This window comes from Gasterosteus aculeatus, chromosome 16, assembly GCF_964276395.1.
Source record: "Gasterosteus aculeatus chromosome 16, fGasAcu3.hap1.1, whole genome shotgun sequence".
NCBI lineage: Eukaryota > Metazoa > Chordata > Actinopteri > Perciformes > Gasterosteidae > Gasterosteus > Gasterosteus aculeatus.
Window position 1 is genome coordinate 851,440 of NC_135704.1, and position 141,202 is coordinate 992,641.

Sequence of the window (141,202 nt, forward strand, 5' to 3'; positions counted from 1 at the left end):
ATCAGACAATCACAGGGGCTGACAGGACAAGGCAGGAAGTGAAGTTACCCAGGGAGACAAGTGGCATAAAACTACAAAATAAGACAGGAAATAAAACCACACCGTGACAGTACTCCCCCCTCAAGGGCCGAATTCCAGACGGCCCCAGACTGGCAGAGGGCGGACAAGGGGCAGGAGGGAGGGAAACCAGAGACGTTGGTCAGACCGCCCGGGAAACTCTGGCGGGCGGCCAGACGGCCGGGGAGCTTCCGGGGGTTGACTTGGCGGACGCTCAGTTGGCCGGGAGGGCTCCGGGGGTCGGCCTGGCGGGGACTGGAGGCGTCGGAGTCATGAGTCTCGGGGCCGGTACTGGCGGGGTCGGGGCCTGGCGTCGAGCTGTTGACCTGTTAACCTGTTGTGTTAAGCGTAATTCAGGGTGGACATTTCTTGTCTGTGAAGAGGTCAGACAATTTAATTATTTACCAGTCTCCTCATTTAACCTAGATTAAATTTGAATATTTCCCTATCTGTATATTCTGCACTGTCTCTAATGGATTGTAATATTTAGTCAATAGGGATTGGTCAGTGAGGGATTTCAGATTCAGCCATCAGATGGAGAGAGAGTGCCCTGCTATCATCATTATTATTATTATTTTTTAATATTAATCGTATTACTGTTACTGTGATCATAAACCAACATTACCCTGTCCTAAAGTATTGTGCTCTCCCTCCCCACAGGCTTCTGTGGATGGTGGTTCTATCTGATGGTGGTTCTATGTGATGGTGGTTCTATCTGATGGTGGTTGCCCCTGCAGTGGTCTTGCCGTGCGTCTGACTTACTACTCACAATTACTTGAATCATTTCTATGATAGGAATTGAATGTATTGTACATCTTTTACATTGTTTATTCTGTAGACATAACATCCATTGTAGTTTGTCCATCCCGGGAGAGGGATCCCTCCTCTGACGTTCTCCCTAAGGTTTCTTCCCTTTTCTTTCCCCATGGAGGGGTTTTTCATTTTTGGGGGAGGTTTTCCTGTGCCGATCGGAGGGTTTCGGGACAGAGGATGTCGCATGTCTACAGACTGTAAAGCCCTCTGAGGCAAATTTGTAATTTGTGATTTTGGGAAAAAAGAAAATATATTTTTTCAAAGCAAGAAGGAGGAGCTGGGTTTGAATTTGCACCCAATCGCATACGACAGCAGCACAAGGGACACCCTCGCAAGATTGGAAAAGCTGAGAGGCAGAGAAAAGCCTAATGTGAACCAATATTGATGGTTATCTGAGACTGGACGATATTGCATTTTGTAATTGTATTGCTTCTGTTAGTTATTCAATTTTTTTTTTCTCATTTTTAATCTTTAAACTGTTCAATATTCTTGGGTTCTTGTCCCCTGGCGGGCCGGGAGAGAGACGTTCCTTTTTCAAAGAGGTTCAAACCCCACAGACACAGCATAAAAAAATCAGGTACACGGCAGAAATGAAGGAAAAAAAACATGAAGTGAAAAGAAGTGAAGTCAACCCAGGGACACGAGAAGCAGGAAAATACAAAACAAGACACGAAATAAACCCAAACTTTGACACATTTAGTGATGAACAATATATGTTTTGCAAGGCTTTCTTGCACTTTGACATTGAGTAACTTCCTCATTTTATTTGACTGTGTGCTGCTGAATTTTTGCCACCTCAGCTGCAAATAAGTTATCGTTCCGTCTTCTACTTCAATCTATGTGAGTCCGTTTGTGTTGCAATCTCGGCAGAACTGTTTTTACGACATCATGTACTTTGTGTTATATGAGTTGTTGAAGCAGGAAGTGAAGTTTATTCTTGATTATAGAGAGCATGGAATCATCAGTGGATCAGACAGGGGATGGAGTCCCATACACCAGGAGTAACCCTCTGTTTGGCATGTCACTCAGCACCACTGATCTCTTCAGCTTCCAGTCTGACGGTGAGTCATTTAAAACCAATAGATTGATTATAGCTATTACCACCCGTGAGGGAAACCATGGTAACGAGATTCATAGAATTGTATTTCAAAGAACACGGAATGAACAGACTAACTACATGGGCAACTCATTTTGCTGCAGCCCTGAGTGTAGTTAGTACCTGATAGATAACGGATCGTTGGTAACCGGAGGTTGTAACTTCCATCCATGTTATGGCAACTTATCTGAGTGAAAAAGTAAAGCACACGGTCTTTGTCACGGGACAAACTGTTTTGGTATAAACAAGTCACACTGAACAGTTTTATGGATACTTTACTGGCAAAGTAAGACAAGGTTTCCAAATGTTTTTAACATAAAAAAATGTCGTCTCAATCTATACAGAGAAAGTAATGACTGACACCAAGTGCGTTTAAATTCCGATTCCACCTTCTTAGCTTTCTTAACTCATACTGCAGTGCAGTGCAGCACTCAGCAAGCTTCTCTTTGTCACAGCAGATATTTTTATTAGTCCAACACTGTTTTAGTTCCACTAGCGGCTTAAAACCCACATATTTAGCATGGCATAGGGTGCTTGACAAATAGTGTCCAGGGGCTTTATTAGAGCCAAACAAATGGAACAGGTCAATAGTTTTATGTCATTAGTCAGGTTTTGATATTTCAACATGAATGCTACATAGGTCTGTTCAGATCTTTCCGTGAAGTGAAACTGTGTAACATTTAGGATCAATTGGCATGAATAGAATATTAATTTCATAGCAATGTTTTGATGTAGAATTAACTGAATCTAAGAATTGTTGCTTTTTGTTTGCTTTGAAAGAGTTTTATATGCTCACAGGGAGCGGATTCTCTTTCAGAGTCACTCATGTTTCTACAGAACAAAGAATATTTTGGTGTACGCCACTCCTCCGCTCTCTTCACTGGCTACTAGTGGCTGCCTGCATCCACTTTAAAACATTGGTACTCACGTACCGTGCTGTGAATGGATCTGGACCAGTCTACATCCAGGACCCATCCCATTGTGGTGTGTTAAATACAGTTTCATGTATGTGTTTCAGATGTGAAGCCGGCAAAGCCCACAAGACGCTGGTGTTTTAATGTGATTGTTGTTGTCATCATCTTGCAGTCGGCCCTTATTGCCTTTCTCATGTATAAAGGTATGACCACTTACAGATAGTGTTATTTGTAATCTTATTTTTATATTTTAATGTGATATGCTGAAGTGGACCAAGATTATTTCAATGACATTTTGTATTATGGATTTGAATGAAACATGCTGGTTGACTTTTTCCTTTCTGTGCCAGTTATCACGATGCAGACTTCATTGTCTAATCCCAAATTCAATAAGCTGATATCCAACCCCCTCCCTCTGGGTGATGACCACATTCAAACTCTCGTCTTCAACAACAGTCAAGAAACCAAGACGCTGAAGGGCCATCTGCAGGCCCTGAAGAGCCAGGTCCTCCTGATGTTTATATGTAACATTTTACTGAACTTTTTACTTTTTTATGTACCTTGAGTTCAGTTATGTTAAAGTCACTTCAACATCTCTCTTCTGCAAGTTAGATATGAAGAACCATATCAGTCTCATGTGTGTGTTAACAACAGTTGTGTTAACAAGAGTTGGACAGTTTGGTTAGCTTAGCATATAGACTGGAATAAGGGAACAAAACGGCAAGCCCAGCTAGTACAGAGAATCCCAGGCTGTTATATTTTGCAAGTGGCAAAGAACGCATCCCAACAGAAACAGCTTTTACAGAGCGATGTCGATTCGTCATCAGGACTGCCTATGGCCCAATTGGTGGACGGGAACGCCCTTTAATGATCTATTTTCAGACAACCTGCCCTCTAATATCTTTTCTGCTCAATTTGGCCATCAGTATTTTAAACACTGTTTTGAATAGCATGCGTTTTATGCTGTTGACCACATGAACAATAATTGCGAGCTGGTTATCAGCTAGCAAACAGTCCATGCATTAAATTGTAAGAAGGTAAGAATTTCTGTAACCAATGCAAGGCATAACATTTGTTTCTGTTCCTGTGTTGTTTGCTGCAACAATAGGTCAATAGTCTGTTTGGAGACGTAGGTCTGTTGGGCAGGCTGCAGGCTGACATACACATTCTTAATACCAGCACACACAAACTGGAAGGCCAACTGACGAACATCAGTCTCGTATCAGGTAGGACATACACCTGTGTTTCTATGTGTGTGTGTGTATACTTAAAGTCACACGTAAGGAAAATTTGCATTCATCACAAAAAGCATTCACTGGTTGTTAGCATATCGAGGGTGGGTTTTAGGTTTAAGACAAACTGTTGAGGTTAAACCTGCAAAGGGCAAAGTTAATCCATCCTAGCCATTATTTTGTGTATCTTCAGGACCTCCTGGTATTCCTGGTACAGATGGGCAAACAGGCACACCAGGACAGAGGGGGTTTAAAGGTGAGTCAAGAAGAGGGCAGTTCATTTGAGCTCAAGTTGAAGTTAATGTACTAACATGTGTCGCAAAATTTAGCGCCCAACAATTTTCTTATGCTCTAATAACTGGAACTACGGAAGAAAGAACATGATTTAGTCTAAAAAAATAAATGTATAAAGAAATAAATAGGTCAATGTTTAAGTAAATGTATACATGTATAGACAAATAAAATGCTGAATAACTGTTGAAATAAATAAAAGATTAAATACATAAAATGCTTATATAAATAACTTAATAAAACAAATACACATCATATATTTATTTCTACATGTCTGTTCACCTACATTCATTCATTCATTTATGTGTCTTCATGCTAATGAGGTGGGAGGTCCTAACATCTGTCTAAAGCTGGATTTGTCACAGGAGGTTGATCGCTCCTGGCCGACTACTTCTGCCTTGCACATGTCGTTGGCTCAGCTAACCGTTAGCACTCATTTTAACATGGCATTGTTTTTACAAACCATTTCAAATGGTTTTAGAGAAGCGCTTAAAAAGGCTGGATAAAGTGACAGATGACTCGGCTCAGCCCATAATAACCAAACAGTGTTTGAGAGTCTTCAAGAAGCCGCCCGCCAACTTTTCCTCCTCTCGGAACCAGAGGAGCCTCAATAATGTGACAAAGTCCAGCCTCCCGGATCTTATTGCTTAATTATTGCACAACTATATGTGTACTTCTTTCAACCACACTTATCAATTCAATATTAAGCCCGAAATGTCTTACTCTTGACTCTTAGCTTATTTGTTAAGTCAAAACTATATTCATCCCCAAAATACTTTTTGTACACTTCTTTTTATTTTGAATGCATTGTTGTATTTTTAAATTTTTTAACCAAAACTTTCAGGTTCAGGTTCTTTTGTTTTTCAAATGAACAAAACTTATGACCTGGATTTGACTCCATAGAGACTATTTGTCACTGTTTGTTTGCATTATGCAGCACGCTTCAGTGGTCCTTCCACACATATCGTACACATATCTGTATTCTTCCTTCTAGGTGACACTGGTGTTGCTGGCCCTCAAGGATTGAAGGGTGAAATGGGTCTCAAAGGAGAACCTGGGGAACGAGGAGTTGCAGGTGAAGTTGGTCGGTTTTATTATGATTATCTGCAGAATATTGCACTGGTCGTTATTATTAAGAAGAAACTTAAGTCCCAAAGCGGCCTTCAGTACAAGGTTTCCCATTCAAAGTATAGAGAGAGACAATATATAGTACCAAGTTCACAAATAAAAATGAGCATATCATGTAGACCAAGCTGGACTCAAGATGTGACAAAACCTTTAAAATATTTGTCCAATTCAGGCCAAGCAAGTCACGTGGACCCTGGTGTCATTTTGGTTCACTACCGCATACTTGCAAAACTAATGAGATTCTTATCACCTCAGCTGTGCTTTGTGTTTTGTGCAAATTAACAAATGATTAAATATACATTTTATATACATCCTCATGTTAACAGTCACATTTATTGCCTATATTGGAATTATTTTGTTCTTATTGTCATCATCAGCAAATTTCTTTGGTAAAAGCCGAACCAGTGAATAAAGATAGCGATGCGAGAGAAAGATTGGTGTGTGAGATGCTGCATGGCAGTCTATATGTTTACCGAGAGGTTCTTCAAACAGAAATGTAACATTTTGACTTGCAAACAACAAGCAGGCAGAGTTGAAGGAAAAAATGACATTACAGTGGCTCAGTTCCTCAATAAAAAAGAAAAAACGTATGAGCAGATTGCAGCTATGAAATTCAGTTTCTCTTCCTCCTTAAAGTTATGGGTATAATTTGTTAATGGTTGTCAAAAAAAGGGTAGTTGATAATTCGGTGTGTTTCTGTGTGCAGGACCAAAGGGTTCGCCTGGGCCCCCAGGGCCCCCTGGGAATCAAGGACCCGCTGCAAAAGGAGAGAAGGGAGAACCCGGGGGTCAAGGTAAGAGTCTGGATAGTGGTTAAAGAGTTCATAGGACCACGTTTCATTCTACATGGTCCAACAACTGTTGATCTCCATGTGGAACAAGGGAAGAAAATGCAATAATAATTGACATTCTCAACGGATGGATGAATCAGGTTTTGACATTGCGTAATTAGATATTTACTCTTAAAAATTTTTAGTGGTACTAATTTGTAAAGTTTGTCTTTTTGAAAAGGAATTGTAAGTCTGGGTGCTTTAGAGCGAAACTGTGTCTATGGATATTTTTGCTTCAAAGCTGCAGTGATTTAATTAAAGTGCACACACTGAGTATCATGTGTTGTTAATCTATGGTTGTTGTTGTTTTTAATAGAGGGTCAGTTGGCACTGACTTAACTGCTGCAACACACACATTACGTCCATTGATTCAAAAGAAAATTGTGGATTCATTCTACTTATTTGTATTTGTACTGTATTTATCAGCGATATTATTTTGTGGTCTTCAGGTTTAGCTGGACCGCCTGGAACTGAAGGTGAGTGAGTACTAAAGTAACATAAAGCAATGATGGGCACAACATACAGTAGACTTCAGACCAGGCATACAACGTTTTAGAAGAATTAGGAAGAGATTAAATAAAAAGTAAGGGATGTAACTTTATAATTTTTATGATTACATTTGAAAAGGAAGTCCGGATTAGAAAAATAATGGATAACTATATATTTTTCCTTTATTTTGAAAATCATTAACTTTAACAACTTTAATGAAGTCACTCATTTGCTCCTCCAAGAATTGTCAGCTTGGCGTGGCGGCCCAGTGACTCTGTGAGCTATGTTGTCCAGGGCATCAGCCGGTATGGTAGCGTTTCCCAAGCAAAGAGGTCTATGGGGAGATTCCAGACTGAGAGCAGGCTACCCCTAGCGTTTAGCAACCTCACCCGGACCAGGGAAACTGCGGCAGCTTCCTGGAGCCAGACCCAGGAGAGAATCTCGCTAGCAAGTGTCTGGTGGCCGAGCCTCCACCCCAAAGAAAATAGATAGAGCAGCCCCCTGTAGACCGTTGGGGTTAAGCATCGGGGTTGGGTGCTGTGCTCACCGGGCGGAGGGCCCTTGAGGAGGACGAGCTCTTGAGACATGGAATGTCACCTCACATTATGCATACATTAGTCTTGCGTAAACAGCTGTAATGGTGAATCTTTACAAAAATGTAAGCATCTGGTCCAAGGTCAGTATTTCACTCTGTGGTTTTCATATTAGTTCACACATGCACCTAAAGCAGTGGTCTGGCTGCATGTCCCACCACCACAACTAAATGACAAGCTGCGACCCAAATCATCCAAGGGGGGTGGATGAGGGGGACGCGGACGGTCCGGCCGATGGTTGGGGGGGACAATGAGCCTTCCCGTTACCTACTGCACTAAATAACGTAACAGTCCAGTTTGTTTGGTTGCCAGTTCAATACTGTTGTTCAATACTGGATGCATTAAATGTGTACCAGTTCAAGTAAACCATCAGATTGGTTGGAAGATTAATTTGAAAATGTTTTCTTCACAGGTAGTCTCGGACCACAAGGTCCAAAAGGAGACAAGGGGGACCAAGGAAGTTCACCAGAGGGTAATTTCACACGTGACTGGCCTGAGAGCAATGTTGAAAACAAGATATATCTTGATGCTTGAAGCTACTGCCAATAAAAAAAAACTTTAAACAGCTTTTTATCCCCACAGTGACAGTGCGTCTTGTGCCGGGGAGAGCCCAAGGACGAGTAGAGGTGAAGCACAATGGCGTCTGGGGCACCGTGTGTGATGACAGCTTTGATACTCTGGATGGAAAAGTGATCTGTAAGATGCTGGGCTTCCAAAGGGCCCTTTCGACCTTCACTGCCAGCCCGGGTAAGAAATCCGCTGCCAACCGCACATCATGTCAAATGAACAGAGAAGAGCGGATGCAGTTGTAATGCAGTTGTAGTAATAGTAGCAGATGTAGAAATAGTAAAATGCTACTAATAATAATAACACTGCATGAAATAAAAAAGTAAACGTTTCAATAGTGGTAGTTATACAATTGTAACTGATGATAATATTAATACTAAAAATATTAAATACTGTAAACAATAACCTACACTTAATCATGTTTAAACAGCTGAACTTTACAGCTGAAATCTTTTTCCAAACGTTATTTATTGAGAACGATAATAGACCCCTTTACTGCCAGCGTTGTCATAAAAATGCATGCATTTTGGAAATAAAAGCAGCATTTTCCCCAGTCATCCTGAGAAGTAAGGAAGTAGTGTATGAAGTAGAAGGAAAGGAACACCTGACTCAAGTTCTGCATAATTGCCGCAGGAGTGTTTTAGAGCGTCCGGTGTGTGACTTTCAGTTTGTCGTAGTAGCAGTCACTGGTTGGTGTAGATAATAAACACAGATACTCATCTGTGTTTATTCAGTCCCTCAGTCCTTTTATTTATTTTAAAATGACTGAGGGCTTTTACAAGGACAGCAGCATGTTCATTTTCTTCACTGCAAGCAAGCAGTGACTAGTTTACAAGGTCACTCATTAAACCAAAACACTGGCTGCGTATGCAAGCTATTAAAAGTGTTCTGCACTGGTTAAAAATGCTTGTATTTGTTTCACCCAGATCAATAAACTCATGTATGTCATGGTGTTTGACATTCAATAAACTATATGGAACTAAATGGATGCAGACCAAGTTTAACATTAATAAATATAAATACATATCTTTTATTTATATATATAAATAAAATATATGTACAATTTTACTTTTAACAGTAAATATTTAATTTAATAATATTACAATTATTCTTTTTTTACAAAGTATCAAAGTACTTCCCCCACCTAGCACCACAGTCAAATGTAACCTTTGTTATTGCCCTTAAATATAAAAAAGCACTGGCTGACCGTATGCTTTGTTCTTACGGCTCTCCTTTTAGGGTCTGGGAGGATCTGGCTGGATGACCTGAAATGTTTAGGAACAGAGTCTGACATCTTTAGCTGCGCGCATGGAGGGGTTGGGGTAAACAACTGCCATCACAATGAGGATGCTGGAGTGTACTGTGTCTAGACTGACACACACAAGACCAACAAGAAAATGTGTTTCAACTGTTGTACTGGCGGAGATAAGAAACACACATACACACATAAATCAATATATATATATATACATGCACACGTCATACATTAACACTGCTCACCGACAATATAAGTAGACAACAGTGCCTCTACTAATTGATTTTTACAGCTTGATACAGCTTACATATTCATAAAACATAGCAAAAATGTGCATTCTGTTCTAAGTTAAAGCCATTAGACTAAATGACAGTCTTTTGTATTCACAAAAGTATACTAATACAATTTTACATGAAATTCCTCCACTAATATTTCTCAAATGAGGCTGCGTTGCGACTTTGTCAGAGTGTGTTTTTTAATCCACATCCTCCTCATTAGACCTTCGTGTTCCATCACTTTTCATTCATCATGCAACAACACACATGCTTTTTTAAAGATTAAACCATTTTTTGTAACGATTATAAAATACTTTTGTAATCTGCTGTTTTGTGGAATAGCTGATAGATGGGAACCAGAGCAAAGGGAACTTACTGGTGTACTGCCTTGTTTGCTGCAAGGCAATGAAAGTCCTCATGAACATAAGAAGAATGGTTTTTAAAATGGTGGTTGCAATTAGGTAAACGGCATCTATAGCTGCTTTCCGTAAGCCACTCGGCAGGAGAAGATCCTGTTCCTAACTCGCTAACACAGAGATTCCACGTCTTTCGTCTCTTTGGGTGAAGTTCCCGTTCATTCGTTTTTCACACTTTATAAAACACAACTGTATACGCTTTGCTTCCTGATTCACAGCGTCTGGACTAGCTCACCCATGCATCATTACCTGTGTCAATTGCACTTGTGCTCCCATATGTAGACTCCCTGTCACACTAATACACACCGCTACCCGTGACCAACCTGAGATTGGCTCCCAATACCATGTTGTACACAAACATCACAAACGGCTCCTCACTTATGTCGCTGTTTTTAGCATCAAACAGATGAGAACCTGCAAACTTGAAATCCTTTGATATAGCATGTTGTGCATCTGGTAGGAGCATTTGGGGTTATTAGCAGGAATAAAAACTGTTTATTGGCGGACCACGTGTTGCGTAACATTCACTTTATTCAGCCATAGAACTCTGCAATGCCTACAGCGCATGCGCTACAGTAACAACAGAGAGACAGTGTTCACTGAGGTCCAAAAAGCATTTGTATTGCTACAACAATATAACTAAATGTAGTCGATATACAACATTATCCTTCTTTTAACGGAGAACACACCTCTAACATTCTTGAGTTTATTAGCCAGTTAACCAAACATATCTTGTAAAATTCCTTTAGGTCAAGGTGTGTGCGTGTTTTCAGGTTGTCTGTCCGAGTTCTTGACAAACGCAACTTGTTCAAACTCCGTCCATTTTTAAATCACTCGTCCTCGGACAGCCCTCACTGTTGCTGTCACGTGTTGCCCACTTATTTAAAAAACAATTATATTTAGGATTAATTATTACAGAGACCACCATTACATTTTTCGTCTTGCGCGGCCGCACCACACTTTGGAATCCCTGGTCTAGAGAACAAGAAGGGGCAGAGTTATCCACGCTATATGTCAGCGGCCGAGGTTTGTGTCGCCAACAAGGTAAGTACTAAGAGCCCTAGGAACTCGAAATAAATAATTAAAAACAAGATTTGCATGTTTAGGGGAGAGCAGTGGAACAAAGACCCAAGAGGAGACAGGGGCGAAAATACTAATAAAACATTATTTATTTTAATAGAATGATTAAAATATATATAGGAAAAGCTAAAATAGTCCATCCAAATTTACACCGCAGCCGAGCGAAGTCCTGCACGTAATTATAAATTGGTTCCGACGTCTCTGTCTATGTCTCTGACTGCCAGCTGCCCTCTGCTTCTGCTGCTGCGTCTGCTTCTTCTTCTGCTGCTGCTGCAGTAGAAGAAGAAGCAGCCGACACAGCAGCGTGTCTTCTTCTTCTTCTTCCATTGGCCATATGCCACTAATTGGTAGCTTGTCACTGGGGACGATTGTTAATTGATGGAGGATACAACGCAAAGCAAAGCACACAATACGTACCCTAACCCCACAAATATGCAATCAATAAAACATGCAATCATAAATCAATAAATCATGCAATTGTCCCCAATCGTCCACCCCGTGACATATAAACCTCTTATTAGGGGCAGGAGATGCAAACAGAATGCGAGCAAGCTTTTACTTTGAGCTTTACTCTGAAGAATATTAGAATAATGATGAACAAAGAATGATGATGAACCATTTGAGTATATCTGTGCAGAGCTACCAAAGGTCCCGGAAGATGTAAAGATTAGCTGAACTGGCCTCCCTTCTGTGCTCTGATTACAAAATCCTGCACTGGCCAACCGGATGAGAGAGGTGATGGGCCAGGTCATCCACAAAGACCAGACCTCCTGCGTGCCTTATAGAAGCGTACTGGACAATGTGTCCTTAATTTGGGATATTTTGGATTTCTCTGGTTCTCGGTGAACCAAGATACCGTGGGGCGGCACAGTGGAGTGGTGGTTAGCACTCACAGCTTAAAGGTCTTGGGTTCGACTCAGTGGCCTTTCTGTGTGGAGTCTGCATGTTCTCCCCGTGTCTGCGCGGGTTCTCTCCGGGTTCTCCAGCTTCCTCCCACAGTCCAAAGACATGTACTGGGGATTAGGTTGATTGGGGACTCTAAATTACGTGTAGGTGTGTGAATGTGAGTGTGAATGGTTGTTAGTCTCTCTTAGCCCTGCGATTGGCTGGCGACTAGTCCAAGGTGTACCCCATCTCTCGCCTGAAGTTGGCTGGGATAGACTCTGTGTGTAGGATACGTGGTTTGAAGATGGATGGATGGATGGTTCTTTTTGCATCAGAACTGGTCTCATTTCATTAGACGAGGAAAGGGCTTTTGAGCAGGTTGAGCACCTTTACCTCCACCTGACCGAGCACAAGGATTCTGAGCAGATGGGCGGGGAGGTGCTGCAGCAGTACGTCACACAAATCTTGTGTGACACAATTAAGAGAATTGTTTCACCTCATGTTACATTAACATGCTGTTCTGTAGATGATTGTAACATGTTCCTTACGTATTTTATTGAAAAGCTCTTAGAGTCTGAAAGCATGTTCAAAATTGGAAGCCCGGTTGGGGATATCTGACAGTAATAAAGTATCAGCGCTGCATTTGTAGAGGCAGTGAGCAGTTCTGTCGGCCCGTCCAGCCGGAAAACAACTAACATTCAGGGAAAACATTAGGTTTCGTACTTGTTGTTAGATATAAAAGAAAAGATCAGCCCTGAACTAGAACACTAGATCCAATCACATACAATGTGTGGTCTCCTGACGTTAAAAGAAAAATAATGAGCACGAGCGTGAGTGTTGTATAGTGCGTGATGTGTCTCTAACTCTCATCCTTATCAAAACTGTGTCTGCCCGGTTGGCACTTTCTGCTTTTCTTTCTGACCTTGCATTCCATAAACAGGATAAGACAATGACTCCCTAAATGAGCAGTAAGAAAAACGTTTTGATTATCAAGCCAGTTTTCAGCTAGGGAGGGGTTAATCTATGGTTAGCTCTTCTCAATCTCCCACTGTTCTGGACTCTTTCCACCCTATAATCAGCTTTCAAGACCTGACGGTTTTAACTATTAAAACAAAGCCATCATCTTGCCCCTTGGATATTATACCATCCTCTTTTTTGTAAAGTTCTGCCAATTACAGTAACATCAGTTGTCAACTCCTCATTTTCTACAGGAATTGTCGAGGCTTACCTTAAGCATGCCACTATCCACTCTGGATGGAAGAAACCCAATTTAGATCCAACTTTGCATATAAACTAAAGGCCCACATCAAAACTGTCTTTTGTCCAAAATCTTTAAAAAAGTGGCGGCAAACCAACTCACTGCTGCACTATATGACAAATTTCAGTGTGGCTTCTGTAAAAAAAGACAACTGAAACTCATCTCAGTCTTCAGATGCAGATGACCGGTCTTCATTAGTACTTCTGGACCTCAGTTCCACTGTAGACCATAATATCTTGGTTAGGAGAATACGGCATTGGGTGAGCATTTCTGGAATAGCATTAGACTGGCTTACCTCTTGCCTTGCTGACAGAAGCTTCATTGTGTCTGAGGGTGAGTCTGATATCGCTCCATTGTTTTGTGGTGCACCACAGGGCTCGGTCCTGGGGCCTTTATTATTTTTTCTTAATTTGTTACAATTAGGAGCAATTGTAAAACGCTATAATGTTGCGTATCATTTTTATGCAGATGATATACAACTCCATGGTTCATTTAAACCCAGGGAGGTTTTCACAGTAACTAGGTTCTTGGTTTGTGGACTGGACAGTAGAAAACTGCTCACAAGTGAACAACAGCAGGACAGAAGTTCAAGTCATGGCACTTGATGAGTTTGTCCCCATGATTAAGCAGAGTATTGGTCCACTCTCCTCTGCTGCCCACTGCAACTTGCGTAACCTTAGGATGTCTTTGATCAATCCATGTCATTTGACCCTATATTAAGCAGCTGTCATATTTTTTTCATATCAGAAAAATCAGTAAACTTAGATCTGTGGTCTCAACTTTTGAATAAGATTATTATACATCCATTCATTTAGTCACGCTTGTGCTATTGTAATTCACTTTTCTCATCACAAAACACTGCAGCCCGTTTATTCACGACAAATCAACGGTCTCCCATCACCCATTGGAATGCAGTATCAGCATTCTGTCAATTAATCCCGCAGGATAACAGATGGTGTGCTGTGCATAAGGCTTTACAGTCTTGTTGTTCCACTGCAACACTGAATAATACACAGTATATGTGAAAGTGGTACATTAATAAAATCAGAAACCAACAACATCCACACTAAAGAGTAGAACAATTTTATATTGAAAATGACAGGATTCTGTGCCGATACACATGGTTGAAATCATTGATTAAAACGATGGTAATGGTGGCCAGTTCATGATCATACATCATTGGTTATGCAGGCGTATGTAATCTTAACTAGACCATTAGCAAGCCACCAGACACACAAGTGCTGTCTAAGGATACACTTGTTGGATTTGAAGGCGTTTTACAGTATGAGGACTACCAATGTTCTCCATTCATCAGGCAGTTGATCCAGTGAGGTTAAACTCCATACGTCTCCTTCAACTGCTTCACCAGGTTGATGTAGTCATTCATGGCATCATCTTTGCTCTTACCTGATGGTGAATCAAAATACATTTTAGAAAAACATGGATAAATGAACAAAGCAATTGGGACTATTGCAACTTTTAACAAAGGCTTAATTCTTGTTGCATGCAGTTAGTAGTCGTGAGGACCCTGCTGGTCTGTCTCACATGAAGCCTACTTATTGGCTTTGATAGTAAAATAACACCTGTTTCCCAACTTAATCCGCTCGTCCGTAACCTGGTTACAATGGACTGCAAATACTCGGTTTGGTGAGAGCAAACAATTGAAAGGATTAATGTGCATAGAGAATATTATTATTAAATAAGACTTCTGGTTTCTCAAAACTTGTATTTTATTGCATAGATTTAGTAGTTGTTTCTATGGCTGATAACAACTTTACCAATGAAATACTAAACGTTGGACAAAAGGAATTGCAGAGATCTGGATACTATATCTCAAGATATAAACGCATACAGGACGTGTGACAACTGGTGGATTATGGAGTCATGGGGGTAACATAACAAAGAAAATAAACTACGGATCAAGAAAAGCAATTTGGAAAATAGACACCCAACGATACAAAAGTTGTTTGGGTTAGGGTTAGCTAATAACTGTTTACCATGTTTCCCCTCGGTAAGAGCCAGAAGTGTATCCATTAGTTCATTGGAATTTGGGGAATATTAATCACTTCAACTTAGATGTATGTGGCCATTAAGGCAGAACTGCCGTGAGCAGCGGAAAAACTTCCAGACTGTACTAATAGGAGGGGGAACAGAATTAAATAAATCTAATCTCTAGCTAGCTACTGTAGCTACACAAACAGAAGGCTATCGTTAGCTGCTGCCAGGACATAGTCGTGTAAATAAAGTAGTAATATAATATAGTAAAGTAAAGATACTTTGGATTTCTCACAAGGAAATCCACTAAATTCCACCACAGATAAAAAATAAATAAACTAAGAGTTACAAATGTATTACTTGCATATGCAATACAAATGCATATCAAAACCAAAAAGTAAATAAGACCAAATGCATACATACATCAATACAAATGGGGAGTTATTTATCTCTATACATTCCACATTTATTTGTTCCTCTTAATATTTCCCATTTAAAATATTGATTTGATTATTCTTGTATTTATTTGTTCTCATATTCAAAAACATTAAACTGATGAGACAACGTCTGCAAGAAGGCACCAGACATCTACATTAACAAAGCTTTAGCTCGGTCTGATCAACCGTCCTGAAATCTTTTCCTTAAGCTTTGAATCTGAAAATGAATGCAGTGCAATTGAGAAGAGGCAAAATCCTGCAAGTACAATAAACTCATTTGATATTCCAAATGAGTGAAGATTTTTCAGATAGTTTGACTACGTTGAGACAGAATACAAATTGTTCAGAGCATCACCAATTACAAAACGGATTTTTTACCTTTCTGTTTCTCCCAGGCATCCCATTTAGCTTTACCAGTGAAGTCAAACATCCCTGGGCGTCCTTCAAAGACAAGACACACAAAGAAAGTGAGGAGGGGCGCTGAAATGCTGTGTTACTTTTACACCAGAAGTAACTGTAAATTACAACGTACACTAAACTGCTAACAGAAATAATATATTTTCAAAAGCTTTTCATCATTCAACAAAGATCGTAAGATTCCAGCTATTACTGTGAATGGGCAGTAAATTATGTTCAGTTAGTTCACCACGGTTTCCTGCCCTAAAAGGCTTACAACCTGATATCATTTGTCATGTGTGAGGCTCCAATGAATAAATAATGGTACCAAAACATTCTCTGAGATCAACCGCACACAACCAACCCAAAGTGGTTTGGGGACAATCAAAACCTTTTCCACCATGACGGATCCTTGCCATAAAGGAGGAAAAAGGGTTACCAAGTGGCTCGGGGAACAAAACATCAACATTTTTGGTCGGCGGATAGGAAAGCTCCCATTGTAAAGATCGCATGTGTCTGCCTCTGTAAAACGGCACCAGTAAGGGAGAAACTTTTTCTTTTACACTTTAAGTGCTGTATGGGCAACATTTGGGCCTAAACAAGGAGACGGGGAATTGGGATCGTTATTATTAGTATTATTATTTACTGTGTGGCCTGTATATATAAAGTGACGCAAGAGTGTTTTTGTTTTGGATCGTGACATCTGACTTAATTACCATTGACAGTCAATCCGCCCTTTCCCTTTTTAGCGTTGTACATTTTTAACCGGAGGGGGAATTGTTACACCATATCAGTCTTCTTTCTTTTTTCTGAACAGGTACCAACACGAACAGTCTACCTTTCAATAATCAACGTTCCGTATAACATGTCCCTTTAAGAGGGAGGTGATCGGGCACTAAGGCAGGGGTGGGCAAACCCTTTGACTCGCGGGCCGCAATGAGTTTGACAGAGGGGCCTCCAATGAGTTTATTACTTTAGATGCGTTTTGAGAAGACTATTGTAACGGACGATCTGACAGGCAGCGACGTCTCACCCGTATTGACGTCACCCACAGTGGCCTGCTTGAACAGGGAGTAGACCTGAAGCATCTCTTCATCCGTCGGCTTCGCCTTCAGCTGCTTCACCTCAGCTGCTGCTTCATCAAACTTCGCCTACAGAGGAGAGAACAAAGATACCACCATGAGCTGTTGATGGTGACGCTGACAGAAGGTCACAGGTTGCGAATGTAGCAGTACAACTACTGTGCAATAACTAGGGCACATTAACGCAGTGCTTGCTGTGTCCTGTCTGGCACTTGATGAAAAAAAAGAAAGAATTCCGTTGGATTGAAAGAACGAACATATGAAAGTAGCAGTGAATTATCTGCATTGAGATACAGAAGGTAGAGTTCCAGTAGTAAGTATTGATGTTGAAGCTAATGCATGCAGATATATTCAGTGTGACTAAACATCTAAAGTGAAACTGGACACACACACACACACACACACACACACACACACACACACACGCTGGGATGTGAAGAAACGTAACGTTGGTTAATCTTTTATAGAAACGGTGAAGTGGAGCAAAGGGCGGCTGGCTGGAACCCCGCTGACGGGCATTTCCTTGTTTGTGGAGGCCTCCAACGTCTGAATACCTTTCCAGCAAAACGCTTCTACTGGTTCTACTGGTCAGATGACAAACACACTGCACGCAGGACTCGGAGGCGTCAGGACTTTAGAAGTTACATCGCAATCCCCCAACATGTTTTATTTTAAGGGTCCAATCTTACTAATCAATGCATGTTACAAGTTGTCTTCTAAAAGCTGTTAGCAACACTCGGCAGAGACAGCGAAGATGTCCACGCGGAGACAATTCCCGTTCTAACGGTGAGTTTCAGGTCCATTTATCCATTTAACGATCGCTACTGGAGAGAACAGGAGCGAAGCGCGATGGCAGCTGCCATGCTGCATATTTAGCATCGGCTCGCGACAAGGCAACACGCTCGTGCGCGCACTGCTATTCTAGTTAGTTAACGTTAACTAATATCGCTCATTTTACCTGAAAACATAGCTGCTAAATGCCGAAATGGTGCACAGTTGTTGCACACATACCTGGAGATCTGCCATTTTTAGTAGAGGGCGAGATGACTGTGAGAGCAAAGTCCACCGGACGCCGAGCTGCACGCGAGCGTCTTCTTCTGCTCGGAGTTCTGTGGGAACGTCTCCCCCTAGTGAACGGGGGGGGCATGACTTGTTATAAATAATAAACTATATATTCATTATTTATTACAATTCATTCTTAATTCAGCTGGGCGGGTTTGTGTTATGGAAGTAGACCCTATTAGAATTTGTAACTTGAAATGTACGCAGAGACAGTGGAGCTATAATAAATTTGATCAGCAGTAAGTGTACAGTATTACATCTTAAATATCAATGCCGTTGGACCAGTTTGACCAGTCTTCATCAGAATCGCCCAGTCGGTGCAAAGCTAGAGGCCACCTACAAATCAGGCTACAAGCTAATTGGCTACACTTCGGATCCGCAGAGCTGAAAAGTTACCACCGGGACACGTTCCTCGTACGCAGTTTAAGTCAAATGTCCCGTTAGGAACTTTAAACTCACTCGATGATTAGGGGATCTTGGATCTTGGAGCAGGAATTAATCACAAATGCATATAAGGAGTTAAAGACCATCATTTTTGTATTTGAATCATTTCTGTCATATGAATTGAACGTATTGTACATTTTGAACATATTTGACATCCATTGCAGATGCTGGGAGAGGGATCCCTCCGCTGCTCTTCTCTTTAGAGGTTTCTCAGTTCTTGGGGAGTTTATGGCAATGGAAAGGTTTCAGGAATGGGGATGTTGCCTGTGTACAGAATGTAAAGCCCTCGGAGGCAAGTTTGCGATTTTAGGCTATACTAAATAAAATGAATTAAATAATCATGTCAAAATCCAACACCATCACCGCTGAGCGGTGACAAAAAGCACAGCAAAATATCGCAGACAAGTTAAATGCGTAAGTATTGGGAAAATGTATTGGCTCATTTTAAGTGCCTCATCACCCCAAGTAATCAGATTCTATTTCTTTAAATATACTTCATGGAATCTATCATCCAATGAGATCTTGCTACCAAAAATTAAATAATTCAATTCTTTGAGAAACAGTTGATAAAAACAAGGTGAAAGAGCAGGCAGGTGCACAGACATTTTGGGGGGGCAGGTAATCAAACCAAAACAAAAGGGCATCCGTCGCCAAAATTATTCAGGAAATTAAAAATATGAATAAATATTTATTTATATATGTGTTTGTGATGAGTACATGATGTTCCTGGCTGAAGTTGGTTCTGGCTCAGTTCTCTACTAGTTTTGTACAATATAATGGTCAAAGAAAACATTAAAAACAGCACGGCGTGCCGTGTCTTTTCGGTGCGTTCTCCGCATCGCCGACGCTGGACACAAAGGAACCACTTTCAACTTTCAGCATGAGGCTATGCATGCAAGCCTTCAGTACGTCAATGCTCGGCTGCGCTGTTGACTGTATACGGCTCAAGAATGCCTTCTTGTAACTAAATAATTCCTTGTCTGCAGCATCGTTAACGCCCGTACAGGAAGTCATTGTGATGTGATAATGGATCTTGGCAACCTCAAAGAACTCTCTCCCTATGAAATAATCTAATATTGTTCCTTAATCAATGGTATCTCCGGGGAGGGAGCTGCCATTTCTTTCCAGGGGAGTGGTAAGCTTAGTGGAAGTTTCAATTTTTTGGGCGCTCCTGTAGTTAGTCAGTACTTGCAGGCCTCCACTCTGACAAGGCATCTTTCAGCTTCTCCATGTAGCTCTTCCTATCTACCTGACTCTCCCTCGTCAATGTGTTTCGGGCCTGGTTGTGCAACCGAGAGTCAATTGTCAGTCAAGCATCTGTCGGGCGACACAACAGCAACAAGCAGCTAAAAAGCAGAGTTGGTGGATCCACTTTTTTAGAGAACGGCTGTTTTTATGAGGTGTTTAAGCAGAAGAGCATGCTTACAGGTAGGAATTATAATATGTGTGGTGTTAGAAATATAGTTTGTTATTGGATATTATATTACGTTATATCAAGTGTGTTTAATTCATATTGCAGGCATGAAATCTAAGTCATTTTATTGACTGTACTCATGACACGTTAAGCCTCGGGGGCAGGATGTTTAAACCTTCCATGATGGATTTCTTCCATATTTTTACCCAATAAAGATTTTTTTTAAATGTTTTTTCTCCCATTTCTTTTTTATGGCACTGATTACGGCCAGCCTGCTTTTACATTTGAAATTCATTTTTACTTTTATCATGTTCCATTTGTAACAAAATTATATTCTGTTGATTATAAGCAACGGTTAAAAAGTAACATCCAAAAAACTGTTAAATAACTTTATTATGTTGGTTTTTTTTATACTGAAAATGACTGTCCATTTTCACAACAGCCAGAAAGAATAGAAAGTAGTTGCAATTGAAATGCATACCAGTGTGGTGGACAATATACTGTTCCTTTGGTTTTGAAAAACAACCCCACATATAAAAACCGTGACGTTAACATGAAGTTTGCCTATTGTTTCTGGTATGCTTAATCTTTAACACCTGTAGTAAACAAAAGGAAAAGCAAGTAAAATCCTGTGATCACCAAGCAGTTCTGGGATTTGCTTTGTAGAGACTGTAGTCTTCTTTCCTGAAGAAGGCCACTTCTGTTTCATTTGCTGAAAAAAATAAAACACAAATGTTAATTAAAGCTGCGAGCAGCGTTGGACGGGTCATCGATACTCTGCATGTCGGGGCACCGGCCGGACGGCTAAGAACGCAGCAAAGAACTTGTGCGGGCATCGGACAAAGCGTCCAAGAGTCAATCCGTTAACCATAAGGAGCGACACCAGAAATGCCGCTTTGTAAACTTCATCTTTAACATGATTAAAAGGTCATAGGTCTTTCCTGACAACAATTGAGAGATTTCAGATTAATTTCTGAGGAGCAGGGTGTAAAATAAAAAACATGTTGCCACTAGGCGGCCCTATGACTAGAAAAATCTAAATGGCCTACCTCCGGTACGGTTTACTTGTGTTACATATTCCTACCAAGTTTCAAAGTTTGTAGGTCAAACGTTGGGGCGTCTTAAATTAATATTTGTAAAGGGCGCTATTGAGCCGAATTACCATTTTGAATCATTAAAATGATATCAGACAACTACATCTTTGACTCTAAATGTGTGTGCCACGTTTACTTACAAGTTGAGCATCAAAAGCACCTTTGTTGTTTACTGGATACTAGAAAATGTAACTTCCTGTTACCAGTAGGTGGCGCTATGACTTTGATTCCATTTTACATCTCTTGAGGCCCCGAGTCCCATCAAACATGTGAAAAATTGGAAAGGATCCAAACATGTAGAGTAGAGTCATGGTGAAGCCCCCGCTCCGTACAACGGGAGATCGGGCTTTCTGCTCAGCTGCTCCCGGTCTGTGGAATCCTCTCCCTGATCATCTGAGGACACCACACTGTGGATGCTTTTAAACGTGGCCTAAAAACCCACCTTTTTAGGAGAGCTTTGAGTGAACTCGTGCCCTTTTTCTTTTTTTTTCAAAATCTCCATGTGTTTTTATTGTTAGCACTTACCCGCTTTATCATGTAGCACTTTGGGATTTGCTTAAATATAAAGTGCATTACAAATTGCTGTGCAATATGTTCGTATGATATTAGCTTGAATGTCGAAGTGAGTTTTAGTTTGACACCAGCTCATTAGAGGAGGTGTGATGACGGGGAACGAAGGTGTATGAAGATGGTTTGGAGAGAGTGATGTTCATAAGTGGAATAAACCAATCAGTGATAATTTGTGGTCTTGTGTATTTCCTGGAGGGAATGATAAGCTTGAATGACAAAGTTAAATATTTGATGAATACATTCGTAAATAGACTGATTTAGTGTATTATGTTTAATCTTTTTGAATACATTTTATTATTATAATCTTGAACACACATGTGCCGTCCTCTTTGTTTACCTTTTCTTACATTTTTAACGTCCCAATGACTTGTGGGTAATTCCCTTGAGAATAGTCAGCATCCAATGCTGACTGCCGCAAAGAGTTCATAAAGGGCTCTAAATGTCTGCCAGAGAGCCCTCCAACACTGAGCCGCGTTAACAAAAACCTACCGTTACGGTTATAGACCGTTTATTACATTGTCAATGGAAAATCTTACTAAATTGTTTTGGGTTCAAGTAATTATTTCCTTGACTGTTTATACATGACATAATAATATGCATATATGAAAATTCAATTTAGGATCAGGTGTTCCCTGAAGAAAGTGCTCAAAAAAAATGAACAAAGTCAAACTCTTACCAACGCCAGCAGCTCTAAGGGTTTGGTTGTCTTGCAGAATGAGATTTTCATCATCATCCAAACTCATCACCAACTCGTTAGTCTGCCAAGAAAAAGGTTTATACTTGAATGATAACATAGGTTTTCAAAAGACAGTAGAATTACTGTAACATACCTATATTTTTCAGCCCCACCAAATATGAAATAGTAGTGTTTGTAGAGTAGAGTTTGATTAACATTCCCATTGGTCAATGGGGTTTACTCACTAATTTGTGCTTTTGTTGTAAGCACCATCATTACATACATTGCAGCCACAGTATTGAGTGTCCATGAGATAAACGCTTGTGGCTGGTGGTTTGACACTTATTTCAGTATGCAGAATCAACAATCAAATGGCATTTACAAAAGGTATGTCAGGTGTGTTCGACAGACAGATACACTTTCTTGAGAGATACCTTTGCTCCATGTGCTTGGTGGATAATCTTCATTGTATCTAAAAAGTACAGAACCAGAGAATCAGATGAAGAGCATGTATCTGACATGTAATGTATCTGAACACCCAATCACCAACATCTCAGATGTTGAGTTTCATTCCTAATTACCTCACACAGCACACGTTCTCCAATGTAGCCTTTGGGTGACTAATCTCAGTGAGCATCAGGCGGGATAATCACACTGATTTCTAGTTGACAATTTGTGCTATTTGATCTGATCCTTTTTTGCATGACTTTCAACCAGCTTACTTGTTACAAGAACAGCTTTATCCCTGCGGCTGTCACTCTATTGAACTCTGCCCCCCCTGAACTCTGAACTCTGCCCCCGACCCCCACACGTACACATCTCCCTCAGTGACTGTACTCCCCCCTCCACCCTGGCTTGACTGCCACACACCCTCCTCCAGCCACTGAACATTTGCACTGTTATTGTATATCCATTTCTTACTGCTCATATTGCACAACTATTTCTTACTGTACATATCTATTTACTCACTTATTACACTTTACATATGCACATACTCTGCGCTTTTTGCTATTTTGCACTTCTGGTTGGATGTTAAACTGCATTTCGTTGTCTCAGTACTTGTACCCTGTGCAATGACAATAAAGTTGAATCTAATCTAATCTAAAAAAAAAAAGATTATCTTCATGACCGTGGATTTGCCGTAAATGTTTCTAACTTCATTGTGAATCTGGCACAACGCAGCAACTTGCAAGTAGCGCAGCGTCTAAAATAAAGTGATGTGCTTAATGTGAGGGATTCTGTATTTGTTCATAAAGTCTGAACGTCTGAATCATTTGGCCAATGTTTTGATAACCAACCACCAGTTCAGGGTTTCCCATCATTATAACACCTGGGGAAACACTGCACTGTCTACCTAATCCATACTTCTCAAACTTATTTGAAGGGGACCCAATGCTGTTTACATGCACGTACGGGGACTATTTTTCTCTAGACTACTGAAATGCGATAAACAACGTTTGGTGGCCAATACTATTTTGTGCTGAAAGGCAGCTATTTACGTACTATTTATTTTTGCCGGTAGATGTATTATAAAAGCAATAAGGTACTTATTGCCCAACTGAGATCGGTCTGTGCCGTTCTGAAAACCGAATGTGCCCCTGCGAAAAAGAAAAAAAACATGCCTTTGTGAAAAGGGCATTTTGAAGTAATATGTTTGTGAATGTGTGACGAATCAGGTGACAGGGGCAGACAACATCTGATGCTGTTAGAAGAACAAAAACATGCACACGCAGGAAAACCAGTTGGGACAAAACCATAGACATATATAAAGTGTAAAACGTTCCTCTTTGATTCTGCCTATAGTTAGGGCTGGCTCAGGTTAGTCCGGACCAGCCCTTAGTTAAGCTGCTATAGGCTTAGACTGCTGGGGGAATTCTTAGGACACACCGAGCTCCTCTCTCACGCTCTCGTTCTACCATAATTCACGTTTTATTAATGCACATGACTAATTCAGCTTCTTTCCGGGAGTTTTTTTTGTGCTTTCTCCCCTATCAGGTCTCCGTAGATCGTGGTTCCTTCGGGATCCTGGTCCTGACACCTACCTTGGTCATGCTGACACCTGCTGCTGCCATCATCATCATCATTATTTTTGATATTAATCATATTACTGTAGTCATAAACCGACATTACCCTCTCCTTAAGTCTCTGTGCTCTCTCTCCCACAGGCTCCTGTGGATGGTGGTTCTATCTGATGGTGGTTCTATCTGATGGTGGTTGCCTCTGCAGTGGTCCTGCTGTGCGCCTGGCTTACTACTCACAATTACTTGAATCATTTCTGTCATAGGAATTGCATGTATTATACATTGTTCATTCTGTACACATGGCATCCATTGTAGTCTGTCCATCCCGGGAGTGGGATCCCTCCTCTGACGTTCTCCCTAAGGTTTCTTCCCTTTTTTTCCCTCTTGGAAGGGTTTTTTCATTTGGGGAGTTTTTCCTGTGCCGATGGAGGGTTTCGGGACAGAGGATGTTGTATGTGTACAGACTGTAAAGCCCTCTGAGGCAAATTTGTAATTTGCGATTATGGGCTATACAAAATAAAATGAATTGAATTGAATAAAGGCTAGATGCCTCGTCCGCCTTGCCGGCCAACGGAGTCTAACGTCGGCACATGGCGGCCATCTTGGTACGGGCAGCTCGCTCACCCATAAAGTTGTGTGTGATACATGTACTTTTTAAATAACCATAACCTGCTCAATTTTCAACCGATTTTTAAACGGTTTGGTTTGTTATAAACGTCAGAGATGTAGTTATGACACTGCATACATGCTATGAAAAAATATGTTACGTTCTAAAAAAACTGAATAATCTAAAATAGGTACACTACACGTACCACAAACATGGGTGAGCGAGCTGCCCGCCCCAAGATGGCCGCCATGTGCGGACCGTCTATCCTCCGCCGTAACACATTCATCCTTTATACATGTCTATGGACGTAACACCGGCCACTTTTCGCTCTTGGCGCAACTAATAAAACCAATCAAATAAATGGGAGTAAAAACAATTCAGAAGAGATTATTATAAATGACAAAAACACCAATACAAATGTCCGGCATACGTACCATACGCGAACGTCTTGAATGGCGGAGGAAGTCCTGGTCTCGTTGCAATATCTGAAAGGGTTTACCATGACGTCATAATACCGTGCGATACATCATGACAGGATGTGGTCTGTCGTTCTGTTCACTTACCGTCCCTGACAAGTTGAACGAAGTCCTGCACCGTTCCGTCCAAACTGACTCCGTGAAATACGAGCGGTCTAAAGTTCCTGTGCTCGAAGGACCGGACCAGACGAACCGTGAGCACCGCTTGAGCCCGCTGCTCCGCGCCCCGCTGCTCCGCGCCCCGCTGCTCCATGCCCCGCTGCTCCATGCCCCCCGTCCCTACTCTAACCCTAACCTCAAATTACTGTAGCGAGGTTTCTGCCTGTGCGGGCATGTTGCTTCGTCAAATAATTGCATTGAGGATCTTCTTCTTCTTCTTCTTCTTCTTCTTCTTGTTTTTAGGTTACTAGAGGAGTACAAACGGACGTTTATGTTCATGCCGCCATCTACTGTACCGGAGTGTGTACAATCAAGAAGATATTTTAAAAAAAACAATATTGAATAATAAAATGACGAGAGAACTAAATCTAATACCTCATAAATAAGTGGTATTTTGTATATTAACGCCATTCCATTAAATCATTTGAATAAAGCACTTATAAACTGAACTTCGATGCCCTCTGTGTCTACCACCATGCAGTCCTTCTCACTCCATCAACACAGAGTCACCAGTCTTTTTATAGTTGCATGACTCACATTTCTCCACTACTGTCTTTTTCATGGAGCATAACATGTCATTGAGTCCGTTTTGTTTTAGCCATACATACATACATACAAAAACTATCACCTTCTTTCCTTCATTTGCATCCATCCCTTCCCACTCCAACTTATGTTTGAATTAGTTTATACCCACTACCCCTTTTGTCAAAACGTCCTGCCAAGGTATTATTATTATGTGCTGTGTTAGTGATTTTGCAAATGATCCTGCAAAACAAATTGTTTTTAAAATGTCTAAAATAGCAATTTTGTTTGATGCATGAGCATGATGGGAGATTAGGGATATTGGTCTGTAGTTTTTCTATCTTCTACTTTTCATGTATGGTTCTTTGCCATATATCATTCAACAGTTTCAGTCCTATCGCTAGAGCTCTCTCTAATTTTCTGAACATGACATAATACAACGGATCTTGGTCTGGAGCAAAATATTTGCTGCCCTAGGTTGGCCTTCTCATTTCCATGAAGGTGAGTGGATATACACCCTTTACCCTTTTAATTACTTTTAGGACTTCTTCTATCTTCTGTTCATGTATGCCAGTTGTGTGATGTAGACTTTGGACTAGGCTATGTTGTGACAACTTGTCAACATATTGGCTAGCCATATGACTGAAATGCATGGGTAAGTGTATCTTCAATAAGTTGTAGAATTTTAAACCATTTCAGACTGAAAGAGTTAAGAAGGAATGCAATTCATTTTCAAAATGCATGGCAGGGAATTAGCAAAGGTGGGGCCCTATATTCATTAGGGGGATTTTAATTTCATGTTGTTGTTTTTATTGTCTTTGCTCTAAAGCAGAATTCCTTCCCGTAACCAGAAGGAGAAGTTTTCCTTGCATCATTACACTTTTTCCTCGGCTGAAGGATCCCTTCCCTTCAGTTTTTAAAATGTATGGCTTCTCTGCTGCTGCTTCTCCATCGCTTGCCACCCACAGCTGGACAAGGATCATAATAAGTCCAAGTGATGCAGTGGGCGAAATGTTGTATTTTCACAAGGAATGTAAGTCTCATCTCTTTAAATCCCACAAGCCAGTTTTTCAGTCATATTAACTCAAATAAAAATATTTATTTTACTTCAATTAAAAAGATTGATGTTGGCAAAAGAGGACTAATCTGAACGTCTCAATGTTTTTACAACTTTACAACAATTCCTCAACAGTGAGGACTTTTTAGACATAGAGGAACAAGACGTATTTTGTCTAACAGACCACATTGCAGTGAGCAGTTGAACTTTTCCTTTTTCTTAACTGCTTTAAACTGATGATTTGGATTCTTTCACACACTTCCTTTTTTAAAAATGAAGGGGGACTTAATTTGGAGGAACACACTCCCAGTGAAGATCACATTTTTGCAAAACAGGAGCAGGAAACTGCTCAAACTGGAGGATCTATTAAACTAGTACCACTGCATGGCTAAGAACCTGAGCTAAGGGGGTCATGTTATGTTTTTCAGTCATGCTGCAGCATCGTTGAACACCTGCAGGGACGAGCGACTAAACAACCATCCATCCTTGCTGTGGGCCGAACCAAAACCAAAATTGATGCCTTCTACATCGTTGTAGAAGACTCCACACAGAAAGGCCGCTGGGCGGAGTCCAACCCAGGACCTTCTTGCTGTGAGGCGACAGTGCTACCATGCCACCCCTGATGTTTCTCATGATCGACAGAAACATCTGGAAACTGTAGATGTATATCAAATTTTATTGCCACACGTATTTTTAACAGCACAGCATGCAGTAAAATTCAAGCCGCCCGAGCATAGGCAGCAGGTCCTGGTGCCTTGATCAAGAGTACCATGGCAGAGCTCAGGAGGGAGACTGGTACCACTCTGCCAATTTAGCAAACTAAGTCCCTGTGGACTGCGCTACTGCCTTCAAATGATGGATCCAGTATATGTGTGTAATAGCTGACTCAGGGTGCCTTGTGGTTACCTGGATGCGGTACATCTCTGCAGTAGACGTGTACAAACCACTCTTAATATTCTCTGTCCTACTCTCCTACCATTTATATTATGAGCATTGCCGTTTTCCCCATGTAAATATAATAAGCAATAAGCATTTATTTAGAATAGTAAGTCAACAAAAGCAATGCAATTTCAATCAGTCAGAGTAAATGACAGCAGTTCAGCAATAATCCTCATTCTCCAGTGAAGGTTGGGTTCTCTATAGTGGTAGTGGCAGAATTGAACAGTGGGTTGTCAAGCTGGCAACACAAAAATCATATAGATTAGATTATTTCCAGTTTCATTTTGATATGGTCTTCGAATGAGATGTAACAAGAAAATCAAAAAATCCCATGATTATTTATGCCCAACATAATGTGTTAATCTCCCCAATGTAGAAGAACTTCTCCAATTGGGATCACAAATTGGCCTCAGAGCGCTACACACATCTTCACATGTTCTGCATTTGGTCTTGATTGCAGAAACTGCCGAACACCCCGTTATGCCTCTTAATATTTTGTTGCTTTTACCTTTTTTCGTGCTGCTGTTAACAGATGTAACAGACTTGCCGTCTGATCTGGGTCTTATAGGGCGCATTAGAAATACAGGTGGGGCCTTTTTGTTTGTTTGTTTGGGAACTGCCTTAAACTAACCTTTTTTTCCACTGTGAAGTCTGAAGAATTTTACGGTTAATGCCAGTTTATTCTAGGTTGATTTCATGTAAAACCTTCTGAAACAAGAAGGCGTTCCTGTTTAAATATGAACTTGCAATTTCTATGACTGCTGATTTCTCCTCTTTTTCATCTGTCATCAGTGTGTCTTAAAATTTTATCAATTGTGTCTCAGATTTGCCTGAAAAAGAAGTACTTGCAGGCCCTGTATCCTTTTAAAATTTTTTTTTCGATCAATGGGTCCACAATAGAGTTTGATACTTTTATAACTCGTGTAATGATTGTTGGAGTTGTGGTTAGAGCATGTTGAAACTGATCTGTTGGCTTTATAGCCCAGACTGTACGTTATTATATTTGTTCATGATGAGTGCCTCTATTCTGATTAAGTTTGAAACCGTGTACCCAAATTTGTGTCTTGTGTCTTGGATGCAAGAGACTTACCTTTGCCCACTTGGAATTCTTCTTTTCATTTTCAAATTTCTTGAACTCCTTCAGGTCCTTCATGTAGATAAGTAGCTTTATCAGCATTAGCAGAACGATGCCAATGAGAGCCACAGAAGCAATGGAGCCACCGATGATCGCTGCGATGCTTGGTGGTGCTGGACAGTCTGGAGGAAGACGAATTAAAACAGAAAGTTGTATTTCTTTCAAAATGCTTGGCTGTAAAAAAAAAATCAAAAGGATGAGGCGTGGTGCGGCTCTTGTCCCTAAATTTTGCAGAAATCAAAAGTTGCCTTGCAATTTGGTTTGAACATTTTGGTTTGATTCTCCAGCCTGACTCTAGCGCCATCATCAGGTCAACATTATTTTGTGACCTATACTTCTAAAACAGCCTAAGCTGTATTTTGTATTACTTGGTCATAGATTGAATGTAAAAAGTAGGGTTGAGAGGTTCAGACCATAAACTCAATCACAATGTTTACTGAAGTAATACATCAATAAAATAAAGTAGGTCCAATTTCTCTTTATTTTTTTTATATAAAACTTTTCCGCATAGACTTACTCCTCTGCAAATAACCAGTAAATGTTAGCATGCATGAGCATAATCAACGTCATAGCTGCTCAAATAGCTTAAAGCCCGAACGATTCTTAGTCCTGTTGATTTTTTCCAAATAGTAGAACCACAGAAAACTGCATTGAAAAAAATGGTTCATACAGTAAATGTAAGCATATGACAGCTTACCTCTCTGTTTCAGAATCTCAGCCTTGTAGTTATCCTCTCCGACCAACTGGTCCAGATTAAAATTGATCCAGCAGCCCTCTGAGTCTTTTTGATGGCACTTCTTGCTTTGTATGGTGGACTGATCCACCATAACATGATGAATGCTCACGCAAGCCTCACTGCAGTTTTTTTTAAAGGGACCTGATTCAAAGCCGAGGCATTCAATGCAGTTCCTGAGAACAAGGGTAATTGCAGTAGTTAAGACAGCTCAGTGGTGAAGTATCTTTGTTGGTGAACAAGTCATTTTTGTAATTGTGTGAGTAAAACCCAGTAAAGGTCACAGTAGGTAGAAGTTTGGATTCCTTACAGTTTGGTCTGGCAGGGGTCAGTGCAGCCGAGGCATGTCTGGCATCGGGGCTGCTGGTATCCTTCCTTACACTCACAGCGATTACACTTGCAGGTCCCTCTCCCGTAGCACACCGTGTTGTTGGGGGTACGACAGCCCTCCTCAGACACCCCACACTGACAGGCTGAGCCCTCGTGGCTTTTAAAGCATTCGCATTTGCCACATTTGCAATTACCATTCCCTACAAGTTGTGAGGAGCATAAAGGAGAGTAAGGGTGGTGTACTTGCTTTAAAGCATATATTTGTGTTCAAACATATCCTGCATTCCCTCTTAAGGGCGAATGGAAACAACCTCAGGAATTAATGACAAGAATCAAGAAAGTATGAAAAAACAGACAACAACGACCGGCAGTTCAATAGAGGGACTAGAAGGAACGAAGGAAACTGGGGAGTTTTTACAACCAGGTCCTGGAACGTTAGTGACAGAGAGATGCTCGTTAATAATTGTCATATAGAAAAGATCCTAACACAACCCACCGATTCCACAATAGTCCCAAAAATGGGTCTGTATGTTACGTGTTTTTGTATAAACATTGTGGCCCTGGAATGCCAAAACAAAGCCCATGAAAAACGCTCTCTCTCTTCCCTCATCTGCTGTCACTAACAATACTAATAATATAATAATAAAGAATAGCATTTTACAGCATTTCACCCATGTGTTAGGTCTTGAGAATACAGAATGTATTTGGTATCTGCACAAAGGAAAACGTTTTGTCTGCACTACTTTGAAATGTCGATAATTTCAAATTGACTTAAACTTTACCTCCACATAGTTTATTCTGGAACTTCTCGCAGTGTTCATCATCGCACTCGCAGAAGTCACCATAGTAACTGTTTCCACCCTCTGTGGTGTGACACTCGCACCTGCCACAGACACAGTCTCCTCTCCCCTCGCACTCAGTGCCATTGTGCCTCTGGCAGGACGCTCGCAGGGCAGGTTTGTCTTTGCCACCAACGTCGCACTCACAGAACTGACCGATGGAGCCGTCACGGCAGCTGCATAAGGACAAGTTAGAAAGGTTTATAAAAACCTAAAATTGGCATGGAAAATGTATATTGTAACAAAACATATGTTAAAGAGAGAATTTATTTCACCAGCAGTCCCTCGTATGTCATGTATTATATCCAAAAGGTTTCCATTCATTGCTTATATGAGCCAAACCCCTTTTTCTTATGCAAAACATTATATTTTTTGTATATTTTTTATCCTTTTGTAATTATTATTCTCTACACTCTTTTAACTCATAATAGGTTTGTAGGGTCCTGTGTTTATACTTCAGCTTCTAGACGCCACATTCACATAGGTGCCTATTGTTAGTTTCAGCCATTCTAAAATCTATTATTCATTTTATTATTAATTGTTTCTAATTTAAGGATTTTTTGAGTACAGGAAAACAAGTAAAAATATGTGATTTTATATATATTAATCAACTCAATAATTAATTCAAAAGTAGTGTATTGCTGACTTTTATTTATAGAATCCCTTCAAACTAATATGGTGCTTTCTAACAGCAGTATTCTATTTACGCCCAAGCAGTTAGCAGCATTTCTTATAAATCAAGATAAATATTAATTAAATCAAATTTAAAACCAAAGCCACTTCCAGGGTATTAAATTTTTATTTAGATTGAAAATAGAAAATAACAGAAAAATAGGCCACCCAAAAAATAGGTCAAAAAATAGGTGAAATTCTTTTGTTTTTTCTGTACAGGGACCATCATGAACATGTGTCTTTGACCAGGGAGCAGTAATTGTATCTATTAATAATCAATTTTTCGTGTCTGTTAGAGCCTGTTAGAGTGAAGTGTTGCAGGACAGAGCTGAGGACACAACCAGGATTTACTTACTTGTATATTTATCTTTCCAATAGTTCTAATTGCCAAATATTGAATTTCCCAAGAGGTCAGTGTCAATGGGTCCTTTTTAGAATTGTGCCGTAAACACATTAAAGTTAAATCACATTGAAGAGGGCGGTGGTGGATATGTTCTAAATTGACCCAATGTGCAATACAAATTGATGCAGAGCCCTTTGAAGGTGACCTACCAGTAGGGGAAAGGTGATGTAGTCTAGAGCACAGGTATTGCCCTACATGACCCAAAATAAGTTGGCCTCCATAGATGAGACAATGTACCCTCATAGAGAAAGATGGTATGGATATATATATACATATATGAGTAACCTATAACTCTGTCACAACTGGTCTGCACTTTAGCTTGTTAGGATTTCACTTACTGTTACTGTACTGTTAATTTATATTGCACACATTTCATTTCATTTAAGTTTTTCTTTTACAACCTGCTCAGTTTTGGACTTTTCCTCCTTACCTCATTTCTGCCTTATCCTTACCTCATTTTTATTTTTATTTCATGTACATTTATGTAAATATTGTATTTTTTATTTTTATTTTAATTTTAAAATTGGTCGGCTTTCCAGAAAAGGCAAGCACAAGAATTTCAATACACAGAGCGTGTGTAACTGACAATAAAAATCTTTGAATCTTGAATCTTTGAATCATTAATCACTTGCTTTGACATTTCCCTTATTCGTTAAAGCGCTAAGAAAACTGTCCTGTCTGTGTTATAACATATAAGTATATATATATAGTATAGTATAAAGTATATATATATAACATATAAGTTATAACATCTAGCTTTGCATATCAGAAAAACAAATGTGTATTTTAATATTTGAACAAAAACCTGAACTTCCAGAGCAATGAAAAAGAACATATAGCTTACCTGCATATACCACAGCTGACGTTTCCCTTGCCCCTGCAGTGTGTATGACCACTGGGTCCTGGGTCACTACATTGACACTCACAATTTGTAGATATGGTCACAGTCAATGTGTCTTTAATGCCCTGTGGTCGAATAGTAAAAGACTTGTCCTTCATGCATGAGTATGCTGTCACTGTGACATCAAAAGAAATCTGGAGAGGGAAGTAATTTGCAGAAATGCAATGCAGTTAGTGCAATACACTTTAATATACAAATTATTATAACCTCTATTTAGGAAATATTAAAAAAGACTTATATATAAGTCAAGAATGTGAATATATTCACAGTCTTGATCCCCTAGGGTACTCATCTTACTGCATTATACCTCTCCAATGCCCCATTTTTAAAATCTCCATTTTATCTTTCCATGTGAGAAAACAATGAATCTCATATCCTAAATGAGTATCAGGCACTTTCATTGAACATGCAACATTAAAGATGCTAATGTCAAATGATGGATCAACAGTGTCAGGAGATTTTTGAGTCTCAACCCTTGACACCTCTGAGCTTTGTTACATCATCAAAGATCCTCTACAAACTATAGAACACTAGATTTGGGAGAAGCAATATCTATTTTTTCCCCACTTTATATGCATGGGTAATGGGTGCCAGTACCATTACTGTTAATACATTTACAATGTATTGTAAGACATGGAAGTTGGAAAAGATCATTAGTTATGTACCCAAAGGAGGAAGACTGCATACAAAAAGATCAGAGGGACAGTAACATGTCAACAAAGACAACAATGAAGAAGAAACTGTGCTTTACCCCATAGCAGTTCGATATTAATGCCAAATGAACGAAATGACTAGAGCAGTGGGCACGTTCAAAGGTCTTGAAACAAGCTATGAAATTGATGAAGAACCATATGCACTTGATTTATGAACATCCCTTTGAGAAGTACACTGAAAAGTACAAAACGAACTGACCTCCTGTCCCACTTGTACATTTTCACAAACCCCTTCAGTCTCCCCTGATGGTCCTGGATGTTTGCACTTGGGTGTGTAGATAACTTGTACATTATCAGGCAGATTATCATGGGTCAGAGTCACTTTGGAGGACAACCTCTGTTATGGACGTGTTGTGAGAGACAAATATACAAAAAAAACACTTTTAAAAGAAAATTGATTTGTTACAATGGATAGTTGCACACACACAAAGGAAAAAGGATGAGTCGGTAGCAAAGAAACAACTTACATTGTAGGCACTCTCAATCAACTTAACCACATTTTTAGAATCCGTTGACAGAACTCCCACCTCGGATTTTGGGATCATTTGAGAAAGTTCCTGGGATGAAACACAAGGTCAAATGAGAAATTCAGTGGGGTAAAAATACAGTCTGTTGTTTTGAATAAACAAATCCATGCACATAAATAAAATATTGATTTACCTTGTACACATCTTCCACATTTTGGGTCACTGCAAATATTGGCTGAATATTGTTTTTCTCCAACTGCACGGCTAGTTGTCCAACAGATGGGTAGTCCTAAACACAACATCAGAGAAATCTGTGAAACGTTTATCACATAATGTCCTTGGAAACTTCTTATATGCTGACATTTCAATAAAGAAGTCCGTTTTTTTTTAAGAAAAATAATAATTTATGATGGATAGTTGAAATGTGACATCATGCTAGTGATTGAGAATCATCAACCAATAGCACAGGGGTGGGAAAACGTTTTGACTCGAGGGCCACGAACCGACCGGCCGACGGAACACAGAAGAGCAAGAAACAAGAAAGTGCAATTTAATCAAATAAGCCATTTTACAATTTGCTATAGATAAGAGTCATTATAAGTACAATTTACATGTTACAATTAGTTAGTCTTTCAGTCACCCATGCTTTACTCGCCATAGCCGAATTCTACCTGCATTTGGCGGGTGGTCGGGTGCTAATGTCAAGTTCTGGCTATAAGTAAGTTTCCATTTAAGTGCTACTACAATCTTTATTTTTATTTTTTTAAATATAACTTTGGCTGGCCGGATTAAAAAGCCCAACGGGCCGTATGCGGGTCATACTTTGCCTGTCTGCACTAGCAGGTGTGTGTGTGTGTGTGTGTGTGTTATTGCATACATGCATACATCTGTTGAACAACACCTGTGTGTTTGTCCACAACTAATCCTACATTTTGCTTCAGCAAACTGCTCAAAATTTCATGTGACCATTTTTGGCACGCTCAAGGACCTCTCATGATTGCGTTGAGTCACGCTTTCTAAAATCAACTTTTAAAGCCTATTTTAAACGGCTAAAACCACACTCACTACTCTCAGAAGGCCATGACTGACTCCCGCCGCTGATCTGAGCCCAAAGACACATTGAGGTTTAATAAATGTTCATTCAGTTGTCTGAATAAGAACACGTCTGATACTCTTCAGTCATGAATGGGGTTATGAAAGAGGAGGATCCCTCTGCCAGGATGGCCACCAGTGTAATATGTCATGTGTACAGAATCAACAGCGTAAAAAGTGTCAAATGTAAAAGAAATAGATTTGTCTTGATTCAATCGAATATTGAGTTGTCACTGCAGACACACCTGGCATGGATCTGTACCTTTCTAGTTGAAATTGTTATGACGGCCACAATGTTTTATTGCATACAGACCATCTCAGCGCTGTTGGTGTAGAGGTTGTTGTCCATGTGGCAGTGTTCATCATTAGGTTCCAGTATTCCAGCTAATTTCCCATCTCCAGCCATGTGGAATCCAGCATCAGTTGTCAGCACAATAAGCCGAGTGCTGCTGTTCCTCCAACCTATTTTGTCCTAAACAACAATATGTCTTTAGAACAACAACCTCACAAAATTCTACACATTTTGACTTGATTATGTTTTACGACATTTTAGTTTAATAGGGTTTTTATGTGTTTTGGTTCTTAGCTTTTAGTTCAATACATTTGTTATGGGTTCTGTGTTTATTGTAAAGCACTTGGTAACAATATTTTATTATTATTTTTTATTATTATCATAAGGCAATGCATGTAAATCAATATATAGGCGCAGACTGTACATTACATTTTCTATAATTATTGAATATTTGAATTGAATCAGTAGGATTCATGCAGGAATGAATAAAATAGTACTTTTCTTTGTTTACACATTTCTCTATCATATTATTATACTTTTCAAAATAAAAGTTCTTCACAGGAACTTGTTATGTTTAGGCAACAAAACCACCTGTTTGATGGACCCACACATCTTTCTTTTCACCCTGTGTGGACTTCAAAGCTCCTTGTTCCTGATAAGGTGGGTAAGGTAGGAAATTATATCTGTATACTTATGTTGTCGTCACGGGATAAACAAAATAAATAACTTCCCCAAATGAGATCTTCCTTTTCATTTGTTTAAACTGATTATGATTGAGGGCCTCACTACAGCCTATGGGTCCATTGTAAATTTGACCAAAAGAAAAATTTTCTTATGTCTGATCATAACATTTGCTGGCCCATTTATCTGTCATACAGAAGACAGTTGGAGTGGTGGCTCTATGGCCTTCAAGCTAAATCCTGTTGAAATACACAGTCTTTGTGATATTTATACAGGTGTTACTGTGCTAAAGTTGGCACAGAGGCAATGTTTGATTTGTTCTCTAACCATAAACAATACAGACAGGATTTGTTTGGTTCAGTACTCACCCCACATATGGCAGCCTGCATCATGGCATCTAGACTGCCTTCTGGAGGGTCCAAGTTCCCAGAAATGAACTGCTCTGTCACTTTGTTTTTGAAGTCATCTTCCTTCGGTGTCATACTGAGGACATGTCTGTAGCCAAAAGCAGCTTGGCACTGCTGGTCGTTCTCATCACACGGCTTCAGCAGTTTCTCCTTGTTGGTGTTGGTGTAAGGAAGGACGGTCTTATCAACAAAGGCACCAAACCCTGTTGTTATGGAAATGGATATTATTCTTCTTTAAAAGGTAGCACAGATTCCAGATCATTGAGAAACATTAAGAAATGAATAACTTAAATAAAATACAGTACATTGTAACATAAGCTGTCATTTTGTGTAAATAGTGTGTGAAAATGGGATTCCAACAAAACACAAACAGCTTGTTGTACGTTGAACATATAACACGCTATATTATAGGTATATTTATTTAATTTAATCCGGCGACACCTGTGACAGTTTGTGCTCGACTCATATTCCACAGAGCCCCGCCCCCAAGTGATAGTGATAATTTCACAAGCGAAATTAGTGCGCTGCACCTGCATCCACGCTAAGTCGCCTCCTTGCCCCCGTCTCTTTACCCCCCTAGACAAATTTCTCACCTGTGAGGTCCTCCCGGTAAATAGCTCCGCCCCCGACCTTTTACCTGGGTTCCCTCCCATCAATTTACCTACCGATGCTCTCTACACATCCAACGGAAAAAAAACCTTCTTTGACTTCATACTTCACACCCAAAAAGAAATGATTTATAATATTGTGGTTTTCCTTATTTTAACATATTTGGTTTAACACATTTTCTGTTTCTGACCCCTCTCACCACAGACAAAAACAGTTTGCACCCCTTCCATCTGGCAGGAGGCTGAGGTCCACACAAACCTCTCTCTGGCATCCCTTTCCACCGGTCACTCCCTTCACACTCCACATGCACATACACCTGTCACTTTCACATACACTCACAACACAGTTGTTAGTGGTTATCTGTTCATTGGTGTACTTTATTTTTGACTTTTTATTCTAAATCCCCCCCGAGCACATAGCCTTATATTTTATTTTATACCATAGATTCAAATTGTAAATTTTACTAACATGCCACTTTCTTGCACTATGGTGTCTTATCTGTCTTGTTGTCAATTGTCTTGCTGTCTGATGTTACGCACCAACCGTCAAGTCAAATTCCTGACATAAATGTTCCTGATTCCTGAGCTGTCAGCTGGACACGTGGTGTCCAAGTCAATAAAATATGTAGGATCACCTCCATTCAGTCAAGGCAAAGAACGGGAGCTAATCACACAACTTTTGATAAACAGAGATGAATTGACTTGTGAAGTGCACACCTTTGTGTGTCTCTGCATGTCAAAGACACCAGCATTTAACTTGGATAGCTTCCTGAAGAGAGCAGAGCTGTGGTCTGCAGATACCTCTACTTTTATCAAGTGGATCATTTCTCTCCACTATTTTAGAGGCTATTCTGCTGGTATGCAGGAGGAATCGGCACAGCTGGATCAAAGCTGTGGCCTCCAGGTGAGTGCACCTGTTTAGGGGGCGCTATCGAAACAAAATGACATTTGGAAGCATTGAAATCCAATGAAGTAACTACGTCTTTAACTTGTGCCAAGTTTAGTTAAGCATATTTTTCCCCCTCAAATGCAGCTCCATTTTGACCTTCAAGAACGGGTTGCCATGGCAACAGCGTAGCACGAAACAAAATGTTTTTTAAAACACATACACTGATATTTACACATCTGAACACACTAAAAAGTGTTCCCCTTATCATGACACCAAAGAAATTCCAGATGGACGTTGTAGTTGCATTTTCGGTATGTGCACGCAATCTTCAGAGCAGAGACCAAAAAACAGGCTGTGGGGTCAACTGGGTTAAGTTTTCAGAATTAGATTATAATCAAGTTACCTATTTGAGCATGTTCAGTGATTTTTTTCAGGGCTGCAAAAAGATCTTTTCCGAGTTCTTTGACATTTTCCAAGTCATCTTTCATGGAGTAAGACAGGTCCATCAGATAGTAGAGATCCACTGGATAACCTTCAACTCTTTTAAAAGATACCTTGAATGTGTTAGGAGAACCTGTAAAAACAGAGAAACAACATTTAAACCCAAACTACATCAATACCAATTTGTTTTAAACCTGGGTTTAAAACCGGTACAGTCGACGGGGTTGGACGACACTGCTTTGGACCCGTCAGGATGAACTCATGTCACTAACCAGATCGTAGTCTCAGACTAATCTTCTGTGGACTCAGCTGGATAGGCTCCTGGTTGTTGAATGACTCGGACAGAGACTCTCCCTTGTCAATTGTTTGGTCGTTCTGTGGGGAAATGATTTCTCCCTCGGTGCAGCCTCTCCCTGTCAGCTGAGCTTTGGTGTCACATCGTACTGCTTCCTGCTCGCCTGGTTTGGTGAAGTCCTGTACAAAGAGACAATAAAGACAAACATTATTATTTATAGTTGAATTATACTTCTACTAAACCCCCCCTCGGCTCCCCCTCGTCCACATCGCGCCTCCTAGTGAACCCATCTTTGGGTCTTGCTGATGCATCATAATAGGGCCTCTGCCTCCCTGAAGAGTGTGTGTGAGAGCTGACAGGCTTGTTCTGCTTTTGTTCTTTTTCATGTATTACAAGTGCACCCTATCAGCCCGTCCAGACTGAAAGCATTCATCTACCCGCATATACAAAATAATTTACCACTCAGGATATGAAAGTTAACCAGTAGTCAATGTACAAGCAGCCAGTTATGGAGAATGTCTGCTATTCTGTTGAATTAATATAGTTATGAATCTGAATTTGAAAGAGTGAGTTCCTCCCGAGCCACTCACCTCACCGCACGTTACTATATATTATATATAAAATAGAACATGTCAGGAATGTCCCTAACAGAAGAACGCGCCAGCTTGGGGAAAAACCAATGTTGTCCCAAGCCTAATTTTGGCCTCTGTTATATATATATATCTATTCATCTGTCAGCCCTGTGGTTGTTTTCAGTGGTCTTCTTGGGGATGGTCTGGTCAGAGGTGGGACGTTCGGTTGAACCAAGTGATTATAGGTGCAGTTTTGACTTAAACCTGGCATGTAGCAGTACACTGTCTAGCCAGCAAAAAGAATCTGAATAGAATAAAACATTGGTTTGATTTAAAGATAAGCTTTCATTTATGTGATGCCACCATGTGTTGTGATTGGTAGATCTACTTATAGTCTGTGAAACTGTCACACATTTGACCACATTGTAGTTTGTTTTCATGTCACCTGCATGTTTACTAACCCTCCCACATTATCAGCTTATTGCCCTAATTCAAACCAATTTTGTGGAACTGGAAAACCTGATCTATGTAATCTTATCCTGAAAATGATCCGAAAAAATCAGTTGGCCACGTCTACACTTTGTTCTTTATTAAACAAACTAAACAGCCTCCTGTTGACTTATTTACACGACTGCATGTTATTTCTGTCTCTACATGGTTGCGTGTTTATAATTCTCCACTGCTCTTTGTATCGCACACGGCATTCCACACACACACACACACACACACAAGGTGAGAGGTGGGTGTCCGTCAGCGCCTATAAACCTACAGGTTGAATACTGGGTTACACAGACGCTCGCTCTCACCAGCTGTTTGCACCACACACAGAAGGGTCCGGATTTGATGCAGTCGTCACATGAGTTAACCACAGACTTTGAGCAAACTTCCTCCTGTTGAGACGCTCCTGCAAAGAAAAACACAAACTCTATGTCCTTTGAGACACTGCACAAACTGTCTTATTTAGTTCGATCAATGGTGTTTCACCTTTACTATCATGTAAATACATTTTTGCTGAATACCCATGATGTTCCATTTAATCATAGACTGAAGTGAAAACTGTTAACAACTTCAAAATCATTCATTCTTAACTGTATATTATTTGTTTTGTTATTAATCAGAGATCTAATCTGACAGTTCCTTTTGAAATCATTTTGTTTACTGTCATTAGTTTCAATCCCTATTTCCAACCCTTTTTGTATCCTGTTAACATCAACATGAGGATTTTATCAAAATAAGTTGTATTGTAGAAAAACAATTATCTTTTATATCTGTTATTAAACAGACCTGCATCCATAATCAATATTCAGAGCACGAATACTAGTGAATCAGTAAAAATTCGCCATCACCACGTTGTTTCAGAATACTTACCTATTCTTCCCATTTGCAGGAGAAGAAAAAAGAGGAACCAATCCATTTCCTGATTACAAATCAAAACAAAATAAATGTAAACATGTTATCGGAGAGCAACATATAAGAGATCACAGTGAAAATATATTATTGAAATCAATTAAGGACACGTTGACATGGACTAGCAGAGCTGGGAATCCTCTGATTAATGGACAATCCTGCTTTCTACTTACAGTAGCCACAGTTTCCCCAAAGCAATGCCCATTATATAAGTGTGGCAAGATTAAACAAAATACAACTAAACAAACAATATGGACCTTCCTCTAGTCCAGTTTGCACTGGTTGCAGAAAAAACAATAACTGTCTTTTTCTTGTTTTTGATGTTAGATGTAGTCAAATAAACATACCCTAAACTTACATTCACTTACCATTTAAATTACAAACAACACAATTTAGGCGTAATAATCACAAGCTATTGCATTTGATTTATTATGTCTGTATACCCGGTAAGTGAAGTAGAGCAGTGTCAAGTTGACAAGAAAAGGCACTGTTTTGCCGGTAACCTTGGTTTTACTTTTCTCTTCACAATCGTTCCTATTTCTGACAAGTAATGACAGTGAACAGATCAGCCTAAGTGCTTGAACTGGAAACACCGATCTTAATGGAATGGTACTTCTACTTGTCATTTTTACACTAAAGGTCAATGGTTCATTGTTATTTTTATTTTATTCCCAACTACCTTGTACATGTGTTTTTAACAGCCTGATCTCCAAAACCTGTTTGTAAAAATGTGTACGAAAATCTTGAAGATACAAATTCGTAGTGATACATACGAAATAAATACGGACTGCAACTGATGCAACACCCTGTTCAAAGTGAACGGGGACCTGCACCCCGTAAACACACTTTGTGAAGTCTGACCATGTGAAATAAACGTGTTATAATTGCATTTTCAACGAGAAATCAATGTTACCTTGTAAGAATAGAATACAAACCCTAACCCCCTCAAAACATCCAACATGGCGGACAGACGTTCACTCAAGAATCCGACATGGTCCGCCATGTTGTTCACTCAGGGGGCGTGGTTAACCGCCGCCAGTTACTATGTATTGTTACCAATTTCTATGTTCAAGATTTTTGTACACATGTTTACGAAGAGGTTTTGGGGATTACGTTGGTTTTGAAATAGAAGCCAACACTGCACACAAGGTTTTATGTCGAATAATCTTGTAAGTAGACCTACTGATCGACGTAAAAAACAGTGGCCATGTGTACCTAAATTGAGAAATACTACACCTGCAGGAATAGAACATGGGAACTTTATGAATTGAAAGTGTGGATACTGTGTTATGTTCAGATGTTAAACAACCTGGGTGTCCACCCAGTGTTACAGATCAGTCCAACAACTCGTTTCCTGTAAGACAAAGGCTTGTGTTGCACCCTCGCTCAACACTGTCCATACCATTTAAGGTAAAAGGGAACCAAGTGTTTTTTTATCATTACATTTCCCTTTTGCGACACAAAAGAAGGCTTTATCCATGTATCTATATGTGTGGTAATTTTTATCTTTTGTGAAATCTATTTCTGCCTTCATTGGTTAAAATGACTAGTTAAAACACAAGCTCAAAGGACACATTTGTGTGACGTTACAAAACACGTATATAATAAATAAATATAAAAAAATAAATATGTAGTCCAATAGAACACAGCAAATCGACTTTTGGCTCACTAATAAGCACAGCTTCTCTGTGTCAAAGTTCCTTTACTTTGTTCAGTCATGAAATACAATATACACTCATACATTATACACTCATTACATACATGGAATAATTCAAGATTTACACACATGTCACGGAGACATGTCTTATTGGAAGTTTTTCAAAAACAAGCGTTCAAAAAAATTGTGCGTTTGTTGCAATTTATTTTTGTTTTTTAATTAAATATATGTCGGAGTAGTTGATTCACTTCACTTCCTCAAACGATGACGCTTGCTCTTCTTGTTTTACATTACATTACATTTTTATTTGCCTTTGTTTGAAGCATCTTACATATTTCTTATGATAAGAATATAAAAGAAAGAAATGAAAGCGGGGTTATATGGATAAAATAAGCATTGTTATAAATGCAAACTTACTATCGACAGGAAGCCGCGGGTGGTTGACAGTTGTGTTCAACTCTTCGGGGATGGAGCGACTGTGCACGACAGGAAGTATGAAGCAACCAAAAACGTCTTTCACCACCACGGGGAGGGGTGTCTCGGCAACGCGTCATGATGTATAAATAAATTGCACGTTAAAATGTCAGCCAGAACGACCTTATGCCTGACTGCCTGAAGGCTTAACTTTCTCATGACTCCTCTTAGCTTGAGACAAGGCCTGAGTTTTGGAAGTCAAAACATTGTGTATTGTGTATGTTGTGTATATAACTTGAATCCTGTGACACGGATCCCTCCTTGATAGTAAAGCTTTTGGGGGCTTGCAGGGGATTTGCAGGCTTGTTTGGGGGGTTTAGTGTTCCTGTTCTACACTGTAAACCCGGATTTTGTTTCTAATTAAACTTACGAGTGATCATTACTTATTCTTTTATGTTTAGTAAAAACCTGCTATCATTAATAAACAACATTAGTTGTTTGTACTAATTAGCTTAAAAATTCATTGCACTAATCATTTTTAGCACAGATAACTCGGCATGTTTACTTTTGGAAGAAAGGGGAGGGGCTAATTCAAAAAGCTGCCTGGTCACGTGACCAGACCAACGTTATCCAGCCTAGTTATCTTTGTGGGAATGTTTAATACCCAAAAGCTTGCAGATAATTTGACGCAGATTTTATTTCCGTCTAATGTTATTGTTTGAACCTGTGCATGGTGTTAATACATGCTTATTGCTAAAACTAGCTAGCTAGCTACTCAAAAAGTCTTAGCTGAACTTAAAGTTAACTTAGTGTTAACAGTCTGAGGACGGCTCGCATACCGTTAGTTTGTTCGACTGTATCACTTATTCAACCGTCATTTCACGCAATAGAAAAACGATTCAACCGCTGTCGGGGCAAATTACATCCGCTGTGGAGGTGTTTAGCTACACCCGAGCTACTTGCAGCCATTGATTCACTGGCCGCTCTCTTTTCCCCCCTCACTCTCTACACACTGGCTGCGTGGCGTGTCTGTTTACAGTCAAACGGTTGGAGCTTACACACGCCTGCTAGAAACAGGACCGACGGCTATTTCACGCCACACGCAAGCATTGGAAGCGTTTCCAGGCTAAATTTTATATGAAAAGATATATTAGTATATTTCATTTTGACATGAATACAAATTAATAAATGACATGTTGATGTTTGAAAGTCTCAAGTTTATGACATAAATGCAGATATACAAATGTAATTTAAAAAACAAAAAGATGATCGATTTTCAAATATTGCACCTGTACAGAATGCAATATACTGTAGTGTATTTACCGTCAATACTGCCGACGTTGTCTTTGCTGTAATCAAATCAGTATATATTGATGTGTAACATGAAGTATACTGCTTGAGTGCAGTAAATCAATGGGAAACATGCATGTGTCCAGACAAGGCTAGCAGCAGCAGCGCCGCGTCAGGCACGTTTCTGGTGTGAAAAGACAGAAAAATCCACGCAACTGACACGCAACAGAAATGCCACGCCGGCAGTGTGTAACCGGCCTCACACACGTTTGTTTTCATGCCGGTTTTCTCTGTAACACAGGTGTTGTTTCGGTTTCATTACCTTATTTTATTTAACAGTGACATTGTTTCTTAGTTTACAGATTCTTGTGGTGTGAGGATGCTGTGGAAATGTAAGTACTGTGAGTTTATCCGTGAGAAAAGGGGTTACCTTTTAAAACATTATCGGTTAAAACACGGAAACTATGGTAGAACTGTCCCATTTCCCTGCTTACACCAACAATGTGTGTGCATTTGATCAGGCAGCCCTGGAGGCCTGTAAAGACTTGGTTGATGAAATGCAGAAGAGAACAAATGGACCTCTTGTGAAACAGAAGATGGATCAGACGTTTGCTCTGAGAAGAAAAGAGGTAGTGGAGTCGGAACCTGCCATAAGCACGATGGTGAGACGCTGGCCTGCCCTTTTCACTGAAGATCAAGTGTGTTTAAGAAAGAGAACATGACAAATAATTATCTTTCTATTATATAATGTGTCTAGTTGTATATTTCTCTTGACCTCTTTAAAGGAAACATTGGTATTTTTAATTTGGGGCATGATGTTTTTAATTTAAACATCAACATTTCAAATCGTATAAAAAGGACATTCATGGATGTTTTTCAGGACAGCACTACTTCGCAGATGGCTTAGCTGCCTTGTATAGTTCAGTTGATCTAAATTCAGATTTTTATTGTTCTCTGTATTTTTCAGGTCTTCATGGAGTTCAGCAGGATTGTGGGCAAGAACCTCAAGACGGAATTCTATGAGAGCATCGACCGGCACAGTCCTCGTCTCCTCGAGTTATTTGGATCCAAGAGAGGGAATGTTGGACAGACCAATGTGTGTCAGAGTTCCCCCCTCCAGACCCAGGTAAAGTCTGGTTTAGTTCTCCCTCTGGTGGATCTGGGAGAGGTTGGCGTCGCACGCACCTGTCTCAGCTCTGCAATCACGCACCTGCACCGGAGCCACAATCACCAGGGTATAAGAGGGAGAGCCTGACAACCGGCCGACGTCGGATTGTTACTCACGTCACTGACACCTGTCTGGATTCCTGCACGTGGGAGGAGCACTGGGCACCGCGCACTGTCGAGGAGATCATCACCCGGGACCCCATCCTTCATCTGCACTCCTCACGCCCGCTCCTGCTGCACCTCCACAGTCGTGTCGATTAATAAACTGTTAAATTCACTCTCCTCCTGACGGCTGTGCCTGTCTGTGCTGCGTTTGGGTCCAGCCACGTCCCCTACCTGACAGAACGATCCGACCAACTATGGACCCAGCAAACTTCGACACGGTACGTCAGGCGATCTCGTCCCAAGGAGCCATGTTGGGACAGCACCAGTCCTCCCTGCAGGGAATAATGGCCAGCCTGGACTCCCTGTCGAACAGTATCGCCGCGATCCAGGCGCACCTCAGCGCACCACCCCAGCCTCCGGTTCCGAGCCCTTCTGAACCCGTTTCTGTGGTCATGTCCATGCCAGACCACGAGCCCCAGGTCCCCACGCCGGAGAGATATGACGGACACAGCGGCCGGTGCCGCTCGTTTCTGATACAGGTGGGACTGGTGTTCGAGCAACAGCCCCGCTCCTACCGGAGCGAGCGAGCCAAGATCTCCTACATTATTGGATTACTGCGCGGGGAGGCTTTGGAATGGGCATCTGCCGTTTGGGAGAAGCAGGGCGCAATCGCCCAATCATGTGAGTTATTCACCGCGGAGATGCGGAAGATTTTCGATCACCCCGTTCGGGGAAAGGACGCTTCAAAGCGATTGTTATCACTGCGGCAAGGGACACGCAGTGTCGCCGACTATAGCATAGAGTTCCGTATCCTAGCTGCGGAGAGTGGCTGGGATGAGGAGGCACTACAGGGGGTGTTCTACAACGGACTAAATGAGGGCGTTAAGGACAGTCTACTCTCCTACCCCGAGGTACAGGGACTGGAGGAGCTGATCTGTCTCACCACACGGATTAATAACCGTAATAGGGAGCGGAGGCGTGAGCAGGGGATCGCCGTGCTCCAGAGTCGACACTCCTGAGAGGGTTACAGACCCTGAACCCATGCAACTGGGCCGTACCCAAATTTCGGAGGCGGAGCTTCTGCGCAGACGCACAACTAACTGCTGTCTCTATTGTGGCATGTCGGGTCACTTTCGCTCTCGTTGCCCATTAAAGGGGGGAAACGGCCCCGCTCACTGGAAGTAAGGAGGATTCTAGCGAGCGAGCGTCTATGCCCCTCCCCACACATATCACGGACTCCGCTGACGATTTCAGTCAGCAACGGCACTGCAGCAATGGCAGTGGAGGGACTCATTGACTCCGGGGCCGATGACAATTTTATGGATCATAACCTTGTAGACCGATTAGGACTCCGTAGAGTTCCGTTAGAGGAAGTTATTGAGGCGAACTCCCTAGATGGCAGACTACTGGCCAGAATCACGGACAGAACGGAGCCGGTCCAGCTTCAAATATCAGGTAACCATTTTGAGCAGATCAGCTTTCTTGTTTTCAAGTCCCCTCTGGTACCGGTTGTGCTGGGCTACCCCTGGTTAGCAAAGCACAATCCTTCAGTTGACTGGTCCACCAGCTGTATTCTGGGTTGGAGTGATTTCTGTCTGGCTAATTGTTTACAGTCCGCCCGTCCCCAGGGTCCCCAGCAGGGGAGTTTGACGCCTGGCCCCGACCTCACTCTGGTACCGCCTGCTTATCACGACCTGGGCAAAGTATTTAGTAAAGAGCGGGCCCTATCTCTACCCCCTCATCGGCCTTACGATTGTCACATTGAACTGCTGCCCGGGGCCTCCCTACCCAAGGGTAGACTCTACAATATCTCCAGACCAGAGCGAGAGGCCATGGAGAATTACATCAGGGACTCACTGGCAGCTGGAATCATCCGCCCCTCTTCCTCTCCGCTGGGCGCAGGTTTTTTCTTTGTTAAGAAGAAGGACGGCACACTCAGGCCGTGCATTGACTATCGGGGGTTGAATAACGTGTCTGTCAAGAACAAATACCCGTTACCACTAATGAACACTGCTTTTGATTCATTACAGGGCGCTACTGTGTTCACCAAGCTCGACCTCCGCAACGCCTACCACCTGATCCGCATTCGAGAGGGGGATGAGTGGCTCACAGGGTTCAACACCCCCCTGGGCCACTTCGAATACATGGTTATGCCATTCGGTTTAACTAATGCCCCAGCCGTGTTCCAATGTCTAGTTAATGACGTCCTACGTGACATGCTGGGTCGCTTTGTTTTTGTCTACCTGGACGACATACTTGTGTTTTCACAGAATCTGGAGGAACACCAGAGACACGTCCGCCAGGTTCTTCAGCGGCTGCTGGAGAACAGACTCTTTGTGAAAGCGGAGAAGTGTGAATTTAACACCAGGTGCACAAGCTTTCTGGGTTATGTCATCGCCGAGGGAGAGGTAAGAATGGACTCCCAGAAGGTGCAGGCCGTCCTGGAGTGGCCCAGACCCAGCTCCCGTAAGGAGTTACAGAGGTTTCTGGGGTTCGCTAACTTTTATAGGCGGTTCATCCGCAACTACAGCCAGATTGCAGCCCCCCTAACTGACCTTACCTCCAATCTCAGAGCGTTTCGGTGGTCTCCTGGGGCAGAGTCCGCTTTCCAGGAGCTCAGGGAGCGTTTCACGTCGGCACCCATTCTCATCCAACCGGACCCGTCCCTACAGTTCGTAGTAGAGGTCGACGCATCGGAGGTCGGAGCTGGGGCGGTACTCTCCCAGAGAGCTAAGGAGGACAACAAGCTCCATCCCTGCGCGTTCCTCTCCCATCGGCTGTCACCGGCAGAGAGGAACTATGACATTGGCAATAGGGAGTTGCTTGCGGTGAAACTGGCCCTCGAGGAGTGGAGGCATTGGCTGGAGGGGGCGGACCAACCGTTTGTGGTGTGGACGGACCACAAAAACCTTGAATACATCCGGAGTGCCAAACGACTAAATTCCCGACAGGCTAGGTGGGCGCTATTCTTTGGACGCTTTGATTTTGTTCTGTCTTACAGACCCGGATCCCAGAATGGGAAGCCCGATGCCCTGTCCAGGGTCTTCTCAAAGGAGGAGGAGACGAGGAGGACGCCAGAGACCATCCTGCCATTGAGGCGGGTAGTGGGAGCCCTCCAATGGGGCATTGAAGGAGCGGTTCAGGCAGCCCTTAGGAAGGACCCAGGCCCGGGTAAGGGACCTCCGGGTAGGCTGTTTGTCCCCGAGGGAATGCGACCGGCGGTGTTGGAGTGGGGCCATGCCTCCAAGCTGACTTGTCACCCGGGTGTCGCACGTACCATGTCCTTTCTGCGGCGACGGTTCTGGTGGCCTGCTATGGGGGAGGACGTTCGGATGTATTTGGCGGCTTGTCCGGTGTGCGCACAAAACAAGGGCTCAAACCGGCCAAGCGTGGGGTTATTGAGGCCATTGCCCATCCCTCATCGTCCCTGGTCCCACCTAGCCATGGACTTTGTCACTGGACTTCCCCCGTCCGGGGGTAACACGGTGGTGTTAACAATCGTGGACAGGTTCAGTAAATTTGCTCATTTCCTACCCTTGCCTAAGCTCCCATCGGCCAAGGAAACAGCGGACATTATGGTGCGGGAGATATTCCGTATTCACGGCCTGCCTACCGACATTGTTTCGGACCGTGGCCCTCAGTTTGCATCAGCAGTGTGGAGGGCCTTTTGCACGGCAGTCGGAGCTACTGCCAGCCTCTCTTCCGGGCTCCATCCTCAGACTAACGGCCAGGCAGAGAGGGCCAACCAGAAGATGGAGTCGACCCTACGATGCCTGGCTTCCTCTGAACCCTCCACCTGGTCTGAGCAGATCCCATGGGCGGAGTACGCCCACAACACGCTTCCCACTACAGCGACAGGTATGTCCCCATTCCAGTGTGTTTACGGCTATCAACCTCCCTTGTTCCCGTCCCAGGAGAAGGAGCTGGCCGTACCGTCGATACAGCAGCAGTTTCGCCGATACCATCGGACCTGGCACCGCGCCCGGGCATCCTTGCTGAGAGCCTCTGAGCAGTACCAGCGACAGGCTAACCGCCGACGCACCCCGGCACCTTCATACTCAGTGGGAGACAGGGTTTGGCTGTCAACCAAGGACCTGCCCCTCCGCACGGACTCCAAGAAGCTATCGCAAAGGTTCATCGGCCCCTTCCCCATCGAACGCATCATCAACCCCACGGTGGTCCTTCTCAAGCTCCCTCGGTCCCTTCGTGTACACCCAGCGTTCCACGTATCGTGCATTAAACCGGCGTCTGTTTGTCACCTCCTTCCCCCCCCACCTCCTCTGCCGCCTCCCCGAATGATTGACGGGGCCCCAGCCTTTACTGTAAAGAGGGTTCTGAACTCCCGACGCAGAGGGAGGGGCTACCAGTTTTTGATAGACTGGGAGGGTTATGGGCCGGAGGAGAGGTGTTGGGTTTCCCGGCGCCTGATCCTGGACCCCAGCATGATCCGGGAGTTTTATCGGCGGAAGCCGGGGGCTCCAGGTGGACCGCCCGGTGGCGGTCGTGGGGGGAGGGGTACTGTCAGAGTTCCCCCCTCCAGACCCAGGTAAAGTCTGGTTTAGTTCTCCCTCTGGTGGATCTGGGAGAGGTTGGCGTCGCACGCACCTGTCTCAGCTCTGCAATCACGCACCTGCACCGGAGCCACAATCACCAGGGTATAAGAGGGAGAGCCTGACAACCGGCCGACGTCGGATCGTTACTCACGTCACTGACACCTGTCTGGATTCCTGCACGTGGGAGGAGCACTGGGCACCGCGCACTGTCGAGGAGATCATCACCCGGGACCCCATCCTTCATCTGCACTCCTCACGCCCGCTCCTGCTGCACCTCCACAGTCGTGTCGATTAATAAACTGTTAAATTCACTCTCCTCCTGACGGCTGTGTCTGTCTGTTCTGCGTTTGGGTCCAGCCACGTCCCCTACCTGACAATGTGAGTCCATACACATTATGTACTTGGCATTGTTTTTCTTAGGTTAGGTATAAACATCATATCACAATGCTCCTCTATTAGTTGCATAATTCTATCCAAACATTGCTCGGCCTGTTTAAGCTTTCTTAGAGATCATTATTTGTTTTTCTATTTAGCTATCTAACTTGTGGTACTGTGTTTAATTCCCAAAAGACTACAGAGCCAACTGAGTGTCAGAGGGCTTCCTATCATCCTGGGGACAACCCCACAGACGTCTTCAAAGCAGGCTTTGTGAGTAAGCTCTTGCTTTCTTATAATTTTTAATGAAAGTTTTTTTTCAAATGAGAAATATAATGTAATGAGTGGGCTCTTCTGTTTTTCTGTATTTAGGAATCTGACGATGAGGATTCTTTTTGTGACCCAGACATTGGGAGACTTATTATTGAGCGTGAAGGTGCTGTGCTCACATCCTCCCAGCATCTCAGTCCAGCCTCGTTGGAAATCATCATTGAGGGAGAAGTCGTGATGGACAACATTCAAGATCTGCCCAAAGCAATGTGCATTCTGTTTGGACTCATGTATGCACTCCATCTTAACTGCCCCAAGACTATGAAGCTCACATTTCAGTTCATCCAACAGGTATTGCTCTTGTTAGGCCACACTGACCTAAAGCCAAAGCTACAGACTTTGAAAAATCAGCGCGCAATGTAAAGAGATGTCAAGTCTACTTTAAGAAACTGTTGACTATTTTTGTTTTCTTACCTGTGGGGTAAACCTTTTTATTTTCTGTAAAACAGGTGGACAAAGAGACGCATAAAACGCAGACACACACACAGACACATACAACACCAACACACAAAACTGACACACCTATACACACTTATATTTTGTGGGAAGCGTGCTAAAGGATGTGACTTGTGTGACAATATAAACTGAGCGGAGTTGTAGCGGAAAGACATAGGACATTGTTATATTATATACATGTTTCAGTTCTTCATCAGTCTATGTAGATTAAATTAGATATTGTTCTGATATGATAGTCTGTTGCTTCATGCTCTGGCCTCCCTTCATTGAGGCAGATGAAACAGATCCTTTTTGTGATTAGCTGTGTTTGGCCATTTTTATTAAAAGTAAAATGCATTGGAGCATTTACAGGTGTTTCTGTTTTTTTTATCCAATTTAATTGAAACAATGTTTAATAACATATTTAATTAGAGGAAAATACAATAATTGTGTTAAATGATGAGTAGCAATAACAAGTCATAATAGCTAGTTTTATCTAATGATTTTGAGTACACACTACTAATAAATATAAATACTAAAGTTAAGGTTCCACGGTAATACAACGCAACATGTTTAGTTTCAGCTTGTATAAAAACTTACGGTTCCACGTTAATACAACACAACATTTCTAGTTTCAGCTTGTATAAAAACTTACAGTTCCACGTTAATACAACGCAACATGTTTAGTTTCAAGTTGTGTAAAAACTTACAGTTCCACGTTAATACAACGCAACATTTCTAGTTTCAGGTTGTGTAAAAACTTACAGTTCCACGTTAATACAACGCAACATTTCTAGTTTCAGGTTGTGTAAAAACTAAAGTGGGATAGGGCAACGGATTTCCACACAATTCGCGAGTAAAGTCAACTAATTTGGGTTTACAGTGTAAGAGCAGAAAGGCGTGAATGTGCAGGAGTACCCCTCTGATAAGGAGTGAAGTGTTAGTCCGCTATTCAAGCGGCTATGTATCCTGGAATGAAAGGTTTTGACCCTATTTCTGCATAACCCAACACACCCACGTGTAATACAATATGTTTCACATTATCCCAGTATTATTCAAAATGTAAGTGGTCGGCATTCTAGTACTCGCTTGATCAACACACATGGACTCACATTATCTTGTGTCCATTTTTCCATTTTCAAACTTATGAACCATTAAACTAACACAACCAATTAAACAACTTAGTCCCTTTTATATTTTTAATTGTTTACTATTTATTTACTTGTGTCTATACATATATATGTATGTATGTGAATTTTTTGGGTGGATTTCTTTGCCGAAAAGGATACGTTCTGGGCCAAGCAGAAGGCACCCGGTGAGCACAAGACGACATTTCAACGTTGAAATTGGGTTGAAATTAGGTCTGAACGTATAAGACCTCATTTCAACGTCTTTTCAACTGGCTAAAAGGTGGATGAAACATCAATGTGTCAATTTGTGTTTTCATCAACCTGTGGAACTCAGGAATGTACGTATCAGTTTTATGATGCTATCATGACATCTGTATAGTTATACAACCTTTTTTGTTCAAAATAAGTTTTTTTTAACCTTTTAATCACCTTTGAAGCCTTTGCAGGGTAAAATAATGCCTAAAACAGACATTATGGAGGAATGCTTTAGTGTTTTCATCAACCTATTAGCTGAGGAATGTCGTGTCATGATGAATGCCTAAAACGAACAGCTTCGAAGAGCCCATTGGTTGACTGTGTTTTCATCAAATTACCTCAGGAATGCACAAGTCTCAGTTTCTTGATGTTATCTTCATTTCTGGCTATTTTTACAACCTGACTTCATTGAACCTTTTTTAAAAACGTTTCATCTTTTCATCCCTTTTAAAGCTTTTGCAGGCTGAGAAAAGGCCAAAAGCGGACTCAATAGAAGAATGCATTGATTGACAACCTGGGAATCCAGGAAGGTGCGGAACCATTATCACTTTCATGATGTTATGATGACTCCTGGATAGTTTTAGGGCAGGCGCATGCTTCTGCGTCTGTGTCGACGCACTCGTTTCAATGCATGGTTCTAAAGTCTCGCGTGCGTTGCAGAGCAATTCACCTCCAGAACAACAGGTGGAGTGACGTGTTTTTGTTGAAGACGACCTAGAGAGTCACGTCTATTTATTTATTTGTTTATTTATCATAGACGTTATTGCCCCGTGCATCCACACTGCTGCTTTTCATCGCGGACACATTTGTCCCGTATTTTCCTCCACAACTTTGTTTACCTCTCGACCGGCAAACCGGCGTTTGCGGCGATCTCCCTCCGTGAATCCAACCCGCTTATACAACCCGCCAATGACGGCTTGTTTAAGCGACAGACGTTCTTAAATCTGATCCGTTCTCTCGTAAACATCCTTCGTTTTAATAATGGCGGCGGACCAATCGCAGCCTGGTGCGCTGCGGGCGGCTTGCGTTGCTTGAAAAATGGCTCGACACACGCAAGGAGGTGTGAAAAGCGACGCTCGCGTCTGCGTCGCTCTGAAAACGCAGAAGCATAAACTAGGCTTAACTTCTCCACACCCTGTCACGGTGGCGAGCGCCGTGCACGATAAACACAGGAGGATCACGTGACGTGCACGGCCCTGCGCAGTCCCGCCTCGCGCACTGCCCGCTGCGCAGACTCGGTTTACGCAGACGGACTGACGTCACTTCATGAATGTAGTTTTGGTGGAGCAAAGTGTCACCAAACCAGAGACAGAAAACACAACTCTTAAAGATGCTTTGGTTTGAGGGCTCAATTCCTGATGCCATTAACTTAGCGAAACAGCGGAGCTGCGTGTTTGTGGTTGTCATTACAGGTACGTGTCCGGTTAGCTAACTTAGCTAAATTAATTCAAGCCTCAATAGGTACCGAGTGATGGGAAGCTAACGCGCTAGCGCGATAGCATTAAACCATTAGCCAGCTTGCATAAGCAGCTGCTAATGATACGTGTCATTGTGCATAGTGGAACGCGCCGACAGGACAGAAACGGTAACATAACTATGGCGTACAAGCTAACGTCTACGCTGCTCCCTCACAGTGTTTTCACCGGCCTATGGAGCCGTACTGGTCCCCACGTCCATTTACTGTCGATAGAGGACGAAGGACTAATGATGGGAGCAGATAAATGAGTGTGCCCCTCGGTTATTGGTGTGACTTTGTTGGGCAGATGGTTACGCGGCTGGGAGGTAAAGAAAAGGTCAAGTCACCACCATGGTTATTATTGCATCACAGGCAGCAGCGCTAGCCGTGACGGAGTTAGCTAACTATAGCTCTCCGTGAAGCGTCCCGACTTGTTCCAGGCTGTGTCTCTGCTCTCTGTCCTCAGGGACAGACGACCTGTCCGGGCAGCTGATCGCCAGCTGGGAGGATGACAAAGTGTCAGAGGAAGCGAAGAACTGCTGTGTGACCATCAGAGTCGATGCCAAGAGGTACCGACGTGTTTCATACATGTACAGCTACGTTGTATTTGCAAAGTAACTTACTGTTTTTAACATGTCCCCATGGCAGTCTCCCCTAAGCAACACACGATGTCCCCCCACAGCGTGTGATGCCTGAACAATCCGAGCCCAAGTAGTTTACTAGTTAGCATTAGCTTACCTAGCTAACCCTTACCTCCGTGTTCTCAACCCTGGCTGCTCGCCTGCCAGTTTGTCTGCGTCCGCCCCTCAGAAAGCCTCTCTGGTTTACTTTTCACTGCTCACAATGTTCATGTTTATTGAGATCCAACATAATGCTGCAATCTTTCTTCCACAGTGAGCCATGTGTGCAGTTCTCACAGATCTGTATCTTTTTTGTAATCCTATATATTTCCAACCTGAATGAATAGCGTGGACCTACTTTTACTCATAGGCTGAATAACACAGGAAATGATCATTTAAACCCTCAAACATTAACAATATCATCTTCTCTGGCAGGAGTTTGCACCCTGTAAACATGACACTAGGTACCACAAATAGACGCGCTACTAGATGTTCAAGGGGCCCAGTGGGACTGATTCCCTCCAGAATGACCTGATTAATGCGCGGCCTGTAAGGCTGGTTTAGTCTCTCTGCCCTTTAGCAGAATGTTCACTTTAAAGTATACATGGACAAACTGAGTCGTCTGGGTGTGATTTGTTTACTATCTCGTGGCTAGAACTTTGAGTCAGACTTTTGACAGCGCATTTCAATAATTCAATAAGCCATGATCTTATCTCGATGACTGTGGTGGAATGATATATGCTCAGCGAAGGGTGCTATTTATCATGCAAGACCGCGAACAAATGAAATTTGCCAGGAGCTTGATCCTTAACCAGCACCCCCCCACCTGCGTGAAGATCCAGTGGTGTGCGTACCCTCTAGCTTCTTTATCGGGGAGAACGGCATCCCCCTGGAGGTCATCGCCGGCTGCGTGTCTGCTGAAGAACTCATGAAAAGAATCAACAGGGTGAAGCAGGTACGGCCACAAATATTCGTTCACAGGGATTTACAGTTTGCTCGAGCCCTTTGCATGTTTTATCTAGCCGGCCGCAGTACCCCAAGAAACAGCTAGCAGCTGGGGATGGAAATGTGTGTTGGCTAGTCAAAGGAATGACTTTGGTCCATATCGAAATATCTCAACCGGGTTTTTTTTAATCTTCTTGTTATGTGGATTGACATGAAAGTCTCTCCAGACAATCATGTCCAATCACTATTTTCGATTACATCTGAGCTACTGCCTCTGTATCTGCTCAATATCTATATGATGTTCTCTGATGATGGTTCTGCCTTTTCTTCTGACAGATGCATGCTCAGCAGTTTGGAGGTGATGCAGTGTTACCAGCGGCAAGTGGTCCGGTGGAGACCACCCCTCTCTATAGCACCACTCCAGTGCCAGCTCCAGCAACGCTTGTTGGGTCGGACACAGAACCTGCAGCAGTGCCACAGATGGCAACAGGTGAGTGGATCACATCCAGTGAGTTTCAAAAGGACAGTTTAGTGCACCTTATTCATCATTATTTTATAATTTACTGCTTTTAATCCGTTTCCGTTTTCAGCATGGGGAGTAAAAGGAGATCCAACATGTTTCTAGATGTGTAGAAGGCAGACTGAGATACTGTATGACATTACATTACATTACAGGTCATATGGCTGACGCTTTTATCCAAAGTGACTTGCATTTCATTTTTAACCCATGGCTTTTACATTTTGCCCGGGGAGCAATCAGGGGTTAGGTGTCTTGCTCAGGGACACTTCGACCATCTGATATAGTTTATATATCAGATGTCTTATGGAGATGCCAGCGCACATTTGTCCTGGATCTTTTCTTTATTGATTTGTTTGTGATAAAGTCCTTTTACGTTGGTCAGTTTGGGGGGGAAAAGGGTTTTGAATGTTTTACTCTGAACGTACATTTAATTTAATGTTGTATATGAAAGAGGAGACATGCACCCGTATCATTTTTGCTATATTTGTGATATCACAGCTGAGTGAAGTGCATTAATGACTCTTTCTTTTCTTTGGCTTAAGCTAACATTAGCTGTGTTTATCAGATAATATGTATCTAACAGATGTTGGGGTTGTCACACCCGATCACAGAAAGGGCCAAATAAGAAACTGAGTGAGTTTGACATGTCTGGGGGAGTAAAGGTGAATCTGTAGCGATACGCGTGATGCACAGCTGTGGCAGTGAGATCAGATAAGACTGCTATAAACATTCACAAACATTTTCTGCCAAGATTTTTTAAAATCCTAGTACTAGTTTTTCTTAATCTACATCGAAGTAATTATTGCAACCAACTCATTTTGTTTACAGGAGATTCAACTTTTGTTTCCTTTATAGTGCCTTAAATACTTGTTGGCGTTTCTACAGTTACACTCGTTCTCGTTTTACCTCCGTACAGTGGACTGTTTTAAAGGCTATCAGAGAATAATGCAACAGCTTTCTCTGCTCACCGTGGAGTCACATATTTACACGTCCAGTCCTTTAGATTTCTTCATGGGTCATTGCAAACTTATCTGTCCGAGTCTGATTCTTTCAACATTAAATACTAGCATCGCTTTCATAAAGGCCACAGAAAAATCCCATTAGATACTTGTATGACAAGCAAGCATTAGCCATCATTTTGACAGATCTTTGGATGGAGAATGAATACACTTTGTTGTTTTGTGCTAACAAGTTGTCAATAACTCATTAACTCCGCCCTTTTCTCGCAGCATCCCTCTCCAGCACAGCTGATGACGGCCGCCTTGCAGCCCCAATGGCTCCTGCAGAGAATGCTGCTCAGAGTGAAGGCCACCTGGAGGCCAGGGTGGAAAGGTAGGAGCCTCTTAGACAGAAAATGTGCGCTCTCATTTGCGATGGTCTGTCTCAGTCGAACATACTGAGATTGATCGTGAGATTGATATTTAAACCGAAAGGAATCAATGTGAGGAAGGAAGTGGCATTCACTCAGCCTGTCACTGTTCACTTGACCTTCTGAAGGTAGGCGTTTTCTCGTATTGTCCCGTCAGGTTAACTAAGAAAGTGGAGGAGAGGAGAGAACAAAAGAAGAAGGGAGAAGAAGAGGTAAGGCGATGGCCTCTAACGGGCACAAGAGCACTGCATACTTTTCTATGGAGGCTTGGCACACAGTCCTTGTGGCTCTCTGTGTAGTCTGGAGTACTTGGTACTTGTACATCCGACTTTCTGGTGTCAAAGTTTGTTTCCCTTTATACAAGCTCTCGTATTAATAGCTTCCAGTAATAAGCCCAGGCTGCTGTCATACGGCTTAGCAAACGTCACTTTAGTAAAAGGAAAATGCTAACAAAGGCCTATTGTTTACAAAAGCAGTTAGTTTACAGACTTTGTGCCAGTGCGTGAATTTGTGGATTCAAACAGGACCTCTGACCTCCTCGTGTTGCCTGTGATTCAGAAGGAGATCCAAGTGGAAGTAGAGCGGCGGAAGATGGGGAAGGATGTGCAGGACTTGAAGAAGAAGCAGGAAGAGGAGAGGACCAAGCGACTCCTGGAAGAAAGGAACAAGGAGAAGGCTGAGGAAAAGGCTGCCAGGGAGCGAGTCAGACAGCAGATAGCTTTGGTACGCACGTCTCTACCTTCACGTCACAGATTAACTATTAAGTTGGATCCACTTGTGACATTACTATATGACTTCAAAGAAAACTGAGGATAACTGTGGACAATTCTTTGTTCTTCTACATCTCTATGTACTGGACACACTACTGGTTAATCGCTTGTTCATCTTTCATATGGAGGTTTGCAGCCCTATTCAACTCACAGCCAACACGAGCATCATAAATACATCAAATCGGTGCAGTGATTGTGCAGTGTGCAATCACTTATCTCAAAGATTTTCCAGACCGTGTCCCCCAAGATCCTAAAAACTATGAGAATCCAGCTTAGACCCGTCTCTCTTTGGGGCTATGGCAATATATTTGATATACTTGATGTATTGCAGCTTGTTGTACGTGGGATGATGTAAATGACAAACATAATGTACAAACCGTATTAGTCTCGTCATTTTTCAAAAGCGCTTTGCTTCTGACTGTTGGTGTGAGTTCAACAGGATCATATCACATTTCAATTTGATTTGATTGTATTCATTAAACCTTCGTCCTGCAGGACCGAGCTGACCGGGCAGCTCGCTATGCCAGAACCCAGGAGGAGGAGCGGACGGCCAAGCAGGCCGTCCTGCAGGCCAGGCAGGCCCAGAAGGAGGCCGTGGTCAGGGAGAGGAGGTATCGTAGCCTTTATCATGCTGGAGTGAACGTATCCACGTAGGCAAATTAAAACCACTTACACACAAGTCATTTTAAAATCTAAACGGCAGAAGAAAAGATGCTCATTGCTGAAAATGAGCAGGAAACATTTAAAGGGATTTAAAGGGACAGGGAACATTGAAAGAGGTTTGCCCCATGAATCCTTTAAATTGCCAGTTGTTGGCATTCTGTCCATCCATTTTATAATATTTCAAGAATGATGAACAATGTTAGAAAGAAGCTCCGTATGTTTAAGAAATGTCCACGTACAGAGTTAAAGGACGAACACGCAGCCACAATGAGCAAAGCTCCGAGTACACTTTGAGGATGGCTTCTTTCCGCTCAGGGGGACCTGAACAGGACACAGCTTTCATTGTTTAATGCTGTCTAGAGCGCCTTTCCACCGGTGTAGAACTACTAATGAAGGGCTCATTTACCAAATCCAAACGGCTGCTGGTCCCGAGTAACACACTCTCTTCCTCTAGCACCATTGCGAGGATACAGTTCCGCCTCCCAGACGGCTCGGCCTTCACCAACCAGTTCCCGTCCCAGAGCAGACTGCAGGAAGCTCGCAACTTTGCTGTTCAGGTCTGACCCGAGTCCTTTCATGCTGCTCCATCCATGTTTGATTTCCTCAAGGGAACAAGAACTCCTTCCTCTAGAAATCCAGGACTTACCAACACCATATAGTAGCTTTTAATCGTAGAACTGGGGTACTGGATCATTCCCATCAACTGTTGTGACACTTGTGTTCATATTCTAGGGTCTGAGGTATGATGGAGAACATCAATGCTTCCACGTCAGACAGCAGGTCACATTTGCTAGTAAAGTTTTGTGTTGCTTAGGAAGTAGGAAACCGCTACGGAAACTTCTCCCTGGCAACCATGTTCCCTCGGCGGGAGTTCACCAGTGAAGACCTGGACAAGACTCTGCTGGAGCTGGAACTGGCTCCAAGTGCTTCCATCGTGCTTCTCCCAGTGAGTAGACCAGAGTCCTTCTTCCTCCCCGGGACCACGTGGGCCCTGAAGCATACGAATAGACCAAAGCAGCTCAGGAGGGACACCTGACATGAGTGTGGCCTAATGCCATGTTTTACTAAAGTTCCCCCTCTATATTCATCAGTAGTAAATCCACACACCTTGGATCACTTTCTAGATTCTATTCATTTCTTGTCCAATAACTTGTCACAACGTCTACTAAATGAGAGCAGTCAGCTTCAGATGTGATGTCCCTCCTGACTTCATCTCTCCTGTAAACAACAGGAGAATATCTCATTTTGAATGTGGTATAATATGCTCACCTACATGCGTGTGTCCGTCCCCCCCATGTGGTTAGCGCAGCTTTGTATTCCTTCAACGTCCTCTTGCCTCATCGTATGCGGATGCTCTGCCCTCTAGCAGTCCAGCCGGCCCGCGAACACAGTGATGCAGTCCTCTGATGGTGGTCTCTGGGCTGTTCTGGGCACACTCCTCTACCCTCTGCTGGCTGTGTGGAGATTCCTCAGTGCCTTCCTGTTTGCTAGCCCGCCCCCTGCTGGAGCGGAATCCAGAGGCCACGGCCAGCCGTCCGGCTCCTACGCCAACGCGGCCTCCGACAAAGCCAAGAGGTCAGTGCTTCCCCTGGGTTCACAACGCGGGGGGCGCAAGGACCGGCTGACGTGGGGGGGTAGCAGTCATTGCACATGTGCACGTGTCGGGGTGGAACCGCCGCGCGCAGCAAGGAGTGGATTGACACACGATAATAATGGATGATGATGATGATGATGATGATGATGATATAACAAACAACAAGTCAGGAAAGCGATCCAATCGCATCCCGTTTCATCCGCTGGATGTGGGACGTCCCCCACGTCCCGTCATGCTGGTGAAGCTGCTCACTGATCGGGCCGTGGTGCTCTTATCTCATTCAATGATCTGTAACCCATTTTATTCAGGCCGTAACGCATCCCAAGTCCATGACTGACTCATTCTCCACCAATGGAGCCCACTGAGGTTCCCGTTTGCTGTGGTGTGACCTGGTATCACTCTGTCTGTGGTGATTCAGTCGCTTTGTGTCCTCCCATCAGAGAAACTGACTCTAAGCAGCCTGAGGAGAAGCGTCCCAAGGACTTCACGAAGGATGGCAAAGTCTGCCGGCTGCGGACTCAGGAGGACAGTGAGGACGAGAACAACACCTGGAATGGGAACTCCACCCAGCAGATGTAGCGCCGGAACAGTGGTGATTAGTTCAGGATGACCAGTTGACGGTTTCTGTTTCCTCCTCCTCTTCCTGTCTCTAGGTCTGCATGGGTACATCTCCAATAATCAACACAACATCCTTTGTTTTTGTGTTGATTATGACATGATAGTGTTTCCTAACCCGGGCTGAGGCTCCACCACGTCAGTGGGATCAAACGCGCTGAGGTCAATGAGCGTATGAAGATGTTGTAATCTGAGCCTGGCTCCACAATAAACTGACTCATTGTGTTTTGGAAATGTTTAACTTTTGAAAAGTGCTTTGCTGAGTGCCAGTGACCCCTGCAGACTATGACCTAATGGTTTGATGATTACATTTTTGTTTTAAATGTATGAAATATTTGATCTGTTGCTGTTTCAGTTCTACAGAGGTGGCGGTCCACCAACAAACCGGCACACCTTGGTATTCTGTTCTCGGTGTAGTTCTCATTCCAACAATGAAAATAAAAGCAGCCTGTTTTTCAAAAAGCCCCTGAAATGTGTCTGAAAATGCTTTGTGTGACATCCGGGCCGGCATGGATTTGGAGTCTGGACTTCATGGTTAAGCTGTGGTTCATGTTTTACCTGGAGACCAACCATGGTTTCTACTGTGGAAAAGAGAAGACATCAGCTCACAAGTCCAGAACATTGGTTTTAACAACGTATTATTTCATTTCCCCTCAACATGTCATTGAAGGGATTCGTATGTCCTGTGTTCAATAAAAATACATAAACACAAATAATGAATGAATCATAAAATCGTATCTGCTGGTAGAAGTGGATCTTGTGCCTTGAAGCAGAACACCGTATAAATACTCAATGCAACTTGTTAATCCGGTAACCGGCCACAGAGAGAAGATACTGTGAGGATAACTATTGCTCTCATAAACTCGATGCTTGTTTCCTCTCTCGCATGTTTTCCTTACGTCTTCATGCTTCCACTGAAACGCATTAGTTCCCATCATCCACTCTAGTGTGTGTCTGAGGCCCAAATGTACTAAAAGGTATAAATGACGTCTTTAGGCAGCACAATGTGGAAAGTTCCATTCTTTGATGTCTTTTCAGACATGACTTCTGAGGTTCTGTCGGGCAGAAACTTTTCTTTTGTCATCAATAGAACATCAAAAGTCGAGGTGATGCAGGTCAGCACCACCTGCACCACCTCGACTCACCATGGAAAAAGTCACAGGTTCTGTTTATGGACCTCTGCTTCCAACACCATCGTCCCGGGTTATTTGAATCCAAACTCTGACCACTGCCTCCTGTGGACACCTGCAGGTTTTTGGGATCCAGAATCTCCTGGGATGGGATGTGGGCCACCACCAGAAAGAAGGCCCAGCCGAGGAAGCTCAGGTTCATCCTCCCTCAGGAGCTGCTGGTCCTGTTCTGCCCGCCATCATCCAGTCTGTTCTCTGTTCTTCAGTAACTATGTGGTTTGGATCGGCCACTAGACAGGACAGGGACAGACTACAAGGCACCATCAGGGGTCCAGCCATTTTGTTGTTAGATTCATGGGCCGTGTCTCAAAGTCGCTACGGCTGCATCCTTAAGGACGCCTACGTCACTTCAGGTGCGACTCGCCTGTCCCGATCCGTCGAGGGACGCAGCCCTCCAGGTGCTTGGAGGACACATCGGATCTGTCCTTTGAGGCTCAGCATATCCCAGCATGCAGTGCGGGCCGACGAGGATTCAGGACGGAGGTGGGTTATCCGACAGCGCAGAATCGTTCCCTTTTAAATGTAACTTTAAGCAATAGAATTCACTGGAATTCACCGATAAAAATGTTATCAGTGAAGTAACGTGACGTTGGTAACCGGTGTTCACTCCGTCACGCTGCCCACCTACATACTTTATACGCTTTCGGCTTTTAAGGCTTTTATTGTTAAGCGCAGCAGGTTGCTAGGCAACAGAAGCAGTGGAGGTAAAGCTGATGACGCAAGCAGGAAGTGACCCAGTAGGCCGGACCGTCCCCTTTCTGAGACCGCTCGGTTGCGCCCCTGCGGTGATGGGGGACCGGCCCGGTCCACCGCCAAGGGGGCTGAAGGCTGGAGGCTCTGCTTTGGAGTTCTGAAAAAGTAAAATGCTGGAATTCTATTACATTTATTTGAAGAAAGAAAGCGCTGATGACCTGAATGAAGACAAATAACGTATCTACAATCATCTGGACATCACACATGTGTTTATGATTCGTCTTTATGTGGATTCAGGCAACAAAAACACTTGGTTAGTTGGAAAAACGTATTCTAGCTAAGCAAACCATTAGGGGTTGGGACGAAGGTCATAACTGCTACTTTTCACGTGGATGCGTTTCATTATGGGAGTAAGGCACGTGAGGAACTTTTTATTTTGTTCTGCCAGAAATGTATAAACCTATAAATCTGTATTTTTTTTAAACCAGTTAGAGTAAGCCTTATTCAGCAGATGTGTTTTATATTTAGAGCTTATCAGATTGATGCACCAACGTATGGAATGGAAACACCAGCCTCAGCATGGCGCCACGGAAGAAGGAATGGCTGCATGGCTGCTGGATCACTGTGATACTGATTGAGTCATAGGTATGACATAATCGAGTGTTCCTAAAGGCCACTCTGAATTTCTCTTATTTCGAAACAGTTCTGATCTGAGTTATAAAAAAGAAGAACCAAATCATTAAATCAGAAGAAAGAATTCATTGTGTTGGCATGGAAACAGAATTATAACAATTTACAAAAGCCTTTTATTGATAGTAAACCACAATTTACCCCCAAACAAATCAACTCCCCATTCCAAACACGTCCACTTGCACATTGGATTTCAGTGCCATTGCACAGCGTTGGGGCAGCTGCTGGGGGGGGCCGGCAGCAGGCAGTCAGCAGAGTCCTCCCTGTGCTGCTGCAGGGAGGACATCCCATCTGAGGCTGCAGCGGGGGCCGTTCTGCCCTTCCTCCACTGGAGCACATGTGACTGGACATAAGAAAGACACGTTACATGCTGCTGACACGTCTTCACCTGGAACCAAAACGACTCAAATAAAAGTTGGACATGCACTTCCTTGAGTGATGATGATGATGATTACTAGCTAGCCTTATCACTACTTTTATACATCCACCCTGTTGAGACGAGTGAGTACAACAGCAGGCGCAAAGCAAAGTGAGATATTAACTAGTGGGTTCAAAGGTTTAAAAGAAATCTATAGTACGCCCAGCAGTCCAAAAGTTGACTTTAAGGTAATATTAGACAGAGAAGAACACGCTGGAGCTTTTCTAGCTGTACTGCTGCATGGATGTAGGATCACAGGGCAGGTGGTTGTTCTTTCTTTAGAGCGTCGATCCTTTAGAGAAACGCTTATCTGACTGTTGGATGTTGAAATGAGCTGCACGCGTTCGTGTTCCCCTCAGGATACATTGAATTATCTTCAGTGATCCTCTGACTTTTCCTCGAGCTTCATCATCACGCATCATTTAGCCAGTAGTCAGACTAATCCCTGCTGGCTAGCGGGCAGGTTATGTCAGTCTTAGCTACACGCTGCTTTAAACGCTCATTTGAAAATGTTTGTATGCTGAGCAGAGGCGTCAAAAGTATTCACATTCATTACTCAGGTAGAAGTACAGATACGAGGGTTTAAAACGACTCCTAAAGTGTGACCTCGCTCACAGAACATGTCAGTCCGTTACGATATGATGGGAAGGAGCCTTCAGATCATGTGACCTGCCGATATTCAGAGAGGGACACATGCATCCACCCGCATGCTGTATAACTTAAACAGATAAAACCAGTGACGGCTAAATGACCCGAGTCGGAGGACGTACACACGTTGTTCCCATTGACTAGGTCACGGGTGGCGCTGACGGTGCCAAAGTCGTCCACACTCCGGCGGCGGGCCGGATAGGGCCCGCGGGCCCCGAGTTTGAGAAGTATGGATTAGGTAGACTGCAGTGTTTCCCCCACGTTCACTACTTGGTTATCAAAACATCGGCCAAATGACCCGTTTTAGACTTTATGAGCAAATACAGAATCCTTTTGTGTTCATTTCTAAAGCCGCATTGAGACGCACATCACTTCATTCAAGACGCTGCGCTACTTGCAAGTTGCTGCGTTGTGCCAGATTCACAATGAAGTTAGAAACATTTACGGCAAATCCACGGTACTCGGTGAAGATACTCATTTAACGTTACATGAGATTTGCATGAGGAGGAGGAGGAGGAGGAGGAGGAGGGTCCATGTCGCTAAATACCAACTGAGATCAGCTTGTGCCGCTCTGAAAAGGATCCTACGGCTGTTTTTAAAATGTAAGGAGTAGAAGTAAAAAGTCGTCTGAAAAAGAAATACTCCAGTAAAGTATAGATACCCAAAATGTCTACTTAGGTAAGGTAACACTTCACACCTCTAAAAAGAGATGGTTGACCTTTACAACCATCAGTTAGGTGAGGTCATGGATGCCAGCCTTAAGCTCAACGCACCAGCGTGCCGCCTCAGAGAGCCGCGTCATGCATGTTAAAGGATCAATGACTTCTCCAACTGGTTACGACACAACGTGTCATGTGGGCACGAGAGATGAAGAGCAGCACACATTCTCGGACACGTTACCAGAGTTCTCTGCAGCGATTGTCTCCGTATGCTAAAGGACAACCGACTGGCGCAGACGAGCAGTCCAACGAGGAGAAACGCCGACGCGCAGAGCGCGGCCAGCAGGCTGTGGAGGATGTGCGCTGGGAAACAGGACAGCAACACGTCACAGTACACATTTACATTTCTCATGTCAGACATTTACATTGCTAATAGAAAGGGGAAATCAATCAGCCTTCGATTTGCAAGGCTATTTAACCATTTAAGCCCATTCATGTATGAATCCTGTATCAGTATTTTAGGTAGTTTTAAAAGAGGAAAGAGGCAGTGGATGTTTGGGATCGGGCGTACGGGTAAAAGCTGGTGCTTGATGAAGAATGAAAGGAGGTTCATGTAGGAGAGATAAATGTTGCATATGAGCCGTTTCTTAACAGCTTCTTATGCAATAAACTCCACATGAGAGCCAAAGGGCTCAAAACATGCAGGCGGAGAAAAATAAACTTACACATTATAGAAGGTTTATAGTAAAAGAGTGGACAGGTTCAATTGAATTAACAACCCGGATAACCTGGCCAAACACATGGTACTTAATAAGCAGTACAATATATTGCAACTTATTACATTTGTTTTCAGTGCAAATTGAGCAGTTTGTCAACATCTGTTTTCCTTTATTAAGATTGATTTTTTTCACTTCATCATCTACTGTAGAAAAGGTGATGGAAAAGAGAAGACATCAGCTCACAAGTCCAGAACGTTGGTTTTAAAGACGTATTATTTCATTTCCCTCAACATGTCATTGAAAGGATTCGTATGTCCTGTGTTCAATAAAAAAATCTGTCTCACTCCATCATTTTACGTAAAAAACGTTTTTGTCAGTACTGAGCAACTTCTGTTAGTTCAATTAAAAATGTACTTGCTCTCTAAAGTGGACTGATGAAAGGATGTCTTATATCATGTTGTCATATCTGTTTGACCTTTATCGAGGTCAATCTAAGTGCTGAGGTGGAGACGGTGCAGCATGTGTGAGCTGATTGCAGTCAGGTGGCTATATTCAATATATATACAGGTAGAGATATTAGATTATTATTATTAGATTACAGCCCAACGTCATCACACATGCGTATTAAAAGCTTGTGCACAGAGGATGAACATGAAACCGAAGGACGTGGCGGAGAGGGATCAACACGTACGTGAGCTGGTGGGCCGAGGGGGGCTGGTGAAGGCACAGCGAGGTGGACTCGCCACGCAGTTGTAGTTGGTGAGTGACGTCACAGAGACGCTCACGCAGTACTCCACACCTTGCTGCAGGTAGGAGATCTTGTTTTCCTCGTTGTAAGTCAGACTCAGATCGAACTGAAACAGGTGATCAAGGACATACAGATCATCACTTCTCAGTGTGTTTTAATAACGTTTGAATCCTCTTAATTGTGCTCATTTAAGTTTTGAACAAGCGTGATATTTGGGATGGTTTCTAAGGTCAGACAGCTTGTTGTACTCAAACCGAGTCACAGGATATATCGTGTTGAATGAAAGAATTCAGAAGCCAAACCATCATTTCATCATTCTCATGACAACTAGCACATATTAACCAGTGTGGTCAGCGCAGTGACCCAAACTGTGTCCATTTACTGTTGGTGTGTACGTGATGATGAACTATGTTAACGGTGTGTGGGTTGGTTGACGTGTGGCTAACTAGCCTGTCCTACACGGCAGGTGAACTCTAATATGTTTAGCGTTCATAAGGCGTTGAATGCATTTGGTGAAATAAAGATTTCAATATTTCCCCCTGATATTAGTAGCAGTATGAAGTAGCATTAAATGAGAATATGAAGAAGTTAAGCCAAGTAAAAGGTACTTGTGTTATTCATTGTGGAAGCGGCTGCCCGGTGCCATTTCTGGGTTTGGTGAGGTACTGTTTCTTTGCAGTGGAGCACAAATAGAATAATACTACCAGTCCTCCTTTAACTAAGAGCTGCAGCCAATCGTCTGCCTGAAGAGAGCAGCACAAAAGAGTTCTGCAGTAATGATCACAAGTCAGAGCTTTTGTCTGGACGCAGATAAAGTTTTCTTATCGTAAATTGGTTGTGCTGTATTTCTTGATATTTATTGTGCAGTTTTGTGCTTCTGTTTCTGGCTCAGCCCGAGAAGCCAACAGGGGCCGGAGGATGGGCACATGTCCAGTAGAGGGCGGGTGTTGGCGTTACCATCAAGTTGTAATGTCATAGAATGATAAAAGTAGCTCGCATTCCGATTCAGACCCTCCCCCCCAGCAGACACAGACACGGGTCTCTTTTTCCTCTGTTTGCTGTGACAACTAACACAACGTCTCCGATGTTTCTGAATAAAAGAATGTTGGTGCATGCAGCTTTACCTGAGCACCATCCCTGGACCTCCGGACATGGAGGACAACTCTCCTATACAGCTGTTTTAGCTGCGTCGGTGCCTTCATAGGAAGGGTGATGTGCAGGAGCAAACAGTTCCCACAGCCAGACAACGACACATCAGGTGGTCCCAACACAGCTGAGAGGACAACCCGTTTGTAAACAGGATGAAGGACACACATGTTCCATATTCATATGAACCAGGTATTCACCTCCTTGCTGAGAACAACTTTGAATGTTTTTAAAATGTAAACTAGATTGATCTGTGTGTGTGTGTGTGTGTGTGTGTGTGTGTGTGTGTGTGTCTCACTGTCGGACAGAGGCGTGAAGCGCTCGGAAACAGCCCAGTTGGACGTCTGGGTGGAAGTGAAGGCTTGGACGCGGGCCCTGCAGGGGTCCGACAGGTCCTTGAACACGTAGGTCAGGTCACACGTCTGTCCGGCCCTCAGCTCCAAACACGCCGTCACTGGTCTCCACGTTTTCCTCCTGCGAGAGGGAGAGAAATACAGAGGGAGGGACGAGTGACAACCAGGCCAAAAACAAGGTGTCACTGTCACCGGGAGGGAGGGACACGATCTGTCAACACTCATGGCTGCAAGAAGGAACTCATAACGCCTGACCTCCCTGACAGTCTAATAAAGAGCTGAATTGAATAGTTTGTGTAAGGAAATGTGTTAGAGGTTCATGTTTAAACCCGGAGAAGAGCGTTTATCTCAACCTGAGCGTGGGTTTGTTCTTCATTCTCCGCACAGCTTACAGGAAATGACTAAACAGATAAAGTAACGCTTTGTGAGGAAGGCGGTTTCCTGGAAGCAGATCGCACTGAGATAAACAGACGACATGAAGTGAAGACGCGGCGTCATAAGGAGTGGACCTCTGTCTCATGCGTCTCATCATACCTGAGGCGAAGGATGTGAACAGTGAAGCGGGCGTCCGGCGGGGTCTCGAGGCCGGGCAGGAAGCGGAGTGTGTGCTCCAGGTTGAAGGAGGAGATGGAGACGTTGGAAGGAGCAGGGAGGGAGACACACAGCGCTACACAGCAGGACGGGATAACAACAGTGGGTTTTCCTCCTGTCTGACCTCGCTACAGAAACATGGACATGTGGAGCTCATTGAGAGCTCCGTATACACACAGCCTGTCGTTCAGCTCTGTTCAGACTACACACACACACACACACACTGCTCCCTCACGGCACTACTCAGGCTGGACACACACAGTCCAACAACAGCATGCCTGCGTAGTTTCAGAAGGCCTTACCGAGGTGTAAATGCAGAAGAAGCCTCCACAATCCCATCGTGTCTCCATGGATGTTCTACGGCTTGATGCTGAAGGTGAGGCTGTCTGGGGCAGATGGGGGTTGGTAAACCAACGCTGCTACCGTGTGCACAGCTGAGTTTCTGTTTCCCCAGAAGCCCCTCCCTGTACATGTGCAATCCAGAGAGCTGTGTGAGACAGTCAGCTGTCCCGTGCGTCTCCTTATCCAACAGCAACAAGTTATCTGTTTACTGCTACAATCCAAGCAAAACACAGCGCGTAGTTCAGGAAAGTATTTTTATTAAATGCAAAGTGTCCGACATGAGTTATATAAATGAAAGACTTTACAGCATTACAGATTTTAACAGCCGGCATACCACATAATATAAAAACAGCTTTTTACAGTCGTTACAGCCAGTTAGCAGGCCGTGATGATGGAGGCATGAGAGCAAAGGAAAAGTAGTTTTGAATGAATATGTGAATATTGTGGAGGATTCAGATAGGAAACACATGTCTTCTATCTGTGTATCTGACATCTGGTGAGTACAAATACCAATAGAAATGTGACAAATATCTAACTGTGGAATGAATGATAGATATTTTACAAGTTATTATTTGCAATGTAACAGGCCTTTTTTCCCAATTTGCCAGAATTTAGGAATCATAATTTGATTTCTGTGCGAATAATGATGGGCAGACCTGTGTTGATAAATAAGAACGGTATCTGAGTTTAAAAGAACAAATACTGTCTGACCAGCAAAGATAAAACTATGACGCATGCATATTATGTGCAGTGTTTCCCCTCAGCGTACAGCTTTATATTTCATCTAAGATGAACAACATGAGGCTATTTATGTTGTTTAGTAAAATAAGCTTAAATGACCTGTTCTGATCTGGCACTTTAAAGAAAATAAAAGCTAGACTTGTTTTTTCAGACCGCCGTAGGGGAAACTGATGTTATCTTAATGTGGTTCTTGCTCAGCAGGAATCCCAAGCCGTTCCTATAAGGGTGGGTCCTGTTATTAGAACCATATGTACCAAAATGTCTGTTTTCAGTGAGTAGACAATGACAGTGCACCTAGTTTCATAGTGTGCCGCCCCCCCAGCTGGAAACCCCCGAGGTTTTCAGTCAGTTTTGAAACTTACATGGACGCCGCATATATCCAAACTGCTCGTCGTTGTCGTACTCTTCTCCCTCCTCCTCCTCTTCATCATCTAAAGGGCAGAAAACGGTTCCTATGGCAACTTCCTTGGTGCCTCTTGTGAGTGAGGGCAGGGCTGAAATGGGATTGCAAACCTCTGACTCCGTCACCTCCCAGTCATGATGGAGTTTCTCCACCTGCTCCACTTCCTCTGCGAGCCTGCCAAGAGTTATCGTGTCCAGGTCCACCTCATGGTCGCCCACCTCTCTCACCAACTTCCTGTCCTCCTCGTCTGCTGGGATTAGTCCTTCAGAGCCACTGACTGTTTGTGATGTGGGTGCAGAATCAGAGGGGCGGGCTGTGTGTGGACTCTGTCCACCAATGGAAGTCAAGGGATTGGGCTCCGGGGATGAAAGATCTGACAAAGACGATGAAGATGAAGCCGAGGAGGAAGAGAGGAGGTTATTGCCCAGTCGCATTTTGTACTGTCCTCCACTGCTCCCAGCAGTGCTTCCAGTGACACTTTCCCCGTCGCTCTCATCGGATGTCTGGCAGTTCCTCTTGTCACCTGAAGAGGGCGAAGTTGGTTCAACATTCAGGATGCACGACTTGCTGTAGGATGGAATGACTAGAGCCTCTTGAAGGTGACGGATGGATTTCTGAGACAAAGATGGAAAGACAAATGTTAAAACCATGTCCAACCAGCCTGTTTTCAAATAGCAGATATCCTCTCTCCATACAACGGAAATCCACTTGTGTCCACCAGGGACATTTGATCAAATACTTTTCTCTGGTCAGCTGTGATAACCCTTCGGCAACATTTTGAGCCATAACTTTGAGTTTCATGGAAACAGGCTACAAAGCACTCGGTTAATAGAGAAGTCATTTGCTTTACAAACTGTCACTGTCAGGCATGGAAGCTTTTTACCCCGGCATCCTTCCTGGAGTCTCACATTTCTGGTTTCATAGCAAAATACCGTTGTTTTTAAAAAGAAGATTTTTGAAGAGAGAATGAATCAGATTCAGAGCTTTTGTCGGAAGAAATACAGAAATAGGATCACTTCTACAAGCAGTCATTGGTGGACTATAAGGACGCGCAGGTGGCCTCCGATCCATGGAGGGAGATCGCCACAAACGTCGGAGTAAATAAACAAACCAACGACTTCCACCCCCAAAGACGGCGTGCTCTACGGTCGTCTTCGACAAAGACGTCGAAAACACGTAACTCCAACACGCAAAAGCCTTTTAGAACCATGAACTAAGACGAGTCCATTAACACAAATACACAGTGGCAGAAGCAAGCTGCCTTAAGCCGCTCTCCCTTTTTAAATGAACAGTAGTGGGAATCCTTGGTGCTGAGGAGAAAACATTACATTCACATTTCAGTGTCCTATATTTTGTGTGCCATCTTCTCCACTAGTAATCCGTTTAATTCAATTGAATCTAAGTGCTAGCTGCTGGTGAACAACCAAAGTCTTCAGCCTAATCTCACATGCATGTGTGGGCTGCACAAAGCAGTCCTGTGTGAGGGGAAACCCATAGTGCCACTTCGGTGGACTAAAGGAATTCATAGTGAAACATGAAACAGCATCTTATTCTACAAAAAGGGTTTGAATCCCCCTCGCATGAGAAAAATACCACAAACAAGTTTAACTAACTGACGCCCGCTTCCACATACAGCTGCAATCAAAATTATTCAACACATTAGGTTTATTGGCAAAATATACAATTTATCAGCTGTTTGCAATAAAAAAATTACACAAGGATTGTTTAAGTAGTTTAATGAAACTAATATTACAAAGGTTTTGTCCAAATTCAACACAAAATGCTACTTTAATGACTTTAATGAATTTACTGCAGTCTCAAAATGATTCAACCCCTTCATGACAAGCATCTTCAGTACTAGTAGAGCACCCTTTGGCTGTTATGACCTGCTGCAAACGTAGTTCTAGTTTTGTCTCATCGCTCCACAGAACAGAATTCCAAAACTTCGGTGGCTTATTTATATGGTTTTCAGCATATTGCAGCCAACTTTCTTGTGCTGTTGGGTCAGTAGTGGTGTGCGTCTTGGAGTCCGGGCATGGAACCCTTCAGTGTTTAGTATGCGCCTTACTGTGCAAACTGAAACCTCAGTGCCTGCTGCCACCAAGTCTTGCTGCAGGTGTTTTGCAGTCACTCGAGGGTTTTTGACCACTTGCCTCCTCAGGAATCTGGTGGCAGCCGCTGATAGCTTCTTCTTACTGCCACGTCCCGGTAGCGTAGCCACTGGTCCTTCAACTTTCAACTTGTGAACTATGCTTCCAACTGTATTTCTAGGGATATCCAGTGCTTTTGCCATCTTTTTGTATCCTTTTCCTTGTTTGTCCAAGGCAATGATCTCTTTTCTCAACTTTTTGGACAATTCTTTTGATCAGATGGCGCCGCCTCGACTGCACTGGAGGGAGGTTATTGTTTACTCCTGAAAAGGTGTGCAACATCGTGCTGCATGTGCTGTGCTACATAATGTGGCACAGCTTCCAAACGTGCCTCGACCCCCTGACGCCGATGTTGGCCCAGATGCTGTCCCCGATCCCCAATCATTGCTGCCAGTCTCTCATAAAGAAGGGACAGCTCCGGTGTCTCCTTTCCCACCCGTGGCAGACACACCTTGGCGATGGCGCGCTAAACGCTTTTTTCCATCCACTTTGATGTCAGACCATTTTTTCTTTATTTCGGACACGGTCCGAGGTCGTGAGGCTGCAGCGTTGCTCTGCAACCTTTTGCCACTCAGGTGCCTTTTTGGCATTAGTGATGCTCATACTGTGCCCTCCAAAAGGCATTTTACTTCTCCTTTCCACCTCCCAATGATCATTTCCACTTCACACTGAGTGAAGTTACGTTTCTTCGTTTTCCTCTCAGTGTTTGCCATGATTTCGCAATGGATGAATATTAATTTGTGGGCGTTCCACAGACTATATAAGGGCAACTATGGGCGTGACATGAAGCCGCAAAAGTGATTGTGATTTATTAAGGGAAAACTGCGTAGGAGTTTTATAAGTCTGAATATTTCTGTGCATACGCACGTCCTGTTTCATCCGTACGCCACTTCTGGCGCAAATCCTACGGTTTTATAAATGAGGCCCCAGATATTTATGTGTTCAAGCGCACCTGAACTAATGAAGCCCCTGATTAGCACCAGGTGTGCTTGACACAGGGAGTTGAATCATTTCTAAGGCTGCTCTAAGTACTGAAGATGCTTGTCACGAAGGGGGGAATCATTTTGAGACTGCAGTAAATTCATTAAAGGCTTTTATATAGTTTTTACATTTTGCCAGGGGAGCAATTAGGGGTTAGGGGTCTTGCTCAGGGACACCTCGACATGGGACATGGAGCGGCCAGGGTTCGAACCGCAATTCGTGCGGTTCCTGGCGCACCCTCCATGTGCCACCATCGCCACTTTCCATTCTTACAAAAAGTCATGTTTACATAGAAAATTCTCCCGAATCTTGCATTTGAACTTCAAAAATTAGGTCAGGGTTTAGATATCCAACTTTATTTTTCGGTCCACCATCTGAATAGGAGTTTTAAAAACTGTATTTCCATTGATTTGGCCAACCAGTGCTTCATTTGACCGGAATACATGCGTTCAGTGTTTTCTTTAGTAATCACAAACATTTATTACCAAAACATGTTAGACATACAAGGATTTTAACTTGGCGGTGTTTGCATAACTTCAGACAAGACAAGTGACAACAAGACCGATAAGACAACATAGTGCAAGAACAACTTAAGAATGCTATAGGAATGAACATTCTATGACATGTTTCCCAGCTTCACGTGCTGCTTCCTGTCAGACAGGAAGTCTGTGATCCACTTGCAGGTGGATTCGGGCACGTGCAGCTGGGAGAGTTTGTCCTGCAGCACAGACGGGATGATGGTGTTGAAGGCAGAGCTGAAGTCCACAAACAGGATCCTGTCGTAGGTTCCTGAGGAGTCCAGATGCTGGAGGATGTAGTGGAGGGCCATGTTGACAGCATCGTCCACAGACCTGTAGGCGAACTGCAGGGGGCAGGAGGGGGTCGGTGAGGGACTTCAGGTGGGTCAGGACTAGCCATTCAAAAGACTTGATGACTACAGAGGTCAGGGCGACGGGCCTGTAGTCATTGAGTCCTGTGATCCTGGGCTTCTTGGGAACAGGGATGATGGTGGAGGCCTTGGAGCAGGCTGGTACGTGGCATGTCTCCAGGGAGGTGTTGAAGATGTCTGTGAGAACACCACAATGCTTCAGGGTGTGAGGGGAGGCCGAGTCCGGACCAGCTGCTTTGCAAGGGTTTTAAAGAGCCTGTTAACGTCTCTGTTCAGAATAGAGAAGGTTGTTGCTGGTGAGGGCGGTTGGAGGGGGGGTTTGGATTGTAGTTTGTGAGGTATTTTAAGTCGGACTGAAATCGAATTATCCGTTTCATGTAAACACCTTTGTCCGACTATGTGCGGTCCGACTACGGCATGTAACGGTGAATTGGATAAGGAACTTGACTTTGAGTCTTTGCGCATGCTTGAGATCCCGACGGCGTCTTCTCTCCGTTATCAAATCAGCCAATAGCGCCATTCGCTGTGCTCCTATTAACATCATGCACACATAGTAGAGGGATGTAGCTTCACCTTGCTCTCCGCTCGCCATCTTTCTCCTAATGTTGTTGGTAGTGGTGAAGAGGTCAAGCGGAAATGGCTCTATCACAACTAGTTGTAATGAAAGCGCCACCTATCGTATCGGATATGACGATATGCTTTCGGCCAATGATTCGATTCATTCACTGCCGTGTATATTGGGATAAAAGCACCTCCCCCGAAAGAGAGCATAGTCCCACTAAGAAAATGGTAAATGTTAAATGGGCTGTACTTGTACAGCGCTTTTCTAGTCTTCCGACCACTCAAAGCGCTTTAACACTACACGACATCATTCACCCATTCACCCATTCACACACTGATGACAGGAGAACCACACACAGTGACACCTGCCATCAGTAACTAACATTCACACACTGTAGTCGCAGCTACAGGAGCAATGTTGGGTTAAGTGTCTTGCCCAAGGAGACAACGACATGCGGGTTAGCCGGGCCTGGGATCAAACCGACAACCCTCTGATTGGAGGACGACCGTGCTCCCCACTCACCCACAGTCGCAGCAAAGGTTCCAATTATACCATCATGTAAACACAGTGACTTGCTGAGAAGCGTTTCTCAGAGTACAGTCGTTCGCATCTCTCAGCGCCTTTGACTTTGTCCCCACTGATGAGCCCTGCTTGCTGTGGTGTAACAGTGATCCAGGATGTTCTCCTTTAGGATTGGGCATTTAATAAACTGTTTGTATTTAGGAAGTTCATGGCTGAGATTTATTTTTTTAAACAATAACCAAGGAGTCCGGGTTGGTCCGCTCCACACGCCGTATCCGGTCGGCGAGTGTCCGCTGTGCCGGCGGCACGTAAGCACGAACCAGGATGAATGAAGCGAACTCACGGGGGAGTAAAAGGGTTTACAGTTGATGGTGAATAACTCCAGATCAGGGGAACAGTGTTGTGGGATCACCGTTACGTCGTTGCACCAGCTGCTGGAGCTCCAGCTCCGTCTTGCCGGAGAGCTCCGTGTCGCGGTCCGCTCTGAGCGGCTGGAAGCCCGCCAGCTGGACGCGGAGTCCGGTATCGATCCGCAGAGCACAAAACGGAGGATGCAGAAAAGTCTTTGTCTATATTCACCAGCAGCTGAGGTTTGCTGAGATTACCGAAGGGGGGCGTTTGTGTTTTGACTTTGACTCCTTCGACTTTCATTAGTGCGGAAATGAGCTTCTATAGTTGTGTGAATGCATCACTCCAGCCGATCCAAAGACGGGGTTTGTAACCAATCAGATGTAGAGACCATGGTGACTGGCTCCGCCCCCTTACTGTCAAAAAGAAAAACAGCGAGCGCGTAGAAAACACCTTCCAGCACGAGCAGAGACTCACCTCGCGACAAAGGAAGTACACGCTCCGCAAATATCGCGTGCGAGACGGAGATTTGCTCGCGGATGTTTGATTTACGCATCAACCTGATTTGCGCTCTCGAATTTTGACAGTGATTTGCCGCCATATATGCCTTTGTTCTCTTTGGTGTGCTTTTTGGACAGTCAAATATTGCACTTTGTAGAATTATGTCACACATCTAAAGTCAGAATCCCCTGAGAAACCCACACATCAGCTACATTGGCTCAAAACAAAAACACGTAATGAGATTTGCTTATTTTGAGCCGCAATAGCTGAACCTTGCAGGGCATTTTTTCATCTTCTCACATCTAGCGTGTCCTCCAGCACTGGCACATGAAACTGAGCAAAGACAAGATATAAGTACATGTAGCATCCTGTGGGTTTTTTCTTACACCACAGCGGTGCACAGTAACGTGCACGATGTGCTGCTTCCTGTTGCTTTACTCAAACAAACTCAAGTCAGAAACTAAAGCATTTTACAGAAAGATGGCTGAATTGATCCTGTTGAGTTACTTTAGATTACTACAAGTGTGTTTCAATTTAAGCTTTTGCACAAATGTTAGTTGGAAAACACTAATCTATAACAATTATTTGTATGGAATGTTTTATCAATTTTAATAATCACAAAAATAGTTTTACATGTGATAATAAAAATGTGGGGATGAATTTGTTCATGTAAAAGGAATAATAGAAGAGTACCGTATTTTCCGCACTCCAAGACGCACTTAAAAGCCTTTCATTTTCTCATAAAACGACAGTGTCTTATAATCCGGAGCGCCTTATATATGTATATATATATGGATCAATTGGTTAATCGGTTGATCCATACTGGTTGTACACGACTGCAGTATCGTATGAGCCTTATAATCCGGTGCTCCCTATAAATGGGAAATGTTCTAAAATAGGTCATTCATTGAAGGTGTGCCTTATAGTGCGGAAAATACGCTATTTATAAACTTCCTGTTAATATAGCTAAATATATTTTTTGACAATAATTAAGATTTTTGACTGCTAATTTAAAGAGAAGTTCATTTTCTTTTTGACTTAAAGGGGGCAGCCTGATCATCTTCTACGATCTGCTACCATGCGTTCTGAACCACCATGTACTTCTTGTCAAAATACTTACCAGGACCGATGGCAGGTCGATCCGACAGGTGGAGCGAGTATAGACCCACAGGGCCCCAGAGACCACAACCAACACCACCAACACGCACAACGCTGATGATATCCAGGGGTCTGCATGGAGGAGGGGGTCATACCATACATTATTCCCAGAGCATTTCATCACTGTCAGTACCAACAGTACCACTGTTTCCCAGAGGTTTACAGCTTGATCTGATCCATTGAGATATTTTGGCTAATTTATGTCTGATATCTAATTTCCTTACGTTGCTGTTCATTGGTTCATTTACCGTGTGTAAAATTCTATAAGATATTACATAAATATAATATTTAACTGCATTAAAATATTGTATTGCATAGTGTGTGTATATGTATATCATGAAATTGTCGGCCCATTATTGGTTAAAGACTAATGTCACTGACCACGTTTTTATTTATGGACAACACGGTGTAAAATAGCTGCTCAGTCTCACAAACTAGTCGGTTTTAGGTCCAGGTCCTGATTGATGGTGTTTGGGTCTGGATCTGGACTGCATTCTGCCTATTAGTGACTGCTGGGCTTCCGTTTACTTGATCAATCTTAGCTGGTACTTGTTGTTAGGAAATGGAAGGAGAAAAGTTCCAACACCAGCTCACGTTTAACCTCTACAGCTGGATAATGACCTTTGTCAGAGTGACAAACTGCGTAATGGCCCTTTAGGTGCGTGCAGCGTCAGGCTAAAGAAGCCACGGGGATTGAAACTACCTCTGTGGGTTGAGTGATGAGTAACTTGGACGTGGAAGGAACAAGCACACAGACACAGCGGCTCTTTACCTGCTGTGTAGTGGCCGGGCGTAGAAGCACAAACAGGCCGGCTGTAGTTGGACTCCCGCTGCACCACACCTGGTGAGAAGCACACCGACACACAGTACCATTTGCCCGAGGCCAAGTTCTTAAAAATGCGTCTTCTCAAAGACGTGGTCTGCTGAACGACCTGCAAACAGAGAGAACACAGACAGATGTGAGATTAGTACAACACGACATGTGCACAGATTAAACCACAGGAAGCTTAGTTTGAGACAGCTGGCTACGGTACGCGATAGTCTGCTGCATTCTATCCTGAATTTTACACCCATTCTGAAACAATTCATCTTAAAAGCATTTAATGACTGTTTCCTGCCTCACTTCCATTGAAGACCAACGTCCCAGACAGTGAGGGAACTCCAGGATGAAGGCAAGGCTCCAGCTGTCATATCACAACTATCACCAAACCTCCATCCATCCCCACTCAGTCCACAGCTTTGATTCAAGCGTCCAGCTGAGCAGATTTGGGGCTGATTATCATATGATTGATTTGTAGATTGTTCTTCTATTGGATCAGTCATTGTTGTCTGATGAAACTTAAAACTTTAAAAGGGTCCCAGATGTGACTTTTCTTGTGCACACTGCGAGTTCCCTCAGGCCTCGGTGACGTCTCCCATCAACTATCCTGGACTGAAAATGCCACATTAATTTCCACAACTGAATGCATGTGTTGATCTTTCGTTCTGCCTGTCAAACATGATTGGCAGGCAGATAAAAGGCAGGCAGCTGGGTTACTTGTTGTTCCTATGGTTTTAAAAAGTAGGCTGGGGACCAGAGCCTTCAGTTATCAAGCTCCTCTTTTGTGGAACCAGGTTCCACTTTCAGTCCGGGGGGCAGATTCGGTCAGCTCTTTTAAAGTAAAACTTTAAACGTTCCTCTTTGATTCTGCCTATAGTTAGGGCTGGCTCAGGTTAGTCCGGACCAGCCCTTAGTTAAGCTGCTATAGGCTTAGAATGCCGGGGGAATTCTTAGGACACACCAAGCTCCTCTCTCACGCTCTCGTTCTACCATAATTCACGTTTTATTAATGCACATGACTAATTCAGCTTCTTTCGGGGAGTTTTTTTTTGTGCTTTCTCCCCTATCAGGTCTCCGTAGATCGTGGTTCCTTCGGGACCCTGGTCCTGACACCTACCTTGGTCATGCTGACACCTGCTGCTGCCATCATCATCATCATCATTATTATTTTAGAAATTAATCATATTACTTTACTCATAAACCAACATTACCCTCTCCTTAAGTCTCTGTGCTCTCCCTCCCACAGGCTTCTGTGGATGGTGGTTCTATGTGATGGTGGTTCTATCTGATGGTGGTTCTATGTGATGGTGGTTCTATGTGATGGTGGTTCTATCTGATGGTGGTTCTATGTGATGGTGGTTCTATCTGATGGTGGTTCTATCTGATGGTGGTTCTATCTGATGGTGGTTCTATCTGATGGTGGATGCCCCTGCAGTGGTCCTGCTGTGCGCCTGGCTTACTACTCACAATTACTTGAATCATTTCTGTCATAGGAATTGCATGTATTATACATTGTTCATTCTGTACACATGGCATCCATTGTAGTCTGTCCATCCCGGGAGTGGGATCCCTCCTCTGATGTTCTTCCTAAGGTTTCTTCCCTTTTTTCCCTCTTGGAAGGTTTTTTTCATTTTTTGGGGAGTGTTTCCTGTGCCGATGGTGGGTTTCGGGACAGAGGATGTTGTATGTGTACAGACTGTAAAGCCCTCTGAGGCAAATTTGTAATTTGCGATTATGGGCTATACAAAATAAAATGACTTGACTTGACTTGATTGACTGTGGTCACACTGAAGGGGGTCAAAATGTGTATTCCTTCAACATCCGTTTCCTGCAGCAGTTCCTTTGTGGTCCTCTGCTGATTGGACATCCCTGATGTGTACGAAAGTCTTTTTACGCCAGGAAACTCACTTAATCCAAAATGAGCTTAAGAGGTTTTTGATTTCTCCCAATGACATTATCCACTAATGTCCACCACACACAAGAGTGCGCTCATAAATATCTGCTTAAAGCGGTCAGATCAAAGAATGCACTCTTACACTGCATGCTGCACCATGTAACGTACCTGGAACTTGTCTGCATCGTTGCTCATAAGAAGTTTGTATTGGAGAGAATCATAGATGTCCCTCAGGCGCTCCACGGGCGGCTGGAGTTCCACGCACATATCTGGGCCACACGGTGTCACAGTCAGCAGCGGCAGATCCAGGAGAGCTGCAGGACACAAGGACACAAGGACAGAAGACGGCTGTTAAATGAACCCACGTTTCCACTGCGCGATGAATGGTCATTGAAAAGAAAACCTCAGAGTAAGGCTCATCTGCCCACGAATCTAAGGATTATAAATAAGTCCTCTGATGCAACACATCCTGGATCAACAAGTGTCTCTCGTAGGTAGAACATTTCACTGAAGAAGCTATTCTCCGCTAGCGTGGAAAAGAAAGAACATGTGATATTTCTGGACATCTCCTCCACTATCCGTCCATGCCGTTCTAGTTGTACTCACTATCTCTGATGGGTTTAAATTCCCGTTGGATGACTGGTTGTGATTCCTGTGCATCCAACAGTGCTGTGACCCTGCTACGGTACACCTTGTAGCGCTCAGAGAAGGCCTCTGTCAGGTTGCACACCAGTGGATGCTGCACATGCTGACAGCCGACCACTGGCACCCAGGACGTCCCCCTGCGAGACAGGAGAGAAGCGTACCCATGAATATTCAACAACTTACGGTCCGTAGTCCATTTAGAGAGACAATATGAAATGTCTAACTTGCGCTATGATTTAGTCCCATACCACATTCACATCAAATGGAGTATTTGAACAATATTTGAACAATTTTTAATGTCATCTTTCAGATTTAATTCAATGATATTATAATATTCTCATGACATTTGTGTGCAGGAACTTCTGTGGTTCAGTGGTTGTTGAGAGCAGCTCCTCTCCTCTCTGTTAACAGCGTTCCTTATAGGTGAATGAATGCATTAGGGCTCCTATATTCCTTTTAGCTAAATGACCTGTAATGTAATGTACTGTAATGTAGGGCCGGGTCCAGACGTGGTCGAGATAAAGACAGTGAAAAGAGCTATAAGCCATTGTATTTTCACTTTAACTGCCTTTATATATATATATAAATGATTTATTCTGAAACACATGGTGAAGAATCAGCTGCAGACTCTCACTCTGGGAATGTCCACAACATCGAACCCATTTACATTGTTTGTATGACTTGATCAGCAGAGAAGAAGTTAATACTACAACGGGACACTTCCCGGAGTGCGAGGAAAACTTTGTCTGTACATACAGACATTTGACATCATTAACCCAAAAGCTCCTGCATCAAAGAAGGGGCGACTTGGTGATGAGGGAAACAGTGTTTCTGGAGTTGGGGGTGGGGGGTCATGGTGGAACAGGAAGAGATGAAACTGACGTTGATGTGCGCACTGTGACATTGTAGCAGACTCCCGGTGGTGATCCCGGTCCAGGCTCCCATGTCAGCATGTGAGTGAAGTGGCTCGAGGTTATGATGTCATTGACGGGCTTTGGGAGCTCACTCACTGCTGGAATACAAACAAACAGGACATTAAACGAATCTTAGGAACATTTCTATTCGATATCGCAGTGATACACTCAAACGATGCGGTTTTAAACGCTTCATACAGAAGCTTCGAGCACCATTCTTTATAAACACGTTTCTTTTCAAGGAGCAACAACTAATGCACCACTGTTTTATGTGTTTTACTCCCTCTAAGGCAAACCTTTCAGAGAGCTGGATGCCTTTTACACTTTGGTTTTTCAAACTCTCGCCTGGGCGCTGACCTGTTAGGGCCGGAGGCAGCAACGCCAGCATCCAGAGGAGAGACGTCATGACAGCATCCCCGCTTCGCCGCCATCAGCACCTCTCACGACTCGCTTCCTGTCACCAACAGTCAAAGAGGAAAGGAGTCTGCGACCTGTACACACACTTAAGCCACACACACTTAAGGCACACACACTTAAGCCACACACACTTAATCATAAGAATAACCACTCAGAGGTTCGATTCCCACTTTCCTTTGTCATGTCGCCAGATAACAATTGATACTTTGATAACGAAGATCCCTTTTTTAAATGGATGCTCCAACAAGCCAAATAGCTTCATCCTAATGCTTCACCAGGCAACACTGACCCGCGGGGACTAAAAGTGACGTCAGATGTGGATGATCGTGGGCTGCGCATCGTTATGATCAGAGAGTCTTTCATGTAAAACTTGCCTAACGTTACACGTGTACGCTGTGTTTGAGCTCAGTGTATTTCCCGCCCTGCCTGCGTGGATATGAAAGCACAGACACGTCTCACGTCGACCCGACATACGATTAGTAACGATGTGATGCATCAAAAAAATGACCGCGAAATCAATGTGAAAGCGAGGCGATCGATAGAACGTCTGTTTCCTGGGTATTCGACGTCGGAGCCGAAAGGCCACGCCCACCACACGCCTGCCTCACGCACGCCAAAATTACAAATTAAAATTAAAAGGAAAAAAACGGCAAGTTTATATCGTGCACACCGGTAACGAATCTATCGTTAGCTAGCGGAATAGCATGTCAACTAACAATAGGCGAGCCGAAGCATGTCGTCGGATACACACAAACCCCTACAGCACTTGTATAAATGTCAGGTATAAACTTACAGTAACTTGTCCTAAGATCCCACGTTTATCCACCAAGTTCAGCATTGGAAGCCGGTGTGTGGGTGTGTGGGTAAAACCCCACATAGCGGAATACTGATCATACAAGGCTGTGACAGCGTGACACAGAGCTGCTGCTCGTGGTGCCTTCAAAGAACGTCGGTCAAATTGTTGTTCTGATTTGACGGGGCCTTGCGGCTTGTGACAGACTTTCTGGATACCACAGAGACTGCGCGCTGTCTGGCTTTTGAATACAGAAAATATGAATACAATTGTATGTTGCACGCTTTGTGGCATTACACGTAGATTGTAGAGGATTTTGATTTTTCCGATGGGGAAGTGAAAGTTACATCTGACAGAATAGATGAGAGGAAATCACGTGACCTAAAAGAAATAAAGACTTTCCGTTGGTGTGCATTTCTGCAGACTTTTGCAAATTACCAATAATTCATTTCTGTGACAAATATTAGGATACAATATATATAATGCACTGCTCAAAAAATTGTGTTGGATATCTATACTGATATGAACAGTTGATATAACAGTCTTATGAGCGAAAGCATGCCACATCTTTTAATGGATATAAAAGTTCCAGCTTACATAGAGCTTCATTTTATAGACACCCAAAAAAATCAATGTGAAAAAATGATGTGGCAGGCTAATTTAGCCCAATTTAAATTTCTGCATCTCAAAATGCTTTTCACATGCTTGTAGGCATGCCTGACCACGTCGCGGCATGTTCCTAATGAGGCGAACGATGGTCCCAGATCTGTCTAATGGCATCAATGAGCTCCTGTAAAGTCAGAGGAACAACCTGCCGGCGTCTGATGGACAGGAACATCATGTCCCACAGGTGTTCTATTGGGTTTAGGTCAGCGTGAGAACCATTCAATTGTATCAATTCCTTCATCCTCCATATACAGCCTGCATACTCTTGCCACATTGTCGTGCATCAGGAGGAACCCGGGACCTACTGCTCCAGCGTAGGGTCTGACCATGGGGTCAAGGATTTCATCCTGATACTTAATGGGGCTAATTTTTCTACAAAACCAATATTCTAAACCCCCCTGAAAGTTATTGGGTTTGAGTTGATGAATAGCAACAGGACTTGATCTGAAGATGTTGGGCGATCACATATTTATTATGGCTCTTATCTCTAACAAGTTGTAAATCGACTTATTTGATGAAATTGCACTTTCTTGTTATTCTGAGTTTGCATCGTTATGGCTGAAATGCACTTATTGTAAATCGCTTTGGATAAAAGCGTCATTTAAATGACATGTTAACGTCAACTCGCAGGATTAACAAAGAAAAATTGATCCATCTATGCGCCATTGGCTTATTAGAGTGATACAGCATTATGGCTGCCATGCATGAAGCCACAGCCCTAACGCAACTATATACGCAGTCAGAAACTCTAATCTGAAATAGATTTGCATTTGATTGTGTGAAATAAGTACTCCTAGCAACCAGCAAAATGATTCACTGTATCAAGGGAATGATGGGCTGGGCCATCTACTGTGGAATATTTGTTCCTTCCTGGAGACCGAAAATGGGCACGACAAAATACCCAAAATACCCAGCCAAGGAAACAAAGCGGTGATCAACAAGGAACCCACCAAGGTCACAGCGGCCTGGCCAAATCTGTGGAGGGAGCTGAAGGCCCGAGTGTCTAAGCGACAACCTGCAAAGAGGAGATGTGCACAAATGTGGTGACAACTACAAGAAACAGTATCTCCACTAATAACTGACCCATGTTTTGTAGGAAAATAAAATACTGCTTTAACACTATCAGATGAAAATCCATTTGTAACCATATGTAACCTTTTGATATTCTGTCTCACACTCTAAAAATAAATTGACAATAACAATTACACACCAGTCAGTGAGCAAACAAAATTGGCAAGGGATCAAATAATACATTCCTTCACTGTTGGCCTATGTGTTGTATATTCATTCAGTTCAATTGAGATGAAAGGAAAAATGATATTAGCATTTTGAGATCCCATTTAACAATACAGAAAAATAAAATCCAATAAATAGAAATGAATTTCTTTGTATTTTATTTCAATATCCCATGATTTTTTCTTTCAACATCAACCACCTAAAATACATAGAAATATATATATAAATATATATATATATATATATATATACATACATATACAGACATTGAATATAATAAAGACTACTTTGGCTTTCAGTGAAGTCTTCTTGTGTAGCCAGCATTAATGCTGGTGGTCTCTCTTTGTGAGTCTGTGTGGCTCAGGGTCCGTTTTGAGTTGAGCACCGGCTCAGGATCCAACAGAGGGTCTGACAGATGGTCTCTTGGAGTCTGCTCCTCCTCCCCTTCCTCGCATGCAGCCAGTGCAGCAAGTGTGACTGAGAACAGATTGATATCGCCTAAGTGATCATCCTCCTCTTCCTCTTCCTCGTCCTCGTCCTCCTTCAACTTCACTGTGACTGGTCCATCGGGCAGGAAAGAAACGTCTGTCCCTCCAGCTTTGCCCTGACTTTGATCGAGATCCCAATGTCTGACCTCAACCTCAAACTCTGTGTCCTGTACTTTGAAACTCCCCGAGCCCCCTGACACAGCCCCTCTGCTGTTCCTCCACACATCCGCAGAGTCCCGGCAGGAACCCTCACCCGAGGAAAGCTCTGCGTCTCTGTCCATGTAGACGTTTCCTCCTTCCTCCTCTTCATCCTCCTCCTCCTCCTCATCGGAGTTAGTGCCCCTGCTGGCAGCGTGTGGACCTGAGGGATTGTTGTTATTTCTCTGTTTTTCCATCTCTGCGCCAACGTAGACCTTGTCAGGGTACGTCCTCTCCGGCGTGAGGGTGCAGCCTTGGCTCAGAGACTTCTAGAGTGGCAAAGAAGAGAGGAAAAGGTGCCGAGACAGTGAGAGAGTGAAACCCATCAACCCAACAATGCACCAGCTCTCTTAAATTCACCTAATCAACTAAATGAATTATGGCACAGGAGAATATTTAAGGCTGCAAATATTAAGTGTGAAATTCAAAGGCCAAAGTAAAGCTAGAAAATCTCAAACAGCAGCGAGTGCTCCACCTTCAGGAAGCTGAATGGTCTCAGAAAGTTACAGATATTGTTGCAAATATTGCATAATGTTGTTTGAAGCACACTGACGCACTGAATACAGGTTCATGTAATCTTAAAATGTTCAAGGGAATAGTCTGAAATCTAAATTCATACAAAGACCAATTGTCAAATCAAATAACTTACAATGAGGGCTCTGGGCAGAGTGGTCACTTTACAGAGGAATCCAGTGTGGTAGAGGAACAACAAGGAGATCACCAGGATACCACTAACAATCACAAGAGCAGCAACTGCACCTGAAAACACTGGGCCTACACACACACACACACACACACACACACACAAAAGTGGGACCGAAGTCATACATGATTGTATTTTACTCCAGATGTTAAATATAATCTTTGTAGAGTTATATTGTAAACATTTATTTATTCCATCCACTATCTGTAACCGCTTATCCAGGGTCCTAGCTGACATTATGTATACCATTTATTGTACTTTATGTACTTTCTGTATTTTATATTCATCTTTACTGTCTTTGCACCAACATTAAAAAGTCAATTCCTAGTGTGTGAAATGTTTTAGTGAGCTTCCAAATGGTCCGACACTTTATAACTGGACAAAAATGCATTTCTCTGTAAATAAAATACCTGTCATGGATTCCTAATCTGCCCCAGCTGGCAGGAAAAGGGCTTCATTTAATTTATGAAAATGAATCATTTCTGATCGCACCATTAATTCAGGTGCGTTAAAGGTTCATCAAAAACCAGAGGTGGCATTTAACTGCGCTTCATGCGGCTCTCTGTTTGAAAGTGCGGCTTACCTCTGCCTGGCTCCTCTTTGCCAGTGAAGGTGCATTCCACAGCGGACGGCATAGTGTTTCGGTTGATGTTAATCTCTGTGGAAACCCATACACAGTACTCCGTGCCAATCTGCAGGTTGGTCACAGTAGAATTCCTGGATTTTGTGAGGAAGCACTGCTGGTGAAATACAGACAAAAGCGTTTTGAGCATCACCCCAGACGCCGGCACTCTGTCCATCAGCCTTCCAGTTCGGTCAGTTTCCCCTTGGGCAACCATTATATGTATATATGAAATAATACAGGAGGCCCTGTGGATAACTTTTGCAAAGGGATTTTGCGTGACCGAATCACTGAGTAATGTACAGGGTGCCGAGTTGGCGGATGGCACCATTGATCGATTGGGTGGAAGCGCTGAGGCAGAGGTACAGAAGCAGAAATGATCATAGGAAGTCAACATTAAGAAAACATGCGACAGGGAGGTGAATCAAATTCATAAAAAGATTTAATATTGTATAATATCCTATCTGCTGTAACTGTAATGTAATAACATCATACACATTATAGTTCAGTAAAAGACATTTGTTTGATGTCTTCTAAAGGTGGGAAATGCTCGTCTTACCTCTGCTGTTTCATTACGTTTCTTCCAAAAGACCCTGAACTTAACGTCGTGGTAGATTGACATGATGTCTTTGAATCCTGACCTCGGGTCAGCTTCAGGGAGTGAAATGTTGACATGAATGCACTTGCCACATCCAGACAGAGACACCTTTGGAGGACCTATTATGGCTTTTAGAAAAAAGAAAGCATATTTGTTTTGGGGTGGCAGACATGGTTTGTTGTGAAATCTGAACCTGTAACATGGACAGATTTTAGACTGATGTCAAATGATAGTCTGTAACAGCAACGCAACCACAACAACGGCCAAAAAAAGGGGAAAAGTACAAGAATATAATGAGGCGATCTGTCCCTGGGCTTAACAAACACCACGAGGAGAGACCCCAGCGTGTGAATGTCAGTATTTGAAGACACTGAAAACCCCCCTGATCATGTGAACAAGCACCTTAAGTTTTTCGAAAATAAATTGGAAAACTGTCCAGAAGCTGCAGTCGAGATAATGAACTCATGTGGAAAAGTGAGGTAATATGTACCTATTTTAAAAAGAATAATACATATATATAAATATATATAGTATATATATATATATTATATATATAATATCCATAGCTGCTAACTCCTAATTTCAAACAAAGAAGGTAGAACCCATTTGGTGAGCGGGGCACCTTCAATGTTCCCATATCCTCAAACCTCGGCAGAAAATAATAAAATAAGGACAATATCACAATTTCTTTAATGTAATTCCCTAATTAGACTGATCTGTTAGCGACAAATCATAATATAGCATGTCATTTGTTATTAGAAGTTAACAAACAGACGTACTCTGAGTGTACGGGTCGAAGGGGATGCTGCTTTCTTTAGACTGAGTATTGTTGTAGGACGCCTGGACACTCAGGCGAAACACCACATGTTTGGGTGGAAACTTTACTGTAAATGATGTTGTCGTTGAGTTGAATGAATGCGTTCTCTTGCTTTTCCCGTACACCCTGCACACAGAAACAAAAGACGCAGCTCAGACATTTTATTTCATGCTGTCGGTGCTCTCTCACTATGGCAAGATCATTTATTTTGTGTATAAACTCTGACACTATCACATATTAGACATATGCGTATCAATGATTAAAAAGAAACCGCAGGAAAGACCCTAGATAAGCTGCTGCTGGGAGACCCCCTAAGGACACACTGAGCTCCTCTCTTCTTCCTCTCTTCTTCTATACGAATTACCATCTCATGAAGATGTTTCACAAATTTGTCATTTGCGATTTTGAGCTATACAAAATGAAACAATTGAATTAAATAATGCTAAATGTAATAGTTGGTAGTATATGTGATTGGTTGGAGGCAAGGCTTAGTTAGTTAGAAGCACAGATTCAGTCGTTAGTTTCTGTAGTTTGTCCGGTGTGATTAGGAGTGACGTCTCCTCCATCAGAGCAGTTACTCAACCTTCTAAAGCCCATAGAGACTGTGTCTGCCCCCCGGCCATCGGTTAGGCCATTAGTGTGCACCCATGGGACCCTTCTTGGAGAAAAGCACCGGTAGAGCCCACATCTGTGTGGATATCAGGAGACTGAGAGAACAGTAGAACAGTATATCCTGCCTACTAATGAGGTTACAGCACTGCCTCCTCTGTAAGCTCACTACCATTATTACCCCATTTGGCAGATTCAACATCAGGCGGCTACCGCTCCGAATAAAGAGTTACTGTCACTCCAACGGTTAAAGAGTTCCACCAAGTTAGAGGAATCCAGGCCAGTTTGGCGAGACAGCCTTAAAGCTTATAAGGAGGCTCTCTGTAATGCAGGATCAGATTATTACTCATCATTAGTAGAGAAAAATAAAAACAACTCCAGGTTTCTCTTCAGCACTGTAGCCCGACTGACAGAGAGTCACAGCTCTGCTGAGCCGTGTATTCCTTTGGACCGCACTAGTAACGACTATTTAATGATAAGATTCTGACTATCAAAGAGGAAATTGATGGTCTCCTTCCTTCAACCAGTGTCGACCCCTCCTCTGGAGTAAGAACCTTGGATGGCGTCTCTTCCATCAACCTTGATCAACTGACTTCTACAATTTCAAAGTCTGGATCTTCTACTTGTCTCTTGGATCCGATTCCGTCTAAGCTGCTTAAGGAAGTTGTTCCCTTAGCACGTCTTTACTGGATATCATGATTCTTTCTTTGTGGACGGAACAATGGGAGATAGTTGAATAAAAACAGCAACAATGGACATATTAGCAGTGAGATGCTTTCATTTAATACTACACATACCAATCAGAGTTAAATGTGATCGCTTAGCAAATTTAAGCCTTACCTCATGACCGGCTTCAAAGTGTAACAACATAAGGACAACAAAAATCGGCACCTAAGGTCAATATAGAAAGAATAAGAAATTGGTCTATTTTAATCAGTTATGTAAATTTACTGGACTGACGCTTTTGTTCGTCTCGGTGTCAGCACTGCCATTGACGAGCAATCCGGGGTTTACCCCGTCGCTCGCCCAAAGTTAGCTGATGACTAACTGCTGTGGTTATTTTTTATTTCTTTCAAAACTATTGCCGGCTCACATGTTTGCAAATCTCTTTTCCCCCGTCACCTTTGCGTGTCATTTTTTCTGTCATTTTCAGCAGGTAAATGTGCTACAGTACAGAAAATAACGTATCAAAATCAAAGTTAGCGCTAATCATTGACATAATCCACACTCCAGGTAATCCCCCCTAAAAAGTGCTTCAACAAATTTGTGTGTTCAGTTCAATCAAATCAAATGTCAACCCTCACAGTGACTGTCAGAAGATCAAATCCTGTCACAATATATTTTTGAGAAGAGTGGTTTAAATATCACTTCCTTAAAAACGAAGAGTTGGCCTGTCTGTGGTCACAGCTGCACTGAGAACGCACAGGACGCCTTACGAGTGGAAAAAGAAGCCGTTGTGACACAAAACCTCAGCTACCATCAAAGGGAGCAGAAGTTAAAGCAGTCAAACCTCACCACTGGATCAAATCTGATAAAGTTATTAAATTCAATTAATCACCCATAATTCAATCCGATTACCTCAAATAACCTCCATTATTTTCAGACCATTTGACAAATAAACAAAACGTGTTTTATACCAAAATATTTGATTTGGGGCGAGAATGACCAGTGACAAGTAGATGGTTACGATCTGCTGCATCGACATTTTCTCTATTCACAGCTCGGTCATGTTTATTTGGTAAAATATTGACTAATTATTCATTTTTAGTTGATTAGTATTTGTTATCTTTTTCATTGTCTGTGGTTTGCCTTTTTTCTGAAAATGAAAAAAAGATATTTTTCAATAAAAAACATTGCCAGAATAAATGACATAATTTGCTGTCTAGTCTTGTTTGTGAGTAAAATGTACTCTAATTTTGGGGTCTTGACCTTTTCAAAATATTACTGAAGAACCGTGTTGAAGTTTGACCCCCTCCTTTACAAACACTGGAGCCCGAGTGAGCACATGATAGAAGCTACAGAATACATCGTGATACCGAGACGGGAGACAGAGGACCTCACCGCCATTTGATAATGTACGTTGTTCCGGCTGGGGTTCCTCGGCCGGGATCCCAACGCAGGACATGGTGGAAGTTGACGGAGCTGACGGACAGATTGACCGGAGCAGGAAGGGAACCGAGCACTGTGTGAACAGTTAACAGGTGATGCAGTCAGACTCAAACACAGCACGAGGTCCACCACCCGGCAAAGGGCCCTTCAATGACTGGATAAGAGTAGGTGTGCCGGCACAACGGTATCTGCCTGAGGTATACAATGAATGTTGCTGTACAGAGAATTCACTTCGTCTTGATGAACAGGTTGACTCACCGGTATCCAGGAGTAAGGTGAGATAGAGCACATGAGGCAGAGGGTTCATCCTGTTGGTGTGTCTGCTTGCCCCCCGGACCCCGCATGCCCCTCACAGCTGTTTTAATGCAGACCACAGTACACAGTTACAGTACTCCTTACACTATAGTACACAGTACACCGTCACAGTACTCCTTACAGCAGGGGTGACCACACTTTTTTGGCTTGCAAATTACTTTTCCATCCACCAAGTCATGGCGATGGACTTGGGAAGTGAGAAGTGAGTCAGTACCACGGCCCTCTTCTACCGAGCTCTGGTGGCATGAGGGCCAGCGCCTCCCGGAAGGGCAGACGCCCCCACTGCACTACCTCCAGGGACATTTTTACATTACCTAATGTTCAAAGAAGTTCAAATATTGATACATTATGAATGTCATCATGTCATTTCAACTGACTATGTCTTTAACCTTTTTGTGACTAGCTTGTTTTTTGGCCTTTCCTCTGGAAATGGCATAACGATAATAACAAGTGTAATAACTCTTTGTCTAACTACTTTGTCTATTTGGACTTTGTTTTCTGTATGATAAAGGGGAACCTGTGAGTGAGCTGATTGATTGAGTGAATTATCTGTATACATATTCCTAGTTGAGTTCCTCAAAAACTGTACAGTAAAATAGATAAACATCAATATAGAGGAGGTCGTCGTGAACAAGAATACAGTGAAATTACAACATAACCTTTATAGTGCAAACATTGTGAGATGAATATTTTTTAATTTCAGAATATTTAATTAAATTAAAATCAGTACAGCGGGGTAACCTCCTATGGTATTATACTGTTAATTCATATATTTCCAAATGTTGGATGCGTCTGACACGTTATATCAAATTGGACAAATGTTCACTACGGGTCCGGTGTCCGTGCCTTTTGGGCCGTACAAGCCCCCGTACCGTAACACCGCCAATAGAGGTGCATTCCATGTCAGGCGGCGGCTCACTCGCCCGAGATGCCGTCCACATATATGAAGTCTACGGTCCACATGACCGCAGTCACTGAGAGTAACGTTCGCTTACAATGGTCCTCAATGTCAAACAGTTACAGTGGTTATATCTTAGTGAGCAGCATGTTTAACATACAAAACAAAACAAGCAGGCGTCTCGATACTGACGGTGACTTACCGACACACACCGCCTGAAGTAACGTCCGTCCTTTCGATATCCGAGAGGCAATGAAAGACACACGGTTACCAGCCGAGTTGTTTACCTCTATTGTCCACACTACGGGGTAAACCGAGGTATCACCTCTCTCTGCACACGTCCCGTCTCCTGAGTAGGCGCGGCCGTGACGTCACCGTCCCCTCGTTTGAGAGAGTTGACAACGCACAGCGGATTAATAAGACTAGGTCATGATCTTTGTGCAAATAGCATGTAGCTACCTGTCGCTAATGGACACACCAGAGGTTTAGCGTTATGGAGGTTAGCTGTCAGTTCTCACAAGTTCATGAGACAGAGGAAGATCCACAACAAAGTTACACAGATACCGGAAGCTGACTTTCAGTCTGGTCCTAGTTCTAGACGCGTCAGAGGCTCCCTGATAGTATTCCGAGCTGTCTTTACGTCAGTCATTGCAATGTGACGTTGAACGGGAGAACCAATGAATGCGTGGGGGCGTAAACATTTACGTTAATTCATTAATGATTAGAGATGGGGGAAAAAAACACATGAAATCATACGATATTTATAAATGTATCTATAAATTATTAAATATTTTCTTTGAAGCAATTAAAAAAAAAAATATATATATATATATATATATATATATTTTTTTAATTACCCTTCTTCTGTGCCTGCAATCCTTTCAGAACAGAGAGTAAAACGTATGAAATAAATAGTTTTAATTATAAATTATTAATAATTATATTATATACAGAACAAGTTGCAGCAAAGTGCAGTCCTATTCATATTTACACCAGTAAAAATCCAGATTTTCACTCCTCCAGTTTCTCTGCTTTGTGGCCTGCATGCACAAACGCCTCTCCTAGAGTAGTCTATCTTACTCTATACCATACCATAGATCTCTGCCCACACACTGGGCTATCACTTAGAGGTACCAGGCTCAAAAAATCATCTAAGTTTTGTAGGGCAGGGTACCCTGTCAGGCAATTCTTAAAATCCGAAGGTTTTTTGCGTGTGCCATATGCATTTATTTCTTAACTAGTAACATAAACTGATTTCACAAATGAGAACACTCACTTCCTCTTTATCCTGACAGAAAAAAAATGTCCAGATAAAAAAATTTGTTCTAGCATAATTACACTTTCATGCCATTTTCAGAGCAGAAACCCAAAGAAATTGGTTAAGAGCAAGCAGCCTACTGTTACAAACTAATTTCATTGGGGTTGATGTAGGACAGTATCATTGATTTATCATTCTTATATGCGTTTTCAAAATCCAGGCCCTTTGAAGTCTCAAGTTGGCTTTCCTCAGAATTGAGATTCAAGAGGCCTATTTTGTTTGATATCATTATGCATTGCTTCATTTACAAGAGACGGCTCAGAGATGAACCGTTTGAGAACAGATGTATTAGTCGCACAGTGGGGATATTTATACAACATTTGCCTATATATTGAATCATGTCACAAAGCACCTACACAGACCACACAGCTACCGGCATCCTGCTGAGTTGGATGTGTCACAACCGTTTCTTTCCACTTCGCGCCCACCAACCAGTCGTTTTTTCCATTGCTTTCAATCACCATTATTAGGTGTTAACTGTCATTATTTAAGATGACATACATTTAAAGTGAGAGAAGGTTTGCTACACATCAATTAAATTGTAATTAGATCCATAACATAACTATTACATTATGAATGAGATTTTAAATGTCACTACATTGTCTGTTATGTTCTTGCCCAAATCCATGCCAAAGCCGTTTTTGTCTTTACCCCTTTATCTGTCAAGTTTTAATTAATACAATGTTTAAATGTTATTTCATAAAGGCCAAAACCCATAATGAGGATAGTGGATACCTCATTTGAAATATAGCGATACCAGCTCTTCTCTAAATGCCATGACTGTCGGTGTGGCTATTAGGTGGAAGAAGTGGATTTGTTTCATAAGTGAAAATCTTTCACCACCATCTACCTACGGAAGAGGGGACCGTCCATGCATTTCTATTTTATCAAATCGGTTTGAGCCCCGGCTGCTCCAGGTCCCATGCGGAAGTGTCCTTGAGCAAGACACCTAACCCCTAATTGCTCCCCGGGCAAAAATGTAAAAAAAAGCTTTAAAATGCAATGTAAGTCAGTGTAAGCGTCAGCTAAATGACCTGTAATGTGATGTAATATGTACCAAACATGGTCCTAGTGCACGAGTGCACTTACCAAATTTCACTCTGGGTTTTCCAGGCTGAGCCAGTTGACATTTTAATCTTTTATGGTTCAGAGGCCACTAAAGGGCGCTCAAAGTAAAGTTACAACTAAGGCTGCTCTCCATGTCTTTCTGCAAAGGCATTAGATGAGCTACTCATGTACAATATCTTGGAGGAATCAAGGTACACATTTACATCCTCATTGTTGTGGGATGTTAATAATCCACTATACACCATATAATCTTACTGTAAGAGCGCGTATATTCTTTAATTGGACTTTCTTATATTAAGGATATATTGTTACATCATGGCTTGACACTATTTTTCTGCTTATATTGACGTCATGTTTGCAGCAGATGCAACTGAACATTCACATATTAGGCACTAGTGCACAGTTTTTCTACCGTGTGACGGAATGTGTTTTTTGGTGTATTTAGTTAAATAAACACCAAACGAAAAGAAGTGTCATTTGCGTTGAGAAAATGAAATCAATGTGCCTCCAGCTCAATTGCGGCTTAGAAATGTACGTCAACCAAGGAATGCCGCTACACTTACAGCCCAATAATTTGTTGGTCATTTGGCGTTAAGTAACAATGGCAGTCTTGCTTTTTATGTACCATTTCATGGTCTGTAGTCTTTGCTGATGTGACGACTTGCACAAACTCATCCTAATGTGACTTTTGGTTTCATTTTCTTACCTCATACCCATTCTTTGTATACTTATTTTTCTTCACGTCTTTGTTTAGCTTCCCGTCCTTTCTTTCCCCCAGACCTGAGCCATTTGGTGTTTACTAGTCCTGTTATTTTGTATATTATATATTCCTATTTTTGTTGCCAGGCCTTTTTCTCCCAGCGCGTCAGGTCTGCTGGGGCCTGTTCTGTTTTCGCTTTGTTCCGTCAGGAAGAATTGACTTTTGGTAAAGCTCCAAACCCTGCAAAATAACCTATTTGTTGTTGTTTGTTTCCTCTGCACCGGAGTAAGTGTAATTTACACATGTGTGTAAATGCTCTGCTCAGAGCAAGGGACATACTATGAAAGGGCCGAGACCACTAAGGGTGGGTGGGTCAAATAGACAGAGGTCCCCCACCACCGGGCCGCAGACTGGTACCGGTCCGTACAGAATTTTTTTTTTTGAAAAATGACTGGGTTCTCTTCCAATTAGAGCTTGTCCCTCTGGACTAATTGTCTAACATGAAACGGTGAGGCAGAAAAGGTTGAGGACCACTGAGAACTCTTAGCCAGCAGACCAGTGTCAGAGACGGCGCTTAATGTCCCAAAGTGTCATTGAGTTATTTTAAAGTTACATTGGTGACGTTTCAGTTTTCAATACTTACATTGTTTAAGTTTAAATTCCCTTATGTACTTATTTTGAGCCCAACCATAATGTTTTCTTAAACCTACCGTATTACTTTGCAGCTCTCTGGAATTCTGAGCTTTCCAGCGAAGATGGCAACAAGCTCAAAAGAGAAATGAGAATCTCACCTCTACCGTAGTGGGAAGATGTTGATTAATACGATTTCAGCACAATACAACTACAAAACCAGTTAATAACAAACGTTTTATGTCAGACTACATACAAGTCAAAGTCTGTGGGCAAAATAAACACTACACATCTTTTTTTCACAAATACATTCAGGGAATTGCCTAAATAATTAAATAGTTCCTTAAGCAGTAGATGGTTCAGCAATGATAATGTTAAAATGTCAAAGGCCGATTTGCTGCAACAGGTACAGGCCATCTACAGGCGCGTTTACATTTGAATAATTGCATTCGCTGATTGAAACACATAAGGTGCTGTGATGAAGACCCAGGGAGGACAAAAGAAAACACAGGAAGTTGAGGCTCTAACACAACACAGTGACGTCAAACCCCCACGGAGGTAGGCAAGCATCCATCCGGTAGGTGTCCGTCTGCTGTTAAAGGGGGTAAAGGAAAATATATTATACCCACCTAAAAGAACAAAGAATTTAAGGTCAAGTATATATTACACATAGAATATTGGTTCAGACTCTTGTTAGTCAGGGCGATTTGACAGCAAGAAACAGCAGTAAAAAGATAAGGAACTGAGGAATTATTTTATTCAGGTGGTCCTTATAGGTGGCTAAGACCACTTTTGATGCTCTGCTTGTCAGCAGCACTATATTACTTTCTGTTCTCTTGTCTGCACTCCTGCCTGTTTCTCCAACAGGGGGCGTAGCGACTGCTGTAGTTTGGAGGTCTGTAATCACATTACAACAATAACAGTTCACCAGATGGGAGCGTCATTAAGGTGAATTTGTCTGCGTACAAAATGTGTGGTAAGTGCACCGACACGGTTGGACAAACCCATTTTATTACTGTCTGTGAGTTTTGAGGGGGGTGTTGAACTTCTTCCCTGGAATCTTTGTGCTTTCTATCCTCACAGGTTTCCACGGATGGTGTTTATCTCCCGACCCTGGTCCTGCCTCCTGCCTCCTGCCTCCTGCCCCCTGCAGACAGCTACCGCTTCTGACACTATTCTTCTTAGTTATCACTATTTTACCTTTTTATAATTACTATTGCTGTCAACATTAATGTACATCTCTGTTCCTGCAGTGCTCCTGCCTACTATCCGCTACTACAGTCATTATTTTAAGTAGTCACATTACTATTGCTGACACTATTACTACTTTTGTTATCATTCATTCATTCTACCAGGGCGGTACAGTGGTGTGGTTGTTAGCACTGTCGCCTCACAGCAAGAAGGTCCTGGGTTCAATTCCGCCCAGTGGCCTTTCTGTGTGGAGTCTGCATGTTCTCCCCGTGTCTGCGTGGGTTCTCCGGCTTCCTCCCACAGTCCAGAGACATGCTCTGGGGATCAGGTTCATTGGTTCACTCTAAATTGCCTGTAGGTGTTTGTCTTTGTGTAGCGATTGGCTGTCGGCTGGGCCCCCCCCCACGACCCTGTGTGCAGGATAAGCAGTGGATGGATGTTACTCTACTATTTCCACTACCGCTGTTGTAATTGGTCATTTTAAATTATTATTATGTGGCTTAGTCCTACCAATATTTTATCAACTTTATGATTTCTGGCATCAGTTCATCATTCTGTACACATGGCATCCATTGCATTGTGTCCATCCCAGGAGAGGGATCCTCCTCTGACGTTCTCCTTGACGTTTCTTCTTTTTAAATCCCTGTTTTTTTTCAGTTTTTGGGGAATTCTTCCTGTGCCGATGTAAGGCTTTTGGGACAGAGGATGTTGCATGTGTACAGACTGTAAAGCCCTCTGAGGCAAATTTGTAATTTGTGATGTTTGGATATACAAAATAAAATGAATTGAATTGGCCTCACACCTTATGAATTCAATTCGGAAGGTATTTCAGTACAAACTCCTTCATACACAACCTCTTTTTTTACCCACTCACTACCTGCCCAGCAGCAAATAGCAGACAACTAAGGACTAGCTAGTGACCATAGTGGAGCATTTAGCTGCTATAGAATTTTTGATTTAGCCCAACCCAGAAATGAAAGGAGAGTGAATATATGTTGAGGGCCACAACTGAATCTACAAATGTATAAAATTGAAAATATGACAAATGAATTAAAAGAATTCAAGTTTGACTTCCATAGAAACCTTTTTTTAATATAACGTGCTGTAGTAGATAGGAGGCAATGAAATAAATGAGAGAATCCATTGAGTCACAGGAGATAGCAGAGCAGTGTCTGGACCGGAGGAGACCAATAAGGACTTTACAATCACGCTTCGGACACTAATTGGTGATTTCAAACTTACTTCCAATACTTGTAATGTAACCCATTGCATATTATATGGTGAAACTGATAGATAAATGATCTTAGAATGCTAAATTTACTTGGACTTTAGAGTAAGATAAATCAAAACACATGAACAGATGAAGCCACATAGTCACACCCATCACTGAATGATCTGGCGAGTGAATTGTTGGCCTCGGATTTGTAAGTGATAGCAGCTTTAACAAAATTTCTCAGAGAATCAGCTGGAACCATGATACCAAAATAGAATGTGAGACCAGAGAGAAAGAGTTGTGAGGTATTCAACATTTCAACCTCTCGCTGTTGGTTAAAGTCAGTGCAAAAACTCTCTCGTAAAATCTCGTAAAATAAACTCGGACCATTCAAAACATGCAGATTGACCTCTGCCAAATGGCTGTAGGGGAACTGAATCCCTTCCAACACCATTCTGAGCAGATTTCTCTTTTACTTCCACGAGTTCCTTTACACATGCCTGGCAACTTGACTAAAAGTGGGCGATAGTGACCGCACAAGTCATCTAACTCACCAAAGACAAAGTCATCGTTCTGATCCACACATAACAGGATTTGTTGGCTGGTAAAAAGATCCTCACCCGGGGACTCTAGTTCATCAGGCGTTCATTTGAACCTGTCTCAAAGCACTTGGTTTTATTGAACCATCTGCACTCAAAAAGAGCAGCTGGGAAAACGTAGCAGCATTCTGCCCTCTTCATAATAGTGAGCCTGCTGTGCCTCTCCGTCAGCTCATTCCACAGCAGACTACCACAGGTCTCAGTCTTCCATTTTTTGTTTTCCCATACATTCTTGTACGTTTTTGCCAAGGACAGCTGTCCTTATCTTGAACAGACCATAATTCACTTTTAAAAGTATCAATAAGAAAGTAGTAAGACCTTCTAAGAGGCCATTAACTTAGCTCTGGTCCAGACTCTGACCCAACACTGGATTTTTGTATTGGTTCCAGCCAGCATTCACTGCTGTTAGCTGCCACAGTACATCATATTTTTAATGATGCTCTATTGACCATTACAGCAGGAGTTTGTCATTTTGCTATTTCCCTTCTTCCAACGTGTCTCATTCATTGAGACCGGACCTTGCGTTTTCATCTAAGGGAGTTGCTGCATTTTGCAATCCATTCTAAGAAATAATTGTGTCACCTAGATTTTTAAAGACGTTTTGCCAAATGTGTTCTGGTTTTAACATAAAGTTCCATCTGGTCCACTTTCAGAGGGTTCCACCCATAAGTCTTCTCTGGTGTAATTGTTCAAACCAGAACCCACCCTGAAGGTTATATCCAGCACCCAGCGAGTTCTAAATAGATCCATTTTACATTCCAATGTTTCAATCTGGAACCCACGTAGTTCCTAACAACCCGTAACAGCTATGGTCCTATAACAGTTTTTGGGAATATGTGCACGGACGATATTTTAACAAAGAGGCTTTAAAAAGAGTTTTGTCAAATAAGGGTTCTTCAGAAGTAAATAGTTCTGGGTAAAACCTAGTGTAACCTGCAAATATTCAGGGTGCAAAAGAAGCTTCCTCCTTTCTGACCATGCCATCCTGTTTCCCGGGGATCTGACCTCACACATATGAGAGTGGATAATGAAGAGCGAACACCCAATAGGCAGAAATCTGGAACATCTCATTCCCTCTCATTTGGCATTTGGTTTGTCAAGGATTAGTTTCTAGGTTGTGGCTACGGTTACCGACCTCACTCCTTCATATAAGGCACCTCTTTTACCCTAAATAGTTTACTTAGTAATACATTACATGTTTTCAATGCCTCATAGATGTTGCTGAAAAGACTACCTAAATGTACAATAATTGGAGGATCATTGGCATTTATTCTTTACTACTTAATAGATGGTCCCTTTTAAGCAGTTCATGAAATGTAACATGTGGTTTTATAATGGTTAATAAAGCATTTACTAACACTTTACATCACTTATTAGAAAGTAAGAACCAATAACAATTAATTAATGGATTATCAGCATTTATAACTGCAACACAAAGGATAAGGACATGGTATTTTCACAATCTAGCAACAAAATTTGCTCTTATGTAAGACTTCTACCTGCTCTACTAGGGCTGTCAATTGGCTGAGGTTCAAACTGTTGTTAGAAAATGAAAGAAAAAGAATATTCAAAATGTGGAAGTTGAGTTCAGATTAGCAGATCATTTGTGAAACATTTATATAGCCGTTGGGTACTGCTTTCATTCCCTTCGTGAAGTGATTTATTGAATTACATTGTTGGGTCTCTTAAAGGGGACATATTATGAAGATTCCATGTCGATATTGCTTCTACACGTTAAGGTGTCTGTCTAGGATATCTACAAACGCTGGAAAAAAACAACAAAAAACGATAAAATGGTGCGCTTCAGACACAAGGTGAACACAGACAATACGAGAAAAACGTTTTTTAACATTAAAGCATGTGACCGTGTTAAGGTTGAAACCGTAAATCCAAGTATGAGTGTTAAAATTAGCTTCATATGTCTCCATTAAGTGGTAGCAACAATCAGAATTTGCAAAGTATGTAAAATACATAATATAACTAGATTTAGCTATCACAGGGCTATGAGATGATATTCATGCATGTAAATACACAGTGTATCGTGGTGTTGAAGTCTGTGCCACAGAGCCAGGAAATCAACACAAGCAAAGCATCTCCGACTGACTGGAGCAGATTATATGTGAAGTAGGAACCGGTGTCATTACAGCTTCCGAGTTGGTAAATAAACACTGCTTATGTTATGGGAGGGTAACTTCAATATGCTGTACGAAGACTTGCAAATGTAGCTGGTGTTAAAATGACATGTTTTGAGTGCTCTTCAGACTACACCATGACTAAAAAATACAAAACAAATTATAGCACTTGAATGGTACTTATAATGGCTCTTATCTATAGCACGTTGTAAATCGCCTTATTTAATCAAATTGCACTTTCTTATTTCTTATTCTTCTGGGTTTGTATCCTTATGGTTGAAATGTACTTATTGAAACCCGCTTTGGATTAAAGCGTCAGCTACATGACATGTAGAGTAATGTAGAGTGCAGCCATTTTGAGCCCTTAAGTGATAAACAAAAAGCAGCACACATGTGGCAGGTCTGAAGTCAATAAGTTACATCAGGATGGATAATATGTCAGCCTGTCGAGTCACCTTTGGGTCTTAGTCAAACAAAAACTTATTATGTAACGAACATGTCATGTGCAAAAAGAGAGCAAAACCCATCCATCAAGGGACTAATGATTTGCAGAATTTCTGTGTACATCAATAGTGACTTGTACTACAAACCTCACCATGCCTGTGAATAGAACTTGTTGTGGTTAGTACACAAATGTAAAAAGCAGGTTCTGCTGAAGCACTGCAGTCTGCTCACTGGGATCGGTGGGGTTATCCGGAGTAGCAGGAGATGGCAGAGAAAAGGGCACTGCCAGGTGTGGGAACTGTTGAGAGAGTGTTTGAGCAGGTGGTCCCACCACACTGTATGCCTTTAGGACAGAGAGCCCATTCAGAACTGCTACATCCAGAAAGGTCACATGGAAGGAAGAGGATAAGTCAAAGTACAAAGCCTCCAGCTCCACTGCCACCCCCGATGCTGGGGAGATGATCATTTCCTGGCTCGGGTAGGGAGCCTCTGGTGCTGCGCTGTGGATCCTGAGGGTCCGTAGACCTAGCAGAACCAGGTACTGACTGTCTATTGGTTTCATTCCACAAAAAGACAAGAGCAAATGGCCCACCATGCTCCGGTTCAGCAACTCCTCCAGAACCCAGAGCTCTTTCACCCACACTGCCAGTCGTCCAGGCTCTCTGAGCCCGGCAGGGGGCAGAGCGGAGCGCAAAACGGTGTGGCATCTGCACAGCGAGTTGGCCAGTACCTCATCGCATTCCCGAATGGGAGAGTAGCAGCTGCAATTCCGCAGGTTGTAGGCACCACTGTTGAACAACAAAGTGGTATTGAGCGATAGGGAAGTTTCAGATCGGGGGGCCGAGTTGGTTGTCAGGGTGACTTGGGTCAGGAATAACAGCAACCAATGTGACCAGATAGAGGAGACGTTGTTTAGAGACATCTCCATGCAGGTCAAGACTACATCTTCACCAAGTTGAGAGAGCTCATTGCAGAAAGAAGGTCAAAGCTGTAAACCGAGAGTAAAGTTAACAGTTATACACGTAGAGACAGCAAGACAATACTTAGAAAAGCTTAGACATTTGTTCTTGACGTCTCTCATCAAAGACCTGAGCTCAGCTGTATCACAGATTGAATCACCACTCTATGACTCATTCAAACACCTAAAAATGGCACACAAAGAAACTCCTTCTCACTGTGTGCTCAATAGTTACATTTCTGTTAAGTTTTTTACAGATGGAGGCCAGCTTTAGACCAAACTGAATTTAGCGCTTTATTTCCAGTTCAGCTTCGTCTCTCTGTTTCTTCTCTCTCTCACACACACACACACACACACACACACACACACACACACACACACACACACACACACACACACACACACACACACACACACACATAATTGAGACACATTTTTCTTGATCTCCAATTTTCCTGGGGAGAGGTCCTTCCAAGCCCCAGGCTACTGTGAATGGCTTACAGCTGCTTATAAAAGTCCCTGTGTTATGCTGTGTTGTGGTGAAATAGGCAATAGCCAGTCCTATTAAATGTTTGGGGAAAATGAAACACTGGCCTCTTTCTTTCCCCATTCAGTAACTGTGGAAAAGTGGACTGAATTAGCTTTCTCGAGTTATGGAGTAAACTTTTCCCCACTCTTTTTTTCCGCAGAGTAGAGAGTTCGCAAATTCAAAAAAATTTGATTAACGTTATGTTGCTAGGGTTATTAACGTTATTCATTCTTCAAAAAGAAAGATGGTAAGAAATTAATTTCCTTTCCCTCGAGTTAAATTAAGATTAACCCCATGAGCTGCAACATTAATGTTTATTAATCATAATAAGCCTGTATCTAGCAGTGTGTCCCACAGGATTAGAGTATATCCCCTGGGAAGGCGGGACAGGTGTCTGTTAGGATATCGTTCGCTAGCCATTGTAAATCAAATGAGGCAATTAGTGTAATGGACTGATTGCTAGTTAGTTGCGAGTTAGTGAGGTGAGGAAGTGTTGACAGAATCAGAAGCCATTTATTGCCACATATGTTACACATAAAGGAATTTGACTTGGTGAATTGGTGCAATATATGAATAAAATAAGATAGCCGACTGCAGGAACACTACAACACCAAACAACTGGATGGATAAATGACGTGTCCAGCAGATAACAATAACTTCCTGAAATCCTTCCCAGCTGTGCGCAAGTTGTCTGTGAAGCTGAACACACCTCTACCTGCCTCAGCGGCCTGTGAAAGGCTGTTTAGCAGTGCAGGACTAATCTTCAGCCCAAGAAGAGCTGGCTTGAATACTCGCAATTTTGAAAACCAACTTCTTTTCAAGATGAACAGGACATTCTTCAGTTTCAAATAATGTCTAGGTTGTTTGCATTTTTTGATATTTGAATCATTTTGTGGATGATCGGATCGAGTTATGATGGCAGCAGTCGTCCAATTGCAGATTCTGCTTGAGCAAAACCTTTGCCTACCATGTTCAAATCAGACCCAAAGGAGTTTACAAGTCAGGTCAGCTTTCTCAAAACACTGACCTGATGCATTGAGGTGATTTTTTTGCTGAACACAATATTCACTTCATCCTCTAGTCGGATTGAGCATACCTATAAATGCATCGTTATTTTATAGTGTCATGTTGCTTTTCTGAGAATTATGATATTAACTTGATAGTAGTTGCAAAAGTATTAACATTATTGCTCCTGGAAGGATCACAGGAATATAATAGATGTATTCACTGTCTTGCATGTGCTTAAAACAGCTTCAAATGCTATTCAGTCAAACGTTACGACCATTTCTCTTTAATCTGTATTCATGTTGGAATTCTAAATTATACACACGTGCTGCTAACACACTTGTCTTCACTGTGGTTGGTTATAGAAGCAGCTGCCCTCCATGCCTGTCCTCGTCATCATATATCTGTTTCTGGCTCTCCAACACATTACACAAGTCACTTTCTCTCTTTTTCCATTCGTCTCTCCTGGATCTTTCCACTGGTGTTTCCTCTCTCTCCTCGTTTTGTCTCTTTTGCTTTCCTTTTCTCAATCTCCAGCTCTGTAATCCCTGCAACAAACTCCAGCTGCAGGACCGGATGCTGAGAGGGAGGGCCGAGTAAAGATGGAAATCAACCAATGAATACACATTCCACTTAAATGACAATGTAAGTCTGATTACATTTATTCATTTTAATGGCAATGTAAATCAGTTGCTATATATCCGAGAAATGTTCTACATGCACATGCTTATAGTTAATTGAAAATTGTTACTGCTGCTGTCAAAGCCGTCTTGATTCTGATCAAGTGAAAGAGTAAGAGTGTGTATGCTGGCCGCAGACAGAAAAAGAGTCGAAGCGGGGAGAAAAGTCTCTGTGTGTAAGAAAGAGCGGGAGGTGGCCGGCGCTCCACACGCCTCTTGCTTGTTAAAGGAGAGGCTTTAATGCATTCCTCTGACATCATGCTCCACCACAGTCACCCACTCTAATCCTCCCTTCCTCTCCACATCGCACTTACAGTCCCTCTCTTCCTCTATGTCAGCCATTCAACCGCACTACCTCTCCCTCTGCAGCTGTAGCTTGACCTATGACCATGGAGACGATTACATTATATTGTTAAGAAAACTAGGAAAGAGATTAATAAATTCAGGTCCATTTTTATTGTACAGAAGAATCAAGTTAACACATAACAAAATTCTAGAATCTCTTAAAGGCCTAAACTCCAAACCATGCTGGTTGGTTTCGTTGAATAGAATGAGAGTAAACTTTATTTCTTTTGGGTACGAGACTCTGCAGCAGGAGAACCAATGAATAACAGGACTTTGATAGCCTGCATTTGTCTTCCAAGTCCAAACGCAGCACATTGAAGTCTCACAAAAACACCCATTTGATAAAGCTACATTTATGACACATGGACTGAAGTGAATGATGGCATGGTTGATCATAATTCAGGTCCATGGTAACCCACTAAATCGATCATGCACCGTTAAGGCTGATGAGCGTACAATACGGTTAAGGAATAATGAATGTAAAGCTTCACCCCAATGACTAAATAACAAGACAAACATACTTATTTTAAGCCATACTATGTTTATAGTAAACCTGGCCAAGTAGTTTTCCTGCATAAACATAAGTAACAAATAAGTAACATTTGACTTTCTTTCATTTCAATTTACAATGATAGTCACTTTAAGAATGCGACTGGGAGAAAATACAGTGTGTTTCCCCTCCAAACCTATTTGAGAATATAGTTAAAGATAAAAAGAGAATTATGATGAGATATGATATAGTCTGTAAAACTATGCTCATGAAAATACGGTTGAAAACATAGCCTTCCAGCCAGTTGGAGTAAGTGGAAATATGTGCTAGTCAGCTTGGCCAACAGTTGTGGTTTTGTTCATCGTACACGGAGGTTGGTTCTGGTACTAACCGGCCACACTGGCTGTGTTCCAAATAGAATTTTATACTACAGGTAGATGAAATCCAGCGTTCTGATTAGTTGAGAGTGAGTCACGAGGGGTGCATTATTGAGCGATAATGTTGCAGTTGCTGTTCACATGGAACCGAGCGCTCCCTATCACTGTGCACTCAAAGTAACAGGTTAGATTTTGGGCGACCGTTGAAATGGAGATCCCACAAATGATTGTTTTCGGACAATGCGAGCTTTCGAAACCGGACAATTAAGGTGGACGTCATGAGCAATGTCAATGAATGAGATGGTGCGGGACCACCCAATACTGTTTGTGTGCACGTACGGGGACTATTTTTTCTCTAGACTACTGAAATGAGATACACGTTTGGTGGCTGCAACTATTTTGTGCTGAAGGGCAGCTATTTACTTACTAAAGTACTGCATCCCGCATCCTTCAAACTACGTATTTCAGACCACATACTTAATTAGTATGCATTGGCTCCTGCCTTCTATGAATAAGTATGATTTTACAAGCAAACTGAGGTTCATCTTTGTGCATTCTTTTCCAGGAAACTGTCGCCCGCAGAGAGAATCTATGATGTGCGTAATCGAGAGCTACTAGCCATCAAGCTGGCCCTCTAGGAGTGGAGGCACTGGCTAGAGGGGACAGAACATCCGTTTTTGGTCTGGACTGACCACAGGAACATGGAGTACATCCGGTCAGCTAAGAGACTCAACTCCCGACAAGCCAGGTGGGCTTTATTCTTTACCCTTTTTCAACAAACTCTTATCGTCCACGATCCAAGAACACAAAACCGGATGCCCTTTCTAGAGTATTTGACCCGGACGCTCCATTGACGGCACCTTCCACCATCTTGCCCCCTTTCTGCACAGTTGGGGCAGTAACATGGGGAGTTGACGAAGAGGTCAAGGGTGCTCTCGAGAGGGTAACCGTTGCCAAGGGTTGCCCACCTAACCGCCTATTTGTTCCCAAGTCGCTTCGGTTTCGGGTCATCCACAGGGGACATACCTCTCAACTTACCTTCCACCCAGACAGTGGTTGAACCCTGAGCTATCTACAGTAACGGTTCTGTTGGCCCGCCATGATCAAGGAGGTGAGAGAGTATGTTGTGCCCTGTCTGTTCCCAGAGCAAGCCCTCTCGTCGCCCACCAGCCGGCTAACTCTGGCCATTGTCCCATATCTCCATTGATTTCGTCACTGGTCTCCCAGCCTCTGAAGGTTTTCTAAGATGGCCCACTTCATCCCCCTGAGTAAATTACTCTATGCCAAGGAGATTGCGGAGGTTCTCCTGTCTAACATTTTTCGGCTACATGGTCTCCCGCAGGACGTTGTTTCCGACCGTGGCCCACAGTTCATATCACACTTTTGGAGGAGCTTTGCTTGCTCGTCGGGGCGACGGCCAGCCTGTCATCTGGGTATCACCCTCAGTCCAATGGCCAGATCGAGCGATACAACCAGGAGATGGAGACGGGATTACCTTGCATAGTCTCGCAGAACCCCACGGCATGGAGTAAGCATCTCATTTGGATTGAATATGCCCATAACTCCTTGCCCGTTTCTGCCACAGGTTTTTCGCCCTTCCAGTGCGTGTATGGCTATCAGCCCCCGCTCTTCCCCAACCTGGACGGGGACTCATCGACGGGGGTCCCGTGTATACCGTGAGGCGACTGTTGGCAGTCTGACGGAGGGGTAGGGGCTGCCAGTACTCAAACTCTGGGAGTAATTGAACCAGTGGATGAGCCCACAGAATGGGTTCTGAATTTGGTGGCTACACATAAGAAAGAGACGGGTGACGTGTGCATCTGCATAGACCCCAGAAACCTAAACAAGGCCCTCGTGCGCCCTCACCATCCCATGCCGCTCAGATGTCAGGTTCCGCTGGTTCTTTTCCATCCTTAATGCCAAAAGCTCTTTTTGGCAAATCAAACTGGATAATGCCTCATCCCTCCGCACAACATTCACAACTGTATGGCTGATTCAAGTTCTTAAAGATGCCGTTCGAATTAGTACAGCCTCAGTATTTCAAAGAGCCAACAAACAAATCTTCCAGGATATCCATTTGCTATAATAGTGGACGACATCTTCGTTGGTGAGAAAGAACCTGATGAGCGTGAAAGAAACCTGAAAAAGGTACTGGATCATGCCAGACAGGTGAGACTGAGACTGTATCCCAGCAAATGCTTGGACTCAACGAGGTGAGTTATGTTGGGTACACATTCCCTAAAAAAATTAAAGCAATCAGTGAAATACCACCCCCAGAGGACAAGCCAGCTCTTCAGCGCTTCTTAGGAATGGTAAACTACAAATTCATTCCAAACCTAAGTGACCTTACCCCACCACTACATGCTTTTGATGGGCTCAAGACCTTTCATCCCCCTGCAGCCCACCCCCACCTATTACTATGATGTGAGGCAACCAGTGACACTCTCCAGCGATGCATCACAATATGGTTTAGTCTTGCACACTGACGGAGACGAGATACACGCAAATCGAAAAGTAACTTCTAGCGGTGGTCTTTGCCTGCTACAAGTTCTATGACTACATCTATGGCAAGGCTGTTGTAATTAAGACTGACCACCAGCCCATGGTCACCATTCACAACAAGCCATTTCACACCATCCCAGCTCAGCTGCAACGCATGATGTTATAGTTGCAAAAATTCAACCTGACTCTCACCTACACAAAAGGAAAGCATCTCTACTTAGCCGACACCCTTTCCCGTGCACGAGATGCAACATCAGCCCCCAGAGGGAAGAACGGCCAGAGTTTGAGGTGATGAAAGTTCAATATCCCTACGATGCCTTGAAGAACTCCGTCAACACACCGCTGCAGAAGCTCTGTTTCATTCAACGGGGCTGGCCTAGGCATCGATGCAGTGTACCTACAGAGGTGAGACCATTCTTCACATTCCGTGATGAACTCACCGTCGTAGACAGGATCTTCATGAAAGGAAACCTCGGAATACCTGAAGGTGCTCCACATGGGACACCCAGGAGTTAAGTCCACAAAGGGGGAAAGTGTCTTCTGGCCATCTTTAAATGGAGGACATTCAGGCTGCCATGGCATACGGCGTCTGTAACAGCCTGATGTCCCATAAACAAAAAGAGCCGCTAAAACTGCACATAGTCCCAGTCCTGCCCTAGTCTCTTGTCGCCACAGACAGGGCTGTAAGTGGAGGGTAAACGCACGTAAACGCCGTTTACGCACCTTTGGAATTTTGGAAATAGCGTTCACACACCTCTAAACAGCGTTTACCCACCTCGAAGTGGCCTCAAAGTTCCCTGCGCCTTGTATTCCTCAGTGGGAATAATCCCCATTACCTGGTACTTGTTGATTCATACTCTGGCTGGTTTGAAATTGACCAGCTCAGCAGCCTGTCATCAATAAGCTAAAGCGTCACTTTACCACAAAAGCTGTCCTCAGCAATGGCACCCAGTATACCAGCCAGGCTTTCCTGTATAGGTATTCACAGTCCACAGTATTCACAGTCCACAGGTGGTAAGACTAGACAGTAGATTCTGAAGGGAAGGAATATGCGTAACCGACGCCACATCCTCCCAGTGATGGAGCCACAGGCTCCAAAGACACTGATGACACTGATGAACTGCAGGTTACACATTTGACCCTGACATGGACAAAACACACAGGATTGAAAGAACTGAACAAACAGCCAGCAGAACAGTGTCACAGGCAAAGTCCAGAAAAGCCTCCCACTAGTGCATCCCAGTCAAAAGCCCAGTTCATATCGTCACCTCCATGGATCTCACTAGGTCCGGCAGAGCCTCTAGGCCAAATAGAAAATACATGACCTCAGATAGCTGCTCAACTGTATTGAATCCAACAGCATTTTGTGCAGTTGTGGGCCACTTTACAGAGTTACTTTTGAGTTATCCAAATCATAACTACGTTTCTATTATAAAACTGCTGTTAGTGCAGAAGTGTGTGATTCTATTTTCTCATGTTCAGGAGCTAAAGAGAGGGATGTAGATAGCTGTACTGTTTAACTGTTTTGACCCTAAAGCGTTAACTTACTACAAGTGGGTCTCGCGGGATTAACTTCCGGTGTCGTGGTTTTGTTATTAGCGGGAGGCGGATTCTCTCTGTTAAACTGTGGTGCACAAATAAAGAAGGTTCCAACTCTCATTCGGATACTTTATTACACACAGCGACACTTACCCGTTTCTTTGATTGATATAGAATAAAAACTTTCTGGTTCAAATTTCTTTTAACAATATCCCTTTCATTTAAGTGGGGATTGTCAGTTTGGATATGTGTACACCCTAGGGGTGTAACGATTCATTTTAACAACGATTCGATTCGAATCACGATTCATGGTTGCCGATTCGATTCATGGACGATCTGGGTTCATTTAGAACGATTCGATTCAGTGACTTGAAATCGATTCAGTAACTTTACTGGACAGTGCAGGCAAAGTTTCTGAGATCCCTGTTGTTTCTTGTAAGGAAATCAAGTTTAAATTAATTATGGATATTATAAATAAGCAAACAACAATTAATGGCAAATGTATTAACCTTTTATTTAAATCAAGTGCCATTTTCAATGTAAACATTACACAATAATTACACAATGTTTGGATCAATTCACAGTTTGGTGCTGGCGAGGCCTGAGGTGTCTGCAGAGCTGGAGTTACCTGCTGCTGTCCTGACTGGTCCTGACTGTCGGCGTTGTTCAATCCCACGGCGCCTTAGTAGAAGGCCGGAAAGATTCGTCGTGTTTCCGTGTTTTTTTTTATTTGTCTTCTACATATTCTACAAACAGCGACCGACTTATTAAGAACACCTCTGTGTTTGCAAGAGCCAAAATGTTTCCACACGCTGGATCGATAAGTTGGTTTGTAAATGTCTCGCTCGCAGACGTCTCCTCCACGCTGTGTTTTGTTGTTGTTCAGAGTTTTGCGCGGCTGCCGCTGCGTACTGATGACGTCACAGACAGGAAGACTGAATCGAGTAACGTTTAACGCGTCTAAAGTGCTAAAAAACAAACAAACAAACACGCATCCATACCGTTTTTGTACTTAAATCCAATGTGCAAGTATCGATACAATCGATTATGTACCATTTCAACCGATTCGTAAGCGATATGTCGTCCGGAATGCCGATTTGCGGAGCACAGATCGATTCAGTTGGATTGCAGGTATATAAATCGATTAATCGATTCAGTGAATGAATCGTTACACCCCTAGTACACCCCCATCAACAGCGTGGAAAACTAGTAACTTCCACATATTCCCTGGAAGGTTTGCATGTAAATGTATTAAAACTGTCTTCTGACCTATTCATGAAAAGTTAATTTAACAAAAGTTATAAACATGGAGATACATCTCCACATCTATATGAGCGCAGTGTGAGGACAGTACACATGTTTCACAGTGTCTATCCCGGGTTCCCTCAGGCCGACCTGGCCCGTTCAACCATGTTTGTGAACCATCTGACGCAGAAATGATCAACAGCTTCCTTAGACACTTAGAAGCCACGCTGGAGAGTGAGCATTGGCTGGAAAACGTCATTCTAAACCAACAAGAAGCTGTGTGAGTCATGCAAGATGGCGGGTGTCCGTACTGTATTGCAGAAATAGCAGAATCATTTCATAATTTCCTTCAAAATGGCCAAGGTAGGAGATATTTATGATTGATACGCTTTTAGCTTTGCGGGATTGTTTAACTTTATATTGCTGAGTGCACAATTTCGGGACTAATTTGCATAGGATAATTCCTAACATGTAATACTTGCTTTAGTATTTTAGAGTATTTTCAAACATATTGTAGCCAAGACTCTAACGCTTCGAACGAGGTAAACCATTATTTGTTTATGATGAGTACCCGGTTGTTTTGTTCTGGTTGCTTCTGGTTGGTTCTGACCCGGTTTGGTCAATCATGGGGGATGCTCGTCACCAAAAGCTCCTGGAGCAGCTCTGCATTCTAAAGCTTAGCCTTTCTGTCGGGCCCGTAGCATGACACAAATATATAAATATAATAATTGTATTTCAAATGCAATGCCTTGATTTCAGAATTTTCCCTTCAGAAGATTAACTTTTTTAACATCAAAAAAAGTTAAAAACAATTGCTATTTGTGTGAGGTTGTGATAAATTAATTTCTGACTCTAAATGTACACTAAAGCTGGCATTGAAAGTCAGTTTGGGGTCACTAGTTACAGACTGAACTGAAGTACAACCAGTTTTTACAGCATGTGACTGTAACCCATCAGCAGCACATTTGGTCCGTGTAAGCAGAGAAAACAGATGCGAGTGTCATGTACTTACGTGGACAGGTTGTTCAGGTGGCATGCTGTTGTTGTCTTACTCAAGGCTGACCTTTCCAGCTACTTTGAACGATGAGAGCAGCTGCAGCCTCCACATCTGTCTGCATGTTGAGCGGAAAGCCTCCCTCTAGCTGTCTGGCAGAAGGGAGAAGGAGACACTGTCAGGATGGAGGGTGGGGGGGGGGGGGGGGGAGAGAGAAGAGAGGAGTGGAAAACCGAGATACCTTCATCACTTAATAGAAATGTTTTCTCTTCTGTTGGGACAGGAAGACGGATTCAAACACTCCATTTTATCTACTTCGTCTTTTTTTTCATTCTCTCAATCCTAAACTCCACGTTCCCGTCCTGTTTTAGGACACGCCTATATTTTTCTATGGCAGCAACTTTTCTTTTCTAAAAAGAATAGTTGCACCTGCTGCCATCTTGTGGCCCAGAAAATGATCCGAAAGGATTGATGTTTTAGTGGAAATGTAAAGAAGTATTATTGTGTGGAATTGTGTGTGTGTGTGTGTGTTTGTTTGCAGACTGAATGAAAATGGTCACAATGACAGTGAGTTTGGGTTTAATTTAGCCCAACAGATGTTCATTTTGTTTGCATCTATGTCCGCAGGAAGGTATAGTCACCGCTGTAGCATCACAACCGTATAAGATAAAAGTTTGGAAACTATAAAAGTGTGTTGTTGACATCAAAATGAATGTCTAGTTTTAAAATTGGCATAGTCGGAGAAAGAGTTAAGGAAGTGCACCTTTCACTTAGTCATTACATTTTTGGACAGGTACAGGATGTGGTACGAGCAAGGGCTCCAGGAAGTGGTAAAGGTTCCATTGCCTCTTTTTTGTCTGTTATCTACCAAAACGTTTGTGAAAAGACAAGCAAAAAATAAAGTGTTGATTGTGAACCATGGCAATTGTCAGGATTAGGGAAACATCCAGATGCCCTCCAGAAACTGAACAAAAAAAATGAAACCACCTCATCCAATGAAAGGTTGTGCAGAGCACAAACAAAAATAACATCTCTTGTCTCGCTGAGGCAGTGAGATCACTTCCTGTTGGGTTCCTGTGCTGGCGAGGACTGACAAGACACCAGAACACCGCGACCTCCATGAAGCTTAATGCTGGGTGGGGGCAGAGTGGACTACTTTGTGTTACTTACTGACATAGTGATATAATAAGTCGGACTATACATTTGTTCTGGAAAGAAAAGGATTATGATACAACCCTGGCTCCTTCAAACGTTTGACGTAATGGTCCAACATCGCGGTAAAGATATGAGGCAGGTTATCCAGAATGTCTGACACTATAAAAGCCTGCGAGACATTCTCATGTGTGAGACCGTGCTCCCAGATGAGTTGAACATCTTTTATGATTGTAATGATCTTCTTAACAAAGAGTAAGCAGATGGTGTAAGTTTTGTGGCATCACCCAGGGCAGAAGTGGTAGATTGGTTCCACTTCCCCTTTAAGGGGTAGCTGGCCTCATAGAAAATGGCGGCCGCACACAAAACTACCCCCTTCAAGAAGGCCTCAAAACTTGGAGCGGGAAATGTACGAGGAGGGAACAGACGGGAAAGACCGGAACAAGAAGTATGCACAGAGGATGTGAGGAAACCCTGATGAGGACAAATATGAATAAAGCTGCTGGACCTGATCCAGCAGCTTTACTGGTTATGTACAAAGAATGTGTACCAACCAGATAACCGAGGATATCACAAGTATTTTATCACTATCAATGTCAGGATTCCCACGTGCTTAAGGGCTTACGGACAGACATCATTGTTCCTAAAAAGTTTACCAAACTCTTTTGTGAAGTTTTCAGATGACACTACCATCATTAGCTAAATTTATAAATGATGAGATTTCATAAAGAGAGGACATTTTAAGATTTAAGAATACATTGTTGCAAAGTAACAACATTCAGAAAACATTCTTCTTCTTCAACTTTTGTTATCAACCTCCTCTTTTGTGGAACCAACTTCAACTTTCAGTTCAGGGAGCAGACACAGTGACCTTATTTAAGATAAAGTTTAAGACTTTCCTCTTTGCTAACACTTACAGTTAGGGCTGGCTCAGGTTAGCCTGGACCAGCCCTTAGATAAGCTGCTATAGGGACAGAATCAACACACATACAAGTCATGTGTGGCAGTATGCAGTGATTGGTCCTAATAACTTTCAGCTGGGTCTGGATCACAGCCAATCGCTGCATGACAATGCTGTACAAAGGCGGCCTCAGAGCACCTGTCTGCATTTCATTTGCCAGAGGCTGGGGTTACGACACATCCTGGTGTCTTTCACGCTGCGCCGTGTGGTGACAGGTGGACTGTTGGCAGCAGCTGTATTCCCTCCCACGTTGTCCGTCCAGTGCTCATTTAAGTGCTCTTTGTGTCCGAGAAGCTCACTGGTATGGCTGCATACTAATCTCCACCTGATGCACTCAATGTCCGCCGCTGGTAATCCTCGTGGTAGCGTCGATCCCTCCGACCCATGCTGACACTATTTTTACACGCTGATTGTCCGAAGCGGCCTGACCGGTATGTAGCGCAGTGGCTTTAGCTCCCTCCTCCAGCCATAGTAAGGTTTTCATGTCTGATCATTGAGCAGCAGCTTTACACCCGCTAACCTGCCAGAGACCACTGCTGCTTTGCCCTTAGCTAAGTTCACTTTGCCTTTGGCTAAACCCACCTTGTTTCGGTCTGCTTCGTTGTTGGGCTCTTTTGAGTGTTTCGCTGTGGGCCAACTACCGGGTCAAGACATATTTTAACTGTGTACGAGAGACAGGCCGTAATTTGTTATTTGTCGGTTTGTCAATTTGTTATTTTCCTTATTTTGTGATTTCGTTCAGCTTTGGTTAAGCCGTTTGTCGGTGTTTTATTAGTATAGTACAGCAATTAAGCAAATGTAGGAAGGTGGATTTGGTGCTCATTGCAAACACTTGACATAGAAATGCTTGTGAACATAAGCGGAGAGGAACTGAGACCGCTCGTGACCGAGAAGCTACGGGAGAGGGGACTGTTTACTGCAGAGGGGCCAAAGAAAGTGGATATTCAAGCTACGCCGGTGATGTCTACTGAGGAGCTCGTGTTAAGGAGCTGGATCTGAGGAATCGGGAGTTCGAGGTGGAAGCTATGCACCTTAGGCTCAGAGCTGGAACACCAACCTGGTGGCCCGCCTCAGTCACCTGTAACAAATCAGACACCGCAGTCTCCTCGAGATAGCTTTGATGTCAGCAGGCACATAGCGCTGGTACCACCCTTCAGAGAGTCTGAAATGAATTCATATTTGAACACATCGCATCCACTTTAAAATGTCCGACGGATGTCTGGACTGCTCCTGTAAATTGGTGGGAAAAGCTCAGGCGGTGTGTAACGCTCTGACACTGGAGCAGAGTTTGGACTATGATCTGGTGAAGGCGAAAGTGTTACGGGCATATGAACTAGTGCCTTTGCCTATATGCCTCCATATAGGCAAAGGTTTAGAGGTGGTGGAAAGGATGAAAGCCAGACCTACGTAGAGTTTGCACGTGGAAAAGGCATGCTTTTCGATAAATGGTGTCAATCCAGTAAAACTACGGAGTTTGCACAGCTGCGGGAGCTGGCGCTGTTGGAAGAGTTCAAAAAAGAGGCACAGAGCAAGGCAAAATATAACAGCACCCCCCTCAGGCAGGGAGGTGAAACGCAACTTTTATTTGACGCTCTGAGTCATAACAATTAGTAAAACAACTTTCCAGAAACGTTTCAAACAAGAAACATATTCACCAACTCAAGCAATACAATTTTGAAAATCCATAAATGTGAGAAAAAGTTGGAAAACAACATTCGAAGGCTTTGGGGATATAAAATACAAAAACGTTTGGAGATAAGGTTCCAAGGACATACAAGGAATACAACTTGCAAAAAAGTTTCCCTTATATTTTAATTGCTTGCGTCATGTCTTGCGTTCTCAACCACCACCAGGAACAGCCTTTGTTCTAAGACAATATCCTGTAGCTCTTTAAATGGAAAATTCTAACATTTTAGTTTAGCAAGAACTCATTAATGATGCTGTTCCACCAGGTTGGTTCTCTTTTATTAGTATGACTTCAGTCTTGAAATAAGGCCATGGAGTTGCAAGCCAGATGGAAATCGGATGGATGTTATATAATGAAAGAAAATTATGGACTTACAAAAATAAAGACAATTTAATTAAATAGCTGTTTTCTAGTTTAACAGGCGGGTTCATGTTTTAATGTTGATGTTTTAATAGTTATGTTATGTTCTTATGTGTCTGTGCTGCTTATGATCCTATTTAATGACCAGAAAATGTTCTTTTCTCAGCCTGAAATATATTATCAATAAATCTATTTTCAGCTGCATTGGTGTCGATGGAATTAACAGGTGCACTAGAGGGGCAACAATGAAAAGGACCCCCAATACTGGTTTTGCATGCGGAGGCCAATTGAAGTTTCTCCCCCTTGATCTCTTTGACTGGTTTTCCACTATGATTGGCTTTAGTCATCACTATTAGTGAATTTACTAACCCTACAGAAGTTCCACAGATTGTCCAACTCCTCCATGATGTAACATTCAACCGTGCTGTTGCAAGGACATTTGATGTGTCTCCCAGGAGAATTTCCAGAACATGAAGATTCCAGGAGACAGGCAGTTACTCTAGGGGAGCTGGACTGGGCCGTAGAAGGTCTTCAACCCATCAGCAGGACATCTGCTGATCTGTGCAAGGAGGAACAGGTTTAGCACTGCCCGAGCCCAGCAAAATGCCCTCTGGCAGGCCACAGACTTGAATGTCTGTCCAAACAAGCAGAAACATTCATAAAGGTGGCCTCAGGGCGTCTTGCAGTGTGCCCTGTGCCAACTGCCCAGCACCGTGGAGCTCCGTTGGCATTTGCTATAAAACACTCCAATTATCATGTCCGCCACTACCTGTGCTTTTCAGAGATGAGAGAGGGTTCACCCTGAGCACCCGTGACAGATGAGAAGCAAAGGAGAACTTATCCGGAAACAACTCTGATTTACTGCACAGAACCCGAACACCGCTCTCGCTTTGGGGCGTACAAGGATTGGACTGTATTTATTAATGAAGAAATTTAGTTAAATATGGGAAAAAATATATAATCCATTTTGAAGTCTGTGGAAATGTTTTTTTTTCTTCTTTTTGTGTCCTTATCCTACCACGTCTCCAGGGCTGAAAGGTTGGTCCGTTTGGTAGCTCCAAAAATGGTGATCCGCACTCCTTCAGGCAGCACTTGTGTCTGGGATCCAAAAACCTGACCGCTGAATGAGGGATTCTGTTGCCGTAGCTGTCACTGCTGAGTGGGATTGCGGTCCATAACAGGAAGTGACCTATCCGACCCGGATATTTATGTTGTGACAGCTAGCGAGCGATTTCACATTTTATTATTTACCATTTTATTTATTACTAGAGGGTTACACCTGGACAACATTTTTGGGGCCGGCGCCTACTCCAGACATTCCCAGTTCCCCCGCACAACTTGTTTGGGTTTACCAGTCTTCCCCCATAATATGACCCAACTCACCAAAAGATGGTAATCCGTTGACAGCTCTGCCCCTCTCTTTACCCGAGTGTTGATAACCTGCAACCTCAGATCAGACAATTCGATCATCAAAAAAATCATCTTCATGTCGCCCATGTCGTTCAAGTCTCCCAGCACTATGGAGTCCCCTACTGGAGCCCCAAGCAGCACTCAATTAGGGGGCACCCCCCCCTCACCCCCCAGAGAGGTGACGTTCCACATCCCCAGAGCCAGCATCTGCTGCCCAGGTCTGGTCAGTCCAGACACCCCTCACATTCACTGCCACCCATGTAGCAGCGCACCCGATCCCCATCGGTTTTCCCCACAGGAGGGTGAGCCCATGGGAATCACAGTAGGGGGCTTCCGCTACACTCCTTTGGCCTGTGCCGGGCCGGGCAGCTCGGCCCGCCTGGTCACCAGACACGCGCTGTCAAGCCCTCCAACTAGGCCTGGGTCCAGATGGGAGCCTCGGGCATCGGGAATTGCCACTCACACTTACAACCACACGCACACACACACACCAACACTGTGGTTCTAGTCATTGAAAGTTATCTAGAGGTGCTAGTATTTACTTGTTTTTCAGTAATTCTTGGAAATGGCAGCTTTTGTATTGTGCGTCTACTTCTCAGAATTAATTTTGTCAACCACCATTTTCAGTGAAACAGAAAATATAAAAATGTGTGACTGAGGTAGAAAAAAGATCCGTGTGGTTGAACCCGAAAATCATCTGCAGACAACTGGCAGTTTAGGTTTCTTTTGTTTTCTTACAATAACGTATCAAAATCTAACCCTACTGAAACTTTATAAAAAGGTAAAAAAACTGTAAACATATTAAATATAAATGGACAGACAAATAAAAGACCAGCAACACAAAATGTGCCTAAAACAACATTTTAGAGTGGTTGACTTCACCTTCTGGCAAAGTAGGCTAGACATTTTTCACCTCACCATCTCGGGCGGATATGGATAAGATATTCTCTATATCGATTTTTTTTTCGTAAAAGTATTGACCATCACTTGGGACAAGGACATTACTAGATAGGAAGTCTTTTTGAAACTTTTTGAACTGTGTTTTGTATGTTAGTTATGTGACCTCACATGTGTCAAAGAGCTTCGGAAGTCGGAGGAATAGAAAAGAGAGAAACAAGTACAGTTCATTTGAAACTTGAACTTGTAAAAAAAACTTGTAAAACATTTTACAGTCAGTACGTTGGCAATCTTTAAAGGTCCTGACATGCGCCCGTGTAAAGAGTTTTTCTAATGGAAGATTAAATGAGCAGAGAGTAGCAGAACTTTGCCATCACCATAGTGATGCGTTCGTAGTAGGTCACAAAAAAAAAATTATTGAAAGATACCTCTAAACTTTCAATACTCTAAAATACTACAAGGCTTCTGTGGATGGTGGTTCTATGTGATGGTGGTTGCCCCTGCAGTGGTCCTGCTGTGCGCCTGGCTTACTACTCACAATTACTTGAATCATTTCTGTCATAGGAATTGCATGTATTATACATTGTTCATTCTGTACACATGGCATCCATTGTAGTCTGTCCATCCCGGGAGTGGGATCCTCCTCTGACGTTCTCCCTAAGGTTTCTTCCCTTTTTTGGATGGTGGGTTTCGGGACAGAGGATGTTGTATGTGTACAGACTGTAAAACCCTCTGAGGCAAATTTGCGATTTTGCGCGATACAAAATAAAATGAATTGAATTGAATGGATTGAAAATATTCTAACGTACAAATATTATGTATTTCTGTGGTTATGAATGACACTAAACGGATAAAAAGAGAAGACAACTTTGTCTACATCGACTCCTCCAGGCAAAATTATCCAAAACATTCTGCTGCCACCTACTGACATGGTTTGGTATTTCAGCAAAGGAGCAATCAACCAAAATTTAGTCCTCAGACAGTAAGTAAATGATCAGCAATATCCTGAATATATGTAATTGTCATTCCTTTGGGTAATACTAACTCAAAAATCGGCCCACATCTGAGAGTGCGTTAGAGTAACGACAAAGGAATGTGGCTGTATTGAAGACTCCATACCGTAGCAGCTGTACGTACTGATTTAGCAAAAAGGCAGCATATAGAATGCAGTTACAGTAGCAAACAGCCAATTGAGAGCAGCATGGATCACCAAGACATTTGATGGTAAAAATGCTTTTCTATACAGAAACATCCACACACAAACGTATTTATGTATGTATGCATATGTACACGTAATCTGGACATTGACACACTCACACATCTTGCCTGCACGATCCCGGCAAAATGCCCTCTGTTGACCCAGAATACATTGTGTCTTTGTTTGAGAGCATAGGCACATATTTCATTATTCCCAACACTCCTACTGTGTTTTTAACATCACATTGCAATGACTTGTGGGTAATTTAATTGATTAGGGGAGACATTAAGGTATTGTATTGAATTCTGATTTCCTATCGTTACTGTTTCGTGATATTGCGCACTAACATCAGCGGTATCGCTATTGTATCTTCTGTTCATTTCTACAACATAGTTCATACTAATTCTACCCTCTCATTCCAGTTTGAGATCTGATTGGTCAAGCCACAGCGCCACACGGTCCCAGTGCCCTGGTGTGTGAGTTGATACGACATTCCCCCTGTAGTAAACTCTCTTTCTGAACTAGCGCCGGTCGGCGAAAGATTAAGACTGCAGTATGTCGTTGAATAAACTTTCCAAATCATCTTGCGTTGATGATAGGTCAAGATGACAGTGTCTCCAACAAATGTTTCTTCCGGTTTGGCTACGTCAAACGATAAGATTAGGGATTCAGGCTCAGGCTTCAGGGACTTCCTGACATTTAACAATGACGCCACAAGAGACACACAGGGCTTAAATACACTAGGGAGGTGCAGGTGATTGGACACAGGTGGAAACAATCATGACACGGCAGACAATCACAGGGGAAGACAGGACAAGGCAGGAAGTGAAGTTACCCGGAGACACAAGAGGCAAAAAACTACCAAATAAAACAGGACATGAACCCAAACCGTGACAGGTGCCCTGTTATTTATGTATTTTGTGAATTATCTTAGTGATTATTAAAATTCTATTGAAGTCAATAATTTAATTAGCTATTACATTACAAGTCGTTTAGCTGACGCTTTTATCCAAAGCGACTACATTACATTTTTAACACATGGCTTTTTTACATTTTGCCCGGGGAGCAATTAGGGCATAAGGCCACGCAAAGCACGCAAGGAGGTGTGGAAAGACACGCAAGGGACACGCAAGGGGGTCTCGCGTCTGCGTGTCCATGCGGAAGCATAAACTAGGCTTCAGGTGTCTTGCTCAGGGACACTCCGCCATGGGACATCCAGCAGCCAGGGCTCAAACCGCCAACCTTGCGGTTCCCGGCGCACCCTCTCTACTCCTGCGCCGCCACGACGAAACAATGCTCCTACACTGTTCCCAACAGACTCCGCTGGAGTTGCGACTACCTGTAATCGGCTATTTGTAAATGAGAGCCCAGGTTTCCACAGTTGTACTTTGCCCTAAACATTAAACTGGGCAATACATCCTACAATAGTCCTCATCAAAGCTAAAACTATAGCCTTGTTTGGAGAAATAAAAAGCCACTGAAAATGACTTCATGAATTACAGAATGAACCTTTCACAAGTTTACCAGATTAACTGGTAAACTTGTTAGTTTAACATATTTAGCAAGGTTTTCTACTATTTCTGGAGACAGTAAACACAATTGTATCACTTATTCAAATGAGGACTAAATCCAAATGTCTTGTTTGAGTAGTTTCAGGAATTACAATTGTAAAGCATTTACTTTATTATCCTTAGTATCCTTTAGTATCCTGCTGTTACAATGGACAACATATGTTTATTAGTTGTATGAAAAGAAGCAAAAAGGTCTGGAGGGGTGGGTTGGATCTGTGTTGCCCATTGTTTATGTGCTGATTTGGCTTTTACAACTACACACTGTTTTGTGTGTGGTTGTAAAACCAATGAAGACAATGATGGAAAAAAATGACCTTTTGTGTTATTTTTTGGCAAAGTATTGGGATGCACACACACTATGCGCCCCCTCACTATCTAGACTGGACCTCCGGAGCCCCCTTGTTCCAGGTCCTTCTGTCTCTGCTGGGATTAATCCCTGAACCACAGGTGTGATAATCCAAAACAGAATGGCGCCAGTGAAAACAGGGACTGACAGTTCTCAGGCCCCAGCCTACTTTGATCAGGGGGCCACCAGCTGTGTTTCTGTCGGTCACAAACGGAGTATAGGACCTTCCTCCGAGAAGAACACAAAGCACATTTGTTCTACGAGGTTGAGGATACTGTTCAGTAGACAGACTAGAATGAAGTGTGAGGTGAGAATGATGTTATATAAACCCCCTTAGCACAGGCCGCTTTCTTTTTTCATGACGCACATTCCAAAACTTTGAAATTTGTGTTAAGTTGTACTGTTGCCTTAATGTTTCAATGGATGACATTGATTGGTATACCTGCTGGTAAGAAGTTCTACGACCACAAATACCTTAATGCCTTCCACAAAAAAAAAAGAAAAATGTTGATGCATATTCAACAGAACCATGTGACTAACATTCCTATGCTGTCTTTCCTAAGCACCACCTTAGTTCATTTTGATTTATTTCTCATTTATCTGCAATTTACCGATCCAGGATGCATACTCATCATTTTATGTCTTTCTGGTCACAATAACTTAGGTCCTCCTAAGCTTTAAAAAAATATTGTATTCTACTATCATTCTGTCCATTACCTGTTGCCTCAACGTGTGGCTGGTATTATTTTCAACCTTGTGCGCAAGTTGCTTGTCTGTCCGCAGTCCAATATCAAAATAGATGCAGTTAAAAATCTTTTGGGGCGTATACTAGGACTTCACCACAGAAAAAGGCTACGGTGCCCAGATGGCTCATGGCTGAGTTTGACCTCAGCAGCTCTGGTTCAAATCAGGGCCCTTGGCTGAATGTCATCCCATCTTCCTACATCACTCTCCACCCTCCTCTTCAGGACAAAAAAACCTCAACGTAAATAGGCAGCGGTTCAACTAGACTGAATATGGTTTACTTAAATCTTACTGAGAAAAGTCATGAGGGTGTTAGTCTTTGTTGTTTCTGGACTTTCTGAGTATAGTAATTTACATTGTTGTATAAGTGCACAAAATCAAAAGATAATAATCTCTCCAGTGTTCTCGTAGTGTTGTCCTGTCCTGTTTTGAATGCTGCTGCTTGCATGCTTGTAACTTAATTCGATCATGTAGGTATCCCATCAATTGCATCATCAGCATCTGTTAGTGCAGTACGTCCCAAACTTTTTCTCAGGGCCCACTTTGAGGATATAGGGCCATTGCAAGACCCCCCCCCCCCCCAACCGTACCTCATTCTCTGAAAAACTTTCCAGGAAGTTTGTCAAACTATTTTCCTATGTCACGCTGTGTCCTTTTCGTTAAAAATCTACACTCTTCCATAATTGTGCCTATCTATGTTGTTGATTCATGCATATAGCTTTTGGCTCAGTGTCTTAGCCATTATGTTTTATTACAAGTGGTTCATATTCTTGTTTTCCTGTAGTTTTGTCAGACTAGCTACTACATTAGCATTTCTTCTGTAATTGTTGACAATTATTGTTTTCCAATAAGTAACATCACGTTCATAATGGTGTCAAATCCATCACGTTGCTAATTCTCATGTCACTGCTGATTTAGATTTTTGGTCACAATCACTCTCTTATCATCACTCGTAATGTGTCTACTCAAACTCATTTCAGCTTTGGGCCAGATACTGCCCACTTTGATCGAACGCGGGCCAGACCACTAAATTCAGACTCCGTTGGCGGGCCGAACTGGACGGCCAGCCGAACCTCAAATTTCTGTCATGGTCCTTGATATTTCTCTTATTCAACATCTTATGCCATCTTCATAAATCATTTGTGACACATTTCATTCCTGATCGGTAAATAAATATTTTGGAAGAATATTAGGCAGTGGTGTATTTCTTCCTTTTCAGGGATTTATTTTATTGCTGATCAGACCAAATGCCCCTCGACTATCAAAGTAAAGTGATATGTTATTATAAAGTTTTGAGATTTCAAAAATGTCAAAATGCACAAATGTATTAAAAATCCATTATTGGAAGCATTGACAAATGCATGAAATGTCCTAAAACCTGTAAACCACTGGCAATGTGATGGTATGTTATGGAAACCCTCTCTCTCTCTAGCTACTAGTCAAAGACAATGGACAATAACCCTTATTAAATCACAAACTCTGAGTGGTCACAGGGTGTATAGGGTTCAAGGTTTTTTTTAGGACTGCCAATGACGAAATGAAGAAGAAAAAAATTCTTTGACAAACTTTGACAAGTGCGCAAGTTAACCGTTCTATATCATGGAGGGGTAACATGGGGAAACGTGAGAAATATTTCTCCTAAAAGTTAAACTTTCTTTTCAAGCTCTCCTCTGCAGTTAGAATTAACAAAAACCTTTTACCCCATAAAAATGCCAACTAATGTTTATTATTAAACAAAAAACATTTCTCGTTAGCAATGAAATAAGAAGAGGTTTTTTTTAGGATGTGTCCACTGGAGGGCAGCCTTTACTAGATTGTTCCACAAACTTACCACCTTATTTTCATCATTGTTCTGCTGGTGTGTGTGTGTGTGTGCGTGTATGTATGTGTGTTTAGTGGTGGTGGGTCGTGCCAACATGGCTCTAACGGATGAGAAATCCTGTGCTTGTACTTTCCCACTCTGCATGAAGCAGCTGTAAAGTCCTGTTTTGAACTGCTCAGTGTGTCAGATGGGCCAGTAATTGTAGTTTTTATGAGACTACTCATAGATAATGCTTCTATGGTGAAAAAGCCCTGTGGTGACCAGGACCTCCGAATTAAGAGTCCAGCTTAAAGCGGAGATCTCACACACACACACACAAACGGGCAACTTTGTGGTAATATACCCTCCCAGCTGTCCTGTCAAGTTAAGTTTCACAGAGCCAGGGTCACAGTCAAAGCTCTCCCTTTGATTCATAGACAGACTACCACACAGCACAATCAGATTAAATGCAAAATATGTGTTTCACAACAGAGCACGGACAGCTGTGTGTCTGGCGCCGTCTGTGAAACAAGCGTTTGCCTCATGCACATGAGGAGTGTGAGAAGTTTTGATAAAAGGGGTTTATTAGTTAAATGGCTAGTAACAAGTCGCCAATCACTTCCCAAAGACTTCGTAAACATCCAACTTCAAAACACTGTACATATTGAAATAAATAAACATCTGAAAATGAGGAATGTCACTTTAAAAGTAAAATAGACATGTGATAATATTTTCCAAATAATTCAACACCTTATAAATAATTGTATATACACAGCCATGGTTACAGACACTCTCCACATGAATTAAAGATGAATTTGACTCAAAGCATAACCATAGTCATTCTTTAACTTAATTTGGGCCGGAGTGGACTGAAAGTCGGCGAAGCCGTATTGTGTTTCTTGCACTACATCGCACTTTTGAGTTTCTACTCGTTTTTTTCGGGGTCACACCCCCCTTTACATGTTTTATTTTGGCCTATTGGCTTACTGTTCCCCCCGATCACCAATTGACCTGGAATTTCACACATAGGTGCTCTTGGATATGCTCTACAAAAAAGTAAATCACGGCATGCAAATGCTCCTAACTAGATTTTTCCGCCATTTAGAATCAGAGCGAAGGAGAAAACTCCTAATTCTCACAAAATTTTCATGGAAGGATTATTGGGTCAATCTCTTCAAATGCTTAAATCTCAATTTGTTTAGAAGTTGCGGAACAATGACGTTTTTTGAGGGGTGTTGCCTAATGATTAAAGACCTATAACTTCAAAAGTAAGTGGCCTGTCCCCACAAAATCTCTGGGATATGTTCACATTGAGTCCTTGAGCATTCCCGAATATCTCCAGAATATTTTAACATTAGGGGGCGCTGCAGTCATTCTCTGAATTGTTTTTTCCATTTTCCATCGTATTTTGGATTTACAAACGAACAAACTCCTCTGAGAGTTTAAATCCGATCAATTCCAAATTCTGGCAAATTGATCCTGACACCTGTGTGGGCAAAAGTTATCAAAGTGAAGAGTTTTCGTGGAACTACCTGAGTGTGGCCTGGCATCCATTTTGGTCGATTTTTCTTGAAAACGTAATATGTTAAACTGTATAACTTCAAGAAACATTTTTATTTCGGCCATAAATAAATGTAATGTCTTATTAATGATGCTAGTGTAGGCCTTAAAGCACATATGTCAAACTCGTGTTCTGCGGGCAAAGCCGGACCGCCGGGGCGTCCAGTGCGGCTGGCTGTCGAGTCTGGATGGACCGCAGCCGGAATCTGGGCGCCCGCCAGATGACTTTACTATTTTGAGAATTACAGAAAGATCTCAACGCATGCACGGTCACCAAAAATATTATAACTGACTTCCTGTTCGTTTTAAAGCCTGGTCCCAAGAGACTACACATGTTTAAAAAAAATTGCCGTACTTGTAGGACAGACAGGGCGCAGGGGCTGCTTCGTTGAAAAATTCCAGGTGGCGCTATGGAGGATATTTACCACTGTTGAGCCAAAACTCTACATCAGCTCTGTAATGTCATCACCTAGGACACTGATATAACCTTTCAAGAGTTTTTGAGTTTGTCAAGTAACTAAAATATCTGCTTGAACTTTCATGCAAACACGATGTTCAGTACGATCTGCATTTGTCCAGATAAGCCTTGAGACACACAAACACACACACATATATATATATATATATATATATATATATATATATTATACATATATAATACATATATATTCGTGTATACTGAATTGCCTGTAACTGTATCTCAATGTTGGGGGCTTAGAGTCTCCCCACTGCATCATTTTGAACTATAGAACAGGGGTCTTCAACGTTTTTCAGGCCAAGGATCCCCAAACCGATGGCGAGATCAAATAGGGAACCCTGTTCTACGGAGTTTGGTCCACCATCTTTTATTTTTGAGCTTTGCGCTCTTTAGACGTGAGCACAAACACGATCTGATTATCTAGGGCCCGTGCGGTCGTATTTGCATGAAAGGAGCTGCGAATGAACCGGTGCCAGGCCTGAGAGAGCTCCTGTAGCTGAATGTGTGTATTGCGGACTCTCAGTTTGCCACAATATCTTGGATTCATGTTAATGTGTATCTAAAAACAATAAATACAATTCTGATTCTGAAGACATTTAAATTTGTGGAGAAAAAAATTGTATTGTCTTCTTCAAATATTTCGCGACCCCCCCTGCAGTACCTCTGCGGAACCCCCGTTGAAGACCTCTGCTATAGAAGAATGGAAAGAATGGACAGGGGGCTGAGAAATTAAATCATGCCCACTTCCTTGCTATAAAAGCTTTGGCGCAGTGTTGACCATCACCACAGCTACAGACGCTCGGAAAATATTGATATAGTGTGCGGTGCTGAATTTTATGACCCTTCTATTGATTTCAGAATGTATGTACATTCCTCTGGAATTGGTGAGGCTGGACAAGGAGAAGCCTATCACCTCTGTCTCTGCAGAGGCCATCTTCTCTCCTCCGGGCCGTAGTCAAACAGCAGAGGCCATCTCCTTTCCATTCGGCTGTGGCCATCTTCTCTCCTACCGGCCGTAGTCTCACAGCAGAGGCCATCTCCTTTCCATTCGGCTGTGGCCATCTTCTCTCCTCCACCCTGTTGTCTCCTATCAGCGGCCATTTGCTGTGCTTCATCTGTAGTCTACTTTTAGTGGCCATCTTCTCTCCTCCTGGCTGTAGTCTCCTAGCAGCGGCCATCTTCTCTCTTCCCAGCTTTTTTCGCTTAGCAGCGGCCAGGGACTTAGGGACATAAGCTACTTACTTATTTGATTGATTGACTTTAGCACTTCAATACATTATATCCCACAAAAATGGGGTTACTATATAAACTACCCATCGCAAGAATCCCGGGTGGGCAGTGGTACAGCCTCTCTGGCCTGTGACCTTTTATGAATAGGGGAAGATATTAACCGACACTGCTGTCTGAAAAGGAAGCTTGGTTAGCACCAAGTAGAGCACTCAAGTAAGCTGATACCTCGGTGTCTTCTCACTGCTTGAGTAAACACTGCAAAGGTCCCAGTGCAAAACTGCAACAGTGACTAAGAGGTCATTCTTGACTAAAGGCTGAACCTCCCTCCCCTTTGTAGCCCTCCTCTCCCCTGTACTATGTCACAAGGCCAAATCGATATATCTAACCCGCCTTTCTTTTGTGAATGAACTTTCACCCCCAGCCTAACAAAGCAAAAAAGATTTCTAAAAAAAAGCACCTTCTTCAGCAAGTGTTTTTAGTTTCAGTGCCTGCAAACAAAGCTGTCCTGCAAGTGCAACACCCACTTGAGGGTTTGTGTGTGGGGATGTGTGCCCAGGTTCAGATAGTGAGATGGATGGCCTCTTGGAGCAGGACTTCCCATCATAAAAGAGCCAAGGTGGAGAGAAAGGGACGTGATTGTTTCTAGTTGGAACTGTGAGAACTGACCTTTCAGCTCTCTCCCCGACACGTTGGCCCCTGATTGGCAGCTTTAATGACAGAAAGCAGTGAACATGAATTAGAGATTTTTGACCAGGAAAACAATACTGAAAAGTTAATTTTATTTCTCAATGTACACTTTCTGTCAAGATGCACCACATCTTGACAGAAATGCAGAACCTTTTGCAAATGTATTAAAAAAGAAAACCTGAAATCTCACATGGTATTCAGACCATTTGCTCAGTAAGAGTAGAAGAACCCTTTTGAGCTAGTCCAGCCATGAGTCTTCTTGGGAATGATGAAACTAAGGAAACTGAAAGTTTTTCACAGCTGGATTTGAATTGAATCCTCTACCATTCTTCCTTGCAGATCCTCTCCAGTTCGCTCGGGTTTGATGATGAACGTTGGACAGCCATTTTCAGGTCTCTTCAGAGATGATTGGGTTTAGGTCAGGGCTCTGGTTGGGCCAGTCAAGAATGGTCCCAGCTGTTGTTCCGAAGCCACTCCCTTGTTATTTTAGCTGTATGCTTAGGGTCATTGTCTTGTTGGAAGGTGAACCGTCGGCCCAATCTGAGGTCCGGAGCACTCTGGATGAGGTTTTTTTCCAGGATATCTTACATCTTTCCTTCAATTGCAACCAGTCGTCCTGTCCGTGCAGCTGAAAAACAACCCCATAGCATGATGCTACCACCATGTTGGAAAATAATGACATAGTATGTGGTGCTGAATTTTATGACGATTTTATTGATTTCAGAATTTATGTACATTCCTTTGGAATGGTCGAGGCTGGGGAAGGAGAAGCCTATCACCTCTGTCTCTGCAGCGGTCATCGTCTCTCCTCCCGGCTGAAGTCTCTTAGCAGAGGCCATGTCTGGTAGAGGAGAAAGAGTTTAGAACCACTTTCCATAATGATGTGCCAAAGAGGTTTACTTTTTGTCCGATCTTGCAGGTGCATTATTATTCCAACTTTTCATGTCAATAAATCCTAAAAAGTGCACATTGCAAAATTGCATTGTTTTTTGTTTTAATTGTGCTTTTTAACAAATAATTTTAAATACCAATGTATTGGCTACTAGGGGACACATTAAATTAAATTCTAAGCCTATACAGTTTTAATAGTATTGTTCTGTTGTTCGTACGGAGAAAATTACAGTTAAATGCTTGGCTTTACAAGGCGTTATTTGAGATAATTTTTAAAGAAAAAACTAAAAACTCACAAACATCAGTTGATATGAGACGGTGAGCTGCAGCAGAAGTTGACCTTTGCCAATAAGAGCTAGGTAGCTCAGTTATAAAAGCTGCAATGTTAATAGTAATTGCACTCAAACAAACAAGTTATCTAGGATAGGATCTTAATAATAATTACATTTGTCACCCAAAGCAATCATCTGCATTTTATTATTGAACATGGCTTTTTGGAGTACAAATACGGGCCTAACTCACATCCTGAAGTTTTATTATAGGTTTAATAAACAGCAAATCCATCAAATTAAGTGTCCCAATATACTGGACGTAACTAATATTAATTAATATCACGTAGATGAAAAAAGGCAGTCCTAAGACATGGCGAACAGTGGCTGCTGGCTGTAATTTCATCTGGAAACTAATTTGTTATTTGGAACGTTCAGCTACATTGCACATCTAATTGAATTAAAAGTGGCAGATAAATGACATGTAATGTAATGCGTGCTTGACACCTTTTTATTGGATTGGATCATACCTGGGATGTCAACTAAAACTGATTCACTGGCTTTACCAAAAATGGTAATTGTGAATTCAATCACAGAGGGCCTATTGTCTAAACTCTGGCTCCTGTCATTGATCACTTAACATTAAAGTCGAAAATGAACAATGAAAGCTCAACCTCAGAGACTCTACAATGCCCCAGACAAATTCAACACAGTGAAAGCATTGTGAAGGGGCAGCACTGGTCATTGATCTAGTCAAATATTTTTCTAGCTTTTCAGTGAATGAGTAAATGAGTTGCATTATTTATCGTTTTCTTTAAAGAGAGATTAGAAAACTTGCTCAGACAATGCAGAGGACGTTTTAACTGGTGTTAATAGATGGGGATGACCTTTTAGTAATAACTTGATATATAAACTATTTTTACATAATGTTAATTGAATGTATAGCATGCATAACCTTTAAGGTGAATCCACTCAACGTCCTGGCTATGAAGCATCTTTTGCTTTATGTTTAAGTTAGATTTGTATAGACTAAACTGCAAACTAAAATGCTGAATAAAAATGCAATATGTATAGCCCATCCTATAAAATAGTAAACCTCATCACTTACCAATAGGGGACAATAACTGAATCATGGAAATAACGTCAGTGACTCTGTATTCTTTATGCAGCTGCCATCTTGAAAGCTTGTAAAAGTCACATTGCCTTTTGACTTAGGCAAAATACAACAGCCACACTCTTGACATTGGCAGTTATATTACAGGGGCAGAATCACATGAAGGTGATTTCAGGCAACAAAATAATTGTGTCAAAAAATAACCAATCTTTTTTGGGGGTTTGAGTTGAGTAATTTTCATAGCATGAATTGTTTTCTGAAATCAGAAATAACATATGGCTTACCTAATGTGAGACCCTCCTCCTCCCTGCTGCTTGTGATTGTGTATTGTAGGAGCTGATTTGAGGGTTGTCACACTCCTCCATTAGGAGCCTTGGTGTGGCTGGAGGAGACCTTCTCTTAGCGTACCGTTGTTGAATTCATGCATATTGATACCGATGAATACTGCTTTTGTTGAATGCCAGCTTATTCGTCTCTGTTATTTCCTCAGTCTCTGAGCCAGGCTGGGACGATAACACTGTTTTGTTTCCTGTGATTTTTGGGGGATTGTTGTGAAACTATACTCTTCTCTTTACTGAGATGTTGCTATATTCTGATCCCTTGTTTGTTAATCGTTTTGTTTTAAGGATGTCCTCCTGTTGACAGGAGGACATTGGGTTGTTGCTGCAAATTATTTTATTTTTTTAATTAATAGAGTGGCGGTGGCTGGCTTTTTACCTGGAGTTGAACTATTTTAAATTGCTTTTAGTACCCTTTTTCCAGCTGGAATTTTGATATATTTGCAGTTATTTTATATTATTATATGTTTTTTTAGTTAATAATAAAAGCATCTTTTAACCTCTCTTTTATGTCTTGATGATCCATGCTGTTTTTCCCCCGATATAAAATAACCAGTTTTTTTATGGAGACCTAGGTGGCGTTGCTTTAATTCCTAGTTTCCTAGTCCCCTCAAAGGGCTGACACTTCCAAACACAGTCAAGCCCACAGTGCGCGTGTATACGCCGTTAGCACGTAGCTAACTAGCTAGCTAAATCTCCCAGGAGGGCAGAGGGGTAGGAGTCTCTACAGAAGCGTTGTATGTGCCCCTTCCCTTTCATGCCTGTGAGGTCAGGCTGGTCCAGCTGTTTTACCTCTAGTTTCTCCGGCAAAGTTCTTCTCTCGTTCGGGTCACTGCCCGTGGTCGCTCTTGTCATGTTGGTAAATGGGCGCGTCGCGAGACTAACGAGAGCGCACATCTCAATGTATTTTAGGACGCTGCTAACTGCTTCTTAGGCCCGCCGCATTAGGCCTGAGGCCAGCTGAGACATGAAGACAACCGGCGAGGATGTGCAGGAAAAGCATACATGTGGCGCAGATATGTTTTTTTTTACCAGGTATACATATAATCCATGTTTCAAGAACACAAATATTGACTATTTGTAAAATGTATTTTTAATATAATAAAAAATATAATTTTTCAGTTGCTCATGGTGGGGCCATGCCCCATTGCTCTCTATGGACCAGCCGCCACTGTGCCTTATGTAAAAAAAATACTAAATAATGCTAATAAAAGTGGCTAACATTTTCCTTACTTTTAGAGCCTGACTATTCTTTAGATGATACAAGACTAATTTCCAGCCCTAGTGTTGTAATTATTAGTTGTAAATTCCATCATTATTCTGCTTACTAATCTCCATTTGAATCGTTTCATATGCATTCAGCGTATTGTATATATATTGTTTGTGTTCATTCTGTACACGTGCCATACATCACAGTCTGTCCTCCTGAAGCCTCCTCTATTTTCGTTTTTCTCTGTTGAAGGTTATTTCGGCAGTTTTCGACCCTTTGAGCTTATTGCACATTCTTCATTAGCATACTGAGCAAAGCTATATAGTTGAAGTGGGAAAAAATAGGGATGTGTTATACATGTATAATAATGCACAGTGGAAACTGTAACTACAATAAGTAAACAGCTACATCCCACAGCAGTCTTTGTTACATTGCATACCTAGTGTAACAATCTTACGTAAAACCATGCATGGTTTAATACGGTTCAAAAATAGTGCATCCTGAATGTCGTGTGTTTCTTTGACCCAACCATTTCAAGTGGAGTTTCTCATGTGTTACATGTTTTTACCAAATGCAAAAGCAAACCATCATTTCTGAGATGTGCAGAAGTTTACATTGCCTATTCTGTTATCCTGGTGGCTGGTCTGTGTGTGTATGTATCCCCTGCATGTTTGTCTCTGGCCTGGCTTGCCTGAGAACAAGAATAGATGGCTTATCAACAGACTAACAACACATCGCACAATGGGAATGCGAAACCAGTGTGTGTATGCTGTGTGAGTGTGATTTCTGAAGGTGCGCTGACAAGGCTTTCCCTCATAGAAGTGTGTGTTTATGTGTCTAAGGAATGTTAATGCATGGCAGACTGACAGCAATCAGGGTAGAAAGCTGAACAATGGAAAATAGATGAAGTAAGAGGATAATGAATATAATAGGTCATAGACAGATGATATATTGACGTGACTTTTTTAATACCGCCAAAGTAAATTATTTTGCTATAGCAACATTTATATATACAGATCAAGAAGTAGCAGATTAAGAAATATAAAAATGCACAATATATACAAAGAAAATAGAATAACATTCAATTTTTTGCAGACAGTGGACATGTCTAGCCCGCCACTCACAGTTTCTCACCCAGCAGCGGGAGTTGGGTGGTGTTGGATGCACTGGAAAAATCCAAGAAAGGAATTATCACAGAACAAAGGGTTCCATCAAGGTGCAACTGAGCGAGCAGACGATGGCCTTGTCCACTCCCGCATGGGGCTGGTGCAAATTACACAGGGTCTTTGAGGATTTTGCCCACGTTTGAGGTGGACCCAGACCGGCCCTTTCAGCAGCTTTATCACATGGGATGTGGCCGGCAACCGGTCCGTAGTCATTGAGGCCAGACGGTATGAACTTCTCTGGAATAGGAATGAGACACAATATCCTCCACAGCACCGGGATTCCTCCTTCAGGCCTACGTTGACGTTCACCTCAAGAGGTGTAGGAGGGGCCTCGGACAGCTTGATGGCGCAGGTCTTCAGGACCGTAAGAATCAGGAACATCCATCCATCCATCCATTGTCAAACCGCTTATCCTGAGAATCAGGAACATCTATTACCAAAATATGTTAGACATACAAGGAATTTGACTTGGCGGGTGGTACATAACATCAGACTGTAAGACAATGGAAAACAAGATAGATAAGACAACATGCTGCAAGAACAACCGTGTGCAAGTGCAAGAGGAATTTAAATTAAAAAAATAAAAGTTAAAAATAAAGCGAACAGAAGGTGAGTGCATGTGGAGTGTGAAGGGAGTGACAGATGGAGAAGGATGTCAGAGTGAGTCAGTGGGGCTCTGTTGATGAGCCCGACTGCAGATGCGGGAGGTCTTGGTCCTGATGGAGCTCAGTCTCCTGCCAGATGGAAGGGGCACAAACTGTTTGTATCCGGGGTGAGAGGGGTCGGCAACAATGTTTTTAGTTGAAACGAGCTATGAAGATTGGAGAGACGGCAGATTGCAGCCGATCACCCTCTCTGCAGAGCGGATGACACGCTGCAGCCTGCCCTTGTCCTTGGCTGTGGCTGCAGCGTACCAGACTGTGCTGGACGAGCAGAGGATGGACTCCATGATGGCCGTGTAGAAGTGCACCATCATCATCTTTGGCAGCTTGAATTTCTTCAGCTGTCTCAGGAAGAACAGCCTCTGCTGAGCCTTCTTGGTGATCGAGCTGATGTTCAGCTCCCACTTGAGGTCCTGGGTGATGATGGAGCCCAGAAAACCGAACAGACATGTTTCCCCAGCTTCACATGCTGCTTGTCTGTGATCCACTTGAGTGCGGAGTCGAGGACGTGCAGCTGGGAAAGTTTGTCCTGCAGCAGAGACGGGATGATGGTGTTGAAGGCAGAGCTGAAGTCCACAAACAGGATCCTGTCGTAGGTTCCTGAGGAGTCCAGATGCTGGAGGATGTAGTGGAAGGCCATGTTGACAGCATCGTCTACAGACCTGTTGGCTCAGTAGGTGAACTGCAGGGGGTCCAGGAGGGGGTCCAGGAGGGTTTTCTGGTGTGACAGGACTAGCCGTTCAAAAGACTTCAGAGGTCAGGGCGACGGGCCTGTAGTCATTGAGTCCTGTGATCCTGGGCTTCTTGGGAACAGGGATGATGGTGGAGGCCTTGGAGCAGGCTGGTACGTGGCAGGTCTCCAGGGAGGTGTTGAAGATGTCTGTGAGAACACCACAATGCTTCAGGGTGTGAGGGGAGGCCGAGTCCGGACCAGCTGCTTTGCAAGGGTTTTAAAGAGCCTGTTAACGTCTCTGTTCAGAATAGAGAAGGTGAGGGAGGTTGGGGGGGAGATTGATACAGAGGCGGGAGCCCTTGATGGTGGAGGGAGGATTGGGGGTCTGGGGAAGGTTCGATGGAGTCACGACATTGACTATCAAATATGCAGTAGAACTCGTTCAGCTCGTCTGCCAGGCGGAGGTCATTCATGGAGTGGGGGTTTTTTGGCTTGTAGTTGGTGAGGTGTTTGAGGCCTCTTCAGACCAAAGCAGAGTCACTTGCTGAGTTTCTCAGAGTACAGTCGTGTAGCATCTCACCGCTTTGCTAAACTTGTATTTTGCCTCTGTGTACAAGTCTTTGTCCCCACTCCTAAATGCCTGGTCCTTCTGCAGGCGTAGTGTTCTGAGTTCCGCTGTGAACCAGGGTTTGTCGTTGTTGTAACTCACCCTGGTGCATGATGGTACACAGCTGTCCTCACAGAAGCCGATGTAGGAAGTTACAGCCTCTGTGAACTCATCCAGACTGTCAGTAGCCGTCCTGAAAACATCCCAGTCTGTGCAGTCAAAGCACGCCCGAAGATCCTCCAGCGCCTCACTGGTCCAGATCTTGAATTCCCTCACCACAGGTTTGCAGAGCTTTAGTTTCTGCCTGTATCAGATATATCATGGCGTGGTCAGAGTGTCCCAGCGCAGCACGAGGGACGGCGTGATAAGCCCTGCTCACTGTGGTGTAACAGTGATCCAGCGTGTTCTCCTCTCTGGTGGGGCATTTAATAAACTGTTCCTGTGTCCCTGAGGACAATAACTAAGGAGTCCGGGTTGGTCCACTACACAGGCCGTATCTGGCCGGCGAGTGTCCGCTGTGGCTCATGCACGTCGCCTGCAGGGAGGATTTGAACACCGACCAGGATGAACGAAGCGAACAGGCTTGTAAAGCGTGAGCTGCAGAATTGCTAGAAATACCACTGCAATGTTGGACTATTTGGTGGTCTGTGCTATTGTGACAATCTGCTAGAAACTGTCTCGTTACTCCCCTCCTCTCTAGCAGATTATGGCCTCTTAATCACCAAACTATTCCTGTAACGGGACAGGGCGGAGGACTTTGAACTAGAGTCTCAGTGCACGTTTAAGGTCCAAAGCTTGAGAGAAAAAAGAGTTCTTGTGATCCGGCTGAAGGACCAATTATGTTTGCAACATGTTTACTTGACAGCGGTGTAAAATCATTAAACAGGACATTTATTAAATAGTAATAGTAGTAAAAGTATCAGAGATAATTGACACACTAATCACACACATTTTGGAGTTAGATGTACAGAGAAGTGACAAAGAGAATGTGGTTTGATCCGATGTGGACTCTGATGTATGAGCTCTGTTTTCCCTTTCTGATATTGCAACACAAGTAAGCAGAGGTTCATACTTTACTGTTTACAGATACTTTCCTGTCACTGCTTCCAAGGAGCACTTTGCATAAGAAAACCTTATGAGGCGGTGCTGCTGACAGGTTGTTTGTGCCTTTTGTAGATGTCTCAGGCCAAAGAGAATAGCTTTCATCTGACAACCACTCCCTTTCCTCCAGTACTCGCCTTCAGGGACAGATTAACCTATTACACACACCGACACACAGACACACACTCCATGCATGCACATGCAAACCCACTCTAAAAATACACACACAACACTAATACGTACCCAGCATACTCACAAATAAACTGTCCACCTTTACCAAGAAGTAACGGATGTGTGAGGTGAAGGGTGAAGGAGTATGCATGCGTGTTTGGGATGTGAGAGTGTGACACTGTTGACATAAAAGCGCACACACACACATCTGTGTGTTTTTGTAAATGAGAAGGGTGCAATTGCTTAGTTTTATAATTCAATTTATTTGTACAGCCCAAAACAGTAATTTCACTAGTAGGTGGGCCTGGGTCCAGAGCCGGAACCAGCTCTACGTGTCTCTGCTCTTTCTTCACACACAAATATGAGATAACCCGCGATTTTATTAAATTAGAGTTCTGGTTCTTGAAACATGACAAATTCATGAAAACAACTCAGTGAATTGTTAAGTCTTTTGATAACTCAATATACATTTTAAATGAAACGTATAAATTGAAACAGACAAGCTTATCATTTCCTCCTTCAAAACCCCTCAAATAGGTAAATACACTGAATATAATTCAGTAGTAATTTAATCTCCATTTAAAGTGAATGAACATTGTAGTTTGCAACAACATAGCTTGCATGATTTTAAAGCTGCTGATTTATTAAAGTGATTCTTATTCATAATTCTGGATTTAACAGAAGGCCGCAATAATAAAAAGTATTTTTTTAGTCAGGTAACAAACATTATAAATATCTGATAACCAAGGAGACGCTGTAGTTCTTCACTCAGCACATGATTTGGATAATGACTGTTCTACCTTAGTATGTATGTATTTATCAGTCTATGTTTTGGTGAAAATACTATTATAAAGAAATAATATCCGACTTAAACACAAGCAAAAAAATGTGATGATTTTGGCGATATTCGCATGAAGCGTGAATGTAGAGTAAACAGGTTGCTTGAAAAATCTGAGCATCCAACTGCTGTTTGCCCTTACTGCCCGAAGAGGGCTAATGGAATAAACTCCACAGATTCTAGAAGCTCATCTTTGAAAGAAAAGAGGACTAAATAAAGAAGCTATGATTTACTGTGCGGATCCTGGATCATTCTTGAAATGAAAACGAGGAGAAGGCGCAATCGTTCATAAAGGTGGAACAAAAATAAATGATTAGGTTAAACTAACTGTTAAAGCCTGCAGACCCCCCCCCCCGTCACACACACACACACACACACACAAAAGAAGGAGAAAGAAAGACACATTTAAATAATAATGAGAGGATGAAGAGAGGCAAGCTCCTTCACTTTTGTTCGGATTCTCATTAAAATCTGTAAAACAATAGCATATTGTTCCTCACATCCATGTGGTCTGTTTGCACAGCATTTCCCAGCAATAAACCTGAATAAAAATCTATATGTTATATTAGAAGGCTTGAAGTAACAACCTTTCCTGCTTTCTCAATTCATACTTAAATTGCATGACATTAAGCAGATGCTACAGCTAAAGTTTACTATATGTGTATGGGTGGGACGTAGCACAGTCAGTCTATTTACTCTGCTTAAGGTGGAATAGTTTGATCTGCTTACACAGTTAGCTGGTTTGTGCCCCTCTAAAGGGTCGCCTTAAGACAAATAAATAAAACAAATAAATCTGTGGGGGGGTTTAAAAAAGAAATTATATTAAAGTATATTCAAATTAATGGTCATTCCGTTTCATGCTCTGAGGTTTTCTGTGAAATATTCATTCATTTTCAACCACTATTGTTAAAAAACAATTCATTAGTAGACAATTGAGGACATGAGGACAAGTTAAGCCAACACACAAACAGTTGTCTAAATTGCTCACTAGATGATGACTGTTACTGATTCATTGATTAATGGGTCCCACACCGGCTCACAACTCTACACCAACAGCAGCACCTGATGGGTGTGAATACAGGTCTACTGCTGACCAGATGGTGGCTCCTACACTCATGTTTGTTGTTGAGTGAAAAGGAAGAAGAGGATATTTGGCATCATTCAGTGTGTTTACATGATGGTATAATTGGAATCTTTGCTTAGTCGGACTATGCTCTCTTTCGGGGGGAGGTGCTTTTATCCCAATATACACGGCAGTGAATGAATCGAATCATTGGCCGAAAGCATGTCATATCCGATACGATAGGTGGCGCTGTTTTCATTACAACTAGTTGTGATACAGCCATTTCCGCTTGACCTCTTCACCACTACCAACAACAACAACATCAACATTACGAGAAAGATGGCGAGCGGAGAGCAAGGTGAAGCTACATCCCTCTACTATGTGTACATGATGTTAATAGGAGCACAGCGAATGCGAATGGTGCTATTGGCTGATTTGATAACGGAGAGAAGACGCAGTCGGGAAGCATGCGCAAAGACGCAAAGTCCAGTTCCTTATCCGATTCACCGTTACATGCAGCAATAGTCAAACTATTAACTGGATCGGATGGAGTTATCCAGGCGTGTTAGTCGGATCGCAGTTGGACCGCACGTAGTCGGACAAAGGTGTTTACATGAAACAGATCATTCGGTTTCAGTCTGATGTCAGGAAAGGCCGACTGAGCCAGTTATTCGAATCCATGTAACCACGCTGAGTGATATCTGTGTGTTGATGTGTGTGTGTGTGTGTGGAGAAGCTTAAACCTGTTTTCAGGCTTAGACAACTTCCTGTGGTGGCCCGATGGCGGTGTTACATGTACTCATAGGGACAGGATGAGTGTGTGCTTGGGGTTCTCAGGTATTGGATGCCTTAGTGACCCCTCCGTATTTAGAAGCTGACCGGGCAGAAGTTATTAACAGGAGTTTTGACAGACAGCTTTGAATCACAGGGTGACCAGGTAAGGAGGGGGGGGGGGGGTTGATACAGAGAAAAAAAACTTGAGGGTCGGAAGAGCAATGCAAAGGAAGAGTAAGGTATGTGAGATAAAGGGAAAATCATCAAAAATACATGGAATTAGGAATGTTGTGGTAGCGGGTGTGGTTTTCTTTGGTCTGTCTGTTGGGTTGATGAGGCCTCACCACTAACGTGTTATCTGATCTGATCTATTAAGATCTATTTCATAACAAACAAATAAGAAACAATGAAGGAAACCAGGGGGAGAGAAGTGCGGAGAGGTTTTGAGAAGGAAAAAATGAAGAGGAAGAAATGGCAGGTGAAGAAAAGGATTGATGGAGGACAATCAAAATAATTACGCAACAGATAGATAGATGGATGGATAGATTGAAACTGATAAGTACGTAATACAGACCGACAGGAAGCCATCAGTGGCTCCAAGAGGCCTGGGAAAAAGCAGGCTGCAGTGTGTGTGTGGGTGTGGGTGTGTGAGTGTGTGTCCGGAGCCTTTTGTCCCTTTGTTGATCCCATACTGATAATGTCTGCCGGGACAGGAAGCAGCACAATGCCAGGCAGGCCCTGAGGAAAGGCTGCTTCGGACCCACACACATACGTAGGTTCCTCCTCTCAGATATAAACAAGTAGAGTTGCATGCACACCACAACACACAGGCCTCACTGACTCTTTCCTGAGCTCACACACATGCAGGTGAACAATTATATGCTACCACTTGGCCTCCAACTCATTCCATAGAAAACCTTACACATACCGTTTTATCGTACTCTTCAACTCCAGCTATCAAACAAAATGTTCTTTATTGCATGCTCTTATTTGTACACACTAAAACATCTTTGTCTCTCCCACATATCCCACAGAGTTAGAGAACAGGGTGTAATTAAAGTACAGGTTGAACTTGAACAACAGCTACTTTCTGCAAAAGTCACATAATGCTGCTTAAACAGTTGGCTAAAGCTGCTTCTGAAAAGTAAAGCCAACCTCCTAATAACCCGCACTGGCCGTCGTTTCTCAGTTCAAAAAGGTCTCATGTGGGGGTCAAGGAGAAAATCATTCTACTTGTCACAGATTTTTTTCCTCAGTAAACATTAGTTTATGGTCTCAATCTCTAGTTTCTGTTGAGAGGTAGATGGGAGGACACAGTCCAAACTAAAGGCCATGCAGCAATGGGATCGACCGCAATACAAGGGGGATGAAGTGTGTGTGTGGGGGGGGGGGTTCCCCCTAAGGGGCCCCTTGCTCAGAACACACACATTGTCCAACTCAGCCTTTGTTTTAGTCTCGATAATACACAACGCAAAGGTCCTTTACTTCATCTTGCAATGTTTTGATTCACCTGGCAAATGACTTAAAACCTCCTTTTGTGTGTGTTCCCAATATGGTGGACATATCCAAACCCACATTTTCCCATCATGCACCAAAGGGAAAAAAAACACGTCCTCCCTTCTGGACTGTCATTTATCAAAGCGTGAAAGTTACATGCTGACAGACCATTCAATCAAAGTGGGGTTATCTTCTAAATCTCACTTTGCTAAATGTGTGTATCCAGCTGGACCATTAAGTAATCCTCAAGCAATATAGAATCAAACAGAGAAATGTGGCATTAGTCCAACCCCAGGAGAACATTGCAGCATTCCTCAGGGGTTC

At 42.7% G+C, this 141,202-nt stretch overlaps 11 protein-coding genes across 27 annotated transcripts; 4 read left to right on the forward strand and 7 right to left on the reverse strand.

Annotated features, from left to right (window-relative positions):
* Positions 1–1,711: 1,711 nt before the first annotated feature.
* Positions 1,712–10,461, forward strand: marco (macrophage receptor with collagenous structure). 2 transcript variants are annotated; one of them, XM_040201771.2, is made up of 11 exons: positions 1,712–1,931; positions 2,985–3,083; positions 3,231–3,385; positions 3,989–4,106; positions 4,306–4,368; positions 5,398–5,478; positions 6,238–6,324; positions 6,810–6,836; positions 7,855–7,914; positions 8,025–8,189; positions 9,249–10,461. In XM_040201771.2, the coding sequence occupies exons 1-11, from the start codon at positions 1,823–1,825 to the stop codon at positions 9,377–9,379; spliced, it is 1,095 nt and encodes a 364-aa protein (XP_040057705.2). In that variant the 5' UTR covers positions 1,712–1,822; the 3' UTR covers positions 9,380–10,461. The 2 variants fall into 2 exon arrangements, with proteins under 2 accessions (XP_040057705.2, XP_040057706.2); XM_040201772.2 differs by lacking the exon at positions 6,810–6,836.
* Positions 10,462–14,245: 3,784 nt separating this feature from the next.
* LOC120833634 (acyl-CoA-binding protein) lies at positions 14,246–18,233 on the reverse strand. Its single transcript, XM_040200932.2, has 4 exons — positions 18,100–18,233; positions 17,040–17,157; positions 15,989–16,051; positions 14,246–14,585 (listed from the first exon to the last, which is right to left on the reverse strand). Exons 1-4 carry the CDS (start codon positions 18,112–18,114, stop codon positions 14,512–14,514), a joined length of 270 nt encoding a protein of 89 aa, XP_040056866.1. The 5' UTR covers positions 18,115–18,233; the 3' UTR covers positions 14,246–14,511.
* Positions 18,234–20,383: 2,150 nt separating this feature from the next.
* c16h2orf76 (chromosome 16 C2orf76 homolog) lies at positions 20,384–25,913 on the reverse strand. 2 transcript variants are annotated; one of them, XM_078091288.1, is made up of 6 exons: positions 25,706–25,851; positions 25,540–25,675; positions 25,411–25,461; positions 22,783–22,820; positions 22,349–22,430; positions 20,384–20,720 (listed from the first exon to the last, which is right to left on the reverse strand). In XM_078091288.1, exons 1-6 carry the CDS (start codon positions 25,718–25,720, stop codon positions 20,644–20,646), a joined length of 399 nt encoding a protein of 132 aa, XP_077947414.1. In that variant the 5' UTR covers positions 25,721–25,851; the 3' UTR covers positions 20,384–20,643. The 2 variants fall into 2 exon arrangements, with proteins under 2 accessions (XP_077947414.1, XP_040056864.2); XM_040200930.2 differs by having other exon boundaries at positions 25,540–25,913.
* A 1,939-nt stretch (positions 25,914–27,852) lies between these two features.
* On the reverse strand, positions 27,853–43,304 carry itgb2 (integrin, beta 2). Its single transcript, XM_040200927.2, has 16 exons — positions 43,081–43,304; positions 40,968–41,016; positions 40,406–40,503; positions 39,005–39,206; positions 38,695–38,865; positions 36,756–36,997; positions 35,728–35,886; positions 34,516–34,611; positions 34,323–34,412; positions 34,055–34,192; positions 33,086–33,276; positions 31,110–31,342; positions 30,308–30,527; positions 29,962–30,173; positions 29,220–29,386; positions 27,853–28,367 (listed from the first exon to the last, which is right to left on the reverse strand). The coding sequence occupies exons 2-16, from the start codon at positions 41,011–41,013 to the stop codon at positions 28,302–28,304; spliced, it is 2,331 nt and encodes a 776-aa protein (XP_040056861.2). The 5' UTR covers positions 41,014–41,016; positions 43,081–43,304; the 3' UTR covers positions 27,853–28,301.
* Positions 43,305–44,774: 1,470 nt separating this feature from the next.
* LOC120833632 (uncharacterized) lies at positions 44,775–51,703 on the forward strand. 3 transcript variants are annotated; one of them, XM_078091298.1, is made up of 4 exons: positions 44,775–44,996; positions 45,335–45,463; positions 50,763–50,840; positions 50,940–51,703. In XM_078091298.1, the coding sequence occupies exons 1-4, from the start codon at positions 44,832–44,834 to the stop codon at positions 51,258–51,260; spliced, it is 693 nt and encodes a 230-aa protein (XP_077947424.1). In that variant the 5' UTR covers positions 44,775–44,831; the 3' UTR covers positions 51,261–51,703. The 3 variants fall into 3 exon arrangements, with proteins under 3 accessions (XP_077947424.1, XP_077947422.1, XP_077947423.1); XM_078091296.1 differs by having other exon boundaries at positions 44,778–45,065; XM_078091297.1 differs by having other exon boundaries at positions 44,784–45,029.
* LOC144388843 (uncharacterized) lies at positions 45,756–50,292 on the forward strand. Its single transcript, XM_078091295.1, has 2 exons — positions 45,756–46,178; positions 49,359–50,292. The coding sequence occupies exons 1-2, from the start codon at positions 45,894–45,896 to the stop codon at positions 50,187–50,189; spliced, it is 1,116 nt and encodes a 371-aa protein (XP_077947421.1). The 5' UTR covers positions 45,756–45,893; the 3' UTR covers positions 50,190–50,292.
* A 2,062-nt stretch (positions 51,704–53,765) lies between the features above and the next one.
* On the forward strand, positions 53,766–61,731 carry ubxn4 (UBX domain protein 4). Of its 4 annotated transcripts, none has more exons than XM_040201259.2 (13): positions 53,766–54,129; positions 54,640–54,742; positions 55,068–55,096; positions 55,630–55,748; positions 56,075–56,228; positions 57,488–57,590; positions 57,785–57,839; positions 58,186–58,350; positions 58,893–59,008; positions 59,515–59,617; positions 59,875–60,006; positions 60,430–60,635; positions 61,095–61,731. In XM_040201259.2, the coding sequence occupies exons 1-13, from the start codon at positions 54,048–54,050 to the stop codon at positions 61,231–61,233; spliced, it is 1,506 nt and encodes a 501-aa protein (XP_040057193.2). In that variant the 5' UTR covers positions 53,766–54,047; the 3' UTR covers positions 61,234–61,731. The 4 variants fall into 4 exon arrangements, with proteins under 4 accessions (XP_040057193.2, XP_040057192.2, XP_040057194.2 ...); XM_040201258.2 differs by having other exon boundaries at positions 53,886–54,129; positions 60,427–60,635; XM_040201260.2 differs by having other exon boundaries at positions 53,888–54,129; positions 58,189–58,350; positions 60,427–60,635.
* A 2,304-nt stretch (positions 61,732–64,035) lies between these two features.
* LOC120834248 (interferon alpha/beta receptor 2-like) lies at positions 64,036–69,474 on the reverse strand. The gene is made up of 7 exons (XM_040202161.2): positions 69,427–69,474; positions 69,068–69,252; positions 68,479–68,654; positions 68,159–68,307; positions 66,978–67,140; positions 65,809–65,930; positions 64,036–64,185 (listed from the first exon to the last, which is right to left on the reverse strand). The coding sequence occupies exons 1-7, from the start codon at positions 69,472–69,474 to the stop codon at positions 64,036–64,038; spliced, it is 993 nt and encodes a 330-aa protein (XP_040058095.2).
* Positions 68,479–83,359, reverse strand: LOC120833783 (interferon alpha/beta receptor 2). 8 transcript variants are annotated; one of them, XM_040201256.2, is made up of 11 exons: positions 83,205–83,357; positions 82,352–82,448; positions 81,963–82,089; positions 81,042–81,217; positions 80,604–80,749; positions 78,494–78,653; positions 77,684–77,793; positions 70,570–71,224; positions 69,427–69,588; positions 69,068–69,200; positions 68,479–68,654 (listed from the first exon to the last, which is right to left on the reverse strand). In XM_040201256.2, the coding sequence occupies exons 2-9, from the start codon at positions 82,398–82,400 to the stop codon at positions 69,482–69,484; spliced, it is 1,530 nt and encodes a 509-aa protein (XP_040057190.2). In that variant the 5' UTR covers positions 82,401–82,448; positions 83,205–83,357; the 3' UTR covers positions 68,479–68,654; positions 69,068–69,200; positions 69,427–69,481. The 8 variants fall into 8 exon arrangements, with proteins under 8 accessions (XP_040057190.2, XP_040057189.2, XP_040057185.2 ...); XM_040201255.2 differs by having other exon boundaries at positions 81,963–82,092; positions 83,205–83,350; XM_040201251.2 differs by having other exon boundaries at positions 81,963–82,092; positions 82,310–82,448; positions 83,205–83,346.
* A 1,888-nt stretch (positions 83,360–85,247) lies between these two features.
* On the reverse strand, positions 85,248–93,092 carry LOC120833877 (interferon alpha/beta receptor 2). Of its 2 annotated transcripts, none has more exons than XM_078091299.1 (8): positions 92,666–93,092; positions 91,509–91,605; positions 91,203–91,323; positions 88,495–88,658; positions 87,677–87,843; positions 87,079–87,232; positions 86,442–86,566; positions 85,248–86,061 (listed from the first exon to the last, which is right to left on the reverse strand). In XM_078091299.1, the coding sequence occupies exons 2-8, from the start codon at positions 91,555–91,557 to the stop codon at positions 85,402–85,404; spliced, it is 1,440 nt and encodes a 479-aa protein (XP_077947425.1). In that variant the 5' UTR covers positions 91,558–91,605; positions 92,666–93,092; the 3' UTR covers positions 85,248–85,401. The 2 variants fall into 2 exon arrangements, with proteins under 2 accessions (XP_077947425.1, XP_040057382.2); XM_040201448.2 differs by having other exon boundaries at positions 87,079–87,235; positions 92,666–93,090.
* Positions 93,093–100,431: 7,339 nt separating this feature from the next.
* On the reverse strand, positions 100,432–112,801 carry LOC120833879 (exosomal polycystin-1-interacting protein-like). Of its 2 annotated transcripts, XR_013453111.1 has the most exons (3): positions 112,664–112,801; positions 112,441–112,574; positions 100,432–102,746 (listed from the first exon to the last, which is right to left on the reverse strand). XR_013453111.1 is itself a non-coding variant. In XM_078091300.1 (2 exons), the coding sequence occupies exon 2, from the start codon at positions 102,684–102,686 to the stop codon at positions 101,937–101,939; it is 750 nt and encodes a 249-aa protein (XP_077947426.1). In that variant the 5' UTR covers positions 102,687–102,746; positions 112,441–112,579; the 3' UTR covers positions 100,432–101,936. The 2 variants fall into 2 exon arrangements, 1 of the variants encoding a protein (XP_077947426.1); XM_078091300.1 differs by lacking the exon at positions 112,664–112,801 and having other exon boundaries at positions 112,441–112,579.
* Positions 112,802–141,202: the final 28,401 nt, after the last annotated feature.

Excerpts from the sequence above, each read along its gene's own strand:
- LOC120834248 (XM_040202161.2), bottom strand. The coding sequence starts at position 69,474 with ATGGAGACACGATGGGATTGTGGAGGCTTCTTCTGCATTTACACCTCG. Across the intron at positions 68,655-69,067 it reads GTTCACATCCTTCGCCTCAG|GAGGAAAACGTGGAGACCAG; the intron begins GTATGATGAGAC and ends TCCCTCTCGCAG. Across the intron at positions 68,308-68,478 it reads CTTCACGCCTCTGTCCGACA|CTGTGTTGGGACCACCTGAT; the intron begins GTGAGACACACA and ends TTGTCCTCTCAG.
- ubxn4 (XM_040201258.2), top strand. The coding sequence starts at position 54,048 with ATGCTTTGGTTTGAGGGCTCAATTCCTGATGCCATTAACTTAGCGAAA. Across the intron at positions 55,097-55,629 it reads TGTGCAGTTCTCACAGATCT|ATCCAGTGGTGTGCGTACCC; the intron begins GTATCTTTTTTG and ends ACCTGCGTGAAG. Across the intron at positions 56,229-57,487 it reads AGTGCCACAGATGGCAACAG|CATCCCTCTCCAGCACAGCT; the intron begins GTGAGTGGATCA and ends CTTTTCTCGCAG.
- LOC120833783 (XM_040201251.2), bottom strand. The coding sequence starts at position 82,400 with ATGACGTCTCTCCTCTGGATGCTGGCGTTGCTGCCTCCGGCCCTAACA. Across the intron at positions 77,794-78,493 it reads GCCCGGCCACTACACAGCAG|ACCCCTGGATATCATCAGCG; the intron begins GTAAAGAGCCGC and ends TCCTCCATGCAG. Across the intron at positions 71,225-77,683 it reads TCGACCTGCCATCGGTCCTG|AAATCCATCCGTCACCTTCA; the intron begins GTAAGTATTTTG and ends TCTTTGTCTCAG.
- c16h2orf76 (XM_040200930.2), bottom strand. The coding sequence starts at position 25,720 with ATGGAGCAGCGGGGCATGGAGCAGCGGGGCGCGGAGCAGCGGGGCGCG. Across the intron at positions 22,431-22,782 it reads ACCAAGCACATGGAGCAAAG|ACTAACGAGTTGGTGATGAG; the intron begins GTATCTCTCAAG and ends TTTTCTTGGCAG. Across the intron at positions 20,721-22,348 it reads CCTTAGAGCTGCTGGCGTTG|CAAATGAAACAGAAGTGGCC; the intron begins GTAAGAGTTTGA and ends TATTTTTTTCAG.
- LOC144388843 (XM_078091295.1), top strand. The coding sequence starts at position 45,894 with ATGGACCCAGCAAACTTCGACACGGTACGTCAGGCGATCTCGTCCCAA. Across the intron at positions 46,179-49,358 it reads GCCGCTCGTTTCTGATACAG|ACTAACGGCCAGGCAGAGAG; the intron begins GTGGGACTGGTG and ends CTCCATCCTCAG.
- marco (XM_040201771.2), top strand. The coding sequence starts at position 1,823 with ATGGAATCATCAGTGGATCAGACAGGGGATGGAGTCCCATACACCAGG. Across the intron at positions 1,932-2,984 it reads CTTCAGCTTCCAGTCTGACG|ATGTGAAGCCGGCAAAGCCC; the intron begins GTGAGTCATTTA and ends TATGTGTTTCAG. Across the intron at positions 4,369-5,397 it reads AGGACAGAGGGGGTTTAAAG|GTGACACTGGTGTTGCTGGC; the intron begins GTGAGTCAAGAA and ends TCTTCCTTCTAG.
- itgb2 (XM_040200927.2), bottom strand. The coding sequence starts at position 41,013 with ATGGATTGGTTCCTCTTTTTTCTTCTCCTGCAAATGGGAAGAATAG. Across the intron at positions 34,193-34,322 it reads TGATTGAGAGTGCCTACAAT|AGGTTGTCCTCCAAAGTGAC; the intron begins GTAAGTTGTTTC and ends CGTCCATAACAG. Across the intron at positions 30,174-30,307 it reads GACCCCTGCCAGACCAAACT|GAACTGCATTGAATGCCTCG; the intron begins GTAAGGAATCCA and ends CCTTGTTCTCAG.
- LOC120833877 (XM_040201448.2), bottom strand. The coding sequence starts at position 91,557 with ATGAACCCTCTGCCTCATGTGCTCTATCTCACCTTACTCCTGGATACC. Across the intron at positions 87,236-87,676 it reads AACGTAATGAAACAGCAGAG|CAGTGCTTCCTCACAAAATC; the intron begins GTAAGACGAGCA and ends GTATTTCACCAG. Across the intron at positions 86,062-86,441 it reads CTCTGCCCAGAGCCCTCATT|AAGTCTCTGAGCCAAGGCTG; the intron begins GTAAGTTATTTG and ends TTGCCACTCTAG.
- LOC120833634 (XM_040200932.2), bottom strand. Across the intron at positions 16,052-17,039 it reads TGTGGGTGACGTCAATACGG|GACGCCCAGGGATGTTTGAC; the intron begins GTGAGACGTCGC and ends TTGTCTTTGAAG. Across the intron at positions 14,586-15,988 it reads TGCCTGGGAGAAACAGAAAG|GTAAGAGCAAAGATGATGCC; the intron begins GTAAAAAATCCG and ends ATTCACCATCAG.
- LOC120833632 (XM_078091296.1), top strand. The coding sequence starts at position 44,832 with ATGGTAGAACTGTCCCATTTCCCTGCTTACACCAACAATGTGTGTGCA. Across the intron at positions 45,066-45,334 it reads CCCTTTTCACTGAAGATCAA|GTCTTCATGGAGTTCAGCAG; the intron begins GTGTGTTTAAGA and ends TGTATTTTTCAG. Across the intron at positions 50,841-50,939 it reads ACGTCTTCAAAGCAGGCTTT|GAATCTGACGATGAGGATTC; the intron begins GTGAGTAAGCTC and ends TTCTGTATTTAG.
- LOC120833879 (XM_078091300.1), bottom strand. The coding sequence starts at position 102,686 with ATGGAGATGTCTCTAAACAACGTCTCCTCTATCTGGTCACATTGGTTG.